Below are 104,834 nucleotides of genomic sequence, written 5' to 3'. Positions count from 1 at the left end.
GTGGGCTGAAGGAAGTGCACTGGATTTCATGACTATGTTAACGTTTTTCTATTATTATCACTAGAGCCCGAGGCATGAAATTAGTGTACGGGAGGGGGGTCCCCCAGCCCAGCCGGTACCCTCTCCCACCTGGCACCCTCAGGGGTGTCTGCCGGGAGCCGATCCTTGTTTAATCACAGAGAGCTGTGGACCGGGAGTCGGAGGGCTGATGGACCGTAATCGCTCTGCAGGGTCAGAGCTAATGAGGAGATGTTGGCAGTGAGGCAGCCCCACCTGTGAGTCCTACATCACTGATGGGCTGTGATTGGAGTCTCCTGCCCGGCGGATACGGGTGGATCCTATCATTTTAATCTTAATGAAAGGGATGCTAATCGCTCACCTGCCTGCCTGCCTGATCACCCCTAACTGTCCCCCCTCGCCAGCCTGGTTACCCCTTACGGCCCCTCCACCAGCCTGGTCATCCCTAACTGCCCCACCCCCGGCCTGGTGGCCCCTCACGGCCCCTCCACCAGCCTGGTCATCTCCAACTGCCCCCCCCACCGGCCTGGTGGCCCCTCACGGCCCCTCCACCAGCCTGGTCATCTCCAACTGCCCCCCCACCAGCCTGGTGGCCCCTCACGGCCCCTCCACCAGCCTAGTCATCCCCAACTGTCCCCCCCTGCCAGCCTGGTTACCCCTCACAGCCCCTCCACCAGCCTGGTCATCCCCAACTGCCCCCCCATCGACCCCCACTTCCCGCACACACACTCCAGCTTTCCCAGGGGGCCATCTCACACCTCACACCGGCCCAGCCCCTGCCGGCCCCATAAAGACCCCATCGACTCGCCGTCCGCCCCTCGTCCCCGCAGCAGCCGCCTGGCCTCATCAGCCTCGGCAAACCCTTCCGGCCAGGCAGCTGCCGGAGTGACAAAATGATCCGTAATCGCTCCTGCCGACTCCAATGAGTGGGGGACAGATGGTTCCTGCACCTAATGAGCCGTTTAGAGGAAGGGGAGGAGGGGCTGGTGAGGAGGGGGGACACGGACGGGGCCGGCGGGGACCAGGACGGGAAGGGACAGCCCCCCGCCCCTCCCCAGAGGAGCTGGCCCGGGACCGAGGGCCCGGGGCACCCCCTCCCGCCCCCACCGTGAGGGTGAGCCGGCAGACAGCCACGGGGCTCCGAGAAAACGCCTGCCGCCCCCCATGTGTCTGTGTACAGCGTCTTGGGCGTAAAGCGTGGGCAGCATCTCATCCCAGCTGATACAGAGGGAACAGGCGAATGGGCCACCGCTCCCCACAGAGACGCTGCGCCCACAGCTGAGGCCAATTCCCCTCAGGAGCTTTAAGGAGCCATCAGCAGGGACGGAGACGTCCCCCGCCCCCACCCCGTGGGGCTTGACCAGGGACCTGAGGCCATGCCCCCTGCCTGGCCGGGCTTGACAAGGGTGGGACTGGCCAGATCTAGCCCAATAGCCCAATTGGGGGGGGGGGGTTGGCCAGGTCTGGGTCTCACACGATTTTGAGGTGCGTGTGGGCGGGCGGGGACTTGACTCTGGGTCCCATGTTGAGCCCCAGACTCTGACCGGAGGAAGGTTTTCCTATGCATTTTACCAATTTTCTTTCACCTCTGACACTTCTGTTATAGAGGGCAAATGGCAACATTAAATTATTTCCTCTATTGAATCCCCTTTTCATGTGCATGAATCTCGGGCACCGGGTTGCTGGTTCACAAATAAGAGACACATAGGCCCAGCCGCCCGGCATGGCTCTGTGGTTGAGCGTCAACCTATGAACCAGGCGGTCAGGGTTCGATTCCCAGTCAGAGCACAGGCCATGGTTGTGGGCTCGATCCCCGTTAGGGGGTGTGCAGGAGGCAGCAGGTCCGTGATTCTCTCTCTCCCTCTCCCTGCCTCTCTGAATTCAATAAAAACATATTTAAACGAAGCAAAACAAAAACACATAATAGACACATCCTGACGGGTCTCAAGTGGGCGGACTGAGGGGGCCGGGCCCGGGCTCAGCTCAGCGCTCCGGACGGGGGACAGGGGGACCCACAGGCATGGCAGGGCGCCTGCCTTCCAGCTGGTTGGCAGCCGGGGTGCCCGGAGCAGGTGGTCCCTGCAGCAGCTGGCCCACATGGCTCAGAGGGGGACCCGAGGGCCGTTCCCAGCCCCTCCCCAGCCCCCCTCCCCGAGGTGCCACCCTGCCCCTGGGGGACTGGGGGTGGTGGTGGGGCACGCCCAGTGGGTGCAGGACTGTGGGCACGGCACCCACCGCTCAGGGGCAGCAGCAGCACGGAGAGCTGCTTGGGGGCGAGTGTGGCTGTGAGGACGGGTGTGGGGGCTCCGTGGCCCCGGTGCGCTCGGGTAGCTGAGGTGGGGGGGCACCCCCGGGGCGTCTGATGGGAGGTTTGCGATCGGGACAGCCTGGGCCCAGGTGCCGGGTGACCGGGATGCCCGCGGCTGCACCCGGAGCGTGGACACGCCTGGCACCTAGTGGACAGAGCGGGTATTGCATCGGGGCTCCTGCAGAATCTCTCAGCGGGGTGGGGGTGGGGGGGTCCCTCAGTCTTGGGGGGCGGTCCTTCAGCTCTGAGGGGGACCCCTCTACACTGGGGACCTCAGTCCTGGGGACCCCCCAGCTCTAAAAGGCCCGGATGGTTTGCAGGCCACTATTTCCTTGGGGAGACACCGCAGAAGCTTGGCCATCGGGGAGACCCCATCCCGGCCCCAGACTCGTGGGGGCGTGGCCGTGCTGTCCCTCCAGGCTGTGGGTGCCCCCGCCTGCAGGTGGGGGTTCACCCCCTCGCCGTGCTGGTGTGGGGGGCGCTCCTGGGGCTCAGTGTCCTTCCGAGCCCCCCAGGGAGGACGCGCCTAGGGGGGAGCCTGGACGGCAGGGATGGGGGGGTGGGGGTGGGGGACACGGGATGGAGAAGTCCACCCTCGGGGTGACCCTGTGGTCCACGCTCCGTCTGGACGACACACTGTGGGGAGCGAGCTGCACCCCCACCCCCGGCGGGGGCACCCGCGGGCGGGGAGGGGGGGCGCCCAGGGAGCTGGGGGCCGGGCTGCCTCAGGACCGGGGTCTGAGAGCGGCTCCCGGGGCTGCAATTCCACTCATAACCACTAGATGGCAGAGGCGCCGTGGAGCTCAGACAACCGCCCCGACTCTGGAGAAGGCGGGTGGTGAGGGCTGGGGTGGGGGTGGGGGTGGGGGTGAGGGTGGGGGTGGGGGTGTGGGGAGGGGAATGCGGAGGGAAAGGCAGGTCTCCCCTCCCTCCAGCCAGACAGATGGGGTTGCAGCTGGGAGGGGGCTTTGCAGGCTGCAGGAGGTGCAGGGCTGTGTCACACCACCGTTTTCTCTCTGTGTCTGTCCGTCTGTCTGTCTCTCCTGATAGCCTGGCCACTTTATACATAAATAAATATATTGTATTGGTTTCAGAGAGGAAGGGAGAGGGAGGGAGAAACATCCATGAGGAGAGAGAATCATGGACCGGCTGCCTCCTGCACGCCCCACACTGGGGATGGAGCCCGCAGCCCGGGCCTGTGCCCTGACGGGGGATGGATCCGTGTGACCTCCTGGTTCCTTGGTGGATGCTCCGCCACGGAGCCACGCCGGCCCGGCCCGGCTTTATCTTTTCTGCCGAGTCTACACCCTTCTCAGGGAAATTGAAGCCACTTCCCAGGCTTATTAGGATCGTGCACGCCGCTCAAACCCCAGGAGGGGAAGCCGGGGAACACGGAAGCAACGGCTCCCGCGGTGTGAGCAGGCGTCCCCGAGGACCCGCTGCTCCAACGGGGTCCTTCAGCTGCTCTGTGTCCTGTGCCCTCACCGCCCCTGTTCTGCCCCCAGGGGGGGGGAGAGGGGGAGTCAGGGGGGGGCGCCGGGAGGCTTTGCAGCCTGGAGAAGGCGCGCTGAGGCTCCTGTGTCGGTGGCTGTCAGCGCCCTGGGTTCCAGACACTGAGACCAGCCCCGGGGCTGGGTGCCGGGTGCAGGGACCAGGCAGGGTCCAGGGCAGGGGGTTCTGGGCGTCCTCAGGGCCTGGCTGAGGGCGGGACGGGGCGGGGCTGGACAGACAGGGGGCCTAGGACCTCCTCTTTCTCCAGTCCGTTGTTATTTTTAAATATTGTCAGCTGCACTCTGGGTAACCAGCAGCCTCACCGCGCCCCGCGCTCCTCGGTGGGGATGGGGCCATGGACCCCAGAGCAGCCGGGCTGCCTGAGCGGGGGCGGGGCAGGGGCAACAGTGGCCTGTGCTCTCCGCGTCCCCCCCCCCCCCCGAGGGCAGACGGTTCTCTGCCTGGGGTCCCGCCTCCTCTGGGCCCTCCTTGGGGTGCAGAGCTTCCTGTCCTCCTCCTCTTCCTCCTTTCCCGCCGGCCGGCCCCAAGGAGGGCTCCCGTGGGGGAGGGGGTGCCCTGGGCAGCCCGAGGCCCAGCTCGGGTCCTCGGCTGCAGTCTGCGGGGACAGCTCGGGGCAGCCAGAGAGCTGGCCCGCCCCAGCGGCATCCTGGGAGGCACCCCTGGCCCTCCCGGCAGGTGCCACGTCCTGTCTGGGATGGATGGATGGATGGACGGACAGCAGCTGGGATTCAACCACAAGCCTCTGGCAGGCTGTCTGCCTGGCTGGCTCCCGGGCACCGGGCGGCAGGGGTGGGTGGGAAGCAGTGGTGGGCAAAGGCGTTCCCTCCGGACAGGGTGCCCGTGCTCGGCCCGGGTGCCACCTGGGTGCCACCCGGGGACACAGGCCCTGGGGGGGAGGTCCCTGGAGGCCGCTCAGCTCAGCGCGAGGGACACATTCTCCACCGGAAGGCGGCTGGAGAGGTGGCGAGACCCCCTGATGCTCACAGGTGCCTCCCACGTCTGCACCCCCTCACCCCCGCCCTGCACCCCGAGCCCCACACACCGTATCCCAGGCCCCGGCCGCAGGGCGAAGCCACAGTCTATTAAGATGTAGAGAGATTGAAGGACATGAGACAAGCGAGACAAGATGTTTAATTTAGTGATAAGAAAAGCAATCACATCTCTTCTCCCAGACAGACGGACCGGGGGCTGCTGCTGCCGACGGGGCAGCTGATCTGTGTTTCTCTTTTATTGATGTTTCTGACCCTCTATCCCTCTCCCTTCCTCTCTGTAAAAAAATCAATGAAATATATTTAAAAAAATATATATATATATATATACTTTTTTAAAGAAATGAGGTATCTTTATAAAAAAAAAAAAATACAGACCAGCCCTGGCCTGGTCAGTGGTTAGAGCACCAGCCCCAATCCTGAAGGGCCATGGGTTCGATTCCCAGCCCCGGTCAGGGCGAGTGTGAGACGCAGCTCCAGGGGCAGACGCGGCCGTTTGGATGGGAAGCGTGGCCGGTGAGCATGCCGGGTGGGCGGGCTGCGGGCCCGGCCCTGCCTGCACCTCCAGGGCCGGCCCAGCCAAGCGGACAGCCGCTGGTGAAAAAGTGGCTGGCACTGGTTGCCAGGCAACCTTCTCCCAGCTCACCAGTCCCCACTGTGCTCCGGCCGCAGGCTATATATATGTATTTTTTTAATTAGAGGGGGGAGGGTGCCTCCAGCCCCCACCCCCGGGGCAGCCACTCTTGCCGTTGGGTGGGCCGTGCAGTGACGGAACGTTCCGGCTGCCGGCCATCGGCCAAGGGGACGCGGGTGAGCCTGCCAGGAGCCGTGGGACACGGACACGGTAATGGACGCCCGGGCGCCGTGGGGCGGTCAGAGGAGGGGCTGCCTGGGACCCGCTCCTGGCGCCACGCCCGGTCCCATGTGCAGTGAGAGGAGGGGAGGACTGGGGCACAGGCCGGCTGGGCGGGAGGCGCCTCGACTGTGCTGGGAATGGAGGCTCGGGGCTCCGGGCCCCCTGGAGGCAGAGGCGAGGTCGGCTTCCCCTCGGGCTGGGCCCAGGAGCTGGAGCAACTGAGCCAGGGAAGCCGGCTGAGCCACCAGCTGAGGGGGCGCCGGGTTCGAGACGGAAAAGGAGCAGGTGGTGCCCGGCCGGCGTGGCTCCGTGGTGAGCGCCAACCTAGGAGCCGGGAGGTCAGGGTTCGATTCCCGGTCGGAGCACAGGCCCAGGTTGTGGGCTCCATCCCCTGACCCCCAGTGGGGGGCGTGCGTGCAGGAGGCGGCTGGTTGATGTTTCTGGCTCTCTGTCCCTCTCCCTTCCTCTCTGTAAAAAATATAAATAAAATGTTTTGTTTTTTTTTAAATGTTGCCTCTAAAAAGAAATGTCAATCGTCGTCCTGTTGGTATTTGGCTCTGTGGACCAGTGAGTTTTCCGGCTGCTGGCCCCGCAGGTTTGGGCTCCACTGGGCCACCGGGCGGCGGACGGGATTTCTGCTCCTCCCCTACAAAAGGCCTCCCTGGCCCTCCCTTCCTGGGCACCAGCCCCGCACCTGGGAGCCGCCCCCGCCGGCCGGCCGGCCGCGTGCCCACGTTCCCTCCGCCGGCACCACGGGGATTTCTCGGGCGAGGAGCGCGCTTGGCAGAGGCTGGGCTTTCTCTGCTCCCTCTCCTGGGGCTGTGTTTGTTCCCGGCTGAGAGCCATCTGCTGCGTGTCCCCGAACATATGAGGGAGCGTGTATTTGCCACACACAGTCGCTCCCCATCCAGACCCGGGATGCGCGGCGTTCCGGGATGTGAGAGCCGGCGGGCGGGCGTCGGAACATTCCAGATGGCGGGGCCGAGGTGCTGGAATCGCTCCCTCCCGGGTGGTCGGGGTGCACCCCACGCATAGGAGCCGCGGGACCCCACTCTGCCAGGGGGGAAGCGCCTGCTGCTCTCCCTCCTCCTCCCTCTTCGACCGTCTCCCGGAGCCCAGCCAGCGCGGGGAAGGGCCCGGACTCCAGCCGGGTCCCCCGTATTTCTGTCCCCTCGTGGGGGGGGGGGCTTCCCACAGGCCAGGCACGGTCGGCAGTGGGGAGGCCACCGGGGTCCTGGCTGGAGTCCCACCACGGCAGGGCAGGCTCACGTGTGGCCAGGGGCGCGGTCCGTGGACCCACCAACTCCTTCCGGCTCCGGAGGACGCGATGGGGAGGGCAGGGGCGTGGGGAGAGCAGAGGACGCTATCCCCACCTGGAACTACTACGTCAGAGGCCGGTGGAGCAAGAAAATTTAAGTAAAAATGTCAGTTGTTGTCCTGACCCGTGTGGCTCAGTGGATAGAGCGTCGGCCTGAAGGGTCCCGGGTTCGGTTCCTGTCAAGGGCGTGGACCTTGGTTGCGGGCACATCCCCAGTGGGGGGCGTGCAGGAGGCAGCTGATCGATATTCCGTTACATTCAATGTTTCTGACTCTCTGTCCCTCTCCCTTCCTCCCTGTAAAAAAAAAACATAAAATATATATTTAAAAAAAAAATAAAAAACAAGCAGACATGGCTTCAGACAAATCTGATCTTTCATTACAGCAGAGAAGGAAGACCCCGACTGTGGACAGCGTGCGGGCCCCTTTGGGTGGCAGGAGATGGAGAGTGCGCTTGAACGGATGTTGGCACAGGATGGACGCACCACACCCCGGTAGAGACAGGAACCGAACCCTCTCCATCACCAGCTCTGGAGACAGACTGAGGACCAGGTCCCGGCCTGGACAGGAAGCCTATCATTTCTGCCTGCACGCCATTGGTCAGAATGCAGTCACATGGTTAGACTGGGCAGCAAGGGAGTCTGGGAAATGTAGTTCAGCGGCGTGCCCAGGTAGAAGAGGTTGGAAGGCAGGCCCTTCCAGCTGTCCACCCTTCCGGGTCTGACTCCTCAGCCTCTGGGCCTCCTGTGCCTGGGATCCCTGTGATTGACAGAGGCAGCTAGATTGGCAGGTTCTGAGAAGAACTGGTCCCGCCTCCCCCCAGACATTGGACGCACATACCAAGGGGAAGCCATAGATGAAGTATTTTTTAAAAATATATTTTATTGATATTTTTTACAGAGGGAGAGGGAGAGGGATAGAGAGTTAGAAACATCGATGAGAGAAACTTCCATCAGCTGCCTCCTGCACACCTCCTACTGGGGATGTGCCCGCAACCAAGGTACATGCCCTTGACGGGAATCGAACCCAGGACCCTTCAGTCCGTAGGCCGACGCTCTATCCACTGAGCCAAACGGGTTAGGTCTAGATGAAGTATTTACATTTTGAATATATTTGTATTGGTTTCAGAGAGGAAGGGAGAGGGAGAGAGAAACATCCACGATGGGAGAGCACCGTGGATCAGCTGCCTCCTGCACGCCCCCCACTGGGAGCGGGTTTACTACCCTGTGCCCTGACGGGGAATCGAACTGGGAGCTCCTGGTTCGGTGGTCGGCACTCAACCTCTGGGCCACGCCGGCCGGCCTGGCTGCGAAGTATGTCTCACAGGCTGATGGAGGAGCTCTGTTTGGGACATTCTCGGCGTCTGCAGAGGGGAGAGCAGCTGAGCGGACAGTCATTGCAGTGGTCCTGAGGTCGGCCTCCCCTCACAGCTGGCCTCATGGGGCCACAGACCCAGAGACGCCGTCTCCCAGGGGAAGCCAGATGTGAACGTGCTCAGCTCCCCTCTCCTTCCCCGGGCGGGTCAGGGCCGGGCAGGGCTGACCGTGAGAATGGCCCTGATGCCGAGACCGGTTTGGGGACTGAAGGGTCCCGGGTTCGATTCCGGTCAAGGGCATGGACCTTGGTTGCGGGCATATCCCCAGTAGGGGGTGTGCAAGAGGCAGCTGATCGATGACTCTCTCTCATCGATGTTTCTGGCTCTCTGTCTCTCTCCCTTCCTCTCTGTACAAAATCAATAAAATAAATTTAAAAAAGAAAAGAAAAAGAGAGAGATGACCCTGAGAGTGCACAGGACTCTGCCCGAGGCGGCCGCCTTTATTTACCGTTCCTGCTCCTGCCTCGCTTCCTCCTTCCGCGCGCCGCCGGGGCCGAGGGGGGAGCCCGAGGTGGCTGCCAGGCGTGGGAAGCTGGCAGGAAGAGAGGAGGCTTCAGTGCACCCACTTGAGAAGCCGCTTCTCTGGCAAGGACCATATGGGGCTTGTTCAGCCCGTGTGCCAACCTCCTCCCGCGTCTCTGCGCCAGGAGACTCGGGGCTCAAAGAGGCGAGAGGGGGAGGGGGGAGGGAGGAGCGAGAGCGAGGTGGGGCAGCTCCCTGCGGGGGGCGGGGTGGGAGGGGCCAAGGTCCCGGGTGGAAAGGAGGGGACACATCTGCTCCTTTGTCTGAGGGCAGCAGCAGCCTGGATGCAAATGGGCTACAGCCCTGGCCAGGGTGGCTCAGTGGGTAGAGCGTCGGCCTGTGGGCTGAGGAATCCTGGGGTCGATTCCGGTCAAGGGCACGTAACTTGGTTGCGGGCACATCCCTAGTAGGGGGCATGTAGGAGGCAGCTGATGGATGTTTCTCTCTCATTGATGTTTCTGACTCTCTGTCCCTCCCCCTTCCTCTCTGTAAAAAAAAAAATCAATAATATATATTTAAAAATAAAAAAATAAAAAATAAAAGCAGGCCCCCGGGGCTCCGCTCGGAAGAAGTGATTTATATGGCAAACTAGACAGTGTGTCTCACGTCCCGATGGCTGGTCCTTCCTGGTGAGGGTTCTCTGAATTCCTCTCTCTCTCTCTCTCTCTCTCTCTCTCTCTTTTAAATATATTTTTATGATTTTAAAAAATCCTCACCCGAGGATATTTTCCCATTGATTTTTAGAGAGCGTGGAAGAGAGAGGGCGAGACAGAGAGAAACATCGACGTGAGAGAAACGCATCGATGGGTTGCCTCCTGTAGGGGCCCCGACCAGGGCCTGGGCCGGGGAGGAGCCTGCAGCTGAGGTGAGTGCTTTTGACTGGAATCGAACCCGGGACCCTTTGGTCCACAGGCTGACGCTCAATCCACTGAGCCACACTGGCAAGGGCATAAGAATCTTTTTTATTGACTTCGGAGAGGAAGGTGAGGGAGAGAGAGAGCGATACATCCATGATGAGAGAGGATCACGGACCAGCTGCCTCCTGCATTGCCCTCTCCTGAGGATGGAGCCCATGGACCGTGCCCTGACCAGGAATCCAGCCGTGGCCCCCTGGGTCATGGGTCCACGCTCAGCCGCGGAGCCAGCCGGCCGGCCTCTGGATTTCTCAGACAAAAGAAAGGAGTTTCCATGTGGGAGAGGAACGGGTCCCTCGGACCTGGCTGCACCCACCCGGTGGGCTGAGGGGTCAGAGGTCAGGAAACGGGGGTGGGGAGCGGCCTGGCCAGGGCGTTGGGGACCCGCCTGGAGACCCGGAGCCGGGAGCCAGGGTCTGTGATCTCCATCCTGGGCCCTGACCCGGCCCGGTCCACCCAGGGAGGGGAGAGGCTCAGGGGGGGACCCCGCTCTCTGCGCTCCACCCACAGAGGCCCGCCCCCCCCAGGAGGGCCGCGCGGCCGGACCAGGTCCGGTCAGCCCGGGGTCCCCCTGGAGGTCCATCGAGTCCGGGAGGGGATGTGGGGGATGGGGGGGAGGAGAAGTGGGGGGACCCGCTGGCTCCGCCCCGCCCTGCGCCTGGACGCCCTTGGGCTGGGTCCCCGGAGCGCACGGTCCCGCCCCCGCCCGGCCCCCAGCAACCCAGGGTGGGGAGGGGCGCCAGGAGCGCTCGGACCCGCCCCGGGGGGGGGGGGAAGGAGGGGGCGCCAGGAGCGCTCGGACCCGCCCCGGGGGGGGGAGGGAGGGGGCGCCGGGAGCGCTGGGACCCGCCCCGGGGGGGGAGGGGGAGGGGGGACAGTCCCGGCGGGAGCGGGGAGCGGGGAGGGGGCCGATGGGCTGGGCGGCGCGTCCTCCGCACCGGCGCCGTGACCGTGACTGCGGGGCCGCCCAGCCCGAGGCCGCCGGCCGCCTCCGCTCCGCCTCCGCCTTCGCCTCCTGGTCCCCGGCCCCCGGCCCCCAGGTCCCCCCGGCCCCCGGACCCCCGCGACCCGGGCCGCGCCCCTCGGGGGGGGATGCCGGCCGCGCCCCGCGCCCCCGGCCCCGGGCGGCCCCGGAGCGCGGGGACCCGGGCGGCGGCGGGGCGGGCGCGGTGGTGCTGAAGGGACAGCGCCCGCGGCCTCCTCCCCGGCCCGCCCCCGCCCCCCCGCACCCCAAACCCACAGCCCGGTCCCCCGCAAACCCCCAATCCGCTTCCCCCAAACCCCAGCCCCCTCCTCCTCCCCGGCCCCGCCCCGGCCCGCCGCACCCCAAACCTCCAACCCACAGCCTCCCTTCCCCCAAACCCCAGCCCCCTACCCCTCTTTCCCAGCCCCAAACCCCCAACCCACAGCCCCCCTTTCCCAGCCCCTCTCCCCCCAACCCCCAACCCCCTTCCCCCAAACCCCAGCCCCCCAAACCCACAGCCCCCTCCTCCGCCCGCGGCCCCGCCCGCAGCCCAAACCCCCAGCTCCCCCAGCCCAGCCCCTGCCCTCCCCTTCCCCCTCTTCCAGCCCCACACCCCCGGCCCCCACACCCCCGGCCCCCACACCCCCGGCCCCCACACCCCCGGCCCCCAGCTCCCCGGCTCAGCCCCGCACGTGCCCCGGCCCCCCGCCGGCCCCGCAGCCCGGCCCCAGGAGCGGCCGGGGGCGCAGCAGCCGGGCCGGGCCGGGCCGGGCGGGGCGCCGGGCGGGCGGGCGGCGGAGCCGGGCCGGGCGGCGGCAGGTGCCGGGGAGGGCGCCCGGGCCGGGAGCGGGGAGCCGGCGCCCATGGCGGCGGCGCGGCGGGTGCGGGCGCTGCTGGCGGCGAACCTGCTGGCGCTCGCGGGGCTCGTGCTCTTCGCCGCGCTCTGCCGCCGCGGGGGCCGCCCGGGGCCGGGGCCGGGGCGGGGGGCCGGCGCGGGGGCCGCGGACCGCGAGGCCATCCTGCGGCGCCTGGACCACCTGGAGGAGGCGGTGTTCCGCCAGCTCAACGGTGAGCCGGCCTGGGGGTGCGGGGGGAAGAGGGGTGCAGGGGGGAAGCGGGGGTGCAGGGGGGAGTGGGGGGCTGGGGGAAGTGGGGGGGTGGGGGGGAAGCGGGGGTGCAGGGGGGAGTGGGGGGCTGGGGGAAGTGGGGGGGTGGGGGGAAGCGGGGGTGCAGGGGGAAGTGGGGGGCTGGGGGAAGGGGTGTAGGGGAAAGTGGGGGGCTGGGGGAAGTGGGGGGGTGGGGGGGAAGTGGGGGTGCAGGGGGGAGTGGGGGGCTGAGGGAAGTGGGGGGTGGGGGGACGTGGGGGTGCAGGGGGAAGTGGGGGGCTGGGGGAAGTGGGGGGTGCAGGAGGGAAGTGGGGGGTTAGGGGAAGTGGGGGGTTGGGGGGGAAGTGAGGGTGCAGGGGGAAGTGAGGGTGCAGGGGGAAGTGGGGGGCTGGGGGGAAGTGGGGGCTGGGAGGAAGTGGGGGCTGGAGGAAGGGGGGGCAGGGGGGGAAATGGGGGGCTGAGGGGGAAATGGGGGGCTCTCTGGTCCGGCCACTGCCCTGGCCTCAGCTGCTGACCCTGCGCTGACCCCAGGCAGAGGGGGGTGGCCCACGGGCTGGGCTGGAACTTTGGGGGCTCCGGGAGGCGGGGGGAGAGCAGGGCTCTGGGGGGGCTCCGGCCGCAGAGGGCGTTGTGTGATGACCGCTGGCCGCCCCTCCCCAGCACCCGGCTCCGCTGTCCCCCTCTGGGCCCGGCCCACAGAGAACTGGAGAGGCTGTGGGACCTGCCGGCCGGCCTGCTCTGTGGACGGAGCCTCGGCCCGCGCTCCAAAGGGTCCCGGCTCGATTCCAGGCAAGGGCAGGACCTCAGCGGCAGGCTCCTCCCAGGGCCGGTGCGGGCGTGTCAGGAGGCAGCCGTCCATGTTTCTCTGTCTCTCCCTCTGCCTCCCACTCGCCCTAAAAATCGATGGGGAATATCCTCAGGCGAGGATTTAAAAATAATAAAAGAGGCTGTAGGACCCGCTTGAGGGGCAGGTGGTGCCCAGGGGCAAGAGTGTGGACATGTGTGCTTCTCCGGCTGCTGAGGGGTCAGGGTCAGGGTCAGGGGTCAGGGGTCAGGGGTTGGGTACCAGAGGGTGACGCTGCCCTTCAGAGGTGGCCGGCCTCGCCGTCTTTTTTTATAAAAATATATATGGTTTTATTGACTTCAGAGAGGAAGGGAGAGGGAGAGAGAAACAGAATCATCCTTGGTGAGAGAATCACGGACCGGCTGCCTCCTGCACGCCCTGGACTGGGGATGGAGCCCACAACCCCGGCCTGTGCCCTGACCGGGAATCGAACCCTGACCGCCTGGTTCCTAGGTCGCCGCTCAGTCCCTGAGCTGAGCCACAAGGCTGGGCCCCTTTTATGCTCGTGGGGAAAGGGGCTCGCTGACCATGGGGCTCCCTCTGCTGCCCATCCTGGGGGAGCCCGGGCTCGCCTGCTGCAGGAGGAGTGGGGTCAGCGTGAGGCCGGGAGCCGGTGACAGGGGTGGGGGGGGCCCGCAGTCAGGGGCCCACACCCAGGGAGTGTCCGTGGGAGGCTCAGCTGCTGGGGAGGGGGTCCTCGTTGCACCGGGAGCAGGTGGCGTCACCCCGGAGAGTCTGTGCCCTCCCGGGGGTGGGGCCGCGGCCGCCTCCGGCCTCGAGCAGGTTCCCGTCCCTCCCTCGGCCGCTCCGTGTGGTCCTGGGGGCGGGGAGGGTGTGCGCTGGTGTCTCCGGGGCTTTCCCTCCGGTTCCTGTTTGGGCAGCCCGGCTGCATGCAGCAGCAGCACCAGTCCCGGCTCCCGGAGGTGCCCTGCCCTGCCCTGCCCAAGGGGGTCCCGTGGGGCTGCCCCCGGGTGCTCGCCCACCTCTGACAGCACCCCTCAACCGGGAGCCTCATGACCCCGAGAGACGCAGGCCCTGTCTGCAGCCTCGCTGGCCCCCAACGCCCTCGCACCCCCAAACCCCCATCCCTGCCCCCGGGGGTCCCAAAGGGCCTGGGCCGTCCCGGTGGGTGTCCCCTCCTCGCCGCGGCCCGCCAGCAGCTGCCCCGAGCCCCCGCTGTGGGAGGGACGGCCGGTGAGGCAGTTTCCCCGGAGAGCCCGAGGTTATGTGAAAACAGGACAGCTCCCGGTTGTGTAACATCCGGCTAGTGGCCCTTTCCGGGGAGAGGGAGAGCCGGACTCGGAAAACGGGGGCCTTCCCTGGCCCTTCCCGCTTCCCAGCTCTGACCTGCGATGAGGATGTGTCTCCCACCGGCCTCTCCCCTCTCCCTCCTCCCTCCTTTTCCTGTAAAAAACCTTCTCTCCTCCCTCCCTCTCTCCCTCCCCCGAGTCTCTTCCTCCTCCTCAATGTCCCTGCCCCCCCCCACTTTCTCCACCTTCCCCCATCTCTGTCGGTGTCCCTCTGTCTCCATCTGCCTGTCTGTCTGTCTCTGCCTCCCCCCTCTCTGACCCTCTGTCTCTGTATCTCTCTGTGTCTGTCTCTCCCTCCCTCTCTGCCCACCCCCCCGGCCAGGTACACAGCACAGTGTCTCCCCCAGGAAATGTCAGGGAGCCCCCAGGCCACCCCTCCCCCAGGGGTTCCCAGGAAGGGGGCAGTGCAGGAGCGGGGCAGACGGTTGATCATAAAAACCCACTTGGGAAGGACTCGGAAGGAGCAGAGGTCAGACAGCTCCGTTTTATTTATTTATTTATGTTTGAATCTTTTTTTATTGACGTCAGAGAGGAAGGGAGAGGGAGAGGGAGAGAAACATCTATGAGGAGAGAGCATCATGGACCAGCTGCCTCCTGCATGCTCCCCACTGCGGATGGAGCCCACAACCCGGGCCTGTGCCCTGACTGGGAGTCGAACCCTGACCGCCTGGTTCCTAGGCTGACGCTCAACCACTGAGCCACACCACCCGGGCTGCCATTGGGGTCTGAGCAGTGCCCTGCCCCCTGAGACCTGGGTGGGCTTGGGGAGCCGGGCCTGACCGTCTGGTCTGACCTCTGGTGCAGGGCTCCTCAGAGCTGGATGGCTGCCAAGGGCCCCTCGGAGCTGGATGGCAGGACCCAACTCTCTCTCCCTCCCATCTGGTTGGGAGGAGTGGGCCGAAGGCAGTCCTCACCCTCCCCCCCTTCCCTTCCTGGTGGAGGGGATCATTGGCGGCATTTCCATCCCCCCCCCCCCCCCCCCCGCCCATCCGTATTCATCGTCTTCGGGGACGCGCTGACGATGGAGGGTATGTATCACACACTCCTTAGTCTCAGCGAGGGAATGTTACAGGCGTCGCGGGCCCAGCAAAATATTCGTGGCTCCCTCGTCCCCCAGGGTCGTCCGTCTGCCCGCCATCGGCAATCCGTTACCCGTTTGGGCCCCGGGACCCGTGAGAGTCCTGTCGGCAGTGAGATCAGCTGCCGAATCGGAGGGAGAGTGGGTCCAGCTGAGGCTGGGCGGGAGCACAGTTCTCTTCGAGGCCCGGCCGCTGTGCCTCCGTTAACAATGCAGATTAACCGCCAGCCGGTTAATCATGCGGGTTAACCATCAACCTGTTAATAATTAGCCATCAGCTGGTTAGCAATGTGGGTTAACCATCAACCTGTTAATAATTAGCCATCAACTGGTTAGCAATGCGGGTTAATCAACTGGTTAGCAATGAGGGTTAACCATCAACCGGTTAACAATTAACCATCAACTGTTTAGTAATTCGGGTTAACCATCAGCCGGTTAACAATTCAGATTTGTTCACTGGTTGGAGTTACAGGTTTGCTGATATACATGCGATCTGATATGTAGGCTACTTTGTTGTATGGACAACAAGCTTCAAAACCTCACATGTCAAATTTTCTGAAGGTGTTAACATCATAGATATTTTTACACTTAAAAACGTCGAATTTTGTGCTAAAAAAAAAAAGCATTTGCGGGAAGTTTTAATTCATTACTTTATTTTGAAGAAAAGTGCTGCTGAAAGTGATCAGGAAGCTTATGGTGAACACGCTCCATCTCAAGACACTTGTGAATGCCGGTTTAAACAACAGTGACAAGCATTACTGGATGAAGATGCAACTCGCAGAAAGATTAAACGTTGCTCAGCAAACAATTTCTGATCGTTTACAAGCAACGGGAAATATTTTAAAGGAAGGAAAACGGATGCTACATCAACTGAATGGAAGACAAATGGAAAATGGAAAAGTCATCAGTAAAATGCTGCTTCAACGGCACAAAATAAAGTCTTTTTTTGCATGGAATTGTGACTGGCGATGAAAAGTGGGTTTATTTTGAGAATCCCAAACGCACAGAATCACGGGTTGATCCAGTTCAACCATCAACATCGACTGCCAGGCCAAATCGCTTCGGAAAGAAGACACTGCCTGCGTTTGGTGGGATCAGGAAGGTGTGGCGTATTATGAGCTTCTCAAACCAGGTGAAACCGTTAATACTGATCGCTACTGACAACAAGGAATCAATCGGAACCACGCTTTGATCGTAAAACAACCACAATGGGCCAGAAGACACAGCAAAGTAATTTTGCTCCGTGATGATGCACCATCACACACTTCAAATCCAGTTAAAGGCACGTGAAAAGATCCTGCCTGGGAAGTGTGAACCCACCCGCCGTGTTCACCAGCCCTCGCTCCTTCAATGACCCGTGTTCCGATCGACGGCACACGCCCTGTCTGAGCGGCACTTCCACACGGACGCAGACGTGGACAGTGGGGTCTCTGCATGGTCTGCCCCGAGCAAGGACAGTTCTATTGGACGGTGCCCACCAGTGGCCTGGAAGATGGGGAATGTGTGGCTGGCGATGGACATCGCTTTGGATAAAGCATTTTTGATGTTTCTCTTAAAATTACCGTGTTTTCTTTGATGACAGAATCCACGCTTTTAACCGGTTGATGGTTAACCATTTTTAACCAGTGCACCTAGTGTCTGCACTTGGCAGTCCTCAGCACGGAGGCCTCGGTGTTTACCGGGAAAAGCTAGGCACCCCACCCTGGCAAAATGCTCTGCTCGAGGCCGTCACCACCTCCTCACCGCTCCCCCCGCCCCCGCCCGCACACTCCATGGGGTCGACCGCTAACGTCACAGGTCCACAGGTCACAGCAGGTGGCCAGGGACTTCCTGCTGGCCTCTCTGCTCCCAGGGCGTGTGAGGACCCGCCGGCCACGTCCCTCGTCTGCCTGTCTCTGCCGGTCTGTCTGTCACGCTGGGAGCTGCCCTCCCACCCCATCGAGGCCCCTGGGTCGCCCAGGCCGTGCCCCACACGGGTTCCAGGTGGTCCTCGAACGTCTTCCCCCTCCTGTCCCCTCTGAAATGTGCAGTTTGTAATATTAAAAAATATATATGTATATATAAATATATATAAATATATATACATATATATATATATACACACACATACTGATTTCAGAGAGGAAGGGAGAGGGGGAGAGAGAGAGAGAAACATCCATGAGGAGAGAGAATCATGGACCGGGTGCCTCCTGCACGCCCCCCACTGGGGATCGAGCCCACAACCCCGGCCTGTGCCCCGACGGGGACTTGAACCCTGACCTCCTGGTTCCTAGGTTGATGCTCTGGGAGAGTTTGCAGTATCTAGACGCTCCCCAGCCCCTCTGAGGAGCCCAGTCGCCTGCTCGGTTCCCATTGTCCTCCCTTCGGGCCTGGTCGCTCCCGGCCGGGCAGTCACAGCTCACAGAAACGGAGGTGATTCCTGGGGTCCACGTCTAACGTCCCCCCGCGGTTCTCAGGCTCACGGTGGGTTCGACCAGCCTGCCCCGCCCCCCCGGGGACCCGGCCGACACCCAGACCCCTCCTGCAGCTGCCAGAGGCCGTCCCCGTCCCGGGTGTCCGGACCCCGAATCCTGCGCGCGGAGGAGGTGTGCCCGGAGGTGTGCCCGCAGCCCTGCCGCGGTCTCCTCTCCGGAGGCTGGCGAGGCCCCGTGACGGATGGGACTCGGTGACTCAGAGAAGCTGGGGCTGGGAAGCCACACTTCCTTCCGAGCTGAGACTCAGCCGCCCACACGTCCGGGAGCCGGGAGGAGCGGGAGACGGCTCTTCGGGGTGGGGAGGGCAGAGACTGTCCACGGGGCTCTGGGAGCCGGCCGTGGCCAGACAGGGCCAGGGCGTCCCCCTTCTCTCCCCTCTCCCCCCCCCCCCCGCCCCGAACACCCCCAGCTTCTCCCAGCTGACGGCTCCGCTGGGCTTTTCTTTCTCATGGAACTGAGATCCAGATGCTGCCAGACCGCCACCCTGCTCTGCCCCCACTCTGCCCCCCGCCCCGTGTTCCCCCATTGCCCAGGGGGTGGACTCAGCGCTTGAGGTCACAGGTTCGGTTCCCGGTCAAGGCATGTGCCCGGGTTGTGGGCTCCATCTCCAGTGGGGGGCGTGCAGGGGCAGCCCATCCATGATTCTCTCTCCTCATGGATGTTTCTCTCTCTCCCCTCCCCTCCCTTCCTCTCTGAAATAAATTAAATATATATATATATATATTAAATTTTTAAAAAAGCTGTATCTGGTGTGGCTCAGTGGATAGAGCGTCGGCCTGCAGACTGAAGGGTCCCGGGTTCGATTCCGGTCAAGGGCATGTACCTTGGTTGCGAGCACATCCCCAGTGGGGGGGGGGGTGCAGGAGGCAGCTGACCGATGATTCTCTCTCATCGATGTTTCTAACTCTCTATCCCCTCTCCCTTCCTTTCTGTAAAAAAATCAATAAAATATGTTTAAAATAAATTTTAAAAAAGACCCTGGGGCTGGGTTAGGACCCACTCCAATTCAGGGTGGCCCCTGAGCCCCCGTGTGGGTGGGCGTGTTCGTGTAAGTACACGTGTGTGCACATACGTGCCCACGCTGATTTCTCCTCCGCCCCGGAGGGCGCCCGGCCACAGGCTGATGTGGACCCTCCGGAAACAGCCGCGAGCTGCCCTCCTGGTTCACCGCGGAGACCATGGGAACCACGGAAACCAGCCCCGGGGGGGGGGGGGGGGCGGGAGGCGCGGGCCGTGGCGCTGCGCACGGAGGCCGTGTCCCTGCGGGGAGAGCACCCCGGCCGTCACGGGCGGGTTCGAGGGGCCGCACAGGAGGGACCCGAACCAGGAGAAGCCATGCCCCTGGAGGGGGGCTGGCGGGCCGGGGGCAGGGGCCACGGTGACTCTCAGAGCCACTTCCTGGTTGTTTTCCTCTTTTCTTCTGGACATTTTTAAGGACCTCAGAGGGGAAGGGAGAGGGAGAGAGGGACACGTCAGTGAGGAGAGAGTCGTGACCCCGCTGCCTCCGCAACCCGGGCCTGGGCCGCCCCGGGATCGAACCCAGGACCCTTCCGTCCTCAGGCCGGTGCTCTCTCCAGACCCGCCAGGCGCCTCGGTCTTCGGACCATCTCCACGGTTCTGCCTGTCCGGCCTCACCCGTCCGTCCGTCTGTCCGGGACCTGCCTGACCCTCTCTCCTCTCCCCAGGCCTCGCCAAGCCCATGGGGCTGGTGGAGGGCCCGGGCGGCCTGGGCCAGGGCGGGGCGGCAGCCACACTGCAGGGAGACAGCCAGGAGGCCGCCGGCAGCTTCGAGGAGTTCGGCTACAACGCACAGCTGAGCGACCGCATCTCCCTGGACAGGACCATCCCCGACTACCGGCCCAAACGGTGAGCCGGCACCCCGTCCTCCTCCCGCCGCCTCCTTCCTCCCTCCTCCCGCCCCCTCCTCCCCCTCCTTCCCCTTCTCCGGAGGAGGAGGAGGCGGGCATTTCCATAAACCCACAGGGCGGCCAGAGGCGGGCATCCCCATACACCTGCAGGGCGGCCAGAGGCGGGCATCCCCATAACCCGCAGGGTGGCCAGAGGCGGGCATTTCCATAAACCCACAGGGCGGCCAGAGGCGGGCATCCCCATAACCCGCAGGGCGGCCAGAGGCGGGCATCCCCATAACCCGCAGGGTGGCCACGGCCTGTGCTGGAGGCCAGCCGGCTCTGCCGCCTCCCGACCCGCCAGCCTCTGGGGCGGCTGCGGGGCCTGGTGCCGCCGCCTCTGCTCGGCCATAAGTCGCCGCCGCCCGCCCGCCCGCCCGCCCGCCCACACGCCTGCCCGCCCGCCCGCCCGGGGCCGGAGGCCCGCGTGTGCGGCTCCCGGGGGACGTGAGGCTGAGCCGGCCCGCTGTGGCCGAGCCTGCATCCGCCCCAGTGCGGGCAGTACCGTGTGCCCAGCGCTGGGCGGGAGGGGCCACCCTTCCCAGGTCGGCCAGATGTGGGCAGGTTCTGGTTACCGCGAGCGAGCAGATAGCATCATGGCCGGTGGGTTTTTAAATTAATCCTCTCCGGAGGACATGTCCCCAGTATTTTTAAAATATATTTTTATTGATTTCAAGAGGAAGGGAGAGAGAGAGAGAAAGAAAGAGAAGCATCAGTGAGGAGAGAGAACCATGGATCGGCTGCCTCCGGCACACCCCACACTGGGGATGGAGTCCACAACCCGCGCCTGTGCCCTGGCCGGGAATCGAACCCTGACCTCCCGGCTCCATCCTTGAGCCAGGCCGACTGGGCTGCTTTTTTTTTTTTTTTTAACTTTTAAAAAATATATTTTTATTGATTTCAGAAAGGGAGAGGGAGAGAGAGCTAGAAACATCAATGACGAGAATCATGGATCGGCTGCCTCCTGCACGCTCCCCTACTGGGGATCCAGCCTGCAACCCAGGCCTGTGCCCTTGACCAGGAATCAAACCCGGGACCCTTCTGTCCACAAGCCGATGCTCTATCCACTGAGCCGCACAGGCTGGGCTGGCCAGGCTGTTCTGATCTCTGTTAACCCTCGCCCTCTGTGGCTGGCCTGGGACGGGCACTGACACTGCCCTCCCTCCCGGCCCGGGTCCCCCCCCCCCCCCCCCCGCCCCCGCAGGTGCCGGCAGCTGAGCTACGCCCACGACCTGCCCCAGCTCTCCGTGGTGTTCATCTTCGTCAACGAGGCGCTGTCCGTGCTGCTGCGCTCGGTGCACAGCGTGGTCAACCACACGCCCTCGCCGCTGCTCAAGGAGGTCATCCTGGTGGACGACAACAGCGACAATGGTGAGTGCCGGGCGGGGGGCGGGGCGTCCGGTCGGGGAGGCGGGGCATCCGGGTGGGGAGGCGGGGCGTCCGGGTGGGGAGGCGGGGCATCCGGGCGGGGAGGCGGGGAATCCGGGCAGGGAGGCGGGGCGTCCGGGCGGGGAGGTGGGGCGTCCGGGTGGGGAGGTGGGGGAGGCGGGGCGTCCGGGCGGGGGGCGGGGCGTACGGTGGCGGGGGTCCACCTGAACCCCGTCCCCATCAGACACCCCCCCCACCCTCACCCCCAGCCCCGGTCCCGGGGGACGCCCACCCACGCTGCCTCTGAGTCTGGCCTCCAGGCCCCTCAGCCCTTTGGTGTCTAGGCCAGCGCTCCAACCGCTGAGCACACTGGCTGCGCCCGCTCCCTCCCCCTTGAAGGCGAAGGACCCATTCACGGGCATCTTCTCCTCTCACGGCCGAACAGTCCGGCCCCGCGGCCTCCGTCTTCGCCACGTGGCCCTGATCAACCGCCTCCGTGTCTCCTCCGGTCTCTCCCGAGGAGGCCCGGGGGCGGGGGCGGGTCTCTCCGCCTGGTCTCCCGCCACCACGGGCCCCCGCACGTGGCTGGGACGAGGACGGGCCCGCGGTGCGGGCGCTGAGGGTCTCTCTGCCCCCGCCCAGCGGAGCTCAAGGCCAGCCTGGACCAGTACGTGCACAGGCGGTACCCGGGGCTGGTGAAGGTGGTCCGGAACAGCCGGCGCGAGGGCCTGATCCGGGCGCGGCTGCAGGGCTGGAGGGCGGCCACCGCGCCCGTCGTCGGCTTCTTCGACGCCCACGTGGAGTTCAGCGCCGGCTGGTGAGGCGGGGCCGGGCCACGGCGTGCCCTCCACCTGCAACTGTTTTTTTTAATTTTTAAAATATACATTGTATTGGTTTTTACAGAGAAGAAGGGAGAGGGAGAGGGAGTTAGAAACATCGACGAGAGATAAACATCCATCAGCTGCCTCCTGCACACCCCCCACCGGGGATGTGCCCGCAACCAAGGTCCATGCCCTTGATTGGAATTGAACCTGGGACCCTTCAGTCCTCAGGCCAACGCTCTACCCACTGAGCCAAACTGGTTAGGGCCAAATGCGACTTTTTTTTAAAAAAAGTTTTCAATAGCCTTATCGGGTGTGGCTCAGTGGGTAGAGCATTAGCCTGTGGACTGAAGGGTCCCGGGTTCGATTCCAGTTAAGGGCATGCACCTTGGTTGTGGGCATATCCCCAGTGGGGGGTGTGCAGGAGGCAGCTGATGGATGTTTCTAACTCTCTGTCCCTCTCTGTAAAAAAACCCAATAAAGTATATTTTAAAAAAAGTTTTCAATATATTTTTATGGATTTCACAGAGAGGAAAGGAGAGATACAAACATCCACAATGAGAGTCATGGACCAGCTGCCTCCTGAGCGCCCCCCACTGGGGATGGAGCCCTCCACCGGGCCTGTGCCCGGACCGGGAGTCGAACCCTGACCTCCTGGTTCATAGGCGGATGCTCAATCGCTCAGCCATGCAGGCCGGGCCAGCCCACGTGGTCCGATCACCTTGGTGTGTCCACCGGCCGAGTGGGATGCAGGGAGCCAGCGGGAGGCCCTGGGTTACCCCTGCCGGGGGTGGAGGGAAGGGGGTGGGGCTGGGGTGGAGCCGGGGGTGGAGGGAAGGGGGCGGGGCTGGGGTGTCCTGAGGCCGCCGCCCGCAGGGCCGAGCCGGCGCTGACCCGGATCCGGGAGGACCGCCGCCGCATCGTGCTGCCCGCCATCGACAACATCCGCTTCGACACATTCGAGGTGCAGCAGTACGCCAGCGCCGCCCACGGCTACAACTGGGGCCTGTGGTGCATGTACATCATCCCGCCCCAGGACTGGCTGGACCGCGGGGACGAGGCCGCGCCCATCCGGTGAGCCGCCGGGGCCCGACCACTGAGCTCCTGCCCGGTGAGGGCTTTTTCTAAAAATATATATATTTTACTGATTTCTTACAGAGAGGAAGGGAGAGGGAGAGAGTCAGAAACAAGATGAGAGAGAAACATCGATTAGCTGCCTCCTGCATCCCTCCCCCGCCCCCCACTGGGGATGTGCCCGCAACCAAGGCACATGCCCTTGACCGGAATCGAACCCGGGACCCTTCAGTCCGCAGGCCGATGCTCCATCCATTGAGCCACACCGGTCAGGGCGTGGGGGCCTTGTTTCTTAAATCCTTTGCTCGGAGGGGCCAGGACTGCATGCCGGGGCTGGAATGAGCCCCCGGACTGGCCAGCCGGCGGGTCCCCGGGCCCGGAGGGACGCAGAGAGCAGTCTGTGGGGGCGCCCACCTCCCCTGCCTCCGTCCAGGCGGCTGAGAGAGCCCGGGAGCCCGGGGGAGGGGGAGGGGGCCGGGGGAGGGCGGCAGGGCGCTGGCCCGCCCCGCCCGCTCACGCGCGGTCTGCCCCCCCCCCCCCAGGACCCCCGCCATGATCGGCTGCTCCTTCGTGGTGGACCGGGAGTACTTCGGGGACATCGGCCTGCTGGACCCGGGCATGGAGGTGTACGGCGGCGAGAACATTGAGCTGGGCATGCGGGTGAGCTGGCCCGGGAGCTGGCTGGGTGCCCTCGGGTGGGCCCGGCACTGAGTGTCTCCTGCCGAGCGTCCACGTGTGAGCTCGATGGCGTTGGCACGCGGAGAGTGACTGATGTCTGCCGAATCTGATAACAGAAGATGCGCACTTAGGCTCATCGCCATCATCTGAGCCATTCATTCTTACATGCATTTTAGAGGCCGGTGCCCGGAATTCGAGCAGGCGGGGGCTTTCGTTCCTGGCCCCTGGCCCCCGCTGCCCTCTGGCCCCCGGGACCCCGGCTTTCCTCGCAGCCCCGGCTCCGTCCGGAAAGTCGTCCCGAAAGATGCCCGAAGGACGTCCGGTCTCTTAGCATATTACGCTTTTGTTGTTATAGGTATTTCAGAGGGAGAGAGAGAGAGACATCAATGATGAGAGAATCATGGATCGGCTGCCTCCTGCTTGACCCCAAACCCGGGCTTGTGTCCTGACCGGGAATGGAACTGGGACCTCCCGGTTCCTAGGTCGACGCTCAGCCACGGAGCCACGCCGGCCGGGGAGCTGTTCATTCTCGCGGCATCGCTGAGCGCGGCGCGTGGGCGGCCAGGATGCCGGGGATTCTGGGAGCTTGTCCTCCGGCCCCGGCGTGCGGCCCGGCCCGGAGCCGTTGGTGTGTCTGTCGGCTTTGGACGTGGAAGGAAGGTCGGGTGCCGACGGGGTAGTGGGCGCCCGAGTGGGCGGTTAGGGTGCTCTGTAAGATGCCCACCCCTCCAGGACCTGGGCCCTGGGCTCCCGGGACTGAGCTGTGGGAGAGCTCTGATTGGTGCGTGGTTCTTGTTCTGTGTGTTCTGTTTCTGGAGCAGCATCTGTGGGGGGTTTTTAATTTATTTTTTTATTGTTTTGATGTTTTGCCTGCGGCCTTTTTACTCACAGAAGAGATTATTTAAGGCAAGTGTTTAAAAATTTATAGGCCGTGTCTCGGTGCGGCCCGTTTCCGACCCGCTTGTCGCAGGCGTGGCGGTTAAAGCCGAGGGGTCGCGGGACGAGGCTGTAAATCGGATCGAGTGGCGCTCACCTCCCCCTCCCTTGGATGAATGTCTGATCACCTCGGGGCACCGGCTAAAAGCCGTTACACAGCCCGCTCCGCCCGCCTGCTGTCAGCGCCCCCGAACCTTTTAAAACGATGCGTATAAATGCGTTTTCTCTCCTCTGTGTTTCATTGCCGGATGTCATAGCAGGCGCCCCCCCCCCCCACGTGCACAGAGAGAATCCGCGTGTCTGATAAAGCAATCGCTTGCTGAGTCTGGGTCCTTGAGAACACTCAGGGCTGTGTGCAGCCGGGGAGCAGGGGGACCGGCCTGGGGGGGAGCAGGGGGACTGGCCTGGGGGGAGGGGAACAGGGGACCAGGCCTTGGGGGGGAGCAGGGGGACCGGCCTGGGGGGGAACAGGGGGACCGGCCTGGGGGGGGGAACAGGGGGACCGGCCTGGGGGGAGGGGAACAGGGGACCAGGCCTTGGCGGGGGGGAGCAGGGGGACTGGCCTGGGGGGGAGCAGGGGGACCGGCCTGGGGGGGGAACAGGGGACAGGGCCTCGGGAGGGAGCAGGAGGATGGGGCCCGGAGGGCAACAGCAGCGGCCACCTGAGGGAGGGCATGTCTGTCCACTCGGATGTCCCATGAGGAAGCCCGTGGTGTGCACCGTCTCCCCAGCACCCACGGAGACTGGCGCTGGGAGCCGGTCCCCCACGGAGTGTCCCTCTGTTGTCTGTGTCCTGTCACGTGAAGAGCCCGGGAATTTGGTAGCCAGTGCCCCCGGGGGCGGCCTCGTCCGTGCTTTTGGGGCCTGAACCCCAGGCCCAGGCTCCTCTTTGGCCACGGACCTGGGGCCAGCACACAGGGGTGTCCTGGGCCTGTGAGCAGCATGGAGCTGGGGAAGGGCCAGGGGCGTGTCCGGGGGCGGGGAGTGCTGGGGGCGGGGCTGGGAAAGGCTGGGCGGGGCTCGGGAGAGCTGTGGGCGGGGCTCGGAAGATAGGACAGGGGTCCGGGTTGGGAAAAGCAGGGCGGGGCGGAAAATGAGGTGAGCTGGGCTTCCAGGAGCTGGGTGGACGGGGCTGTGAGGGCTGTGGGCGGGGCTTAGGGCATGTGGGCGGGGCCATGGGTCTGGGGGACTGAGGTATGTGGGTGGGGCTGAGGCCGGGGGCGGGGCTGTGAGTGGGCTGTGGCTATGGGGGCTGAGGCCGGGGGCGGGGCTGTGAGGACCTGTGGGCGGGGCCATGGGCATGGGGGCGGGGCTGATGGCCTGTGGGCGGGCTGATGCCTGGGGGCGGGGCTGTGGTTGAGATGTGGGCGGGGCTGTGGTTGAGATGTGGGTGGGGCTGAGGCCGGGGGCGGGGCTGTGAGGACCTGTGGGCGGGGCCATGGGCATGGGGGCGGGGCTGATGTCTGGGGGCGGGGCTGAGGATGGGCGGGGCTGTGGTTGAGGTGTGGGCGGGGCGGGGCCTGTGGGCGGGGCTGTGATTGGTCTGGGGCGGTTTTGTGGGCGGGCTGAAGAGCGCTGTGCTGCGGCAGGTGTGGCAGTGCGGCGGCAGCATGGAGGTGCTGCCCTGCTCGCGCGTGGCGCACATCGAGCGCACCCGGAAGCCCTACAACAACGACATCGACTACTACGCCAAGCGCAACGCGCTGCGCGCGGCCGAGGTGTGGATGGACGGCTTCAAGTCGCACGTGTACATGGCCTGGAACCTGCCCATGACCGTGAGCCGCCGGGGCTCCCCTCGGGACAGCGCCCCCGGGAGGCCGGGGCGGGGCACCCCAGATCCCGCTCCCCCTCCCGGCGGAGGCCGGACCCCGTGCCCAGCCCTGTCCCCTCCGCCCCAGAACCCCGGCGTGGACTTCGGGGACGTGTCGGAGCGGCTGGCCCTGCGCCGGAGGCTGAAGTGCCGGAGCTTCCAGTGGTACCTGGAGAACGTGTACCCCGAGATGCGGACCTACAACAACACCCTCACGTACGGAGAGGTACCGCCGCCGAAGGCCCGCCAGGCAGCTCCCCCTTCTGGTCCTGACACCCCAGTGCCCGCCCCCCCCCCCGCCCCCCGTATGTTCATGGACGTCCCTGTGCACTGTGTCCCTGCTCGGCTGGGATGGAGGCACGTCTGTCTCTGCCTCCCCAGGGACAAGCAGGGCCATCCTTACAGATCACACCACTTCTCCTCCGCACCCCTCACCCCCCATCTGCCCAGAGCAGACCCCCGGCCTCGCCTCGGCCTCGCACCCTTCGCCACGGGCTTCTCCTGTGGATCCCGGCTGCAGGTGAGAAACAGCAAAGCCAGCGGCTACTGCTTGGACCAGGGAGCGGAGGACGATGACCGAGCCATCCTCTATCCCTGCCATGGGATGTCCTCCCAGGTGGGGGTGCGGGGCCCCAGCCGCGGGGGGGGGGGCGGGGGAGCACTGGGCGTCCGACGCCACCCTGGCTGGGAGGCCAGGCGCTGCGGGTGCGGGTGGGGCTCCCAGCAAAGTTCCAGGGAAGAGGCTGAGGCTTCCCACAGCCCCGCGCCTGTTTTTAAACTTAAAAAAAAAAAAATATATATATATATGTATATATATATATATATTTATATATATATATATTTTTTTATTGATTTTTTTACAGAGAGGGAGAGGGACAGAGAGTTAGAAACATTGATGAGAGAGAAACATCGACCAGCTGCCTCCTGCACGCCCCCCACTGGGGATGTGCCCGCAACCAAGGCACATGCCCTTTATCGGAATCGAACCCGGGACCCTTCCGTCCTCAGGCCGACGCTCTATCCACTGAGCCACACCGGTCAGGGTTCGCCTGTTTTTATAAATAAAGCTTTATCGGCACACAGCCAACCTCTGACGGAGCAGGACAGGCTGGGAGCAGGGCTGCCCCTGGGCAGGCTCCCCCCACTGGAGCTCAGGGTCACCCTGCTTTCCCGTCCCCCCCACCCCCCCCCCAGCTCGTGCGCTACAGCACGGAGGGCCTGCTGCAGCTCGGCCCCCTCGGCTCCACCGCCTTCCTGCCCGACTCCAAGTGCCTGGTGGACGACGGCAGGGCCCGCACGCCCGCGCTCAGGAAGTGCGAGGAGGTGGCCCGGCCGGCCCAGCGGCTGTGGGACTTCACCCAGGTCCGGGGGCCGGCGGGTCAGCGGGGGGGGCCGGGAGCCGGCGGGATGGCTGAGGGTGTGTGTGTGTGTGTGTGTGTGGAGGGCAGAGGAATGGGCAGCCAGCCCTCACCCCGGACGCGCCCACGCCGGGCCCAGGCGCCCCGCTGACTCGGTCTCCCCGCCTCGCGCAGGGCGGCCCCATCGTGAGCCGGGACACGGGCCGGTGCCTGGAGGTGGAGATGTCCAAGGACGCCCACTTCGGGCTGCGGCTGGTGCTGCAGCGGTGCTCGGGGCAGAAGTGGGCGATCCGCAACTGGGTCAAGCACGGCCGGCACTGACCCCCGCAGGCCCCGGCCCACGCAGCCCCGGAGGCCTGGGCAGGAGCCTGCCCTTCCCGCTGGCGCCGGGTCCGAGCCCTGAGGACGCAGCTGTGCTCACACCCGGAGCTCTGGGACCCGGCTGAGCCCACGCCCGAAGCTCTGAGACCCGGCTGTGCCCACGCCCGGAGCTCTGAGACCCGGCTGAGCCCACGCCCGGAGCCCGGGGCCCGGCTGTGCCCGAGCCCGGAGCCCGGGGCCCGGCTGTGCCCACGCCCGGAGCTCTGAGACCCGGCTGAGCCCACGCCCGGAGCCCGGGGGCCGGCTGTGCCCACGCCTGGAGCCCAGGGCCCGGCTGTGCCCACGCCCGGAGCCCGGACCCTGCTGTGCCCACGCCTGGAGCTCTGAGACCCGGCTGTGCCCACGCCCGGAGCTCTGAGACCCGGCTGAGCCCACGCCCGGAGCCCGGGGCCCGGCTGTGCCCGCGCCTGGAGCCTGGGGCCCGGCTGTGCCCACGCCCGGAGCCCGGACCCGGCTGTGCCCACGCCCGGAGCTCTGAGACCCGGCTGTGCCCACGCCCGGAGCCCGGACCCGGCTGTGCCCACGCCCGGAGCCTGGGGCCCGGCTGTGCCCACGCCGGCTCAGGCAGGGACCTCACCTGGGCCTCGGGGGTCGGCCGGTCCTGACCCTGGGACAGTGGAGAGGGGGCCCATGGGCAGTGCTGATGCCGCTCCGGCTCCAAACCACGTGCCTTTTCCCCGGTTTTCCTGTCCGGCAGCCCGGACGGCCGCCCTCTGCATGCACCGCCCTCACGCCCCCAGAACTGCCCGTTGGGGAGGCGGCGGGCTGGCCTCCTGCCGTGCCCACCCTCCTGCGCCTGCCCCGTCGGACCCGAGGGAGCAGAGCTGAGAGGGGAACCGAGACCGGCCTCAGGGTCCCGGAGACGGGACACTCCAGCCCAACGGACAGCGACTCGGAGGACACGGGCCTGCGTCTCGTCCACGGGTCTGAGCTGGCCAGGGCCCAGGGCCGGGTCCCTGTCCCACGTCTCCTGCTCCCCAGTCCCCCTCCAGCCCGGACCAGGAGTCAGCCAAGGAGGACCCACAGCCCCTCGCCTGTTTTTATAAATAAAGTTTTATCGGCACACGGCCACGGCCACCTGCCTATGTATTGTGCCTGTAGCCTCTTTAAAAAAAAAAAAAAAAAAAATATATATATATATATATATATATTTTATTGATTTTCCATAGAGAGGAGGGAGAGGGATAGAGTCAGAAATATCGATGAGAAAGAAACATTGATCAGCTGCCTCCTGCACGCCCCCCACTGGGGATGTGCCCGCAACCAATGTACATGCCCTTGACCGGAATCGAACCTGGGACCCTTCAGTCCGCAGGCCGACGCTCTATCCACTGAGCCACACCGGTCAGGCCTTCTTACTCTCTGGACAGCGTCCCTTGCAGAAAGGGAAGTCGTTCATTCCAGTGGCTTCCAGCTCCCTGGGGGCCCTAACCCCCCTTCTGCCCCCCCAGCCCCCAGCCCCCCGGTTCCTGGCGTCCTGCTGCTGGGAGAAGTGCCCCACTTTCATCTTCTCAGAGAATCCCGCCGGCTGGCTCCAACCCGAACCCCAAAAAGCCCAGCGGCAGCGGGGAGGGGCGATGGTGGCCACACGCTGGCCCGGGAGGCCCCGGACTCAGAGCCCCTGACGCCGGAGAAGCAGCACCCACGGGAGGGGAGCCGCGTCCCCGACGCCCGAGTTAATTAAACCGCGACCAGGGAGCCGGCCGTCACCGCCCGGGACAAACGGCGCGAAGCCTCATCTGTTATTCCTCTCGCTCTTTAAGCGCCCGCCAGCCGTTCCGGAATTAAATTAAGCAGCTTATCTGCGCTAATGCAGACGGACAGGGCCATCTGTCTCCGCACCGCCACCGCCCGCGAACAGCAGTCATTTCCGCACCGCGTGGGGGCGCCGGGCGGGAGGGGTGGAGCTCGGGCCCGGCCCATCCATCCCGGGGTCACTGACTGTGGGCTGGGAGTTCCCGCTTTGCTCCTTTATTTTTAATTGATCTCAGAGGGAAAGGAAGAGGGAGAGATGGAAGCATCAGTGATGAGAGAGCATCATGGACCGGCTGCCTCCTGCACGCCCCCCACTGGGGATGGAGCCTGCAACCTGGGCCTGTGCCCTGGACCCGGAACCGAACCGTGACCTCCTGCTTGGAGGTCAGCGCTCCACCGCTGAGCCACATGGGCCGGGCTCCAGCACCTCCTTCTCCTCCAGGCCTCCCGGCAGGACTGTCCTCACCGGCCGACCCTGACCCTCTCGGATGGTGGTCGAGCTCTGGCCGGACCCCATCTGCTGGAAGGAGGGCCCCCACCCCCGGAGCCACTGGAGCCGCGACTCCAGGCCTGGGACACAGAGCAAACCTAGGCGCACTGCCAAGCGGGGCTCTCTGACCTGTGACCCCAGGAGCCCAGCTGCAGCTTAGCTCAGCCCGAGCAGAGGCCACACGCTCCTGAGTCCCAGCGATCAGACGTGAAAGCTGGCCCCTGCGGCTCCCGCTCTGCCCCATGGCCTGTGCCCTCAGGACAGGCTCCACCTCCTGAGCAGCGGGGTCCTGGGACCAGCACACTGGACGCGACAGCCGTCACGGAGGGCACACGGCTCCTCTGCTGGGCAGGGGCCTGGCCTCACCAGCCCCTGCAGGGGACACGCTGTCCTCACGGCCGAGGGGAAGCGGCCGCCCCACCCAACGCTGCAGGACCTGCCTCCTGGCATTGACGTGTCTGCAGCCGATGCCCTGACAAGCACTTGAGCATTGAGTGGCAACTCCTCATGGCTGGGCTGCATCCATCAGGGGACCCTCCCCCACAGCAGGTGACCGGTCAAGACCAGCCTCTGGGATGTTTCTCATAAAATGCTGGACCCAGCGTCACAGGTTGGGGGTGCCCAGCAAGAGGCCTCCCCGGCCCCTGGAGGGCCCCTAACCCAGCACGGCAGGGGTCTGTACCTTGGTCATAGAAGCAAACTCCACTTTACTTTAAAATATATTTTTATTGGTTTCAGAGAAGGAGAGAGAAACATCCAGAGGAGAGAATCTGGGGGCTGCCTTCTGCACTCCTGCCACTGGGGATCGAGCCCCTAACCGGGCCTGTGCCCTGACTGGGCATTGGACATGACCTCCTGGTTCCCAGGTCGAACTCAACCTGAGCCATGCCAGCACCCCCCCCCCTCCCCAGCATCTTAAGCTCCGCCTGGATGTGATGAGGTGGGCCTGTGGTCAGGGCCCGCCCTGGGCTGGCGGGTGTGGAGGGGAGATGTCTGCTGTTGGGTTCAGACCGAAAAGGGCATTTGACACAGGAGCTGGCTACGGGGGACAGGACGCTGCTGGGCCTCACGGAGGGGAGTGCCCAGCGCCCAGGGCTGCTCCGTGTGGGCCCGTCAGCTCGGGGGTGCAGTCCTGGCAGGTGGGAGGGAGGACCCCTGTGCCGTCCCTGCTGACGGCAGCCTGTGGCAGCCCCGGGGGAGCCAGCCCCCGCCTGCCCCAGCCCCCCCGGCAGGGGAGTCAGCCGAGGGAGAAGTGCTGGGCGCAGAGGTCGCCCCGCCGGCCCAGCAGGCCCTGCGGGGGGATGAACTCCAGCGGCACCGCCTCGGGCCACTTCTTCTTCAGGTCCCGCTCGAAGACCTGCGGGCGGACGGGCGGATGGACGGACGCTCTCACCGGAGCCGAGCCGCCCCCACCCGGCCGCCCGGCCCTCACCTCGAAGGCGGTGAGCTCCAGCAGGGGCGCGATGCTGGCCTCGGGCAGGGACAGCGCCTGGCTGATGACGCTGGCGGCCTTGGACACCTCGGGGTGGTAGTGCCGCTGCAGTGCCTGAGGGAGAGGGGCAGCTGCAGACCAAGGCCAGGCGCCCGGTGACCGGGGGCGGGCGGACGGGGCGCGCTCACCTGCAGCTCCCACAGCGAGCTCTCCAGGGCGCGGCTCTGCGCGGGGTCCTCCTCGTCGGGGTCGTAGGGGTCGGCGTCCAGCTCTAGGGACAAGACAGACGTGTGCCCTGTGCTCCCTGCCACCCGCCCCGCACCGGCCTCCCCGGCCGGCCGGCACTCACCAGGGCCCCGCGGCCGGTGCACCAGGACGCGGCAGGCCGGGTGCCGCCGAAGCAGGTTGCAGATGAAGGGCAGCACCATGAGCAGGGCCTCGGGGGGCGCCGTCAGGGCCAGGCGGGCCAGGCGCTTGGCGAAGGCAGCCACCAGGTAGGCGGGCAGGTGGCTGGGGAGAGCGGGCGTGAGAGCCCGCCCCGCACACCGGCCCCTCCGGCCCCCCCCGCCCCGCCCCCGGACGCCGGTGCCTCCGCCTACGAGGACGACAGGAAGAGGTCGGCCAGCTGGAAGAAGCGGGCCCGGTACTTGACGTGGAAGACGGACGGGTCCAGGAGGCCGTAGAGCTTGCGGTAGAAGTCGGGGTACTCCCTGGGGGGGGAGGGGTGAGCGAGGCGTGTGGGGCAGCAGGTGGGGGAAAAGCAGGGCCCCAGGGAATCACAGCCTTCTCCCTGCCCCAGGAGCTTCTGAAGCTGCCTGACCCCTGGGGAGGGGAGGGGGTCAGGGACAGAGAGGCCAAGGGGAAAGGAGAGGCCTGCACTCCCCAGATGCACACTCACAGGTTGTGCTCATGAATCAGGATGAAGAGTCCGTTCAAGGCCAGAAGGCTGATGGCGCCCCCTGCAGACAGACACAGCACGGCGCTGCAGCCCGCCTGCACCGAGACCCCCAGACCAGTCCGGAAAGTGGAGGCCAGGCTCCAGGCCCCCCCGCGCCCCCCTCGGTCTCACGGGGAGACAAGGACCGGCGCCACCCGGTCGGGCCCCTCTGGGTGCCCCGCTCACCGACGTCGTAGGCGCGGGTGAGGAAGTCGATCATGAGGCTGGGCTGGGCCAGGTGCGGCAGGATGGACTCGTGCATGATCACCAGCACCTTCTTGTAGAGGCTGAGGGGCAGCTGGGGGGACGGGAGGGGGGGAAGCGGTCAGGGTCCCGACTGCCGCCCCGCACAGGCCAGGCGGACTGGAGCCCCCTCCCTCCCGGCCTACCTTGTGCTTGAGGAAGCCGAGCCACATGAGCTGAAAGGCCTTCCTGTGCTCCTGGTGAGGAAAGGGTCCGAGGCTGCACCAGGGCTCCCTGTCCCCCCAGTCCCGCCCCTGCCTGCCACGTGGAAGCTGGAGCACCCAGGCCCGAACCCGACCCTGTCCAGCTGTCCGGGCAGCCATGCGGAGTCCACCCCCCCCAGCAGACATGTGACGCTCAGGCGGCCTGGGACCTCCTTGCCCCCGGGGTCCTGAGTGACCAGGGGCTGTCCAGGCCAGGAAAGGGGGTTCCCTTCTCTCCAAGTCCCCCACCTGCCGCCTGAGGCTGCACCCCAGGACGGGCCTGTTCCCAGGGAGGCCCACCCCCAGAGTCTCACCTTCAGATGAGTGACCTTCCACTTGTCCGACAGCTCTGCCAGGGAGAGGGGAGAGGCGGTGTGAGGCCGGGGGTGCAGGGCCTGGTGCCCGCCTGCAGGCCCGGCCGGCGGCTCACCTGCGTGCTTCACGTAGAAGTTCGCCACGTCGCTCTCCTGGCGGGGCAGGCTCACGGCGGACAGCAGCGTGAACACGTTGTTCCAGAAAGCGAGGGGCACCTGCGGGGGCCGGGCCTGAGCTCCTGGGCTCCGCCCGCCCCCTTCCCTACCCCCCCAGCTGCGGGGCTCCGCCCCCCTCCCCCAGCTGCGGGGCTCTGCCTCTCCCGCCCCCAGCTGCGGGGCTCCGCCTCTCCCTCCCCCAGCTGCGGGGCTCCGCCTCCCCTCCCCCAGCTGCGGGGCTCCGCCCCCCCTCCCCCAGCTGCGGGGCTCTGCCTCTCCCTCCCCCAGCTGCGGAGATCTGCCTCTCCCTCCCCCAACTGCGGGGATCTGCCTCTCCCTCCCCCAGCTGCGGGGATCCGCCTCCCCTCCCCCAGCTGCGGGGCTCCGCCCCCCCTCCCCCAGCTGCGGGGCTCCGCCCCCCCTCCCCCAGCTGCGGGGCTCCGCCTCTCCCTCCCCCAGCTGCGGGGCTCCGCCCCCCCTCCCCCAGCTGCGGGGCTCCCGCTCACCTCAGCGTGGGCGTCGGCGACCCTGGCCACGGTGTCCGCGGCCGCCCGCATCGTGTGGTAGCGCAGGTCGTGGTGCTCCAGGTACGAGCAGAACTGGGAGAGGAGCAGCGAGCAGTCCTCCTCCGGGGACAGCAGGCCGTCCACCACCGCCTGGGCGCGGTGCGGAGCGGGCAGGTGAGACTTCTCCATCCCAGGATGGCCCAGCCGGCCGAGCCCACAACCAGAGACGCCCCGGGAGCGCCTCCCCGAGGCTGGACGGGCCGGAGCGTCCCAGCGACAGCCTCCGCCCTGGCTCCAGCGGGACCCGGCCCCTCACCTTGAAGAGCTGGCGGGGAAACAGGTAGCTGCCCTCCCACTTGGGCTTCTCCAGGGGGTGCGCTCCTTCCAGCTGCACGAACTTCATGAGGGTGCCGAGGGCCAGCTCCTGGGGGCGGGGTGGCCGCGGTGCCCCGACAGCTCGTCACCTTCCCGTGGACCGGCCCACAGAGCCCCCCAACTTCAGCCTGACTGTTCCCCCCCCCCCCCAAAACCAGCCAAAAAGGAAGCAAGCGGGGGAAAATCAAGGGCCCAACCTCCATGTATATGTGTGTGTGCATAGGGGGGGCTCGTGGCTGGGGTGCGGGGAACACTCAGGGCGAGCAAGGTCGGGGTCCCCGAGCCTCACCTTGACCTGGAAGGAGGGATGGGCCAGGAGCTCCGCCAGGCGGTTGCAGCAGCTCCGGTAGCGATGCCGCATCCACACCTTGTACTTCCGGTTGGCCCCCTGCGACCCTGCCGGTGGGCGAGGGGGGCGGGGGTCAGCCCACGTCCATGCCCTCTGCCCTCTGCCCAGCCCAGTCAGACACACGAGTGGAAGCCACAGCCCCAGACCAGCCTGCCCCCCAACGAGAGAGAGAGAGAGAGAGAGAGAGAGAGAAACACCCATTCCAAGGGTGAAGAGGTTTTTTGGGGGCTCATCACGTCTCCCTCCAGCCTCGCCAGGGACAAGGCCGTGGGCTCCCAGGCCGTTCACCTGCCATGACGGTCTCCTCCGGGGGCAGCTGGCCCACAAATAGCTCCCCCCGCTCCAGCAAGGCCCCGAACAGGCGGCTGCACGCGCGCACCGCATCCTGGATCTCCTCCGGGTCCTCCGCCTGCGGGGAGAGGCCGGTCTCAGGGAGCCCCGCGGGGCCCGGCGGCCCCCACTCAGGTTCCCCATTGGGACTCCGCCCCATCGAACCACAACCATGATCCCAGCGGGACTCTCCACCCACCTCTGTCGGCCGCCTCCCGCCGGACCCTCCAGCCGGGCCCGCGCGATGAGAGCAGGACCCCCCCCCCCCCCCCCCCGTGAGGCCCTGGGCCCCGCCTGGCAGCCCGGACTCCACCGAGGCCCAGCCCCGGGGCCCTCAGCCGGCCTCCGACCCCGCGATCGCGGCCGCCCGCCCAGCCGCACGCCGCACCTGCAGCACCGCCAGGATGTCGAACACGGCGTTGGCCTCCGCGCGGTCCGCCAGCACCGCCTCCAGCAGGCGGCCCAGCGCCCGGCGCGCGCCCCTGGGGCCGCGGGCCCGCTCCATGCCGCCGCCCCACGCGCGAGAAGCCGGACCCACGCGCCGACTTCCGGCGCAGCACTGACGTCACGGCCGCGCCTCCGCCGCCAAAGCCGCTTGCCGGGACGCGCCCCGCCCCCTGCCGGTGCTCCACCAATCAGAGACTGGGACTCCCTGTGCGTCTCCTGTCGTCATCGCCGTGCGCCCGGCCGCAGAGACGCGGGCTGCAGGCATGGCGCTCTTCCATGTAGCGCGGTACGCGGGGCCCGAGGCGGCCGGGGCGGAGGCGGAGGCGGACGGCCGGGCCCGCGCGCTGCTGGAGCGGCTGCAGAGCCGGGCCCGAGAGCGGCAGCGGCAGCGGCAGCAGCAGTCGCGGCAGCAGGAGGCTGAGGCGGCCGCGCGGACCGAGCCCGCGCCGGGGAAGCGGCGGCGGCGGCGGCGGCCGCGGAGGTGCAAGGGCGGCGGGGCGCCCGGGAGCCCGCAGGCCCCGCGCAGCAAGCGGCGGAGAGAGGACGGCGAGGAGGCCGGCGCAGGTGGGCCCGGCGGGGCGGGGAGGGGCCGGAGCGCGGGCCGGGACCCGGGTCTGCCGGAGGCTGACGCGCCGCCCCTGCCCGGCTTCCGCCCCGCAGAGAGCAGCGAGGAGGCGCCGCGGGAGGGCAGCGTGGACGCCGAGGCCGCGGGGCCGCCCGAAGCCCCAGGGGAACAGCCCCCCGACGCGGCCGGTGCACCCCCAGCCCACCCCCTGCTGCTCGGGGGCTTCGGGAGGAGCAGGGCGCCGAAGGTGAGCGGCCTGGAGGTGGGGCGGCCGGGATCGGGGTGCGGAGCTGCAGGGTTGGGTGGCTGCCGTCAACCTAGTGGCGCTCCGTGGGATAGTTGGGGGGAGGGCGCCTGCGCCTCAGCTTGTATCTTATAGGGTTTTCTTGTTGAAAACCCAAGCCTGGGGACATTTTTTCCATTTTTTTTAAGGAAGAGAGTGGGAGGCGTTGGGGGAGAGAAGCATGGATGTGAGGGCGAGACACACGCGTTGGTTTCCTCCCTCTCCTGCCCCGCCTGACCTGGGCAGGGACAGACCTGCAGGCCGGGTGTTGCTCTGGCATCGAAGCCGTGACCCTTCTACGTGTGGACTGATATTTTAGTCCCTGAGCAACACCAGCCACCCCAGGGAAAGCCTCTGCGGCCGCGCTCCCAGGCAGGTGGGGAGCCGTCACCTGGCTCCCATTTCTTACCTTTTGCCGTCACAGGTCCAGCCTTTCCTGCCGACGTGGCTGGCCGAGCCGAGCTGCGTTGGGAAGAACGTCACCGAAGACCTGGTGCCTCTCGAGGACATCCCCGAAGTCCACCCTGACCTGCAGAGGAAGCTGCGAGCCCACGGCATCTCGTCCTACTTCCCAGGTGCTCCAGCCTCGGGCCGGGGGCCGGGGGCCTTCCGGAGCCACGGGGGCAGCCCTGCACGGACACAGCCCTCGGGCGAGCACTCCAGCTCGAGATCATGCATCGGCCCCGGTCCCTGTGTGAGCCTGACGGGCCCCCTCCCCCCGCAGTGCAGGCGGCAGTCATCCCTGCTCTCCTGGAGAGCGCGGCCCATGGGTTCCTGGTGGGCAGAGGCGGCTACCAGCCCAGGGACCTCTGTGTCTCCGCCCCGACGGGCAGCGGGAAGACCCTGGCCTTCGTCATACCCGTGGTGCAGGTGAGCGTGGGGCCTCCCTCCCTGCAGGCCGTGGGCGGGGGCCGGCCGGCCGGCGGGCGGGGTCCAGTGCCGCTCACACCGGCCCTCCTGCCCCGCAGGCCCTGCTGCAGCGAGCAGTGTGCCAGGTGCGCGCCCTGGTCGTGCTGCCCACCAAGGAGCTGGCCCAGCAGGTACGAGGGCCCCGGGCTGGGTCGCCCCAGAGCCCTGGGGCGCCTCGGGCGGGCGGGCGGTGACGCGGTGTCCTGCAGGTGAGCAAGGTGTTCCACGCCTACACGGACACCACACCTCTGCGCGTCGCCCTGGTCACCGGGCAGAAGTCGTTGGCCAAGGAGCAGGAGAGCCTCGTCCGGGAGACGTAGGTGCTGCTGGGCCTGGGCCCCAGGGGGGCAGGCGCAGGAGGGCATAGCCCGGCTCGGGGCCTGGGGGCCTGGCTGAGTGCTCTCCGCTCGGCAGGGTGGACGGCTTCCGCTGCCTGGCTGACATCGTGGTGGCCACTCCCGGCCGCCTGGTGGACCACGTCGACCAGACCCCGGGGTTCAGCCTCCAGCACCTCCGCTTCCTGGTAGGCTGCCCCCCTACCCCCCACCCTAGCGGAGGCTCGGGCTCTGCCGAGGCCACGGCGCCCACCTGGCATGCCTCCTCGTCGACAGGTCATCGACGAGGCCGACCGGATGATCGACAGCATGCACCAGTCCTGGCTCCCCCGTGTGGTGGCGGCGGCCTTCCCAGGGGAGGGGGCCAAGGACCCCTTTGCTCTGCTCCAGAGACGGCGGCCCCAGGTCGTGACTGCTGCCAGGTACTGGCCCCAGCTCGGCCCTGCCCTGCCCTGCCCTGGGGGAGCACCCGGTTGGTCTGTCTGGGTCGGGGCGGGCAGCCAGCCCGGCTGTGCCCCAGCGTCTGTGCCCTTCCAGCACCTGCTGCCCTCAGATGCCCCTGCAGAAGCTGCTCTTCTCAGCCACGCTGACCCAGAATCCGGAGAAGCTGCAGCAGCTGGGCCTGCACCAGCCCTGGCTTTTCTCCACGCGAGCAGCGCGCGGGGCTCCCGCAGGCACCAACGTGGACGCGGACGCGGACGCGGACGCGGGCGGGAAGTACACCTTCCCTGCAGGGCTCTCGGTGAGCTGGGTGCACGGGGTGAGGGGGAATGGGGAGGGTGGCTCCCGGGCGCTCAGGCCGAGCCAACCCCACGCTGTCCCCCAGCACCACTACGTGCCCTGCCGCCTGCGCTCCAAGCCGCTGGTGGTCCTGCACCTGATCCTGCACCTGGGCTGCTCCAGGATCCTCTGCTTCACCAACTCCCGGGAGAACTCCCACAGGTGAGGCCGGGCAGGCCGTGCGGGGCAGGGCGGGGCGGGGCTGTGGGAGGCGCGCTCTGCCCACCGGCTCTCCCTCCAGGCTCTTCCTGCTCGTCCAGGCTTTCGGTGACGTGACGGTGGCCGAGTTCTCCTCCCGCTACGGGCCCGGCCAGAGGAAGGGGATCTTGAAGCAGTTTGAACAGGGGAAGATCCAGCTGTGAGTGCCCTGGGAGGATGCTTGTTCCAGTGTCTGCCTGGCCCCCAGTGTGTCTGTAGGGGGCGGGGGGCTTCCAGTCTCAGGCAGGCCCACACCCCTCGCTCCTCAACAGCCTCATCAGCACAGATGCCACTGCCCGCGGCATCGACGTGCAGGGGGTGCAGCTGGTGGTGAACTATGACGCCCCCCAGTACCTGCGGACCTACGTGCACCGGTGAGGGCTGTGGCTGGATTGGGGAGGTCGCTGTTCCTGGGGGCCCGCTCTCAGGCGCCACCGGTGAGGGCTGTGGCTGGATTGGGGGGGATTGGGGGCCCGCTCTCAGGTGCCACCGGTGAGGGCTGTGGCTGGATTGGGGGGGGTCGCTGTTCCTGGGGGCCCGCTCTCAGGCGCCGGTGCTTGGTTTCAGGGTGGGGAGAACGGCTCGAGCTGGGAAAACTGGACAAGCCTTCACGCTGCTGCTCAAAGTGCAGGTCAGGTGAGGACTGGTGGGGAGGCGGGGCAGGGAGGATAGGAGCCCCTTCCCGGAACTCGGCATGCTCCCCCAGGAGAGGCGATTCCTCCGGATGCTGGCGGAAGCCGGGGTGCCCCAGCTGGAGCGCCACGACACGCCCGGCGAGCTGCTGCAGCCCCTCGTCCCGCGGTACGAGGAGGCCCTGTCCCAGCTGGAGAGGGCCGTCCAGGTGAGGCCCCGCGGCTCTGGGAGCCGCAAGCTGCTCCTCGGGAGGAGGTCCCGGCTGAGGGCAGGAGACCCCGGGCCTGGGTGGAGGTGCAGGGCCCGGGAGGGGGCTGGGCGGGGTTGAACACTAGGCAGGGGCCTGGAGCTGAGTGCTTGCTTTCCTCCCCCAGGAAGAATCGAGGCAGAAGGCGGCCTAGGTTGGGCTCAGGATGATGGGATGAGACCTGGCCGGGTGGAGCCGCCGAGCGTGGTTGTGAGCCGGCTTGCTCGTGCTCTGGCGTCTGGAATGCAGGACTCCTTCAGCCATCATGCGGCCTCCCGGCTTGGCAGGGCCTTGAACCTGGTGGTGGGGGCCTGCCTGCCTCTGAACTACCACCTTGGGGAGGTGGTGCCAGGCTGCTGCTGCACTGCCTTTGGGGCCGCGGGCACCTGGACCTGAACGAGGGGACCTCTCGCAGGACGACTGCTCTCGGGTCTGAGGAAGGCTTTCTTTCCTCTGGGTTCATGGACACTCCTGCTCATGAACAGTTTAGGCTCTGCCTTTGTGACCAGAACACCTATTCAAGTTACTTCCCCCCAGACGTAAAAAAAGCACCCAAATACCAAGAAGTGCGGGAGCCCTGGCTGGAACAGCTGTGGACCTGAGTGTCGGCCTGTGGGCTGAAGGGTCCTGGGCCTGATCTGATCAGAGCACACGCCTGGACTGTGGCTCGATCCCGAGGGGGCCTGCAGGAGACAGCCGACCCATGAGTCTCATCACTGATGCTATTTCTCCTCCCCTTCTCACAAACCAATAAAAATGTATTTTAAAAAGTGCCATGAGCGTGAGAATCGCCGCTGGTTCTGAGTCCTCCACTGCGCAGAGGGGGTCGCAGCCCCAGCTTGCGTTCCCTGTCCCTCCCTCAGCGCCACCTGCACCCACCGCCTGCTGGGAGCCTCACCGAGCCCTCTGCCAAGTGCCCGAGACAACCAGCATCTTCCACCCCTTTCCTGGGAGACGAGAGGAGAGCGAGAGCATATGAAAAAGTCGTTTATTAAGCCTTTCTGGAGGGGGGGGCATCAGTGCTCTTCAAAACCCTACTGTTCAAGTACAAATGATTGTTTACAAAGTATTTACATCTCAGTCTCTAATCTCAAAACACAACAACTATTTGGTTACAATACTTAAAACCCTAACGGAAAGCCCCACGGGCACCACGTCTGCTTGCGGACCAGCTCCTGCCTCCCTGGCCTGCGCCCACAGCCCGCCTTCTCGGACTGGGCTCTGGGGAAGCCTGCTCCGGGGTGTGTGTGTGTGTGTGTGTGTGGGGCTAAAACCCCTCCGGAGCCCACACCAGCTCCTGTGGGAAGGTCTCCCTCTGAAGTAAGACTGGAAGGAGGGTGTTTGCCGCCGTGAGCCCCGCGGGACGGGACGGGACAGTCCGTCCCCGCTTCGCGGCGGAGCGGCTGAAGGAAGCGCCCGAGCGAGGCTCCTCCAATAGCAGCTGCCGCTCCACTGGCCGGCGGCTCCCGGGAGCTCTGAGGGCAGCCTGAGTGCGTCACCGTTTCACGGAGGGGCTGCCAGCGCCCTCGGCAGACCAGGAACGCCAACTGCACATCATTAGCCAGGAACACCTCTGCGCGTGGCTCTGCACACGACGACGGGGGTCAGAGAAGCAGGAGGTCCCGCGACGAGGGAGCCCGCTGGCTGGTAGCAAACCACCCACAGGCCTGGCTAAGGTCGTTTCCATACATCCAGGCCCCTGAAATGTGTCTCTTCTTTCAGCGCCGTTTTTCCTTTCCTCCGATCTCTCCCGAGCTTCACTCACTGCCCCCTAGGGGTCGCTGCACTGCCATGCACACAAGCGGAATCGGTGCGGACAGAAGCCGTCCTGCAGAGCGGCCAGTGGGGAGGGCAGGAGAGCCATGCGGCTCCGGACACTGTAGCTCATCTCAGCGCGCATGGCCCGACAACCCACGTGGAGCGAGGCAGATGCCCCAGCGTCCATGGGGAGCACTGCCAGGGCAGACGCCACCAGCCAGACGTGTCCACTGCAACCGCTGCCATCGCGCCTGAGAAGACACAGATGGTCTATCTGCCCTCAACCATGGTTCGCCTGGCACGCAGCACGATGGCACGCACCTGCTGGTGGGGGAGGCCCCGGCATGGAAACCTGAGCTCGTCTATGGGAAATGCCACAGCAGACCACCTGTGAGAGCAGGTTCCCAGCTCCGCAGACAGGCCGGCTGGGCACCTCTCCCTGAGCCCCATGCCATGCACACGCACACGCACACACACGGGCCGTGACACCTGCAAAAAGCACCTGCCTGGGCCCCGACCACGGGAGCCAGGGCCTCGGCTCCTGGAGCTGCCTCAGCGCCACGTCTAACGCGGGGAAGGACCGAGCTGCGCTGGGATGGGGAGCGGCTGGCAGGCGCCAGCTGCACGGGAACAAGTCACATGGCTCCTCTTTGGAATGAAGTTCGATCCCAGCGTTGTCCTCCACGCAAGCCGGGTACGCACCAGAACCGCCTCGATGGCACGGGACCAGGTGGCTCCTGGGAAGGTTCCAGCGAGTCACACGGAGCAGAGAAGGAAGCAGCCCTGGTGGTTTCGGGTCTGAGTGGACCGACCGCAGGTGGCCGCTCCTCCAAGCACCCTGACGCGTTTCTGTTGGGTCTACAGAAGCACGCGGGCCAGCACGGCTCTGCCCACGACGTGCCCGGCTTCAGGAAGTCACGGGCACGCACTGCCGTTGGAGTCGCCTGTGGTGTGTGGCACACAGGGCGCTGTGGTCCTGGAGACTCAGGCCCAGCCCTGCGGCTCTGGAAGCGGCAGGACCCCGGGAAGCTGCCAAGGTGCGCCTCCCACCGGTCTGCACGGAAGCTTCGCTCGGCCGGAGCGCGCGCTGCGGATGCTCCACTCGCTGCCGCTCTGCAGGGCTGAACCTCACAGGGGAGGACGTGGGCCCCGTCCCACAGGAAGTGCGCCTGCCGGTTCTGGCCCGAGGCGCCCGCTTCCTGCCTAGGGGCATGGAGGCTTGGTGGGAGTCTTTAACCGGACGGCGGGGACTCGCATCTGTAACTTGGGCTGCTGGTTGGGGCTGTCGGCGCCGGCCGGCACCTGGGTGGGGTTGGGGACGCCCGGGCTCTGCAGCTGGGCCGCCGCCGTGGTCACCACCTGCTGCTGCAGGAGCTTCTGCTGGACCACCTGGGCGGCCGCTGTCACCGCGGGGATCATCTGCACCTGCTGCCCCGCCGCCGCCTGCGTGAGGGTCACCGTCTGCGGGGAAGCCTGGCCGAAACAGAAACATCACCTATCCTGGGTGCAGGCCAGCTGCCTGGCAAACCACGCCCCGGGCCGAGGTTAGACAGCGTGGATTCTTTGGAGAAATGTGAAAACAGCCCGCGTGTTGGAACATGGCCACTGGGCTAACCAAACAAGGAGAAGACGAAACCGTTGGTGCTGAAGCGATGCCCCGGGAGAGCGAGGCCGAGGGCTGGGACTGGTCAGGCTGTCCCTGGAGCCACTTGGACATCAGCCCTGACGGGGTGTGTGGAGGCAGACGAGTCCGACACAGACTCTCAGCTGCTCAGCTGGTGCTGCCCCCACACCCACGCTGCTCAAGGGTCGACTGGCTTTGATTTCTTGAAATACACACTCTGTGGTTCTGAAAATAAAGATGCGGGAAGGCCATTTCATGCGCCACATTTTGTGGAGGAAATAAATGTGACAGCCACCCGCCAGGCTGTTCTCAGTGGTCACACCTGCAGTTCCCCTGCGGCCGAGCACACCACTGAGCTATAAGGGAGTGCCTTCGGCCCTGAGTCTGAGCGTCTCGTATGGTGGAAATCAGAGTGATTCTCTATAATCAGAATTCCCCTTTCTCAGGAGAAAAACCAGGAACTCCCACGGAGGCTGCTGAGAAGCCCCGTGGGAACTTCCCGAGGGCTGCCCTCCCGCACCTACCTGCTGGGAAGCGGAGGCGACCTGTGGGATGCCAGCCACCGGGGTCTGCTGCTGCACCACCTGAGGGAGCTTGGCCACCTGGGACAGAACAGAGAAGCACGTGCAGGATTCACAAGGACATACGCACAGAAAGATGCCCTTTCTTTCCTTCTCGGTGGTTCATTTCAAAACCACCGATGACAGGAAAGACCTTGGTCACGGGGGCTCGCCTGGCAGCAGAGGCCTCCGAGCTGATGCTGACCATCCTCCCGTCTGCAGCCACGTGTAACTTGGTCTCACACGGAGTTCACGAGAGGACGAAGGATGAAATGACATCCTGGCAGTTCACGGATCTCAGAGCCCCTTCTTCAAGTCTGGGCGACCTTCCAGGTTGGGGGGCGGCCCGAGCGGGGGGGGGAGCAGGGGAAGTGATTCAGCCAGTGAAGCTGTGGCCCTCGCTGTCCTGGGTGCCTGGCTGGCTGCTGCTCACCTGGATCTGGGTCTGCACCTGCTGCGTCCCGGCCAGCTTCTGGGCCTGGGAGATGGGAGTGGTGAGGAACTGGGTCTTCAGGGCTGGCTGGGTGGCATAGGTGACCTTCTGTGGCTGGCCCTGAGCAGCCATCTGCTGGGCGGTGATCTGAAGAGACGCCAGGGTCAGGGCCACAGGCCGTCCCCTCTGCACTCAGCCTTGCTCCTGCAGCTGCCCGCGGTGCCCAGCCGGGTCACGCGCCTCTCCCCACCCCGAGTCCCCTCGTGCCCAGAGGTCAGCCTGCTGAGAAGGCTTCTGCGCTGAGGCCTCCATCAGTTCAGTGCAGCCTCCCCTTCCCCCCTCGAGCATCCCCAAGACCAGGTCCCCACCTGGATCCTCGGTTCTGTGCACTAACGCCCAGGTGGGTCTCACACTAGGATCTGCAGCTGCTTCTCCAAACCCCGTAGCCCTTAACGATCCTCACTGTTCCCCAAAGGCCCTCAGTGAACACAGCTTCCCTCCCACCTCCCCCTGCCCGCCCGCGTGCCCCCGGGGAGCCTTGGAGCAGCACCAGCATCCAGGCCACCCCAAATGCAGGGCCTTGGGGTTCCCTGGGTGGGTGTCAAGCAGCGAGGCAGGGCCCACTGGGACCCCGTCCTCTGCACCCTGTGCCTGGTGGCAGGGCCTGGCTCAGCACAGGGTGACCCGAGCCCGCAGGAGCCAGTACCTTCTGCTGGACGGCGGCCGGGCCTGGGGTGGCCTGGGGCTGGATGGCCTTCTGCTGCTGCACGGCCTGCTGCTTGAGCTTCAGCAGCTGCTGCACATGCACAGGCTGGGCCACCACGGTCTGGCCTGCAAACACCATCGAGCCGGGAGTCAGCGCGGAGGCAGGCTCACTCATGTTCCCCGCGCTTACCCGAGTCACTGAGCTGTGCAGACTGGCTGCGTCTACAAGCACGGCTCCCTGACCTGCCAGGCGGGCAGGCGTCTCCACACCCCGAGATGCTCCTCGGCTGCCAGGACACTCGCCTTCCCGCCTCCCGGCACACAGACGGCTAAAATCCTGCAGCTCTCCCAACAATACCGTTCACCAAACTGACCCAAACAGGTGCGGCGGTGGTTCCCTCACGTCGATGACTAGGTGGCTGTCAGTTTGACAATCGAGGCAGGGGAGTGGGGAATCATTTGGGCTGGCCCTGCCACGGCACTGGGGTGAGTTAATTGTTGGGCCGAATGCCGCAGGCTCGCCTTTAAGCTGGTGACACTGTCTGGCCTGTGAACAATGCCGTTCGGTGTAAGTGGCCCTGACCTGAGGGGAAGGGGGTCAGTGCCTGATGGCAGAGGCCATCACTGCCAGTTAAACCCCCTGTGGCAGAGCGGCTGGAAATGGCTGAGATGAAGGGAAGGGAAGTTCCAGATGTTTACAGTCAATTTGAGGGTCAAAACTTGTACTCGGGCACCGTGAGACGCTTGTAGCGCACACACGGCGCTGGGAACGGTGTCTGGTGAGGGAGCCGCGTCCACAGGAAGCAGTCAGCCCCCCCCGGCCCCGGGCGTGGCAGGCACCTGTGGCTTTCTGCGGCTGCCCGATGGCCACGCTGATCCCGGCAACGTTCATGGGCAGGGTCGTGACGCCTGGCGAGGAGACCACGGCCGCGGGCACGGACACCACCGGGGGCTTCGCCAGGGCCACCTGAGCCGGCGGGGGCGCCTGCGCCTGCATCTGGCCTTGCGCCTGCAGCTGCGACGTGGGGACCCGCGTCTGAACAGGAAGAAGGGCCCAGAGACTCAGCAACTCCTGTGTCTGCAGACATCGCCCAGAGGCCAAGCGGCGAGACGTGGAGGGTCCCAGGTGGGGAGCAGCAGCCAGCAAAGACCAGCATCTCCCCAGAGGCTGACCTACCCTGTCTACCCTGTCCCGTCACCCACGCTCACTGGTCACACGGCGTTCACGTCTGACCTTAGAGCAGCCCAACGTCAGCCGGGAGCTCACCCGAGACTCCTGTGAAGGCCACCGACTTCCTGCCACTGTGCCCAAGCCCTTGTCACATGAACACACGTGGAGCCGCACGTGCTTTCTCGGTTTTTGCCCACTTCTGTCCCATCTCGCAGTCTTAAGTGGGTGAAGCACACCCAGCGCAGAGCCAGCACGCTGTGGGCCTAGGACTGGAGGTTACCTAACCCGCCAGCTTCAGGCTCTGCAGGTGCGAAGTGGGGCGACACTGAGCACCCATCCTCCTGTGCCCCGGGCAGGGGGCAGGTGTAAGCTAGGGCAGTGATGGTAGCTGCACCCGTGCCAGGATGCCGTCTCCTAAGCTGGCAGCCTGGCCTGGCCGGAGTGTCTGGATCAACATGGCTGAACGTGAAGGACTTTCCTGACTCCACGTTGTCCTGACGCAGCCCTTCCCAAAGTCGCTCTGAGCCTACCAGCTCTGGGCCTGGTACCCCCTCCCACATGCCCATGTGCCGACCCTGACAGAGACCATGTGCCGGCCCTCCCTCCATGGTCCAGCTTCCCCCTCTTCCTTCCCCCGAGCGCTCAGTGCCAGGAAGTACAATTACTTAGCCGTCCCCCGGGGCTGCTTTCTCCCCTCCAGGGAGAACAGGATCTGGGGGGAAGCACACTTGCACGTCACTCGCACGTCCACCCGAACACCTCGGCCACACGAGCAGGAGCTGGGCAGGAGCGTGGGACAGACAGACGCGCCCGGGGACTTACGAGCCGGGCCACCTGGAGGTTGGCCACGGTGGTGCCCGTGAGCAGGGCTCCGGGCCGCGAGGCGGTGACGGCGGTGAGCTGGGGGCTCGGCTGCGGTGCCGGCGGCGGAGGTTGGACCTGCACCTGTGCAGTGGGCGGCGGGGGGCCAGGAGGGGCCTGGGGCGGGGCGGCCTGCTGGGGCAGCTGCAGCTTCTGCTTCTGCATTTTGATCAGGTGTTCCTGAAACCCAGGGAGGGGCTGCTTAGCGCATCAGCTGCGCCACGTCGCACATCCTGACCGTGTGACGTCTGACCCGAGCCTGCCATGCTGCAGCGACGCCAAGGGTGGTCGCGAGGCCCCGACGTGGCTGGAGCGCCTCCCCCAGGTCTCATGTCCCTGCTGGACGGGGAAGGGCAGGCCCGGCAGCCGCTGGGACTCTGTTCTCTGGTTCACACCTGGTGTGAGTGTTCTTCCTCCTTAAGAGGAACGTGCTCACATCCACGGCAGCATGTGTGCAGCCCGGCCACGCTCGCCATCGCACTCAAACACGCCTGAGACCGAGGCTGCAGGGAGCTGCCCCATGAGCCGCCTGGGGGAGCTGACCGCGGCCCCGCCCCCCTGGAGCCTGCCCCCAGCACACAGCACAGAGCAGGAGGGAGGCGGCCTCCAGGGTGCTGCCACCAAACGCCGTTCCTGAAGACACCTCCCGCCCAGACTGCGGAGCGGGCTCCCCAGGAGTGCTCACCGGGGTCAGCTTGCTGACAGCTTTGATCTGCGCGGGCGACTGGGCCTGGCCCTGCAGCTGTGGGACCTGCGCCTGAGCGGGCGGCGGAGGCGGGGGCGGCTGTTGCTGTTGTTGCTGCTGCTGCTGCTGCTGCTGCTGCCGGAGGAGCTGGAAGTGCGCGGGCGTGAGCGTCTTCCCCGGCAGCTGGACCCCTGTGGCTGGAGAAGGCGTTTTGTCAGGGACACGCTCCCTCCCACCCAGCACACGGAGGCCGAGCCTGCGAGGGGACAGCACAGGAACCAGACTCCCTCACCTTGGGACACCTGAGTCACCAGAGACCGGGCTGGGGTCTGCACCGCAGCCAGGCTGGTGGTGACCACGGCCGAGGCCGTCACCGAGGTGACCGCACGAACGCCCTGCGTCGGTGCCAGGGACACCAGGTCAGACGTGGCCGGGGAGCCCACTGCTCGGGGCTGCGTGTGGACCACCTGGGCCGGCGTCGAGCCTCCGGAGCTCTGCAAAGGCAAAAGGAGGGCCTAGCGGGACGCTCCTCTCCCATCGTGGGGTGGAAAGGGCGCCAAGTGAACACACGGCAAGCCCTGGAGGGGCCGAGGTGAAGCCCTGCCCTGAGCCGCAGAGCAGCTGGCTCTGGAGGTCCTCAGGGTGGGCAAAACCCTTGAGGCATTTCCAGAGACAGAGCCGGGCTGCTGGTGGTCCCCTCAGCTCCTGGGAGAGGCGAGTTGCTGGGCCTCCAGAGACCCCCACCCCTACAGCCGCCTGCACTGTGCAAGGTGGGACCCTCCGTCCTGGGCCTGGGCTGTCGTTTCAGAAACACGCTTTCACTCTGTCTGGCCGCCATCCTCTCTGCCCCCCTCACGGCTTTACCTTCTCCCTGCCCTCCACTGCCGCCCCCATCCTGCGTTTGGGATAATTTCCTCGGATTTGTCTTCCAGTTCACTGATTCTCTCTCCTACCGGATGACTGACAGTAAGCCCAATGATGAGGTTTTCTTTCTACAATTCTGATAACCAGTTTTCATTTCCCAAAGGTCTCCACATTCTTTAAAAATAGTTTCCAGGTGTTTATAGACGTTCTCTAGCTTATTTCTTTTAAACAGGAAGTATGACTCTTTCATAATCTACACCCAGGGATCCCTCTATCCGGAGCCTGAGGACCTGCCCACTGCCTGCTGCTGCTGCCCCTCCTGCTGCCGGCACCAGAAGAGCCCCACGCAAGCACCATGGGCTTCAGCCATGTTCTATCCCCACATCACAGGAAGAGGTGCTCAAAAATGCATCATGAATAAATCCCTTTACCTTTGAGAACATCACAGGAATGCCCCAGCCAGTGTAGCTAAGGGGACAGAGCATGGGCCTATGGACTGAAGAGTCCCAGGTACAGCTCCGGTCAAGGGCACAGGCTCAAGTTGTGGGATCAATCCCCAGTAGGGGGTGTGCAGGAGGCAGCTGGTCAATAATTCTCTCTCATCCTGACGTTTCCATCTCTCTCTCCCTCTTTGACATCAATAAAAACGCATTATTAATTAGCATAACCAATGGACACAGACACAGGGCAGTGGGGGGGTGGTAAATAGGGAAAAGGGAGACATATGTAAAACTTTAGATGTTAATATATAAGTGAATAAGTACCGCTAAAATGAATGAAGTACAATTACTAAGAAATAAAACAAAGCATCACAGGTCCACGTAGGTCAGTGCTTTCCCCAAAGAGCACACGGCCTGCCAGCGTCCAGGCTGCTGACCCAGGGCATCGGCTCACCGTCAGGGCTCCGGGCGCCACGGGCGAGGCCAGGCGCTTGTTGATGGACTGGAAGGTGGCGGCAGGGACCCCCGCGATGGTGTTTACGATCACGTTTCCGCTCACGGTGCCTGCAGGGAGAGGGTGTGTGGGCCAGAGTCCGGGGGGCAGGGCGCGCCTGCCCCCCTCGCGGGCCTTACCTGCGGGCATGCTCGTCCCCGGCACCGACGTCTTGATGGCCCCGGCCTGCTGGAGAGACAGGGACTTGCACGTGCCCACGGACACCCTCCCTGCTCCCCTTCGGTCCGCACCAAATCCAAATTCTCCACCAGGCTGCTGGCCACGCGGCCGCCCACGGCCCCATCCCGGCTCCTCCCGCCGCGGCGTCCACCCCTCAGTGAGGGGTGCTCTGGCGAGCTGACCCTGCCGGCCCAGAGCTGCCAGGCTCAGGACCCGTGCCTGCTGTCCCCCTTCCTCTGACTCCGGCTGCTCAGGCACAGCCCCTCACGAGCACCCCCAGGTTCTCCTGGGTCCGGTCTGGCCAGATGTCTGCCCGCAGGACAGAGCCCCTGGGAGCAGGGGCTCCGTGGTGCCTCTTCCGAGTGAACAGGAAGGAGGCTGCCCGGGCACACGCGGAAGTCGCCCCCAGCAAAGGGGCTGTTCTGCAGACATCCCACGCGTGGCTGATAGAGCAGAGCAGCTGAACCTCCATCCCTCCCAGGGCTCTTCCCACGGTGAGCTCAGCGTGAGCCAGGGCGTGACGGTGCCAGCGTAGGGCCTGTGAGATCACAGCCCACTTTTCTTCCTTTCTTTGTGCATTTCACCCTTCTTCTCTGACATGCACTGAAGATCACGCGTGTGCACGAGCACATATGCACATGCTTTGAGGAAAACTACGAAGTCAGAAGTTTGCAAACTGGCAAACAGCACCTGCTCTGCAAGTTTATGGGGAGGAAGGGGCGACTTCCTGTCATGGCTCATCCACCCTCTGCCTCCCAGGCTCCTGCACGAGCACTGCTCCGCTGCCGGGCACCGAGCCCGACGGGCAGAGCCTGACACCATCTCCCCAACAGGAAGCCCGCTGCTCCGCGGCTGCAGGGGCCTCAGGCGCTTGAGGGTGGGCAGGGCCTGCTCACCAGCACGGCGGCACTGCCCACCGTAGTGATGGCAGGGGGTGCCTTCTGCGGGGGCTGCACAGGCTGTGCTGGAGGCTGTGCCTGGGCAGGGGGCGGCACAGTGGGTGGCCCCGAGGGCTGCTGGCCGCCTGCCGCCGCGGGAGGCTGGGGCAGAGGCGGTGGTGGCTGCTGGGTCGGTGGGGGCTGTGGCTGTGGTGGGGGCGGAGGGGGCTGCGTCACAGGCGGCTGCTGCGCCTTCTGCTGGTCGGCCAGCGCCTGCAGGGCAGGAAAAAGGAGCTGAGCACCTGGGGCCTCGGCTGCCTAATGGCAGCTGCCCCGCTCGCCTGGGCCCTCACCTTCTTCTCCTTGGCGATTCGCTCTGCACGAAGAGATGCGACCTGGATGGGAGGCAGGGGCTTGTCGTAGTTGATGCCACTAAAGACAGAGAAATGACAATGAGCCGCGAGTTCTGAAGCAGACATTCCTGAAACCCACCGCCCCTAACGCTGTGGGTGCTGGAGCTCCCACCCAGCCTGGGAAGGAGAAAGGCTGACGGGCCCCCCGCCCATGGTCCGTTCCCTTCCAGGCCCCCAGCTGCATGAGCACTGCACCCACATCCGGGCACGGCGCCCGGCCAGCAAGCCCAGGGCTATGGTTCCCACAGGCCTCCCCACCCTCTCATGGACCTGCTCCCAGGACTCTGCGTCCTCCCAGCGTCACCTCAGACCCCCTTGATTCAAAGCAAGTACGTTCACCCCAAAACTGGACACATTTTTACAGAAGAGCCAACAAGATGTTTGCCAGGTCAGGGTGAGGAGGAGGAGAGTGCCCATTCGGCTGCTGTGCCCTCCACCTCCATGCCCTCCCTGTGCGAACAAGGATCTCCCTGCATGGGCCCCCGTGGGTCCTGCCCGGCCACGCCACCGCCCAGCGATGCCAGGACATGCCATTCCGTCTGCTCAACAACCCACTCCGCCGACGGCGTTAAGAGAACACTTGTGTCACGCCAGTACCTTTCTGCCAGCACGGACGCGTGCTTGGGGTTCTTCTGGAAGGGGTTCATGCCGAGCCTACGGCAGAGACGGAGACAAGTCACCGCACAATCAAGGACAGGAGAGCCTCCAGCCCGCCCGCCCGCCGGCTCGGCAGCGCAGGCCGCGGGCCTACAGGGGCTTGATGGGGGGGCTCCTCTTTCCGGCCGTCATCTTCATCAGGTCAAAGTGGCTCGTGTACAGCTGCGTGTGCGTGGCGTTCTCGTCCTGGGCGTACATCTGGCCTGTGCGCAGCGGACGGTTGTTCTTGCTCTGGAACAAGGGCCGGTCAGACAGGGACGCCGGGACTGGCTCACCGGCCGGGAGGCCTCCGGTGAGGCCGTGGTTCAGGCCCTCCCTCCTGGCACAGCACGGACATGACAGCACCTGCCACCTCCACCTCCTCGGTCCCTGCAGGCCTTTCCGCGTGTCACCCGAGTGAGCCCCCAGCAGCTGCAGAGAGAGCAGCTGGCCAAGCGTGGAGGCCACAGACACCGGTAAAGCCAGCACCACCCCCAGCACCCGGCCTTGCCCCCAGCGGGCTGGGACGGGGTGGGCACTCCTGCCTCAGGCTTTTCTCAAGGCGCTGCACTGCTTGTGCCTGGTGACCCGCCTCCAGAGTCCCACACCGACACCCGCCCCGCACAGGGCTGATCCCCGGTTCCGGTGACTGACGCCAAGGACCCAGCTGTCCTAGGAGTGCAGCCGCGTAATGCTCGGTCAGCGTGGACCTAAGGGCCTAGCCACCAGCCAGCCCAGCGGCCACACAGAAAAAGCACAGACGCTCCTTTCCGTGAGCCACGTGAGCCACAGGAGCACACGGCACCTCCCAGGGCCGAGGGCCCGGTGCCGTGCGCCCACCACCCCCGCCCGCACAGGCCCGGCTCACCTTGCCCTCCTCGCGGGGGATGAGCACGCTCTCATAGCGGCTGCGGCACTGCTTGGAGGAGCGGTAGATGCGGCTGCAGGAGTTGACGACGTCGCTGACGAGGTCCCAGTTGGGCGTGTGGGCCGGCGACACGATGGTGAGGTTCAGGGGCAGCTCCAGCAGCTGCTTCACGGCCTAGAGGGCCAGGTCAGCACGGTCACCACCGGAGGGCAGCCTGCACCCGCGGCGGGCACGGCGAGGGCGGACACAGCGCAGGCGGGCACGGCGAGGGCGGACACAGCGCAGGCGGGCACGGCGAGGGCGGACACAGCGCAGGCGGGCACGGCGAGGGCGGACACAGCGCAGGCGGGCACGGCGCGCGTGGGGGGAGGGGGTACGGCGCGGGGGGGGGCACAGCGCGGGTGGACACGGCGCAGGCGGGCACGGCGCGCGTGGGGGGAGGGGGTACGGCGCGGGGGGGGCACAGCGCGGGTGGACACGGCGCAGGCGGGCACGGCGCGCGTGGGGGGAGGGGGTACGGCGGGGGGGGAACAGCGCGGGCGGGCACGGCGCACGTGGGGGGAGGGGGTACGGTGCGGGGGGGGGCACAGCGCAGGCGGGCACGGCGGGGGGGGGCACAGCGCGGGCGGGCACGGCACACGTGGGGGGAGGGGGTACGGCGGGGGGGGGCACAGTGCGGGTGGGCACGGCGCAGGTGGGCATGGCGCACGTGGGGGGGGGCACGGCGCGGGCGGGCACGGCGGAGGGGGAGGCCCAGGCTCACCTGCAGCAGCGCCCAGTCCTCGCTGATGAGCCACTCGGGGTTGTCGGGACCGGCCTCGGCGGCGGGCTTGGCGAAGGTGGGCAGCGGCTTGGCGAACTGCGCCTGCTGCTTCAGCAGGAGGTTCTTCTTCTGCTCCTTGCCCTCCCGCCGCATCTTCAGCAGGCCCGGCGTGGCGCGGTCGAAGAGCGAGCGCGGGGGCACCACGGCCTCCCCGTGCCGCTGCTTCTTCTTCCTGCCGGCAGCTGCACAGAGGCCGCTCAGGCGCCGGCCGGCCGGCCCGCCCGCCCACGCCCACGGCGAGCCCGAGGGCCGGGCTGGCGGGAGGCAGCCACCCAGGAGCCCGGCCAGTGCCTGCCCCCTCACTGGCCGCCCGCAGCGGCGCGACAGGTGCTCACCTGAGGGGTCCGTCCTGTGCCGCCGGCGCTCCTTCCGCACGTACACAGGCGGCAGCTTGGCCTCGGGGATGGGCGTGGTCTCGTACATGAGGCACATGACCGAGTCGATGTAGATGTCGTTGTCGTCCTGGGGCGGCGTGGGCGGGGTCCAGAGCTGCAGGAGAAGCAAGAGGTGAGCCGGGCCTCGGGGAAGGCAGCCCCGCACAGGGACAGGGGCTGGGGACCGGGCCAGGGATGGGAACGGGGACCGGGACGGGGACGGGAACGGGGACCGGGACGGGGACGGGGACCGGGACAGGGATGGGAACGGGGAAGGGGAAGGGGACGGGGACGGGGACGGGGCCGGGGCCGGGGCCGGGGACCGGGACGGGGATGGGAACGGGGAAGGGGAAGGGGACGGGGACGGGGACGGGGACGGGGAAGGGGACGGGGACGGGGAAGGGGAAGGGGACGGGGACGGGGACGGGGACGGGGACCGGGACGGGGATGGGAACGGGGACCGGGACGGGGACGGGGACGGGGACCGGGACGGGGATGGGGATGGCAACGGGGACCGGGACGGGGATGGGGACGGGGACCGGGACGGGGATGGGAACGGGGAAGGGGAAGGGGACGGGGACGGGGACGGGGACGGGGAAGGGACGGGGCCGGGGCCGGGGCCGGGGAAGGGGCCGGGGATGGGGATGGGAACGGGGAAGGGGACGGGGAAGGGGATGGGAACGGGGCCGGGGCCGGGGCTGGGGCCGGGGAAGGGGCCGGGGCCGGGGACCGGGACGGGGATGGGAACGGGGAAGGGGACGGGGAAGGGGCCGGGGAAGGGGCCGGGGAAGGGGCCGGGGAAGGGGCCGGGGATGGGGACGGGGAAGGGACACGCACCGGCATGACTTCCGTCTGCCCGTCCGCTCCTTCGTAGATGTACTCCTGCGGGTAACGTGGCTTTCAATGGGGGGAGTCTGTTTCACGCTGCAGGCACCTTTGTGACTTCCGGGACCTCCCTCCACCCCGAGGGAGAAGCAGCATGGGCCGGGGGAGGGTGCGCACCGCATTGTAGGCGTCCTCCCGGGTGTAGGTGAGCAGCTGCTCCTGCTCCAGCTCCTGCAGCGCCCGGGCCTCCTGCTCCTGCAGCGCCAGCAGGTTCTGGGCCTCCCAGGCTCGCACCGCAGTCAGCACGGCGTCCTGCTGGGAGACACGGGCTCGGACACGGCTCCCAGCACCGTTCCACAGGAACACACCTGCCCCCTCCCGTTCCACACAGACCAAGGGCCTCTCTCTCTCCCGTCGTGTCCCCTCCACGCTGCGGTCACTCATCTCCCAGCACGTGCTCTGGGCCCAGCCACCGCTGCCTCCCACACCTGGAACCCGCAGGGGCCTCCCAGCTGCGGCCCCTGGTTCCAGGCACTCCGTCCTCAGAACTGCACCGTCACACGGACCCTGCGCTGCCCGCGGGAAGATGACCCTCACCTCGCCGCTGCTCTCCTTGTCGGGACCGATGGAAGCATGGAAGAGTTGCAGGTAATTCAGAGCGTACTTTTCAATCGGGGTGAGCTGTTTCAAATACACGTTTTGGACAGTTAACGGCAGGTCAATAGGGTTACGATCCTCACAGCCCCACCGACGCCCGAGTCACAAAGTGGCTGTGCCCTGGCCGCTGCTCTGGGCGGGGCACTGGCTGAGGACGGAACGGCTGCAGGTTCCGGCCGGTCGAGGGCACCTCAGCTGCAGATTTAATCCCCAGCTCCGGGAGGGGCATGTGGGAGGCAACCAATCAACGTGCCCATGTTTCTCTCTTTACCAGTGTATCTCACGCTGCCGACGACGAAAACATCCCTGGGGGAGCGTTTTAGGACGATGACTTGTAAAGAGAACCATTATGGGAAGGCAGAAAGGAGAAAATGCCCAAACCTGCTCCATGAAGTCGGCCAACTCCTCCAGCTGCGAGGGCTCCTGGTCCCTCGCGCAATCGGGGTCCGGTGATGTGGGCGTGGCCTCCCCCGTGGGCTCCTGCGCGTCACCCTCCAGGCGCTCAATGCTCTTCAGGGCCTGGGGAAGTGCATGCTGGGTCAGACGGCGCTGACAGAGCAAGCTTCTGTGTGTTAACCCTCACCCGGTTACAGAGAGTGGGAGGGAGAGGAGAGTCAGAGAGAAACATCAACGTGAGAGAGACACCCTGACCAGGGCCTGGGCCAGGGAGAAGCCTGCAAGCGAGGTATGTGCCCTTGACTAGAATAGAGTCCAGGACTTTTTGGTCTATAGGCCAACACTCTATCCACTGAACCACACTGGCCAGGACCAAACAGTTAATTTTTAAAAATGGATCAAGTATAGAAGCATAACTAATAGACACAGACAGTAGGGGGGAGGGCATGAGCTGGCGGGGGGGAGGGGGGGGGAGCGGGAGAGGTCAATGGGGGAAAAGGAGACATATGTAATACCTTCAACAATAACTAACTTAAATTTTAAAAAGTAACGGATGAGGTGGAAGCGCATCTCCTCACCAAGGAGGCGGGGGGAGGGGGCTGCGGGTCCCCAGGGTGCTTCCCAGCAGAGGCCCTGCACAGCCAGGACCGGGGAGACAGGCAGGAGCAGCCCTGGAGTCGGAGACCACGGAGGCAGCGCCTCACCGGGCGGGAGGCTGTCCTCACCTCGATGAAAGGCCGTGCGATCTTGGGGGCGATGGTCTCCGTGACCGTCGGCTCCTGGGGAAGGATAACCAACTCCTCGGCTGTCACGGGGAAGCCCGGGTCCTCCATGGGCATGCTCACCTCAAACAGCTCCTGGATGGTGCGCTGAGCACAGACACGCAGGTGACCCCCCGCGCGCGCGAGGCTGGCTCGCCCCCAGCTTGGGCGTGCTGCTCGCTCAGTGCCTAGAGCCACGCGCCCTGCACCACGGCCCCCCCCCCCCCCCCGGGCCACGGACGAGGTACCTGCGTCAGGAACGCCATGGAGTACTCGTTCCCCTGGGCAGCCACTTCTCGGATCAGATCCTTGGTCCCGTTCTTGAGAAGTTTCTCTTCCACAGAATTGCCACTCACAAGCCTATAAACAAAGACCCACACAGAGGCACTGAGTCCCGGAGCACGGGCCCGTGGCGGCCGGCACAGGCTTGAAGCACATGCGTGCGGCTCCTGTGATCCTGCCTCATGTGGCGGGCAAAGGCCTCGTGCCCCGGTGCCTCCCCATCTCAGCCCCACCCCGTGCCCACCCACGGAGCACTGGCACACGGTGCGGCACGCAGTATGGCACCGGTGCGGCCGGCCTGGGAGCCCGCCCCGCCCCGCCCCGCCCCGCCGCCCCGCCAGCCTCACCGGTACACGTGCACGTCCCTGCGCCGCCCGATCTTGTCGCACCAGCGCTGGACCTGGGCGTCCCGCACGGGGTTCAGGTCGTGGTCGTAGACCACCACGGCGTCGGCCTCCAGCAGGCTCAGGCCTGCCGAGCGGCTGCGCGTGGACAGCAGGACGCAGAAGATGCGCCGGTCCCTGTTGAAGCTCTTCACCAGCTCCTGCGACGACAAGCCCGCCTCAGGACGGCGCCGGGCTCGGGGAGACCGGACGTTCACGCACGCTCACGCACAGCAGGACTGTGGGGTCCACGTTCCCACGTTTGAGTCACGCCAGATTTCTGGCTCTGACTCGGCTCTCTGTATGGCTGGTCCTGGCTCACCAGGCCTCCACACACACACGGTTTAAACCGCAAGAGTCGTCACGGAAGGAGACTGCCTGGTTCCAGGCGACAAGTGTGTCAGCGCAGTTGGTAGGCCCCACAGGAGCACGGCTTTAAGCTAAGGATCCCTGGGGAGGGATCTGCGCTTCCTCGTGTCCCCCCAGGCAATGCCAGGGCACTCCACAGCAGAAGCCCCCGGAGTAAGGCTGAGGGAGGGAACGGCCCGCCAGGAGCCTCCACTACTGGCCGGCACCGCGTCTCCCGGACACGGCTCTCCGCAGTGAGTGCAGCACGGATGCGGCCACAGCAGGCCCACAGCCCTCCTCCAGGAACCCCGCCCGCCGGCACGGCTCAGTGGCTGATGTCCACCCAGGAACCGGGAGGTCACCGTTCAATCCTGGTCAGGACACACGCCCGGGATGCAGGTTGGATCCCCAGGAGGGGAGGGGAGGAGGCAGCCAATCAGTGATGTTTCTCCCTCATTGCCGTTTCTCTCTCTCTCCTTTCCTTTCTCTCTAAGAATGTGTTTTTAAAAGGAATTCTCTAGGCGCCGTCACTGGGAGCGGGCCTCCCTGCAGGCATTTCCTCTGCCCTCGGGAAGGGGGCACGCTGACTGCTCCCGGGGCGGCAGCTGCTGGGCACGCCAGCCCAGCGGGGTTAGCGCTTCCACAGGAAACAGCTGTGCACACCAGCCTGCAAGAGGGGGTGCTGGGAGGGTGACCACGCTGGAGGCACGTGCAGTGCCCGGCCTGGAAGCTGTGGCGCTCACGCCCAGCAGCGCTGCTCTGACCAGCGACCAGGCCCGTGGCCACCAGCGGGCTGCCTCCCGAGGACGGTCCTGCCCCGTGAGCGCTTGGCAGAGGCCCGCCTCGGGGCCCTGGGCGCCGGAGCGTGTCCAAGGGAGAAGGAGGAGGAGAGGCCGCAGAGACTATTGGGTCCCGGCCCGGAGGTGCCGCGCCCTGATCGGAAGGGTGACAGCACCGGGCGAGCGCAGCGCTGACGCCGGGCTGGGCTGGGAGGGCCGCCGCCGCCTCACCTGCCGCTGCTCGCTGCTGGCGTTCTCGTCGATGCGGATGTAGGTGAGGAAGTGGAAGTTGAGGAACAGCTCCAGGATGTCCAGCATGAGGACCATCTGTGACACAATGAGCGCCCGGCGCCGTTCGGACCGCAGCTTCTTCAGCAGCCTCCACAGTACGTGCAGCTTCCCTGCGGGAGCACGCGAGGTCACCCGGAGCGCGGAGGCGGGAGCACGCGAGGTCACCCGGAGCGCGGAGGCGGGAGCACGCGAGGTCATCCGGGGCGCGGGAGGCGGGAGCACGGGAGGCGGGAGCGCAGCCCGCGGGCCTGCCTCCTACCTGAGTCCAGCTGGACCAGCCGCAGCTCGGGGAGCTGCAGCGAGCGTGGGGCGGTCGCCCGCTGCAGCTGCTGGGCGTAGGGCGCCGTGTGCTCCCGCAGGCGGTGCCTGAAGAGCCTCATCCGGTGGCTGTAGAGGGAGGGCGGCCGCGACACACACAGGGCCGGGGGCGCGGCCACCACGGGGGGGATCACACACGACACCCTGCGGGGCAGAAAGCACGCTCGTCACAGCGGCACTGCACATCCCACGCGGCAGCTCCGACCTGTCACCGTGGAGACAAGCCTGCTGCCCACACTGTCCCGGCAGCCAGGGCACAGGTCCCGACAGCCCTGGCCGATGAGGGCCGCCGGGGAGACACCCCGGGCAGGTCCCCAGGCCCTCGAAGGGCACCTCTTCTGGTGGGAACTGTGGGACACGGGCTGTCTCCTGGACGGGCGGGGACGATGTGAACACAGAGCTGCTCCGGCCAGGTGCGCCAGGAGGGCAGCAGGGAGGAAGGGCGTCTCGAGGCAGACCTGACACCCGTCGCCCGGCCGCCGGATGCCCCGCACAGGAGCCCTTCCTCGGCAGCCAGCTCCGTCGTCTCTATGACTTGCTGCCAAATGCAAGCCAAAGCCACCGCCACCGAAACACTGACAAGGAAGACCCGTGACTAAGAAACCTCACGGACAGAGTCACCACCGCCAGGGCCAGCTCCCAGCGGCACAGACTAGCACCATCCCATCAGAACCCAGCGGATCGTCCCGAGCAGCTGATTTTAATGTTTATCTGGAAGCAAAAGACCACCACAGCCACACAGCATGGAGGAGTCCGAGAGACATCAAGGCAGCAGGTCTGGGGCGGCGTGGAGCGCGCAGGAGCAGACCTCCTCTGGCCACCTGACCACGACAGAGGCACAGGACGGCCACACAGCAGACACCACGAGCAGAAAAGGGCCGGACACAAATACCGACTCAGGGGTCACGACCTCAGTGTGAGCTGTACAACCACCAACTCCTGAAGGTAACACAAGGAGCGTGGGTGCCAGCCTTTAGCTACAACACCAAAGACACAATCCACGAGATAAAGGATGGATCAGCCGGACTCCCCTGGAATTAACGACTTCTCTCTGCAAAGGGTGCTGTCGAGAGAGTAAGAAGGCCCTGACCGGTGTGGCTCAGTGGATAGAGTGTCAGCCTGCGGACTCAAGGGTCCCAGGTTCGATTCCGGTCAAGGGCGTGTACCTTGGTTGCAGGCACATCCCCAGTAAGGGGTGTGCAGGAGGCAGCTGATCAATGTTTCTCTCTCATCGATGATGTTTCTAACTCTCTACCCCTCTCCCTTCTTCTCTGTAAAAAATCAATAAAATATCAATAAAAAATCAATAAAAAACAAAACAAAACGCAGAGCTCTGAAAACAGAGGCCTTAGCACCAGGACCCACCCTTGCTGCGGGAAGAAAAAGACTGTCTGTTTCTGACAAAACTGCGGTCCTGCTGCCCGCCCGGGGGACTGGGAGGCCGCACTGTCCCATGGCCTCCCATGGGACACCCGGGCTGCTTCTCCATGGCCACCCGGGCTCGGAGACGACCAGATGTCCTCTGGCCGGAACCAGGAACGGGTAAGACAATGTCCGCAGCCAGGAAAAGACACGGCGGGACCTTCAATGTCCATGAGCAGTGAAAGAATCCCCTCTGCAAGGCCACACGCTAGCGCCAGCTCGGTGACGCCCAGATAAGGCACAGCCACGGAAACAAGATCAGGGGTCAGCAGGGCAACAGGCAGGGCAGGGGGAGGGAGGAGGGCAAGGCGAGCACACGGGGCCGAACGCAGTGACACCACCTCACCTGTCAATCACGTCCTGGAGGGACTCTTGCCGTTGAGTCTGTGTCAAGATCAGGTCCCGCAGAGCGTCTGAGGCCGGTGGGTAGACACCCGCTGGCCGGGCCCCCTTCCCAGGCCTGCGCCCCAGAACTCCGAGCCCCGAGCCCCGGTCTCTGCCGGCCAGGGAACAAGCCGCCAGCAGGTCTGTGCCGTAGACGGGGGCGCGGGAGCACCGCCGCTCGTTGACGGAGCAGACCTGGTCCAGCCGCTCCTTCAGAAGTCGGGTCTTGTCCTCCTGCATCACAAAGTGATGGAAATGGCCCGTGAGAAGCAGAGGCCAGCCGGCGGAGCCCAGCAATTATAGAGCCCAGGTTCACTTCTTTTACTAAAAAAGTATCTTTAAAACAAAGGGTACATAATCTGGCAACGTCCTCCTGAAGGCGCTCAGCAGCACTGCCAGGAGCACCACGCACGTGGGGGAGTGCTCAGTACCTGCGTGGGCCCCGCGATGGGAGAAGCTGGTTTGGAGGTCATTCCAGGTTCTCCTACTGTCAGGGGGTTGACCGCCACTCGACTAGGCACACCAACTACAAAACAAAACCAAGGCTGGAAACAGCTCTGGGCGCTGCACACGCCCCCCAGGTCGGCGTCGCCTCTCCCTGCACGTTTCACCTGCGTGGTCAGAGCCAGTGTTCTGAGCAGAGCACCAGGCTCTCTCCCCGTGGCGAATGCCCCGCGCCATCCTCACGGCCCTCACGCCGGCACAGCGGCCACCGGGCCCTGCCCTTCCTCAGCACAAGGCGACCCCCACATCGTCAGGCCCGCCGCTGGCCGACAGGCGTGTGCTCGGGGACGGCTCAGGGGCCTAGTTAGGGGCACTGGGGAGAGTCGCAGTGACTGGGAGGAGCGGGTCCAGGGAGCAGGAGGGCCCTGGCGGGAAGCAGGCTGTGGACAGGCAAGAGGAAGAACTGACTGTCTCATACCGGGAACCTGCCTCATGGTCTGTCCCGGGGGAAAGCTAGCACCAAAACAAAAACCTAAAGTGAGTGGAGGCTGGTGAGAGTCAACCAACAATTCTGAGAACCAACAAACAAGGAAACCGAGTGGACACCGCTGTCCGTGGAAATGAGATGTGGCCACGGCAGGTCCGTCAGGGTCCGAGGCCCCACAGTCAGGTCCTAAAGGCCTTCCGTTCCCTTCGCGGGAGAGCCAAAGGCAGCTCCACACCCAGCCTGTCCCAGCCCAGAGCACCTACCTGTTGGGGCCGCGGGAGCGGGGCCTGGGCCGCTGGCCGGGGGCTTGCTTCCCAGGGCGCTCAGGGCACCCGCCTGAGACACGGTCTGCATCACCATGGGGCCAGGAGGGCGCAGGTAGGACTGCCCGGGGGCGGACACGATCTGAAGGACACTGCCTGCAATCACACGTGTGCGAGGACGATCAGCCACGCAGGTGCCTTCACCTCAGGTCACACCCACAGGCCACAGACCTAATCTCCAAAACCAAACCTGCTCCCACGTGGCAATGTAGACCTCAGTTACTTGTAGAAAAAGGAAAACACTTCATTTGCAATGAAAGTAACTCCAAGAAACAGCCCAGCTGGCTGAGCGGGGACCTACGAACCAGGTCACAGTTTGATTCCAGGTCAGGGCACGTGCCGGGCTGCAGGCTGATGTCTAGTAGGGGTGTGCAGGAGGCAGCCAATCAGTGATTCTCTCTCATCATTGATGTTTCTCCCTCTCTCCCCCTTCCTCTCTGAAATCAATAAAAACTAAAAGGAAAAAAATGTCATTTTTCTTAATGTCAAAAGAGAGCTTTCCGGTTTCTAGAAATTCCTAGAGATCTGGGGCAATGCCAGGGGCACTTGCTCAGGGTCTGTCACGTCTGCTGGAGACCCCAAGTCCCAGGTGGAGGTCTCAGCTGCCTGGTCACAGGCTGGTGCTTGCCGACCCGTCAGCTGGATGAGGAAACAGCTGATGTGCCTGTTAAGTGCAGATGTGGTGGCTCTGCGTAAGGAGCTGGCACTCCACCTCTGGTGTGACTGTGTCTCTCCACAGCCTCGCTCTGCAGAGACCTCCCCCGTCCACAGACACGGGGCCACCAGAGACGCCTCGCCCCTTCGACCAAAGCACGGGAACTAGGGTGTTACACCAATGGAGCCGTTTCTTCGCTGCAGGCTTCCTAGAGGCCCCCACTCTGGCCTTTCACAGCCGAGAGCCATGGGCGTGTGCTGGAAGGGGCTGTGATGACACCACCCTGGGTCCCAACCCACAACTGAGAGGGACCCACACGACTGAGCTGCTGCCTGTGGTCCCTCAGGACTAACGTCAGCATGCACCTCCTCTTTTTCAAAAGCAGCCACTCCACAGACATCGCGTGGCCACAGGCGGGAGCTCTGGCGGGAGTTATCTGCAGTCTGTGAGCATAGCACCTCCCATACAGACTGTGCGCATGGCCTCTTAGGACAACTCACACTTCACAGTAAAACCAGAAAGCAGCAAGTATTTCCATCTTGGTTTTGAAAATAGGAAACTTTTACCAAAGGGTAGATCGTTTACTGATTGATTGATTTCAGAGAGGAAGGCAGAAGGAGAGAGAGAGAGAAACATCCAGGATGAGAGAGGATCATGGGCCGGCTGCCTCCTGCACGCCCCCTCCTGGGGATGGAGCCCACCACCTGGGCCTGTGCCCTGACTGGGAATCATCCGTGACCGCCTGGTTCACAGGTCGACGCTTAACCACTGAGCCACGTCGGCTGGGCACAGGGCAGATGTTTTAAATGACTGCCGTCTCCTGAGCCTGTGCCAGGCCTGGGCAGCCGGGAACACACATCGCTCGGCACTCGCGCCCCGCGGCCCGGCCCCCCGGCACGGCTCACCTTGCAGCTGCAGGGGCTGGCCGGCGGTGAGCTGCCGCAGCTGGCTGTGCGACAAGGTGAACTTGTTCCCCTGGAACTGCAGCGTCACCGGGGTCTCGGGCTGTGCCACGCGGCTCGGCGGCCCTGCGAGCGAGGCCAGCTGTGCTATTTTGACCACCTCGCCACCTGAGGGGACACAGGAGAGGGAGGGAACTTCTGTGGGAGGGCTCCCCCGGGACACTGTCTGTCACGGAGAACGACCTCGGCAGTGAACAGTGTCAGAAAGCAGTGACGGCGTTTGCAGGAAAGAGCGCTCTTCACAGGAAAGAGAAGGAAGGTGAACGTCAGACGGCACCAGCTAACTCCCGCAGCCTGACTGTGGGGACTGTAAGGACGCAGGATCCGCACTACGAAGGGCGGCCAGTGAGCCAGGGCCACCCTCACAAGAGCAGGGCCTCAGAGCCGCCCCGCCACGCAGCTGAGCTGGGGAGGGAGGGTCTGCCAGCACAGATGGAGGCGTGACACCGTAGTCAGTATGAAACGTTTGGGCTGGAGCTTCAAGACCAAAGCCCCATCGCAGGGCACGCGGGGCCTGATCGGCAGTGTTTACTGTCAGGAAGCGCTCAGAACCTTTCTGTGGACACGGACTTGGGCGGAGTCACATGCGTTTAGTTCAGAAAGGCTGTAGCTGCGCAGATTAAAGGTTTTCTGCCCAGTGGTTGATATCTGAGTCTAAATGCTCCTAAGAAAATCCATGGCAGAATTGTTAGTGTGAAGGTGAAGACAGTCAGCAGATGAGAAGACACCCAGTCTCTGTGCACAGGACCGTAAGGACAGGGCGTGAAAAAGGAGAGGCAGAGAGTGGTCCCCCGAGCCCTCGAGGCCACCACACGGAAGTTGGCGTGTGGACAATGCCCAGGCTCAGCCACAAAAGCCCGTCCCAGGCCATGAAACACGTCCTGCAGGCAGGGGCCCGTGGTGACTGCGGCCGCAGCGAGGAGACGCAGCCCCAGCCTGAACGTGGGCCCCCAGAGGCTCGGCACAGCCCGTCCTCCCACAGCGAGGGTTCGAGGCAGCACCTAAGAGACGAGGCAGCTGTGCCAAGGAGGGCCCTTTCCACAGCAGAGTGGACAGAGTCCACGTGAAGTTTGGAAATACGCTAATCTCACTGGTCACAATGAAACACTCTACTGAAGTCTGTAATAAAAGAGTAATACGCTCATTAGACTGGATATCCTTCCGGACAAAGCTGGGGCTGCGAGGGCCGAGCCCCTTGCACGAATGTCAAGCACCGGCCTCTAGTACTTAGTGAAAGTGACATCTTAGTCACTGAACCATTGTAAAATGTCTCAGTTGAGCAATAACTCGTCTCGGGTTTAGATCTGGTAACGGCGAGAGAGGAAAAGGAAGTCCTGGCTTTAGAAACGACCACGAGGCCCACGACTCTCCAGAAAGCGACTGCTTTTCCATCCCCAGCTGACCTTGCCCCGGCCCGGAGCCCGGCTAACAGTGAGGGAGGCACGAAGCTCAGAGTGAGTGGGAGGAGAGCAGAGCTGACGGACGGGATGGTCAGGAGAAAAGACAGAGAAAGGACAGGCCCTGGGCGCTGGCCCTGGAGACTAGGGCCGGAAAGGACAGCAGGGCCACAGCACGGCGAAGCAGTGCCGGCGTGAGGGCACAGAGTGGACAGCAGGCTCATCACACTGCCGGTCCGAACACAGCTTCCTGGGAAGAGGCAGAGCCCGGGAGAGGCGAGGCCACTTACTAGGCAGGCGCGCCTGGGCCTGCGAGGTGAGAAGCAGCCCCGGAGGCAGCGTGCTCTGCCCGGCCGGGTGCGAGGGGGCCTGGGGCTGGGGCTGGGGCGGGCCCAGGGCGGAGGCCTGGGGAGCGGTCTGAGCCCGCAGTTTCGCAGGATGGGCTGGGCTAGGAGCCGTGCTGCAGGTCGAGGCGGCCTGGGGTCTCGGAGCACCGGTGGGAGCCTGGGGGGCTGCTGCTGCTGCAATCGACAAGGGTGGTTTGTGCAGAGCTGTTAGAGGTTCTCATGGCAATGCAGTACTTTAACCCGACTTTCAAAGCAATAAAACCAACATTTCACACTGTCTCTCAAGTGAGCAGCTCTCTCTAAAAAGGAGTGAAGGCCAATGTGGTCTGCAGACAGAGTGTGATTTTTTATCCGTTTACCTTGGCGCGAACCAGCAGCCTACACGGAGCCCTTCCTCAGTGAGTGGAGTTAGAAGTCAGCATGTGAACCCCACAAAGGCACACACAGAGGCGGCACCGGGGTGCTTGCACGAAGCCGCGTGCACATGGCAGGACCCGCTGGCGGTGGGGACAGAGCAGGGAGCGAGCACAGCAGGCGCTGCCTCGGAAGCCTGCACCGCGTGCCCTCTGCGAGCTCCCGGCGCACCTTGTGGCCAGCACACAACTCACTGAGCACGCAGCACCTGTGACACCGGCTGAAAGCCGTAAGCAAGCCTCCAACTCGTGAGGGCTGCACAGGTCTCTTCAGGGAGCACCCCCGTGGCACACACGCACCGCACACAGGACACACCTTTGGCATCCGGGTTGGCAGAGAAGGTGGCGATGGGCGGCCGTCCTCGAACGTGGCTCTGTGGCGTGGCAGTGGCCGCCGTGGAGGTGGCCGTGCGGGGTAGGTGTGTGCTGGGGAAAGCCACCGTGCGGCCCTCGGGCTTCTGGCCGTACTGCACAGGCTGGAACAACCTGGACGCGTGGGACAGGAAGACACGCAGCTGCAGCGCAGACTGGGGAGCACCCGAGCGCCCGGAAGTCACACACAGAGCAGCAGCAAGAATGGCTGCCCGTGTGCAGGATCGACTGTCTCTGAAAGGCTGGCTTCCCTTCGCCCCATGGTTAGCTCAAGCCCAGGTCTTGGTCTCTTTCCAGCCCAGGACCAGCCTCTCCTGAGCCACTGGGTTTGCTCGTCCTCAGATGTTCTGCCCATTCCAGCCTCAGGCGCCTGCAACACGGCCGTCCTCCCAGCTGTCCCTTCCTTCGTCAGGAGGAGCCCTAGCTGCCGCCGGCCCACACCACCCTGCAGCGCCCTCTGCCCTCGCTCCCCAACACCTGGCCATGCAGCTACCCCACCCGCCCACCAGGTTCAATCCAGCCCGACCACTGGTCCCAGCTCTTCCCACGGACCCCTCCCACATCCTAACACTTCCTAAGGACGGTGAAGGACCACTCCTCTGCGGGCAAGAGCCACGTGTCCACACTCCCCACCTCCAGGGAGCCGCTCAGGGAGCAGAAGCCTGGGCAACGCCAAGCAGACAACCAAGCAGGCGACTGGCCTCTTCTCACAGCCTGGAGCCAGGGACTCATGGGAAACTCCAACCTGGTCCCAAGCCTCCCAGTGCCACTCCCACCCCACAGCCCAGGGGCCGGTTCAGGACCCGCCGGGCCCAGCCAGGCCAGATGGTGAGCCACAGGCCACACCTGCTGGGCTTCAGCCGGACCGCCGGGGGCCTGCTGGGCGGGGGCGGGGCGGCGAAGAGCTCCTCCATGTGCTTCCGCGTCACCCTTTTCCTGCACAGTAACTCGGCCTCGCGGCGAGTCGTGGTGTTTTCCAAGCCAATGAGGTCGAACACAGAAAGGTCGGCTTCCTGGGGAGGAGGAGGAGACGGCTGTGAGACAGCAGGAGAAACCTGGACGAAGAACCCACGTCACCTAGCAGACAGGAAGACCAGCCTCGCTTGGCCCAGCTCTCCGTCGTGTCCACGCCACACCCCTTCCCAGAGTCCATCAGCACACGCCATGCTGAGGAAGCCGCCCGAGGCCAGCACCAGGCACCGACGCTACGTCCAGGGGAAGACACGGCAGAGGCTGCTCGGTGCTGCCGTGTCAGGACCCAGGGCACACCTCCCCCCAGGTCCCTCCTCACCTTCCAGGCGTCCCTGTCGAGCGCCTTCAGCACCAGGGAGGCCAGGCGGAGCTGCAGCGGCCCGGCCGAGAAGGAGGACTGCGGGAGCCGGGGCTCCAGCAGCCCAGGGTGATTGCAGATGCGCTGCAGCCTCAGCAGGATGCTCAGCACGTTCACAAAGTGCCCGCCCTTCAGCACCTCCTGGGTCCTGCTCGGAGACACGAGCCCTCAGCGTCGGCTCTGCTCGGCCCAGACAGCGACGCAGGTCCACCCCACGCTCGGCGCCGTCACCACCTGGGACCCGGTTCCTGTCTCACCACCCTCAGGCTCTCTCCCCAGCCCTGCGGCAGTACGGGGAGCCAGAACGCTGGGGAGGGTCAGCAGGCCGCAGCTCCCGGGCTCAGCGGGCAGCGGGGATGGGGACGCTCCAGGGAGCAGGCAGCTGAGTGTGGCCTGTCCCTGGGGACTTGAGGTCCCGCTGACACGTCCGGCCTGGTGAGCAGCCAGTGGGCCATCTGACAGAAACACGGGAGCCTGATCTGAAAGCCACGGCCTCTCAGGCCAGCGAGGCTGGACTATGGGTGATTCTCCTCAGCTCCTGTGGGGAGACGGCTGCTGTGATTACCGAGCACAAACGTGTTTATCTAACATCGTCAGGACCTTCCCTCTATGCTCAGTGTTTTTTAACTTAAACTCGGGAAAATGAACAGGTGGTGGAAGGAGCCAAACAGGTCGTGGCAGAGGGTCAGGAGAGAAACGAGGCCCACACTCTCATCCACGCAGGTGCAGGCAGCACAGAGCCCAACCGTGGCTCACGTGCCCGCGGCTTCAGCTCCCCCAGTCCAAAGCCACCACGTGCCAAGTTCTAGAAGTAAGCTCGGCTAGGTGCTATGCTGCGTGCGGCGCTGCACAGCATGCTGACATCTCTCCTGCTGGGGTGTCGGTCCCCGCTTTGTCCATGTCTCACGCTGTAGACACTCCTGCCTGGCAGTCACTTGGGCAGACTGTCCTGGCACTGCAGCACGTGTTCACAATGCCCTTGTCTTACTTAAAATGATGCCACAGAGAGAGAGTGTGAACATTACTTAAAATGGCCAGGTGGGACCGCCAGCGAGCCGCCGTGCTCCTCTGGGGGAAGGGGGCGTTCTCACTCCCTAGGGGAAGACACGCGCCGTGTGGGAGGGTCTGAGTGTGGGAGGGTCTGAGGTGGAGCCGGCATGAGCCCTCCTGCCGGGACTGTGTGGTCTGCTGTGGAGTCAGCCTGAGGCTCCTGCCGCTCCAGGCGGCCCTGGCACGCTCCCCTGCGATGAGGGGGGCGGCTGTGCGGCCGTCCTGAGGCCATGCTGGTCAGGACGTGTCTCCAGGCGAACAGACATGGGGTGCGGCCGGCTGGGTTCACCGGGGCACCAGCCAGGTGCACTCACCCCGGCTGCAGGATGACGTCCTCATACAGGGCTTTCTGCCGGCTGGTCAGGCGGCACTTCAGCACGTGCTCGTACCTCCTGGTCAGCTGCTTCTCCACGTCCCTCTTGGTCCTCCTCAGGATGAACGGCTGGGTCACCTGGGGACGGAGACGCTGTGGTTGGCCTCGGGGAGAACATCGTCCATGGCGCTGTGGTCCCTGCACCCCAGGCCGCACGTACCCGGTGCAGGCGGATGACCACCTTGTGGTAGTAGTCCTGGTTCTCCTCGGTGGGCGCCTTCAGGGGGACGTGCAGGTAGGGCCGGGAGAGGCCGGGGATGAGGAAGTGCACCATGGTCCACAGCTCCAGGAAGGTGTTGTGCAGCGGCGCGTCGATCAGGAGCAGGCGCTGCTGGCTGCAGGGGAGACAGACACGTCTGAGAGCCCTGGGACTGCAGGTCTGACCAGCCAGGACGGCAATTCTACGGGTCACTGTGCGTCCCGGGGCCTGACGGCATGGCTGACTAAGGCACCCTCTGGTGTCCCTGAGGGAGGGACTGGACGCGGGCCGTTTGTGTCAGTGAACCCTCTGCCCGCCCCCCACGCCCGGGGCAGGCAGACCTCTGCAGGGTGAACACGGCCTCCCAGTGCTGCTCGCTCAGGCCCTTCACGCACTGCATCTCGTCGATGACCAGGCAGCGCCAGCGCACCCGCGCGAGGGCCGAGTAGCCCCGGAAGAGCTGCTTGTAGGACGTGATGCAGACGTGGAAGCTGTTGCGCTCGGCCCACCCCTGCGGCACAGAACACAGGCGTCCCTCCCTGTCTGACAGCTCGCTGTCTCGCACAAGGCAGGCCCTTCCTCCGAGCCTCCAGCACGTGTGTGGGCGCGCGCAGAGGGGGGCGGGCACGGACGATGACTGAGCAATAGACGACCCAGGAAGGACGGCTCTCGGCGGCCATGACCTGAGCGAGGCCAAACGCTCGCTGGGGCCCTCGGAAAAGCGTGTCTACGCTGCCACCGGCTGCATTATAAGCTTTACAACGAGTGACCCGACAGCCAACAACAAACTGCACCGGGGTGTCCCTTTTTCAGCGAGTGCTCCTCCGCGCGTAGCCCGATCCACACGCCCCTACGCACACCCAGGCCTCCGGACCGGGAAGCACCTTCTCCTCTCGGTCTGAGCGCCCACGGCCTGCAGCTCACAAGGGCCACAGCTCTCACCGCAGGGCGTCAGCGCCCGAGGAAACGCCTCCCTTTCCAGGGAGGGACGAGAGGCCTCCACACGTGGGCCTTTCCGAAGCGTGTACACCCAGCCCTCCCAAGGCGTGTACACCCCGCCCTCCCGAGGCGTGTACACCCCGCCCTCCCAAGGCGTGTACACCCCGCCCTCCCGAGGCGTGTACACCCCGCCCTCCCGAGGCGTGTACACCCCGTCCCCCCCAAGGCGTGTACACCCGGCCCTCCCGAGGCGTGTACACCCCGCCCTCCCGAGGCGTGTACACCCCGTCCCCCCCAAGGCGTGTACACCCCGCCCTCCCGAGGCGTGTACACCCGGCCCTCCCGAGGCGTGTACATCCAGCCCTCCCGAGGTGTGTACACCGGGCCCTCCACGCAAGGCGGTCGATGCTGTCAGGAACTGCAGATCTAGAAAGACCTGGAGGCTGTCAGTCACAGTAATTATACTAAAAGCACATTGGAATGTGCCTCGTGCAAATTAAGACGGTCTCTTTCTGGTCTTGCTCGCATTTGAGCTGAAATACCTGTCTCTTGGCTTTGAGCTCTCGGTGGCTGCCCACATACATGAGGGTCTTGAGCCCAGGACACCAGCGCTTCAGCTCAAGCTCCCACTTGAGGACGTTCCAGCTCCTCACGATGACCAGGTGGGGGCCCCAGTTGCCTGCAGCGGGGAAACACAGCCCTTCCTCTCAGCCACGCCGTCCTCGCCAAGTCCGGGCACTGGCACGTGCTGTGTGTGCGGCGACCCGGGTGGGACAAGCAGCCGTCCAGCGGGTGAGGGGCCTCTCCCCACCACGGCTCCTGGACTCGGATGGCGCCTCCCTCCCTCACGCCCAGCAGCCATGATGCAGCCTGACTCTCCAGAGGCACTCAGCAAAGGGGGGTTGGATGGGTAGTCGCCAAATAACACGGACACTTATTCAGAAACGTGGCAAAGCCCCCGGAGCATGGGGAGGAACCCGTTTACAAGGACCAACGCTCAGGAAAAAGCAGTAAGCAGCCCACAGCCCTCAGAACCCAAGGCCCGTCCCATCCCCGGTGGCACTCCCACAGCACACACTACTCACGTGTGGCTTCCGACCTCCAGCCCACACACACGCCCAAACATCCCAAAACACGTTTCAATTCATTCCTCTAAAAACAGCCTTCTTAAGCTGTCAGAGTATCACACACAGCAGACCAAGTCTGTGTCAGAAACAGAGCACAACCCCGTGAGAAGACGGAGCAAGAGGCTTGGAAAGATGTCTCAGCCCACCTGACAGTCACGGCTGGTCAGACACAAGGCGCCACTGACCACACTCGAAAGCACCGCCACGAGGAGCCGAGCTGAGCAGGCCAGGAGCCCACGGCCTCCAGGGCTGGCTCAGGAGGCGGCTGGCGATGCAGAGGCTGACGGCGGCGAGGCGAGTGGTGCGGGATGTTCCCACCACCCCTTGGCGGCACCAGCTCACCCGTCTGCTCTGCTCTCCGCACACTGACGGGCAGCAGGGCTCAGGGAGTCACAGAGCCCGGGGAGGAGACATGCTCCCGCCCAGTGCTGACTGGGAAGGAGTCTCTCGCTCATCTGTACAACCTGCTGCCTCAGGGTCTGGGCCACAGCCCGCAACAGCCCAGGGCAGAGAATACAGGCACCCCTGACCCTCGCTCAGCCAGACACTGGCCCGCACTTGAGTCTCGGCAACATGCGCTGTTCCCACAAGCTCCTACCTTCATTGCAAGCGAGGTGGGCAAAGAAGGCGATGATCTGCACCGTCTTGCCCAGCCCGGCCTCGTCCGCCAGGATGCCGTTGAGGTTCTTGCGGTAGAGTTTGGCCAGCCAGTCCAGGCCGATCATCTGGTAGTCCCGGAGCGAGCCGTGCAGCAGGGGCGGGACGCTCAGCTTCACCTGCGGGACAGACGGGCCGTGAGTGCTGCTTAGACGACCTGAGCCTTGTCTCCAGACTGAACTCGCGGCAGGCGCATGGGAAGCGACTGGAGAGCTGTAGAAAGCCCGCTAAGCACCAGGGAGAAGGTCAGAGTTCACTTTTCCGGTAACGTGTGCAGCCAGGCAAGCGCTCTGTGGGAGCAGGAAGCTCCCGTCCCTCCCGCCAGGCGCTCACCGTGGTGCTGATGCGAGCACTGCCCTTGGGCAGGATGCCTTCGGCCACGGCGGTCACCTCCGCGATGTCCTTCGTGTGAGGCTTCCCGGCGCCCATCCTCTCGGCGGCGGCTTTGAACTGGTCCATGATGAACAGCGAGTCGATGAGCACCACATCCCGGTGGCCCTCCTGCTCGCCCGGGCCGTCGTCCGCATCTGCGGGCAACGGGGAGGGGTTGCAGCAGCCTTCACGGTTTATCAGCCTCCTTAACACTGGGAAGAGCGGGCAGGACCCAAAGGCTGCACACACAGAACCAAGTGCCATCTTTTCGTTCTGACCACTTCACACGCCTAAGAATGCTCTCTGTGAGGAGAGAAAACTTACGGAGCCACAACCCGAGGCCACTCTGGAAGCCCTCCGTGAACTGGAGGAGGTCTCGCAGCCATGGGATCTGCTGGGTCCCTGACTACACGCACCTCCCAGGCCAGCACATCGGGGGCTGCCGGGCCCCCAGGCCTGCAGCCCAGGTCCTGACAGCGCCACTCCCACCCCAGGCACGTGACTAAGGACCGGAACCAGCAGTGACAGCAGCAGGGCAGAGCTCCTGGTCGTCTGCGTGTGTTGGGATGTCTAATAAAAGTAAAATAGACTTCTTAAAGCAGGTGTGTCACATAGCACAGCCTGAATGTGATGACAACCTTCCTACACCTGGAGAAAATAAACTGCTCACAACCTGACCAAGTGCTCCGATGACTGCGCCAAGCTTATTTTTAAAAAAGGAAAGGAAAAAAAGGAAGCACGGAATTCAATAAAATGCTCTTCAGTACAGAATTACACAAGCACCAGACCGAGGGTGCCAGCTGCCGGCCTGGCTCTGCAGTGAGCTGCTGAGAGCCGAGCCCTGCGGGCGGGACAGACCTTCTTCCTCACTCGTGTCCTCGCCGCCGGGCGGGGGCTGCGGCCACTGGAAGCTCGGCAGGAAGGCGCCCTCGTACAGCTTCATCAGGTCGATGAGGGGCAGCTCCGCTGGGAAGGCACAGAGGGAGGTGTCACGCTCTATCGAAGACATGCACATGAGCATAAACACAAGCATTTCAGCCGATACAGGAAAGGCATCCTTACGAGCTAGAGACCAAAAGAGTGTCGTGTGTGTTTTTATTTATTTTATTTTTAAAAAAATCAATCTTTATTGTTCATATTATTACAAAGGTTCCTCATTTTCGTGTGTGTTTTTAAATATATATTTTATTGATTTTTTACAGAGAGGAAGAGAGGGACAGAGAGTGAGAAACATCGATGAGAGAGAAACATCGACCAGCCGCCTCTTGCACACCTCCTACTGGGGATGTGCCCGCAACCAGGGTACATGCCCTTGACCGGAATCGAACCTGGGACCCTTCAGTTCGCAGGCCGACGCTCTATCCACTGAGCCAAACCGGTTTCGGCTCATGTGTTTTTTCAAATAAATGAGGTTGGCCAATTCTACTAAACCTAAGGACACTTGTACACCAAGTTACCACAGGAGACTGAAATGGGGAAAATGCAACACATACACCTGATGAGGAGTGGGTGTCCAGGACACACAGCATCACCTACCAGTCAACACGGAAAAGAAAACCCCAAACCAGAACAGGAAGAGACGTGTGTCTCACCCCGACAGACGGACAGGCTGCAGTGGGACCCAGTGCACCCGAGGCGGGCAGCTGGCGGCAGCCGTTCTACCCAAACACAGCACAACCGCACCAGCTGCCAGCTGCCACGCCCTCCGCCCGCTCCTCCACTCGGAGCGCAGGACTGGGGCCCACCAAACCGCCCACAGTCAGTCTGGGCAGGCAGGTGCCCGTGGCTACTCGCCGTGAGAGCCAGTGAGTGGACACAGCACATGCCAACGTGAATGCAGCTCGGCAGAGGCAGAGAGGAGCCGAGAGGAAAGGCCAGTGTGTGAACTACAGCAGGACGTTCCCGTGAGGCTCCGACACTGGGAGGGAGCAGTGTGCTCAGGGGGCACAGTGCGGGCACAGAGCTGCAGGAGGGAAGGACGCGAGACCCAGAACGCAGTCCTGGCGGGGAGCAGGGAGAGGGAGGCGGGGACGAGGGGAGGCGGTGGCACTCCGCACTCTGCGCTCGGCAGCATGGCTGGTGCCCGGGAGCTCGACGTGCTGTTGTTGTTCGGCCTTGCACAGACTCCCACGCTCTCCTCCTGACTCGGTGTTAGCTGCACGTGGGCAGGAGGCCCAGCCTACCTTCCATGGCGAGATTGGACAGCTCCGTCTGGTGGTCCACGGCCCCTTCGTTCGCCTCCTCCTCTTCAATTGTCTCCTCCTCGTCTTCCGCTGCAATGGTGACGGTCAGAGCCACGTCAGCGAGGCAGGGCGCCCGCCAAGCACTGCGAGGCTCCAGACGACACCTCCCAGCACCGGCCTCGGCCCCTGGCCGGCTCCCTCCCATCAGCGTGGATGGTGTCTCCTCCCTCGCGAACAGGACGCACCCTCAGGCCTAGGCTCTCCCTGCTCCCCAGGCAGCGCCTCATGCCTTCCCCACAAAGCCACTGCCACCGAGGCCCTGGCTGGCAGAACCCCAGTGGCTCTTGCTCGTGGTTCCACGAGTGGGAAGCCTGCCGTGCGGGCGCCAGGACAGACCTTCGTCATCAGTGAGGGACGTGCTCGCCTTCCGTTTCCGTCCGGGGGCTCCCGGGTCCTGGAAGGACAGAGATCGCCAGCTGTGATCTTAAAGCCCCGGTCGGCAACCCAAGCAGGGATGTGCTGGGTGTGCCTCAGAGGGCCTGGGCCGGGCCCCATGCTGCTGCACCTCACCCACATCGCCAAGGTAACGCCCCTGCGCCCGCACTACAGAGAACCGCTCTTCCCGGGAAAGGGAGTGTCTCCCAGATAAGAGCAGGAAGCTCCTCGGTACAGACTGACCCACACGCTCCCCACACCGGCCAGCGACAGCCCGGAACTCACCGGAACACTTTCCAGCAGCACATCAGGGCCCTTGGGTCTCGGCTCCTTCCCTAGAGAGAGAAGTGCTGTGACCGCGCTCACCACAGCGGAGGAAGTGCCATTCTGCACCGCGTCAGGGGCATCTCTGCCAGTCCAGGCCCCGCCCACTGACATCCCCGCCCACTGACATCCCCGCAGAGCAAACATCCCCGCGCGTCCCCCGCCTCCTGGTGACCCGGGGCGATGCAGAGCCAGCCCACTGCCACCCTCACTGGGGCCAGGCAGCCCCCAGCCCTCAGCACCGAGGCCTCGGAGGAGCCCAGCCTCCCAGGTCCAGAGGAGACAGGAGCGACCAGCACTGAGACCTCGGAGGAGCCCAGCCTCCCGGGTCCAGGGGGAGCAGGAGCGACCAGCACCGAGGCCTCGGAGGAGCCCAGCCTCCCGGGTCCGGGGGGAGCAGGAGCGACCAGCACTGAGGCCTCGGAGGAGCCCAGCCTCCCGGGTCCGGGGGGGAGCAGGAGCGACCAGCAAAGCTCCCTTCTTCTGTCTGGTCGCGCAGCTGTGACCTCAGCAGTCACCCCCACCCAGTTTCCACACCAGGAAGATGGGAGTCAGTGTCCCACCCACCCACCCGCCCTGCCCCTGCAGTGCAGCAAGGCCGTGCACTGGCTACACCCAGGGCTCCAGGCCACACACCTCTGGGAGCCCACCTCCCTGTCCGGGAGCCAAAGGAGACAGGCTCAGACCTCAGCGTGGGAGAGCGGGGGAGTCTGTGCAAGGCCGAACACCAGCACATCGAGCTGGCCAGCCCGGGTTCTGGTCCAGCAAAGCCCAGGAGAATGGAAACAGCGGCAGAGCAGCGCCCGAGGGCAAGGGGACCACCAGGCGCCACAGCTCGCGCAGCCGGGCAGGCAGCCTCCGGGAAGCCACCTGCCGCCAGGTGCCGGTGAGCGCGGGGCTGGCCGAGCGCAGCCCGAGAGAGGGAGGCTTCATGGAGGGCCATACCTTTCCTGGAGACTTCCTGCAAGTGCAGAGCCTTCTTCCTCCTCTCCTCTAACTCGACTTGAAGTTTGATTTCCACAACCTGAACACAAGAGTCAGCACAGAGGCACGAGTCCGCAGGTTAACTGGCTCCAGAATGCTCAGTGGTGGGGAACTCACACGCAGTCTGCAAGCACCACTGGCCGTCGCCCTGCCGCTGCAGTAACTGCACCTGCCCCGTCCCGCCAGGTGCTGAGCGCAGAGCGCTTTAAAGAGCAAGCGGAGCGCGCGCCGCCCTCTGGAGAGCAGCTCCTTGGGGACCGGCCAGCCCTCCGAGGAGCCAGGGGCAGCCTCCGGGGACGATGGGCCCACGCAGCACCAGCAGCAGCCCCGCGTGTCCACACGCCCACGCACAGCCACCAGCAGAGAAGAGCCCTCCTAAGAGCTGCAGCCGAGGGCTAAGCTGGCGGGACCCCCCGCACGCTCCCTCCTCAGCGCTCGGCCTCGTCGCCAGCCCCAGCAGTCCAGGTCTGGACCGTTCAATGCGAGGCTTACCTGTTCGATATTGGACCAGAAATACTCTATTTCTCTGGCAGCCGAGGCGGCGATGCGCCTCAGCCGGCTCTGCTCCTCCCTCTGGCCCCGCTCTTCGCGCAGCTTCCTTTCCTCGTGGTGACGCACCACCGTCCTGACGAGCTACAAAAAGGACACAAGGTTCCTTCTTCCTTAAAGTGTCATTTAAAATAAAAATGACTTCAGAGTGAGGAAGGGAGAGGGAGGAAGAGGAGAAACACCATCGGGTGTCTCCTGCACGTGTGCCTGAGGGCCAGCCTGCCCCCTCCAATGCACAGGGCGGCACGAAGCTTCTCACGCTCTCAGCCAGGACCACAGCCTCCGAGGGGCGGCCGTGCTCCGCGGCCGTCAGTGCTGGGGGGGGAGACCAGGCTCCCCGCTCACCCACGTGGACGGTGACCCAGGGCTCCCCGCTCACCCACCTTCTTGGCAGCAGCCACCTTCCACCGCCGCTCCTGGGCGAAGTCGGTGGCCATCCACTGCATCTCCTCCAGCAGGTAGTCCCAGTGCGCCCGTGGCCGGGGGGCCTCCTGCAGCTTGGGCAGCCGCCGCAGGGGCCACAGGCCTTCCTTCCTCAGCTCGGCTATCCGCTGGTGGATGTGGTTTTCCTGGGGGGAAGGGAGCACAGGATCGGTGACTGCGTTCCCACAGGCGTGAGGCCTGCTCTGCGGCAGTCTCAGCAGCAAAGGAAAGGGGAGACTGGGACCCCAGGTTGGAAGCACGGCAGGTGACTGGAGCCTCAGAACACGTCACACCCCCGTTCACTCGCCAGGAAACCTCACAGGCCTGGCATCTGCACTGACCCACTGGCATCGGGGAGACAAGGAACACTGGCCACAGACCACTGGGCTAGATCAGAGCCCACTGTTTTTGTTTGTTTCTTTTAATTAATTCCTTTAAATGAAGTGGAACAGACAACTGCTGCATCTGATAACAGCAAAGACCTCTGGCTGGCCGTGACCCTCACCGACCTCGGGCCCGTGCACGGTCCCCCCGCCTCACGATACTCGCCACGTCCTGGCTCTCATCCACAGCCGCGAGGACAGCAGCCCAGGCTGCTGACTTCAGAAAGAGAAGACCACACGAGTCTCCCTCCTCCAGGACAGGGTCACAGGACTGGCTTCAATCACGGTCCCTGGCCACAAAGCAGCCAACCACCCTCACTGCCAGGCGTGCAGCTCCAACTGCTGCCTCCCAACCTGAGTGCAGCCACGTGTCACAGGACGAGGGCACCAGCCCCTCACCAGTGCCATCTGTTCTGCCAGCTTGTCCTGAGAACCGTCTTGGGGTGCAGCCGCATTCTGAGCTGGGCTCTGTGGTTTTGGGGGGGCTGACACAGCTGCCCCTGGGGACCGGGAGGTGACTGGAGACAGAGACTTGCTGGCTGCTGAGGAGGGTCTATTCACCGGGGAGGCCCGTGCTGGCGAGGGCCCTGGGCCGGAGCCACTGCCGGGAGCGATGGACGAGGTGGAAGAGGTGGGCGGGGGCCGAGGACTGGGCTGTGCAGGGTCTGTGGGTGGTCTTGCGGATGCCGCCATCTGGTGGGCAGAAAAGAGGTAACAGGTGAAGGCAAGCCATGGCACCCCCATCCAGCAGCACACACAAACTAAACCCCGTCTGCAGCCTGTCACTAAGATCCCACTGTGAACAGTGCCTATCCATGCTGTCCCGTCTCAGCCTGTCCTTTCCCAGCCTCTTCTCTGTATCTTCTGCATTTCCCTGTGTCGCTGGGTCCCAGTTGGGAACTCCCCTGGACATGTCTACAGAGTCAGGGCCCGGGCTCAGGGGAGCCTGGCCAACGGGTAGGAGCAGTCTCATCTCCCCAACGGCACCCGGGCGCCTGCCCCGCCTCGGCCTCCTGGGCACATCCAGTGGCACAGTGGCTACAAGCACCTCCGCACGCTCTCTGCTCTGAGCAAGGCAACCAGAACCATCTTTTCCTGATGATTCAGCAGGGACAACCCGGTCACCAGCATCCTTGTTTACAAACACACACGTCTCAGCTGCGGCTGGCTGACCTGCCACACCTGCCCTGTCCCCTCCACCCCGCAGAGCCCGCGGTCAGAGTACCTGCGGCTGGGACGGCGGCGGAGGGGCCTGCATCTGCGCCTTCCCGGGTATGGGGGCGAGCAGGGCCGGCTGTGTGCCCTGCAGGGCCACGGGGAGCTGGCTGGCGGGGGGCACAGGGACTGGGGTGCTGGGCTGCTGGGCCTTTGTGGCCACGTGCAGCTGTGTCGGCGGCTCCCCCATCGGCGGCTGCGGCGGGTACTGCAGCGTGGGTGGCAGGGGTGCAGCGGGGAGGCCGGCCGGGGGCAGCCTGCCGGGCAGTGGCGGTGGAGGTGTGTGCAGGCTGGCGGCATTCTGTACTGGAGGCCCTGTCGATGGGTCATACTGCTGCTGGCTTTGCTTCTGTCCGGCCAGCTGGGCGGCCTGTGGGGCGGGAGGCATCCCTCCTGCAAGACAGGAAAGACCCACCAGCACTGACTCCGAGCTCGCAAGCATTCGCCACGGTCAGACGTCACCTCCCAGGGCTTGACACAGACCCATCCCTCAGAATGACCGCGCCATCGGGAAGTTTAACTGGCGGGAAATCTGAGTCATAGCAGAGTTAATGTTATCAATAAGCACACGCAGAAGGACAGAAGGCACTGGGCCTTTGCAAGGTAGCACCAAGCAGGACAGCACTGAGCAGCCACGGGGTCCCTAGGCAGCAGCAACTAGGAAACACAGGAGTGGAAACTGAGAGAAGCTGAGGACAAGGACACAAGGGGCTCCGTAAAGGGACAGGAGCTAGTCTCCGGGGTCTTCACACTGTGCCACCACAGCTCAGACACCCGAGTTCAGGAGCCACTTCAACCAGGCCAGCTCAACTGCACGTGTCCTAGTCTGCGCGGGCGGTAGGCCTCTGCATGCCCTCCTCTGAGCTACCGGACGGAGCTGGCTCTGACGCTGGGTCTTACCTTGAACTGTCGGCATTAACTGCTGGAGAGGAACTCCTGTATTCACCCCTGGGTGCTGGAAAACTACCCCTTGGTGACCCACTTCAAGTCGAGGTCGTTTAGACTGCTCTAGAATAATTTTCAGAAAAGGTGCAGTTTGATGTAAAAATAAAACCACAAAAGTAGTAGAAAAAACATGTGTACGTGTTTTTATAATATTTGAACAGGGAGACCTTTCTATGCATGAACCAAAATCCAAAAGCCATAAAAGATTGATAAACATAATTTCTTTTCATTAAAGATGTGCAAGTATAAGAAAAGGCACCATGAAAAGGCAAAGGTCAAGCAACATCCTCAGAGACAACATCTGCAGCACACGATGGGCACAGGCTGGCTGGCTGGCCGTCAGAAGCTCTCACAGGTGACACGGAAAGGATGGAGCCAGACAGACACGGGCAGAGAACACGGCTCGCAGAGGGAAGATCCGTCACGGTGAGAGGGGAAAGCACCCAGAGGTTGTTCACGAGATCAGAAATTGGAAGGCAACCGACCGTCTCCGACACTTAAGTGCAAGTCGCCCTGATCCAGCCATTTCATTTCTAGGAGTTTCCCCTTAAGATATCCTGACACCCTGGCCGGTCAGAGAGCGTCGACTTATGAGCCAGGAGGCCAGGGTTCGATTCCCTGTCAGGGTACATGCCCAGGTTGCCAGCCTGATCCCCAGAGTGGGGCTTGCAGGAGGCAACCAATCAATGAGTCTCTCATCACTGATGTCTCTCTCTCCCTCTCCCTTCCTCTCTGAAAGTAATAAAAACATATTTTTTAAAAAGATATACTGATAAACTTGTAGGAAAAAATATGAGACTAGTGTTCAGTATGTTGAAAGCACCAGAAAAAAGGTGGTACTGACAAATGAACACCAACCAGGTCTGACGGATAAAGAAAGCACTGCCTATGCGATGGATACCATGCAAATGGTTTTACATTCAGTCATGGCATGAGGACTAGAAAGCCCAGCAGTGCACCTAAAAATCAAAACAGACACACCCATGTGACTGATGAGCTGCACCTTCAGCACACGTGAACATGCACATAAATACTCCCTAAACGGAAGTTAACTTTAAAGCAGAGAAAAACGAATCAGCACCACGCTCTGCAGCGTTCACAGTTGAGACCACGTGGCCGTGAGCTCTAAGTCCCACTGAGAAGCTGCTGGGCCCGGGGCTCCTGAGTCCTGCCCAACCGTGACATACCTGCCGGGGGTCCCGCCTGCTGCCTCTTAAAGGGGTCCGTCTCTATCGCACCGCCAGCCCCTGCCACCAGGGTCCCTGCGAGGGCTTGCTGCTGAAAAGAAATTAAAGAATCAGATTTTGGTCATTTAAGTACATTACAAGGATAACTAAAACTATCATAATTACCCTGAGCATTGACCTTATTTCTTTTTAATAAAAGAAATATTTTATCTAGCCAATGTATTTAAATATACATATGCAATGTATATTTCTGTGAGTAATCTGAAGTTCTGACTTACCTCTGGGAGGAAAAAGGACTTGTAAAAGATCTATCGCTCTGGTTTTAAACGAACCTACACGAGCTGGTGTGCACCCAGCACAGCAGGGGGCTGCTGCGGGACCGGGGAGTCTGAGGTGGACTCCGGCTTAGCCCCCTGGCCCGTCACCCTGCCTGTCATCACGTACCCCCAAACAAAAGCTGAATAATGAAAAGAAAGGGTAGGACTGGTTTCCTATAGGAAAATGACACGAAAACCCCCATTAGTAAGTAGGATTAACTTGCATCTCCCAGTGGTGTTTGGAAAGTGGGCCCTCCGTGATGTAGTGAGTGAGTGAAACAGGTCTTCGTAAATGTCTGCAGGAAAGCCGCTGGCCAAGGCCGAGTGCAGTCTGGCGCCTGCGCCTTCCATTACCTCTGCACCTCACCTGCAGGGAGGCTGAACACTAGGACGATGTCTAAGAGCTGCTCATCGCTAATTGTTCTAGTAGCTCAGTGACGGTCACTCTCCTTAGGGAGGCGTTTTAAATGAAAAGTCACAAATGCCTGAAGCTGCTGCTCCATGAGGGGCGGCTGGCCCCGTGGCCCATGCAGTGGACATAACCTGGCTGTACCCGCCAGGCCGCAGGCCACTGCCTCCCAGAGGATGGCTCAGAGTGACTAGAAGGAGAGGCAGTGCCCAGTTACATCTAAGGAAGACGATGGAGGGGAGGTGGGAGGGAGAGAGAGGGCAGAAGAATGGTGTGAAAATCAGGTGATGTGTGAACGGTGGTTATCTCTGGGGACAGAATTACAGGGATTAATCCATCTTCTGTGTGTACGTGCACCTTCCTAATTTCCCAAATGTTTCACCATGAACCTGCATTACTTATCAGAAGAAGGGTTTGTTTTGTTTTTAATAAAAGGAAGTGAGAAAGGCTCTGTGTCAAGTCCGTCCTACTGGACCAGAAAAACTCCCAACACACACAAACTCCAGAAGAAACCGAACATCAGGAACAGCAGACAGCCTCAGGGACGGACCTGGAGCCTGCAGGACTGAGGGGACGCGCCGGCCACGCTGCCTGCAGATCACGGGGGCAGGGCAGGACGCCACAGGGAGAACGGAGACCTGCCACAGGACCGTCTGCCCTCTCCATCGGCGCTGCTGCCCCCGGAACCCCGCCGACACGAACACCGCCAACGCTCGGGAGACGGGGTGCGTGCTCCAACGCAATCGCCGCGGCTCACTGTGCGAGAAAAGCACCCTGCCCGTCACAGCCTTCGAAATCCAAGTCCAAACTGCTCCAAGGCACAGAGCAACAGGAAAGCAGGAGCCACGCTCCAAACCACCGCCGGACAGCAAACAGACGGCCCACGTGCTGGGACTGGGCAGCGAGGATCTGCCAGTGGCTTCAGTAACTACACTGGGACATAAAGGAAGCATGTCGCAATGGAGGACAGAAGAAAAGAACAGAAAACCAAATGGAGGTTCTAAACCTGAAAACTAAATTATCTGAAATAAAAATAAAAATAAAAAAAACACTGGAAGGCTGGATAGCAGAGTGGGTGGGGTTAGTGAGCTGAGACAGTCTCAAGAGAGGGCCAGAGGCCTGGACCTGAGACACGCTGGGGGCTTCAGTCACCAGGACAGCAAGTGTTGCTCAAGGGAGGCACAGACCAAGCCGAGGGACCCTATAGGTGCACCGTCCATCAGGGCCGGGGAGGGACCTCAGGAGGGCCCCAGGGTGTGTCCAGCCCATCTTGCTCAGTCCTCATCGGCCAGACCCAGCAGCAAGCTAACCAACCAATCGACTGTCTGCCCCCTGGTGGTCAGTGTACATCATAGCGAGCAGTTGAGTGGCCTTAGCATATCATTAGCATATTACGCTTTGAATGGTTGAATGGCCAACTGGTCAACCAGACACTTAGCATATAGGCTTTTATTATATAGGATATCCTATATACAAAAGGAACGAACATATGTATGTAACTCTTAAAGCACAGTAAAGTTAATCAGAATTTAAATGGTGGAGTGTGGATGTTCACTGAGGACTCCAACTTTTCTCTCTGCTCAACATTTTTCACAGTAAAGTGCTGAGGAGGAACATGGAAAACCATATACAGAGCTGAGAAAGTATGACAGGGCGAACCCATGGAGTCGTCACCGGGCTTAAGAAACAACCTATGCCTTGGAGATGCGAGCCTGCGGGCGCCCTGGACCACCTGGGCCGGTGCTGCCCCTGACCGGACACTTCCTGTGCGGTGCCTCCCCTGAGTGCTGGGGTCACGCAGCACCTGCTGGCTCTGCTGCCCAGTGAGCTTTCCCTGAAGAGAGTCCGCACAGGCCTCTCCTGGCACCCTCCCCTGCCCAGGAGCGGCACCGGGTGCTGCTGAGACCAGCCCTCGCAGCACCCCATGGTGCGACGGACGACTCCCGTCAGCACTCCTCTGCCGAGGGTGCACGCTCGCTGGCCAGTGCTGCTGGCGGTGGGCATTTCGGTTCTCTCCAGTCTGGGGCTACACTTATAGACCAGGCTTTCTGGTGCACACACGTGAGTGACCTCAGAGCTGCTGCCGGCCAAAGGGTTTGCCCACGGTCGCCTCCTCCACGCCCACTCCCGTCAGAAGGGATGAGAATCGCACCGATCACATCAGCTTCTGTCCAATGTAGGTTTTCCGGCCACGCGGTGAGTGTGACCGAGGCGCCTTCAGCAGCCTGCGGGCCCTCCCTCGTGCTCGCACCTGCCCGTGCGCCACGCTCCGCGAGGCACTCAGTAAAGGTGCCCAGAGCCAGCTCTGAGCCTCCAGTCTAACAAATCTATCTCCCTCTGCACCAAACTCACAAGCAGCACCTGAGCACTGGGTTCGAACTCGTTTCCCCACCACCAGGAGGCAGGCTCCTCAGAGCAATGCCCGGGTCGGGCTGCAGACAGGAAGGTGCCCAGCGAGCCTCGGGATCTTGTTCCGGAAAGGAAGTGCCCACAGGAACGTGCGCAGAGAGCGTCTCAGGGAAGGGGTGTCGGAAGTGCCCAGTGCCCGTGTGGAGAGGGCTCCAAATGGCCGTCACACAGTTTGGGCATCAGGACAGCGCAGGGGACTGGGCAGCAGAGGCCTAGCAGGGGGCACCAGGGGGTGTGGCCTAAGTGGGCATCTTGAAAGGCACATGGGTTACATGGGCACTTGTCACACCTAAGTTGTATCCACTCCCTGCTTATAAACGACCTCAATACCCATAATTCACCTTTTCTGTAGACCAAAAAGAAAAACATCACAAGATCATGTGAACAGATGCAGAAATTGCATCTGACAAAATCCAACATCCATTCATGATAAATAATATAATTAGAGGAGTTTCCTTACCCTGGTAAAGGACACCTACAACATCCATAGCTAACATCAGACCTAATGGTGAAAGACTAAATGCTTTTCCGCTGAGACTGGGAAGAAGGTAAGAATGTCTGTTCTCACCACTCCTATTCTGGTCTTTGCCAACGCAATAAGGCAAGAAAAATAAGTAAACATATAGATAGGAAAACAAAAAATAAATCCTGCTTTCTTTGCAGACATGATTCTCTCTGTTGAATATATTATGGAATCTACCCAAAAAGCTCCTGAAACAAATAAATGAGTTTATCAAAGTTGCAGAATACAGGTTCAAATCATCACCTGTATTCCTATATATAGAATGTCCCAAAAAAACACACAAAAAAAACACAAAAAAAGTATACACACACTTTGAATAATTATAAAGGCAGCGTTTATTAAAATACATTTCATTTCCAAACTTGAGCTATCAGCTGTTAAAGTGTGTACACATTTTTTTGAGACACTCTGTACTTGCAATGAACAACAAAAATTTTAAAATTTAACTACCAGTTACAATACCGGGAATAGGTATACCGGGGTATAAATATAACAACACACACATAGCTTTGGGATGCTGAACACTACGAAACACTGAAGACAGAAAACAAACGGCCACAGTAAACGGAGAGATGTACCGTATTCCTGAACCGTAAGATGCAACATTGTCAAGATGTTACTTCCCCCCAAACTGGCCAACAGCCTCAATGGAATCCCAGTCAAACCCTGGGAGGATGTTGTGTAGATATCAAAAAGAGAGAAAGGATCTAGAATCACCAAAACAATTTTAAAAAGAACAAAGTCGCCACCTGGCTGGTGTGGCTCAGCTGACTGGGCGCTGTCCCATGCACCAGGAGGTCCCTGGATCGATTCCCCGTCAGGGCCCATACCCAGGTTGTGAACTCAATCACCAGAAGGTGGTGTGCAGGAGTCAGCTGATTGATGTATTGCTCTTGCGTGTGCATGGATGCTTCTTTCTCCCTCTCCCTTCCTCCCTCTCTAAAAGCAAATTTTAAAATCTTAACAAAAAGAGAAAAGAAAAAGAGCAAAGTTGAAGAACTCACTGAAAAGCTGCAGCAGTGAGGAGAGGGTGGCACCAGCCACAGGCAGACCCAGGTGGAAGGGGAGGCAACCAAAGGCTCTCGCACAGGACCACGTGGTTCTGGCACACGTGCAGAGTCAATGAGACACACTTAGGACACTCTTTTTAAGGAATGGCACTGGCCAACTAGATATGGATATGCAAAGACATAAAGTTCTCCATGTTATACAAAACTTCACAGACCAAAATGTAGAGCATGAAACTATACCGCTTTCAGAAGAGAGCACTGGCAAAAATATCTTTGTGACCTTGGATTGACCAGTTGTTAGGTATGATGTCAAAAGCACAACCCATAAAAGAAAAAAATTGATAAAGACAACAAAATTGTAAAACGTTTGCTCTGTGAAAATAGTAAAAAATAAAAAGATAAGCCACAGAATGAAAAAGAACTGCAAATCTATAGCTGACAAAAAAATAACCAGAATATGCACAGAGTCTCATGTGTAACAATAAACCAAGAGACCAGCCTAAACTGGTTTGGCTCAGTGGATAAGCGTCGGTCTGTGGACTGAAAGGTCCCGGGTTCGATTCCGGTCAAGGGCATGTACATTGGTTGCGGGCACATCCCTGGTAGGGGATGTGCAGGAGGCAGCTGATCGATGTTCCTCTCTCATCGATGTTTCTAGCTCTCTCTCCCTCTCCCTTCCTCTCTGTAAACAATCAATAAAATATATTTTAAAAAAATAAAAAAATAAACCAAGTGACCCGATGAAAAGATGGGCGAAGGAAGAAAAAGACACTCCTGAAGGCGACACACAGGTGGCGATGACCCGTGCACACATGCCCATCACCATTCGTCTCTAGAGCCATGCAAACGGAAACCTCTCCGACAGTCAGGGGGACCGCAGGAGCCTGGGAGGTGCACGGCACCCCGCTGTGGAAAGGTGGGCAGTCTGTCCGGAGCTAACTGAACAGCCCCGCACTCCAGTCCTCCAGGGTTTACCCCCACGAAGGCCTCTGTGTGTTCACATGAACGGTCTGTGGACACTCAGCCCTAACTTTACCCTCGGCGACACGGAAACACGCAACTACCTGGGCGACTCTCCCGTGTGCCGGGCCAACTGCAAGCAGCCCGATGAAAGGCAACAGACTGTCTGACTCCACGCACACCTCCTTCACCTCCTTCCGGGAAAGGCACAATCCCAGCGGTGCAGACAAAGGTGAAGGGAGAGACACAGAGGGAACACTCGGGGGGTGCAGAATTCCTGGTTCCTGACCGCAATGTGATCACACAGCTTCCTGTGTTTGTCACAACTCACGGAACTGCAGACCAGAAAGAGCCAATTCTATCACGTTAGTAAGTGCAAGTGAACAAATGAATGAATACTGTTAGTGTCATGTCATAACCCACCGGTGAAAGTGAGAACCCACATATAAAATACATCAAACTGAAAAGAAAGTTTGTCGTTATAGCAGAATGCCAACTAACAAAGGTAAAAGGGATAATGGAATTAGAAAAGGTGACAGCTGACTCTGGCAGGACTCGGCAGAGATGCTAGAATTAGTGGTGGAAAGTTTAATGAGATCCTAGATATTTATATGGTCTTGAACTTATGTTCCCCCAAATTACTTCTCATTCACCCAAAGAAAAGTAATAGCCGTCCACTGGAAAAGCCTCAGGGACCAGGGTCAGGACAAGCGGACAGCTGACATCACAGCTTTCTCACGTTTCACCTGAGCTGGACACATGGTCACTTTGGTGGCATCCCCTCCAAACCGCATGACCCGCATCAGGCACAAAACCATCAACAAGCCCCATCAAAGGACACTACCCGACAAGTGCTGGCCTTCTCACACGCAGAGGCCCCGGAAGACCGAGGGGCTGGCCCACACGAAAGAAGACCAAAGATCCAGACCGAGGGGAAACCACAGCGGCCATCACCCGCAGGAGACAGCGTCTGAGCTGCGGCCTCGCTGCCACCGTACGGCATGCCTGCACCGTGCCCCGATCTGGAGGTCGGGTCCGAGAGCACGCTCCCCCAGGACTGGTGAGTACTTAGCGATAAAGAGTGCAGATGGGATGTCTGCCACTTCCTCCCCAAAGCTCAGGGGGAATGTGTGTGTGCAGATATGAGAGAGAATGAAAGGAATGCAAATGGGGCAAAAAGTTAACAATTGGTGAATTTGGGTAAGGAATACAAGGGGAGCTCTTTGTACTGTTACACAACTACTACCTATGTTTGAAATTTTATCAAAATTAAAAATAAAAATATTAAAATAACTATGTATGGTGTACCACATGGGTATTAGATGTATGGGTTGATCTCTTTGTAAGTTACACAAGTGTTTAATCACTGTTATACACCTGAAAGTAATATATTATTATATGTCAACTGTAGCTGAGAAGTAAAATTTTTTTAAATTAACAATTTAAAAGACTTAGCACCACCAAGATGAAACTGTTTCAGAGCCCAGCACAACCCATTCCAAAACTGCCAGAATTAGGCCTATACTTTCAGACCCTTAGCACTGTTCCTGAAACACTGAGTAACTTAATCTCCACACATTTTAAATAATGTCTGCGTTCACCAACACCCATTTAAAGCCCGAGGCTCTCATTTCGGAGCTTTCACCTCAGTGTTTCTTCCAGCTAAGAAACTATCAAGTTATCATCTGCTTAAATCTTTCTTTTACTGTTTCTATTTTGCACTGTTCTCAAAAATACAGAGAGAAGACACAGAAAGAGCCCACAGGAGACAGAGCACACGAGGAGTCCTGGCACACAGACAGGCTGTGGGGATTAGATGACATGCACACTACGGCCACGACTGCAGCACAGGGCAACACAAACAGTGCATTAGCTCTGGGTTGTTCACTCATGCAACTTAATTGTATAGTTCTAGATGCAGGAAGGCTTCTTTATTTCTTTAATAAGGAATGGGCTCTGGAAAAAATGCTAAGAGCAAATAGTAATTGAAGGTTAAAATACCCGAATGAAGGGGAAGTTTGGGATGAGGCTACATTTGAGAACCATTGACAAGTACCTGAAATGGTTGCTGCTGGGATGAAAAAGCAGCAGAAACATTTGGCGGAAGCTGGGTTGCTATAGCAACGGGAGTACCAGTCTGCCCATCCTTTCCTGTCACAACCTTTACCTGAGAGAAAATATTTTGAGAAAAAAAGGCAACATGATTTTTAAGACTGCTCAAAATTTTTAGAATTTTACTGACAGCTCACTGATGTTTGGTGTTTAAAAATGGAATGTTTTGCATCAAATTTTGCAAAAGGACAATGCACTGATTTATGACATAGCAACCTAACTCAACGCCGATCTCGCAGGAACTCCAATCGGAGTCACTGCTGCAATGTCCTCAGGCTGCACAGCTGCACATTCTAGACGTGGGGACGCAGGCGGTCCAGGAGCAAAGCCCAGCCACCTCCAGGCAGTGTGCACAGCGGCTGCTCCAGCAGCTGCCTTGGGAGGTCAGAATGGAGAGGCCCAGCTCAACAGGAAGTTACAAAAAGGGACTTCCTTTTCATAAGCACAGGTAGGGGCACCGCACCTACAGACAACACGGTGTACAAACATAGAGATAACTGGATTTCACTATTCCAGAGGGGAAATCCTCACAATAATCACGTCCTCATTTGGAAAATAAAAATGGTCCATTCTGGAAAGGGTGTTAAAGAAAACACAAAATGGCAAAGCCACACAGATACGCCCATAAACGTCGATGAGGACGACTGAGCAAAGAGACCAGTTTTGCTCACAAAGGCCGATTTCTTTGCAGGAGAAGAGTGACAAAGACTCAGGTATGTCAGCCGTCTCCTAGAACCAACGCAGCTGCACCAACATGTTGTACACTACACACACAGAGGCACACGCACAGTGCGACAGCCACCTCACGCTCGCTGCTGTGATTAGCTCCTTGTTCAGAAAGTGCAGGTAAATGGGTTGGAATCACAATGGTATCAGGAAAGCTCAATTCGGGCATTTATTAAGCACCCATTCCAGGCACCCAAAATTTTCACCATTTAAAAAAAGATGCCATCTTAAGTATCATTCATGGGTATTTATAAAAGAGTGAATTTAAAATATAATCTCAAAGCTAAGACTAAATCTAAAAATTGGTTTTGCCATAATATTGTAACTGTATTTTAATTGTGAAAATACCGTACCAATATTTACATGTATTTATATTTAAACCCCTTGTTTAAAATCCACGTTCATGGTGACTCGATGGGGGGGACCTATTTCAGTAAAATGTGAAAATTGGGAAACCAGCCCAAGGGGTGCACCCCGCAGGCCAGGGCACAGACTCGGCCACAGGTTAGCTCTCCTCCGGGGCGGAGTCTCTGCTCTCAGCGAAGGCGCCTGCTCCACCCCTGCCCCCCAACCACAGCAGCTCTTCCCTCCTGCGAAGAAAACAGCACATCCACCTTCCATGGCTCCTGATCAAATCCTCAGGAAACCGCGTCTGCGCAGCACCCTGGGCTCACGGGGCCTCCTGTGTTCACAGCTGCCTAGACTCACACCTGCGTAGCACAGTCCTCTAAGTATTAAGCTGCCGCTTCTCACCTCATCGTTGATAACCTCAGACTTTTCCTCCTCCTCCTCGTCCTCCTCCTCCTCCTCCAGGTCCAGGTCGTTCTGCCTGAGGTAAGCCTGCAGCGGGGCGTAGTGCTTCTTCCTGAAGGCCAGGAAGTCCATCATGTTCCCTTGCAGGTGTTGCAGGAAGAACAGCTCCGTCAGGTACTCCCGGAAGGCCTCCCGCAGCGCCTCCATCTCCCGGAGGTGCGAGTCCAGGCACTGCTTCCGCATCTGCGCCAGCTCTGGGGAGGCCGGGGGGATCTCCTCCAGCTTCTTGGGCGCCTTCCTGCCCCCCGAGCACGAGAGGGGGAGGCTGGAGAGGCCCGGGGGCACTGCGCTCCTGGAAGGGCTGCTGGGGGGCGGCGGGGATGTCATCCCGAACGCCGAAGCCCCCCCGACCCCGGGCAGCAGAGGCCGGGTCAGCGGTGGCCCCGGAAGCACCTGCTGCTGCTGCTGCTGCTGCTGGACCAGCTGCCCCTGGATGATGCTGCTGATCTGGGGCGGCAGGCTGGCGGTGGTGATGTGGCCGGGGCTGGCCAAGGGCGGCAGGCCAGCTCCGCCCGAGGCCGCGGGGCTCTGGGGCCCCAGGTGGTGCACGGTGCCCCCGGGCTGCCCGTGGGGCTGGGACAGTCTGCGTTCTCGCATCGCAATGGGAGTGCCCGCATGCTGCAGTGGGACGGGGGCTCCCTGGGCCATCTGGGCGAGGCCCGAGCCTTCCTGGAACACGAAGTGCCCGCCCGTGGACGGGCTCAGGCTGATCTGCCTCACCAGCACGCTGGCGTCCACGAAGCCCCCGGTGGGGCTGTTGCTGCACAGGCCCAGGCCAGGCCCGGGGGCGCCTGCCCGCACATTCTGTAAGCCTGGCCCCGGCCCCGGGCTGGGCTGGGTGGGGCTCTGGGTCTGCACCTGCTGGGACAGCGGTGAGGTGACCTGGATGTAGGACGGTGATCCGTGCTCAAAGCGCCTGGGCTGGGCGCTGAACTGGAAGCCCGGAGAGGTGGGGCTGGGGAGTGGCAGCGGGGCCAGCGTGAGCGGGGGGTTTCCTGCCACCACTGGCCCCACGTTCTGCAGGGCGAGGTTCACGTTCGGCCCGGCCACGGGACTCCTGCTCATGAGCTGCTGAACCTGGTACCCGGGCGACTGGGGTGCAGATGGGCTGGCCGAGGGCGCAAAAGGCGTGGCGGGGGACGGGGGTGGGTTTGGGTGGGCCTGCTGCTCTTCTTCGCTGCTGGGGAAGGCCCGGGACCTCTGCAGCTGGTGCTGGACATTCGGAGGGCCGCTGCCGTGGTGCATTATCGCCCCCCTTTTTTATCCAACTTAATGATCTCCTGAAAAATCAAAGTTGAAATCAAGTTACTTAGAGGCAAATATAACCGTCTGATCACTCCTTATTACGAGACTGGTCAGCAGCACCGGATATTGAATCTGTCCCACCGGCAGCTGGTGCAAAGGACAGTCTTAGTTCACATAGAGCCATGGACACACGGAAGGTCTCCTTCAACACACGGGTCTGGTCCCCTCACAGCCTGGCACGAGGGGGGATACCAACTGGTTCCTGGGAAGGTAACAAGCACCAGCTCTCAAGGCCGAGCAGGATGTGACCTCCGTGCTGGCTCCGTGACCAGGGGCTCTTCCCAGCAGCTCCCCGCTCAGGGCTTTTCTGTGCTCCACCATGCTGGGTGGTGCCTGTCTCTCCGGGCAGGAACGGCTGCTCACACAACCCCTCCACACCAGGACGCAGCCAAATCCCTCACCACAGCAGTTCCCGTGCACACCTGAGCTACCTCACAGCTACTGCTGATCAAGCCCCAACTCAGGAGTCCCCGTGACATTGCAACCCACGCTCCTGCGGGAAGAGTCCAGCCCGTCATAGGAGCCAGCCAAAACCTGCGGGCGCTCACGCCGAGCATCCTCCGTGAGGGCCGGGAGGGGCTGCCAAGGAGGAACTCTCACAGGGAGACAGGGAGCCGCCGGAGGCCATCGCGTCCTGGGACTCTGGAACTGGTGCCACTGCTCCCAGCCCCAACCACTCAGTGCAGATGACGAGAGCGCGGGGAGAGCGGAAGGAAGGGCTGCTGAAAGCTCAGCCTCAGGACGGCCATTCGAGATGGAGCGGGGAACTCTGAGCTAAGAAGGGACGAGGCTCCCACACAGACGTGGCTGGAGCCTCGGTGTCCAGTGGAACCAGGGCCATCTGCCCCTGCAGGGCTGGGTCATGGGCTCAAAAATGGCTCCTTCAATAGTTAAGTCCTCGGCATTCACAAACACTAGCTTCCTACTTATGGTGTTGCCGACTCCCCTCCCCTAGACACGCAGAAACACCATTTCATGTTCAAGGCACCACTGCTTATCAGAGAAAATGCACAAGGGAAAGTTAAAACACTTACAGAGCTGCAATGCACATACATATGAAGGAACTGCTGAGTACGGTACACATTTGTACGAAATCAAAAGCTACGGATAACAGTTACACCAGTGAAGGCTGAGAAAACTCAGTGTGACCCTCAGAGAAGGCACTCACTTCCTGATGGCTGTCTCTGAAAACAGTCTCAAGGTCAGGGGCAACAGTAACAAGTCCATCTAAGCAGGAAGTCAGGGCCACAGCCAGCAGCAGCCTCATGACCGCCGGAAGCCCACTCCCACACTGCCCTCCAAGCAGAAAGCCAGGAATGTGATGGGCACTGGGGTGGGCACAGCGTGGGAGGGACTCTGAGGTATGCCATTGTTTTCAGTACGAGTTCTGGATCCTGATTTCTTTTTTCTAAGACTTTTTATTTGACTTTGAGAGAGAGGAACATGACTGGCTGCCTCCTGCACAGCCCCACACTAGGGACTGAGCCCACAATGCAAGCAGGTGCCCTGACCGGGAATCAAATCCTTGCTTACCTAACAACACTCCCCAGAAATGTGGTGGAGGCAAAGCCACCACCAACGGCAACACGTCCCTCTCACTGCGTCTCTGACTCCCAAGTCCCTCAGAGAAGCTGGGTCGGATCCGCCAGCTCATGGCTTCCAGGGCAGCACTGCCCACGAGGAGGAGGGACCAGGTCCCAGAGATGTCCCTGCAAAACCAGGACCAGCTCGGCCTTCCTGCTCAGACCACAATCCTCTACAGGCTGCTCCCAGGGACAAACCCGTGTCCCAGTCCCTTCCCTCCCAGCCTGTATTGATAAAGTGGGGTTTCCTGTGACAAAAACAAACAGTAAAGCCAGAGTAACCCCAAGAGAAGACTTGAAGCTGAATTTTTCAAGCACATCTACTTGTAAATCCATCATTCGTAATAAAAATGCAAATTAACACTGAGCTGAAACAGCGTTTCTCACCTATCAGGCTGACATAAAGTTGGAAGCTGGGCAGCACACTCGTGAGGCACTGCAACCTCGGAAACAGAATGCGAGCAGCAGGCCTGGCCCACTCAACAACGGCACGCGCTCTGCCCCTGGACCCGGCAGTCCCACACACGTGCACCCTGACAGCCGCCTGCAACGTGAAAATACATAAGCACGCGGGTATTCACGATGGGTTATTTGCAAATGCACAAATGCTGGACGTAAGAGTGGTCCGTATTACAGACTGGCTGACTCCACTGAGGTCCCATCGATGGGAGCCCTGCAACAGGTGAAAGGCAAGGCGGGCGCCAGGGCCGGTGGAGAGCGGCCCAGCACGCCCAGTGTCCAGGGCCGGTGGAGAGCGGCCCAGCACGCCCAGTGTCCAGGGCCGGTGGAGAGCGGCCCCAGCACGCCCAGTGTCCAGGGCCGGTGGAGAGCGGCCCAGCACTCCCAGGGAGTCCAGAAGCACAGCGCAGGACACAGTACGTGGACACTGCCTTCGCCTCAGAAGGGGGAAAGGACAGGGGACGGATGGGTGTGATAGGAAGACGCCAATCACAGAGACTAGGTGATGGGTCTACAGTTGGTAGGCAAAGTTCTTTCAAGTCTATGTACCTTGGAAATTGTCCTTGTAAAACACTATAGGAAAAGGTACTGTCTGTATTACGTGGTATCACCAGAAGTGGCTCAACAAATAAAGTCCCATCTGCTAACACGACACCCATCCTTCTCCCCTCTGAGTGTGAAGGTCCCACACTGGTTCCTAACACATATCAATTCCACGTGATACAGACTGGGCAAACCGCGGCTGACAACCACCTAGGATTCACTGCACCCCATATTCCCTGGTGCGTGGCTACAGCGGGAAGCCCAGCTCAGTGTGGCCAGGGTCCCGAGTCTCACAGCCCACATGCCAAACTCATGGCGAAGGTGGCGGCCCCCGGGCTGATGGACCAGAGCCCCTGAACTGGACAGTCAGCCTGACAGGAAGGGCCGGACAAGCTGAAGCAGTGCTTCTTTCGCACTAAGTGGCCAAGCTGAGCCGGAACTCAGCACCCTGCTGCTCCCGGCCTGTTTCCCACCGCCCCGCGAGCCTGGGAGGCACTTCTCTCCTAAAGGTCGCCCGTGACATTTTAGCACCCGGCTGCACTGCGTCTGCCGACGCCCGTGCCCTACAGGAGCCAGGAGTCCCTGCCCTAAGACGCTTCGCCCTCCTCCCAGCACCAATGCTGTCCTCTGGTGGGGGAGTCCGCGGCAGGTGCTCGTGTCCAGAAGAAAGCTGGGAGAACTCGTACCGAGCCAGGGACAAGTCAGGAGCGGGAGGAAGCAGAGGAGCTGCCATGCTCTGCGTGCCGCTGTACTGTGAGCACCACGCAGCGTGAACTTCCATTCACTCGCATGAACGCCCGTCAGCAGGTGCACGGGCAGACCCTGGCCCCTCCACACCTGGGACACCACCGAGCAGCAGGAAGAGACCAACGCTCAGCCCTGCAGCAACCGCGGTGAAGCCAGACTCCAAGGCTCCGTCCCGCAGAGTTCCTCCAGCGGGCACCCCAGAAGCACACAGTAAACACGTGCCAAGGGCTGGGGCGGGGCTGACTACAGACAGGCCCCACGTGGAAACTGTTTGGATCAAACAGCCGGTTTGAGTCCTATTGCGGAAATTTCGTGTTTAACTAAACAAGGAACTGTGGCAGGCACTACCAGCAATGACTGCAGGGCAGTGGTTCTCAACCTTCCTAACGCCAGGCCCCTCTACTACAGTTCCTCACGTCGTCGTGGTGACCCCCAACAGGCTGAGAACCGCTGCTGTAGAGCCTGAGACCATAGGAAAACACAGCTATTTACGTTATGATTCATTCACGGTAGCAACATTACAGTTATGAAGCAGCAACGGAAATAATTCTATGGTTGGGAGTCACCACAGCGTGAGGAGCTGTATTAAAGGGTCGCGGAGTTAGGAAGGTTGAGAACCACTGCTGTAGAGGCTCAATGGCACACGACCACGCTAATGTACGCAAAACTGCATTATACAATTGCAATTAAACGAGGAGGAGGAGGAGGGGGAGAAGAAAAGAAATTGCATGGGTAGAACAGGGAGCCAAAAAGGAACTGTTGTGCGTATCTTTGGGTGGTCGAATGATTTCAAGTTTTAAAATGCATGTCACCAGCCCTGATCGGTGTGGCTAAGTGGATAGAGCATCAGCCTGCGGACTGAAGGGTCCCAGGTTCGATTCTGGTCAAGGGCATGTACCTTGATCGCGGGCACATCCCCAGCGGGGGGAGTGTGCAGGAGGCAGCTGATCGATGTTTCTTACTAACTCTCTACCTCTCCCTTCCTCTCAGAAAAAAAAAACAAAAAAAACACACACAATATATTAAAAAAAAAAATACATGTCTCCATTTTCCCAACCACTCAGAGAGTATGTTAATTTTAAAGTTACAAAGACCATTTCATTTGCACCCACGTAAAAGCTTCATCACAAAGTAAAGAGGGTGACACGCATCTCTAAGCCGGGGCCTAAGTGCTATTTGAGGAAGTTCCGCTGCGTTATTTCTGCGGCTGACACCGGGGCTGCGGGGGGCCGGAGGGGGGGGGCCGGCTCGGCCGCGGGGCAGGGGCAGGGGCAGGGGCGGGGGCGCCGGACGGGGCCGGTGGGCGTGCACACGCCTCACCAATGACGCTCCCCGCACCTGGGCGGCCGGGCCGCGCGCGCAGAACCCACGCGTGGGGACGCCCACCCACTTGCTGAGGCGCTTGGGCACCGGAACCCGAGAACGAGATTAAAATGAAAGCGCCAGCCCCGCGCCGGGATCCCGTCACGCGGACCGTGAAGAGCGCCCCGAGCACCCCACGGCCCGGGCGGCCCGCGTCAGGTGTGCAGCGCCGCCCGCCCGCCCCGCCCCGCCCCGCCCCGCCCCGCGCCCCCGGCCCGGCGGCCGCGTCTCCGCGCCCAGCCCACCCGTCACCGCGACGCGCGCCCCCCGAGGGGCTCCGGGAGGCGGCGGGCGGGAAGAAAGGAGGCGTAGGCCGCACGGCCCACCCCCTCGCCGCCCACCCGAGTCCGGCCCGCGCACAGGCCCCGCCCACTGGCGGCGGCGGCGGCGCGGCCTGCTCTCGGCGCGATGCCCGGGGGAGGCAGCCGCGACGGGCCCCTCGGCACAGGCCCCCGGAACCTCTCCGCCCGTCCTCCGCGACGCCACTTACCCAGGGCCTGGGCGGCGCTCCGGCCGCGTCGGACTGGCGTCGGGAGCCAGGAGGCGGCAGCTGAGGTAGAGGCGGCGCCGCTCGGATCGGACCGGAGCATCCGGGGCCCCGGGCGGAAATAGCGGCGGCGCGCCTGCTACGGCAAGCCGGAGGGACGGGCGCCCGCGCCGCAGCTGCGCGCTGGCGGCCGGCGTGACGTCAGCGGGCGCGAGGCATCGAGACGGCCTGGCGGGCTAGAGAGGCCGGGCGAGGGCGAGGGCGTGGGCCGACGGGCCGGCGGCGGACCGAGCCCTGGAGCACAGCCGCCCAGCCGCCCGTCGCGATCGGAGTGACTTCTCCGCCGGGAGTCTACGGTCTGGGAGGTGAGTTCCGCGAGGGGAGAGAGGGAGCACGGAGCAGAGGGAGTCACCTCCCCAAATCACTGGGCTCCTCAACAAAAGATGCTGGGACGAGGGCGCCCGCCCGTGAAGCCATGACGCCGGACCCGGGACCCCGACCTCACTCCCACTTGCAAAAGCGACCCTGATGCTGCAAAACGCAGGCGTCCCAGCCTCACAGCGCTAGTTTCTTTAGAAGTGACACCAAAAGCCGAAGTCACGAAAGAAGAAACGGGTACATTGAACGTCAGCAAAATTCAAAACTCGGGTGCTTCCGATGACGCCGCTGAGAAAAGACAGCCCAGGGGCTGAAAGAAAGCATTTGCAAAGCCTCTGCCGGGTAAGGCGCGTGTATCCGGAGCAAAGGATTTCCACCTCGGTTAACGGGCAAAGAACTCGGCAGACATGCCGCAGAAGGAAACGGCTAGTGAGGACATCTTCATCAGGGGTCCGAGAAATGCAAAACCACAGTGAGCCCTAGCCTAACTGGGTTGCTCAGTGGATAGATCATCATCAGCCTGGAGACTGAAAGGTCCAGGTTTGATTCCCTGGCCGGGCACAGGCTCAGGTTGTGGGCTCCATCCCCAGTGGGGGATGTGCAGGAGGCAGCGAAAGAATCATTGATGTTTTTCTCTCCCTCTTTCTCTCTTCCTCTCTGAAATCAATAAAAAAATATATTTTAAAAAAATAACTACTTAATTGTGCACATTGAAAGAATGAGTTTTATATTCCATTTAGATTTTTTTTTTTTTTAAGAAGAAATGCAGGTGAAAGCGATCCACTCCTCATCAAAATGCAGGTGCCCATACCCTCTCTGATACTACACACCCTGAGAATGTCTGGAAGAAAGCTTGGCTATCAAAGGGACAGGAGAGGGGCAGTTGGAAGGGGATCAGTAGGTTGGATAATGGAAGTGACTTCACGTTTGTGAGTGCGATGGTGCAATAGGAACGTGAAAGGTAAGAAAAAGGGAATTTAACGGGGATGCGGGAAGCGACGATGGGGTCTGAGGGCATTTGTGTGGGACAGGAGCGTGGCTTCCATTGCAGCATGGAGGAGGAGGAGGAGGAGGAGGATGTGTTATCAGCTTGGATTAGGATTCAGGAAGGTGGTGGTGGTGGGGGGATTGATAAAGAAGACTGCAGCCCACCAGTCCAGGCAGATGGAGAGATTTGAAATGGTGGGAATGCACCAGCTGGGGAAGGTATCCGTCTTACCCTGTTGTTGCATGCATGCATACACACAGATGTGCCACCTATACTCACATGCCACACATGCACGCACATGGGTGTGCACACACATCATAAGCTCGCACGCACGCACACACACCACTTCTCCGCCTTAAGTCCTCTCTCCTGGCTTCTCCAGCGGACTTGCCGATGACCCGCCCACCTCTTCTTGGCTAACAGGTCCCTTTGTTCGGGGTTGGCACTGAGCCCCACTTCACAGAAGGCATTTTCCCATCCTCCCTTGCAGCTAGAGGGGACCACATGACCAGCCTCTGGACAGGGACGGAGGGAGGGAAGTGGCTGGTGGGCCTGCCGGGAGACCTCACTAAGGGACATGGTCAGGGATGTCCCCCTTCCTTCTGCCTCACGCCTCCCACCCAGACCGAGGACAGAGCTAGGCGGCTGTGACCAGGATGGAGGCCAGGAGCTGGAGAGGGCCAGCTGGACAGAGACAAGGCCTTCCTCCCGCCCAGGGGGCCTCAGTGCTGGGCCGCCTGTCCGGCTCCCGCTGCACACAGCCGAGGCCCGTCCTGGGGTATCGAGGCCGCGTCCTGGGAAGAACCCCTACTGTCCTACTGCCTGCTGGCTCTCTACCCCAGAGCCGCCGAAGCACGTCCCGTACGCACACTGGCAAAAGGAAAAGAAAGAACCGAAAAAGGGGAAGGAGTGACAAAGCAAAGCTTGTATCTATTTAATAAGAAAATCATTTCTTTAAAAAAATAGTGTCTTTCCACGCTGAGGTGTGCAGCGTGCACGCCGAGCTGAAACGGGCTGGCAGCGGGCTCTCCTGAGGGAAGCTGAGGATGATGTGGGTCTCGAGGTCCTGAGGTTGCGAGGCCGCGTCTGGGCTCCCGCCCGGCAAGGGATGCGGCCGATGGCGGCGGCAGCGATGGCGGCTCCTGGTGCACCCGTCTCCGAGGGTGCGGCCCCGCCTCAGTCGCCGTCTCCGTCCTCTTCGCTGCCTTCCTGGGGGCTGGCGACCTGCAGAGCAGAGGCAGACGGGTGGGTGGCTGTGGGGAGGTGCGGGGAGCTGTCCGAGGTGCACGAATCTGTGCACCGGGCCTCTAGTGAACGTAATAAACATCGACGTTGGAAGAGTCAGGGAGTTCACATAAAATCCTTGTTCACATAAAATCACTTATTTCTCTTGGAAAAAATGTGAGCAGCTCTGCCAAGGCCAGGCCCGCCTCCAACGTGGCCACCGCCGGCTGCTGCCCAGCTGCCCGTCGCCCCTACAGCTAGTCTCCACCCATCCCTACGGCCTTCCTGGCCTGGGCTGCCATCCACGCCCCGCCCTGCCCACAGGCTGTTCTGGCACCTGCCTGCTGCGCCTGTGCACCCACCTGCAGGGACAGTTCACACCTCTAGGTGTGGAGGCTGGCACGGGTCTCCAGACACACCTGGGTCACGGGAAGGTATATCCCCAGGGAGGGAACCTGGGGGGCGGGGGTGGGGGGGTCACCCTCTGAACACCCACTGCATCAGCAAGAGAGGGCTTGTGCTAACGGGCTGGCGCTGCCCGCCCAGGAAAGACATCCTCTGCCCTGACTGGTGTGGCTCAGTGGATAGAGCGTGGGCCTGTGGACCGAAGGGTCCCAGGTTCGATTCTAGTCAGGGGCATGGACCTTGGTTGCAGGCACATCCCCAGTAGGAGGCGTGCAGGAGGCAGCTGATAGATGTTTCTCTCTCATCCATGTGTCTAGCTCCCTCTCCCTCTCCCTTCCTCTCTGTTAAAATCAATAATATATATATTTAAAAGTCTTATTTAAGAAAAGAAAAAAAAGGCGTCCTCCAGTCACCGCCACGTCACAAATGGAAAGACGCCGCCTGCACGTCCCCGCCTGGCATGGGGTGAGCACTAGGCAGTGTTTTGGGTCCCTGACCACCTGGTGCCCTGCCCCAGCCTGCTTCCTCCTGCTGCTGTGTGACCTGGGGGGGTGATGCACCTCCGTGTGCCTCAGCTCGCTCGTGGGCACAAGGGGCACGGCGACACCCGCGCACGGCGGGTCAGAGGCTCGGCCACGGCCGACAGACACGGGCGAGCACAGCACACGCTCCTGGAAGGGCTGTGCCCCCCCCCCCTCGGGCCCCACCTTGGCGCCGGGGCCGGCGGCCGCGCTGGCCGTGGCGCTGAAGTCGTGCGTGGGCAGCGTGCTCAGCCACTGGGCCATGGACCGCTCGTGGCGCTCGGTGCTGACGATGGTGGGGTAGATGTGCTGCTCCTTGAAGGCCTGGGCCTCGGCCTCCTCCCGCTCCCAGTCCAGTGGCTCGTGCAGCCCGTCGCCGCCGAAGCGCCGGTTGTAGGTCTCGAAGTGCACGCGCTCCAGCACCAGGCCCAGGCCGGGCGCCTTGGGCACGTCCACCTTGGCCTCGCCCCAGCAGCGCTCCAGGGCGTCCTCGGGCGCGTAGCCCTTGGCGATGGCCACCACCAGGCCCACCATCTTGCGGATCTGGTGCGTCATGAAGCTCTGGCCCTTGACCTTGATGACGGCGAACTCCATGCCGTCCCGCTCGAAGGGCTCCCCGCACACCATGTCCAGGACGTAGCGCTGGGCGCTGGGCTCCCGCGGCCCCTTCTGCGAGGTGAAGTTGTGGAAGTTGTGGGTGCCCTGGTAGCGGGCCAGCAGCCGGTTCACCTGCCGCAGCCGGTCGGCGCTCAGCCGGTACGTCTCGTCCTGCGGGTCGCGGTCCTTGTGGGCGAAGGCGAAGGTGGGCAGCATGTACACGTAGGTCCGGGCGTCGCACCGGTTCTTGGAGTTGAAGCCGCCCGTGACGCGCTTCAGGCCTGGGGGGGGGGGGGGGGGCGACGGGAAGAGGCCTCAGGCACGGGGACAAGTCCTGACCCTGGACCCCACACCCCACACCCTGAGGGACATGACCCAGGGTCTGTCAGACCTGGGCTGGCGAGGGGCCGGGGGCGGGGGCGGGGGCTGGGGCTGGTCAGGCGAACCCCCCCACCCCCGCACCCCCCCTCTACCCCATGTGCACGGACCCCACCGTGAGCACTGGGGTCGGGTGGCGCCTGGCTTACCCAGTATTCGAATGTGGGACGGGAGGTGGCTGTTGATCTTCTCTAGGATGTCGTCAATCAGCCACACCTTGAGGGACACCACCTGCCCGGCTGCGGACACGCCCTGCGAAGGGAGCACGGGGCCCACAGCCCACACAATGGTTACTCCCGTTTTCTTTAAACTATATTTTATTGATTTTTTTAGAGAGGAAGGGATAGGAAAGGAGAGTCAGAAACATCAATGAGAGAGAAACATCCATCAGCTGCCTCCTGCACACCCCCTACTGGGGACGGGCCCGCAACCAAGGTCCACGCCCTTGACCGGAATCGAACCTGGAACCCTTCAGTCTGCAGGCCGACGCTCTACCCACTGAGCCACACCGGTTAGGGCAGGAGTCCTGCTTTTAGAGATGCACCAGAAGCGAAGGACCAGGTGCCAGGACAACGCTCTGCCTCACTTAGCCCTGCGGTCGGCAAACTCATTCATTCGTCAGCAGAGCCAAATACCAACTGTGCGACTGAAATTTCTTTGGAGAGCCACATTTTTTAAACTTAGACTTCTTCTGCCGAAACCGGTTTGGCTCAGTGGGATAGAGCGTCGGCCTACGGACGGAAGGGTCCCGGGTTCGATTCCAGTCAAGGGTTGCGGACCACAGGCCTAGGACAGCGTGTAGGCGGGAGACGGAGTCCCGGCTGGCACGTGACCCTCGGCGCCCGGGAAAACGGCCACGCAGCTCGGGCAGCAGCACGGCGAGGCGGCGAGGGGGCACCCTGGGCCTCGGAGACCGGGCGCCGCGCCGCCTACCTTGTCCGTGCGGGCGCACCGCTGGAAGGACATCTTCCTCATGTCCTCGCCGTGGTTCTCGGGGATGCAGCCCGCCCGGACCAGGGCCGACACCAGGTCGTCCTCGATGGTCTTGAACTGCGAGGACCCGACGTTCCTCTGAGGGGGAGAGCAGGAGGCATGGGTGTTCGCTCGGTCGCAGGCCACAGGGGAGGGCCCCAAGTGCTCCGGCGGGCAGGGCAGGCCCAGGGTGCCCGCGCCCGCAGCCCGGGCCTCACCTGTGGCCGTGCAGCCTGTCCCCTTCCCAGAGGAAAGGGGAGAGCCACCTGAGGGTACCCGGAGTCTCCTGAACCCCCACCCCGGGCAGCGGGGAAACAGCCCACAGCAGGGGTCCTAGAGTCCCCCCACCCGCCGGCTCTGACACCAGTCCCTCCTGCAGCTGGACACGCCTGTCTGCAGCCCCCGTGGCAGAGGGACCCTCCCCCCCCCCCCACTGTCGGGAGCCGGCCCCTCGCTCAGAGGAACACGCCCGGGATATACTGCCAGCCGGGGCATCACGGGTTCGGCATCCCTGGCTCTTCCTAAACCAGCGGTCGGCAAACTGCGGCCCTTTGGCCCCTGGAGTGTGGCTCTTCCACAAAATACCACAGCCTGGGCGAGTCTATGTTGAAGAAGTGGCGTTCGGAGAAGTTTAAGTTTAAAAAACGTGGCTCTCCAAAGAAATCTCAATCGTTGTGCTGTGGATATTTGGCTCTGTGGACGAACGAGTTTGCCGACCACTGGCCTAGGGAACGTGCCAGCACGGAGAGCGCCCATCACCCGCCCCAGGCCAGGACGCTGGTCAGCGGCAGGTAACTACCGTGGGGGACAGACAACGCCCGGGGGCAGCCTCTCCCGAGCACGCAGCAGGTCCAGGCGCTGGGGTTACCGTCTCACCCGCCCCGAGGCGGCCTCACTCGCTCCCAGGCCCCTCCCCGGAGCCAGGGCGCGGCCCCCGTGGGTGAGCTGAGCGGGGTGGATGGACCCGAGCCCCCCTCACCTGCATGCCGTGGTAGCCCTTCCCCGAATAGGCCATGAGCAGCACGATCTTGCGCTTGGGCAGCTTCCTGGGCTGCTCGCCGTCCTCGCCGCTGCTCTTGAGCTTCTTGGCCGGCTGCTCCGCGTCCTCCCAGACCCGGGCCCCGCCACGCCAGCGGCTCCCGGCCTTCCCGACCGGCTCCGGCAGGGCCCCCGCCGCGGGCGCCGGGGCCTCCGCCTTCCCGGCCATGGGAGGCAGGCTGGAAAGACAGGGGGCGCTGTCAGCCGGACAGACGGACGGACGGCGCTCGGGCTGCACTGGACACCGGGGCGGGGCGGGCATTACCCGAGGAGGCGTCCCAGGCGCGGCGTCCACGCTCCGCAGGCGCTCCGCAGGGCCTCGGCCGCCGCCCGCAGGCCGGGGAGCCCCATGCGCGGCCGCAGGGGGACACGCGCGCGCCACTCCGGACCTCCCCGGGGTCCCCGATGCTCCGCGCCCCCTGACCCCGGGCTGACCTCTGATCTCCCAGTCAGTTCCCCGACTTCTCCTCCCGCCCCACCCACCAGCTTTCCCTCGGAAGTCGGGGACACCCGGCCAAGCCCCGCGGGGACCGGAGGGGCGCGTCCCACCCGGCCCCACTCACGGACTGAACTCGCGCAGGACCACGTGGACGAAGGCGGAAGTGCAGCGCGCACGGCCACGGCGGCCGAGCGTGGACAAAAGTCCTCCGGGGCGGGGCTCGGAGTAGAGTAGCAGTGGTGGGCGTGGCTAAGGCTTGGCTGGGCGGGGCTTGGAGTGGAGTGTGGGCGGTGGGAGTGGCTAAGGGTGAGCTGGGCGGGGCTCGGAGTAGAGTAGGAGCGGTGGGCGTGGCTAAGGCTTAGCGGGGGGGGGGGGGGGGCCTTGACGTGAGTGTAGGCGGGGCTTGGTAGGGGCGGAGCTTGCGGGCTGCCGACTCCAGGTAGGTGGCAGGCCGCCGTGACTGCGGCTGCGCAGGACTCCTTAGCGCGAACCTATGGTCCTGGCTGGGCTACGCGGGTAAACGCGTGCCTCTCCAGGGCGACAACACTGATCCGTCACCTAACGGCCAGCCATGGAGTCACAGATGCCCTGCCAGAGAGGAATCGGAAGCACGGATGCCCCTTGCCACGTGGGCGCGCTTGAAAACGTGATGCTCAGCCGAAACTGGTGTCGCTCAGTGGATAGAGTGTCGACCTGCGGTCTGAAGGGTCCTGGCTTGGATTCCGGTCAAGGGCATGTACCTTGGTTGTGGGCACATCTCTCTCCTCGATGTTTCTAACTCTCTATCCCTCTCCCTTCCTCTCGGAAGGGAGGGAGGGAGGGAGGGAGGGAGGGAGGGAGGGAGGAAGGAAGGAAGGAAGGAAGGAAGGAAGGAAGGAAGGAAGGAAGGAAGGAAGGAAGGAAGGAAGGAAGGAAGGAAAAAGAAAAGAAAAAAGAAAAGAAAATGAGATGCTCAGATCCAAAGAGGTCCCATCCAAAGGCCGTGTGGAGCGGACACCGGGTGTGTGAAATGTCCAGAGCAGGCACATCGGAGGCAGGAAGTGGGTTAGTACGTGCTGACAACTCCACTAGCTCAGGAGTCAGACCCAGGGGGAAAGAGCTCACCTGCACCAAACGACCCCCCAAGACACCCTTCTCTCTGCAGAAGCAGCAGCTGCCCTTCCTGTTCCCGGGGTGAGGAACGTCAAGGTCACCTGTGACCCAGGGGGCCCAGGTGGCTGGCTGAGCAGCGTTAGGCAGCATCCGGCCTCCCTCACCCAGAGCACTCCCACCTCCACCACACAGCCCGGCCCTCGCACCTGCTCCCTCCTCCACCCCACCAGCTACAGCGGACGATCCTGCACCTCCTCCGTTCCACGGCGGGTAAACCGAGACCTGAGGTTGGGACAGACAAGCCGGAGGCCACAGCTGGATACAGGGCGGGGGGGCCCCAATCCCAGCCCTCCTGACGGAGGGCCCCTCGAGGGCCTGGCAGCTGTAAAGGAGCCAGGAACATGCAGGGAACTTCGGGACCCTCCCACATGGACCACGGACCCCCAGGCCCAGCACTCCGGGGCCTCCCACCCCGTCACCGTCGGGCTCCTGCTCAGGGATGTTTAAAACAACCTCCTTCATGTTCCTAACACTTGGGAGCACCAAGATGTCTTCAGCAGGTGCACGGGGTTAAGTAGCCATTTTGAAAAAGAGCTTTGCCCAGCCAGCATGGCTCAGCGGTGGAATGTCAGCCTATGAACCAGGAGGTCACATAGTTAGAGTCCCAGTCAGGGCACATGCCCCAGGTTGTGGGCTTGATCCCCAGGAGGGGGCGTGCAAGAGGCAGCCAATCAGTGATTCTCTCACCATTGATGTTTCTCCCTCTCCCTTCCTCTCTGAAATCAATATATATATATATATATATATATATATATATATATATATATATATGTATGTATACATACTAGAGTCCTGATGTAGGAAAATCCGTGCAAGATTTTCCTTCCCGGAGCTGCTGGCACCGGCTTCCTGCGTCCAGCCACCTGCAGGCACCTGGGACCAG

The 104,834-nt window shown here is 62.8% G+C and overlaps 5 protein-coding genes, 1 long non-coding RNA gene and 1 other non-coding gene across 29 annotated transcripts; 3 read left to right on the top strand and 4 right to left on the bottom strand.

The window, feature by feature from the left end:
• Positions 1 to 1,025: 1,025 nt before the first annotated feature.
• Positions 1,026 to 27,935, top strand: GALNT9 (polypeptide N-acetylgalactosaminyltransferase 9). Of its 2 annotated transcripts, XM_045580322.1 has the most exons (12): positions 1,026 to 1,036; positions 11,765 to 11,843; positions 19,273 to 19,453; positions 20,699 to 20,865; positions 21,505 to 21,679; positions 22,560 to 22,757; positions 23,300 to 23,417; positions 25,961 to 26,146; positions 26,270 to 26,407; positions 26,702 to 26,797; positions 27,376 to 27,543; positions 27,714 to 27,935. In XM_045580322.1, the coding sequence occupies exons 3-12, from the start codon at positions 19,287 to 19,289 to the stop codon at positions 27,858 to 27,860; spliced, it is 1,560 nt and encodes a 519-aa protein (XP_045436278.1). In that variant the 5' UTR covers positions 1,026 to 1,036; positions 11,765 to 11,843; positions 19,273 to 19,286; the 3' UTR covers positions 27,861 to 27,935. The 2 variants fall into 2 exon arrangements, with proteins under 2 accessions (XP_045436278.1, XP_036290216.1); XM_036434323.2 differs by lacking the exon at positions 1,026 to 1,036 and having other exon boundaries at positions 11,630 to 11,843.
• A 3,053-nt stretch (positions 27,936 to 30,988) lies between these two features.
• On the bottom strand, positions 30,989 to 35,575 carry NOC4L (nucleolar complex associated 4 homolog). Of its 2 annotated transcripts, XM_036434324.2 has the most exons (15): positions 35,399 to 35,573; positions 34,969 to 35,089; positions 34,621 to 34,727; positions 34,273 to 34,380; positions 33,957 to 34,106; positions 33,411 to 33,510; positions 33,295 to 33,329; positions 32,924 to 32,974; positions 32,721 to 32,832; positions 32,496 to 32,556; positions 32,197 to 32,307; positions 31,947 to 32,107; positions 31,786 to 31,868; positions 31,598 to 31,711; positions 30,992 to 31,522 (listed from the first exon to the last, which is right to left on the bottom strand). In XM_036434324.2, exons 1-15 carry the CDS (start codon positions 35,513 to 35,515, stop codon positions 31,403 to 31,405), a joined length of 1,551 nt encoding a protein of 516 aa, XP_036290217.1. In that variant the 5' UTR covers positions 35,516 to 35,573; the 3' UTR covers positions 30,992 to 31,402. The 2 variants fall into 2 exon arrangements, with proteins under 2 accessions (XP_036290219.1, XP_036290217.1); XM_036434326.2 differs by lacking the exon at positions 34,273 to 34,380 and having other exon boundaries at positions 30,989 to 31,522; positions 35,399 to 35,575.
• A 104-nt stretch (positions 35,576 to 35,679) lies between these two features.
• Positions 35,680 to 40,532, top strand: DDX51 (DEAD-box helicase 51). Of its 5 annotated transcripts, XM_036434319.2 has the most exons (15): positions 35,681 to 36,021; positions 36,118 to 36,269; positions 36,730 to 36,880; positions 37,030 to 37,175; positions 37,274 to 37,345; positions 37,424 to 37,530; positions 37,629 to 37,737; positions 37,826 to 37,971; positions 38,087 to 38,291; positions 38,376 to 38,491; positions 38,571 to 38,687; positions 38,800 to 38,901; positions 39,095 to 39,158; positions 39,234 to 39,368; positions 39,535 to 40,532. In XM_036434319.2, exons 1-15 carry the CDS (start codon positions 35,721 to 35,723, stop codon positions 39,559 to 39,561), a joined length of 1,950 nt encoding a protein of 649 aa, XP_036290212.1. In that variant the 5' UTR covers positions 35,681 to 35,720; the 3' UTR covers positions 39,562 to 40,532. The 5 variants fall into 5 exon arrangements, with proteins under 5 accessions (XP_036290214.1, XP_036290211.1, XP_036290215.1 ...); XM_036434321.2 differs by lacking the exon at positions 38,571 to 38,687 and having other exon boundaries at positions 35,680 to 36,021; XM_036434318.2 differs by having other exon boundaries at positions 35,680 to 36,269.
• On the bottom strand, positions 40,382 to 95,979 carry EP400 (E1A binding protein p400). Of its 16 annotated transcripts, none has more exons than XM_045580306.1 (54): positions 95,863 to 95,979; positions 89,314 to 90,653; positions 87,779 to 87,889; positions 80,095 to 80,185; positions 78,863 to 78,970; positions 77,973 to 78,355; positions 77,147 to 77,440; positions 76,325 to 76,510; positions 75,885 to 76,025; positions 75,354 to 75,432; positions 74,370 to 74,419; positions 74,046 to 74,103; positions 73,650 to 73,739; positions 72,325 to 72,432; positions 71,428 to 71,621; positions 71,036 to 71,213; positions 69,853 to 69,989; positions 68,713 to 68,882; positions 68,333 to 68,507; positions 68,114 to 68,250; positions 66,711 to 66,897; positions 66,266 to 66,432; positions 65,364 to 65,533; positions 64,578 to 64,808; positions 62,834 to 62,998; positions 61,214 to 61,369; positions 60,451 to 60,545; positions 59,982 to 60,253; positions 58,155 to 58,357; positions 57,836 to 58,005; positions 56,442 to 56,638; positions 56,061 to 56,172; positions 55,777 to 55,920; positions 55,037 to 55,174; positions 54,596 to 54,679; positions 54,176 to 54,313; positions 54,011 to 54,055; positions 53,135 to 53,288; positions 52,740 to 52,981; positions 51,977 to 52,150; positions 51,224 to 51,360; positions 51,070 to 51,126; positions 50,413 to 50,491; positions 50,078 to 50,332; positions 49,142 to 49,190; positions 48,963 to 49,072; positions 47,497 to 47,698; positions 47,205 to 47,401; positions 46,481 to 46,699; positions 45,328 to 45,523; positions 44,489 to 44,613; positions 43,783 to 43,929; positions 43,314 to 43,391; positions 40,382 to 42,638 (listed from the first exon to the last, which is right to left on the bottom strand). In XM_045580306.1, the coding sequence occupies exons 2-54, from the start codon at positions 90,616 to 90,618 to the stop codon at positions 42,369 to 42,371; spliced, it is 9,360 nt and encodes a 3,119-aa protein (XP_045436262.1). In that variant the 5' UTR covers positions 90,619 to 90,653; positions 95,863 to 95,979; the 3' UTR covers positions 40,382 to 42,368. The 16 variants fall into 16 exon arrangements, with proteins under 16 accessions (XP_045436262.1, XP_045436263.1, XP_045436266.1 ...); XM_045580307.1 differs by having other exon boundaries at positions 49,142 to 49,187; XM_045580310.1 differs by having other exon boundaries at positions 52,740 to 52,976; positions 53,136 to 53,288.
• Positions 56,874 to 57,014, bottom strand: LOC118716878. Its single transcript, XR_004987298.1, has one exon. It is a non-coding gene; the product is annotated as a small nucleolar RNA SNORA49 (small nucleolar RNA).
• Position 95,980: 1 nt separating the features above from the next.
• On the top strand, positions 95,981 to 98,202 carry LOC123652186. Its single transcript, XR_006741352.1, has 2 exons — positions 95,981 to 96,224; positions 97,850 to 98,202. It is a non-coding gene; the product is annotated as an uncharacterized LOC123652186 (long non-coding RNA).
• Positions 98,203 to 98,254: 52 nt separating this feature from the next.
• Positions 98,255 to 103,046, bottom strand: PUS1 (pseudouridine synthase 1). Of its 2 annotated transcripts, none has more exons than XM_036434310.2 (6): positions 102,924 to 103,046; positions 102,302 to 102,539; positions 101,284 to 101,421; positions 100,500 to 100,602; positions 99,562 to 100,253; positions 98,255 to 98,449 (listed from the first exon to the last, which is right to left on the bottom strand). In XM_036434310.2, the coding sequence occupies exons 2-6, from the start codon at positions 102,527 to 102,529 to the stop codon at positions 98,402 to 98,404; spliced, it is 1,209 nt and encodes a 402-aa protein (XP_036290203.1). In that variant the 5' UTR covers positions 102,530 to 102,539; positions 102,924 to 103,046; the 3' UTR covers positions 98,255 to 98,401. The 2 variants fall into 2 exon arrangements, with proteins under 2 accessions (XP_036290203.1, XP_036290202.1); XM_036434309.2 differs by lacking the exon at positions 102,924 to 103,046 and adding an exon at positions 102,626 to 102,749.
• Between the last annotated feature and the right edge of the window lie 1,788 nt (positions 103,047 to 104,834).

Source organism: Pipistrellus kuhlii, unplaced genomic scaffold (assembly GCF_014108245.1).
Source record: "Pipistrellus kuhlii isolate mPipKuh1 unplaced genomic scaffold, mPipKuh1.p scaffold_m20_p_120, whole genome shotgun sequence".
Taxonomy (NCBI): Eukaryota; Metazoa; Chordata; class Mammalia; order Chiroptera; family Vespertilionidae; genus Pipistrellus; species Pipistrellus kuhlii.
The sequence above is the reverse complement of the archived record's forward strand: the minus strand, read 5'-3'. Positions and strand labels throughout refer to the sequence as shown.

Coding starts and splice junctions, on each gene's coding strand:
- EP400 (XM_045580306.1), bottom strand. CDS start 90,618: ATGCACCACGGCAGCGGCCCTCCGAATGTCCAGCACCAGCTGCAGAGG. Junction 73,740..74,045: donor GTCCCTCACTGATGACGAAG/GTCTGTCCTGGC, acceptor TCACCATTGCAG/CGGAAGACGAGGAGGAGACA. Junction 43,930..44,488: donor CGGCCGCCGTCCAGCAGAAG/GTACTGGCTCCT, acceptor GCGTCTCTTCAG/ATCACCGCCCAGCAGATGGC.
- PUS1 (XM_036434309.2), bottom strand. CDS start 102,711: ATGGGGCTCCCCGGCCTGCGGGCGGCGGCCGAGGCCCTGCGGAGCGCC. Junction 100,254..100,499: donor GTCCCACATTCGAATACTGG/GTAAGCCAGGCG, acceptor CCCCCCCCCCAG/GCCTGAAGCGCGTCACGGGC. Junction 98,450..99,561: donor CCGCCGGCCCCGGCGCCAAG/GTGGGGCCCGAG, acceptor TCTGCTCTGCAG/GTCGCCAGCCCCCAGGAAGG.
- NOC4L (XM_036434324.2), bottom strand. CDS start 35,515: ATGGAGCGGGCCCGCGGCCCCAGGGGCGCGCGCCGGGCGCTGGGCCGC. Junction 34,107..34,272: donor TTCCCCGCCAGCTCTTCAAG/GTGAGGGGCCGG, acceptor CACCGCGCCCAG/GCGGTGGTGGACGGCCTGCT. Junction 31,869..31,946: donor GCACCGGCCGCGGGGCCCTG/GTGAGTGCCGGC, acceptor TCTTGTCCCTAG/AGCTGGACGCCGACCCCTAC.
- DDX51 (XM_036434318.2), top strand. CDS start 35,721: ATGGCGCTCTTCCATGTAGCGCGGTACGCGGGGCCCGAGGCGGCCGGG. Junction 37,346..37,423: donor CCAAGGAGCTGGCCCAGCAG/GTACGAGGGCCC, acceptor GGTGTCCTGCAG/GTGAGCAAGGTGTTCCACGC. Junction 37,972..38,086: donor CAGGTCGTGACTGCTGCCAG/GTACTGGCCCCA, acceptor GTGCCCTTCCAG/CACCTGCTGCCCTCAGATGC.
- GALNT9 (XM_036434323.2), top strand. CDS start 11,639: ATGGCGGCGGCGCGGCGGGTGCGGGCGCTGCTGGCGGCGAACCTGCTG. Junction 21,680..22,559: donor GTGGAGTTCAGCGCCGGCTG/GTGAGGCGGGGC, acceptor CGCCGCCCGCAG/GGCCGAGCCGGCGCTGACCC. Junction 26,408..26,701: donor ACACCCTCACGTACGGAGAG/GTACCGCCGCCG, acceptor TCCCGGCTGCAG/GTGAGAAACAGCAAAGCCAG.